The sequence below is a fragment of the Poecile atricapillus genome, chromosome Z (genome assembly GCF_030490865.1).
Source record: "Poecile atricapillus isolate bPoeAtr1 chromosome Z, bPoeAtr1.hap1, whole genome shotgun sequence".
Taxonomy (NCBI): domain Eukaryota; kingdom Metazoa; phylum Chordata; class Aves; order Passeriformes; family Paridae; genus Poecile; species Poecile atricapillus.
Window position 1 is genome coordinate 69,094,083 of NC_081289.1, and position 119,315 is coordinate 69,213,397.

At 41.9% G+C, this 119,315-nt stretch overlaps 1 protein-coding gene across 1 annotated transcript; it reads right to left on the reverse strand.

Annotated features, from left to right (window-relative positions):
* Positions 1-7,340: 7,340 nt before the first annotated feature.
* MEGF10 (multiple EGF like domains 10) lies at positions 7,341-93,157 on the reverse strand. Its single transcript, XM_058864993.1, has 25 exons — positions 93,060-93,157; positions 73,710-73,841; positions 70,968-71,069; positions 70,179-70,279; positions 65,124-65,216; positions 52,911-53,157; positions 52,280-52,400; positions 50,309-50,445; positions 47,738-47,950; positions 42,257-42,431; positions 41,312-41,432; positions 38,734-38,897; positions 35,759-35,861; positions 26,465-26,611; positions 24,301-24,435; positions 23,820-23,948; positions 21,169-21,297; positions 19,956-20,084; positions 18,046-18,174; positions 17,328-17,564; positions 16,276-16,403; positions 15,985-16,108; positions 14,174-14,218; positions 12,025-12,231; positions 7,341-11,089 (listed from the first exon to the last, which is right to left on the reverse strand). Exons 2-25 carry the CDS (start codon positions 73,823-73,825, stop codon positions 10,926-10,928), a joined length of 3,396 nt encoding a protein of 1,131 aa, XP_058720976.1. The 5' UTR covers positions 73,826-73,841; positions 93,060-93,157; the 3' UTR covers positions 7,341-10,925.
* Between the last annotated feature and the right edge of the window lie 26,158 nt (positions 93,158-119,315).

Here is a 119,315-nt window from a genome sequence, read left to right on the forward strand (position 1 = left end):
TCCTTCAGACCCTTCGTGCTGGGCAGGTCCTGCTGGAGAAGCACAGAATCCCAAAAGGGTTGGGCTTGGCAGTCACCTTTCAAGGCCGTCCAGTGTGACCCCACAGCTCATGGCTGACATTCTCAACTAGATCAGGGCGCTGACAGCGGCTCCAGCCTTATCCTGGATGTGCCCATCCTGGATGGGTGGGCACAGCCAAAGGGTTCCCACCACTCTCTGCACCCTTGACCTCCTCCTCATGACCACTGACCTTCTCTTCGCTGCTGGACTTCTTGCTCACAACCATCATGTGCCTCTTCAAGTCCTTCACCCTACAGCTGCCACAGCCACACTTTCTTCTCCTCACCAGCCGGCAGCCCATAGCCAGCAGAACCACAAGCAGCACTGCTGCAGTGGCCCAAAGCAGACGCTGATGTGGCCAGGCAGAAAACAGCAGCATTTCCATGGGGCCACTGCTCCCCACAATCGCTTTCAGGAGCCGAGTCATCTTCTGATGCACATATTCCTCACGCTCCTGCATCTGTTTTACTTCATCCTTGTCAAATTCTAAATTCCCCTTCAGCGCAGTGGGGGTGGCTAACAGAGCTGGGATGAGCACAAGTGTTGGAGACATTGCCTGGTGGGAGAAAGGGGCTCAGCACCTCTGGCTGGGAGGGTGTAGGGGCCTGGGACACCTGCAAATGTCCCCAGAGCCTCTATGGATGCCTGCCACACTGACTGGCCCGAGCCTGTGTCCCCCCAGCCCTGGGGCAGTGCTACATGCAGATCACACAGGCAGGGCAAGCAGGCAGAGTTGCAGTTGCACTCCCCAGTGGTGAGACATGTCTGCCTGCCTTGCCTTGCCTTTCTCACTGCCATTCTCCTTTCCTTTCTTTTTTTTTTTTTTTTTTTTTTTTTTTTTTTTTTTTTTTTTTTTTTTTTTTCTGTTTTTCCAAACAGAACTACCCATGAAGGGCTGTCCAAGCACCTCACTGCGGGGAATGTCTGAGCTTGATGATAGTACCAGAGAACAGTGCAAGCAGGTGAATTATTTCAGGTAGCAGAGCTTAAGGGAGAAGTGTAAAGACAAAGGAATATCAGGGAAAGCGAGTGAAGGGGAAACAGACTGGTGGAGTTCTACTCTTTCATCCTTGAGAGAAGCCCATCAGGAGTCAGAGGAGCCCCATGCCTATGATCACGCAGAAGACCTATTAAACGGGGTGAGGGTGGAAATACAAAAAATAAAATACGGAATTCCGCCCCCACCCAGAGCCCCATCACCTTCCCAGGTGTCGCTTCAGGATGGGTATGAGGCCTTGGGTCCAGGGGGTCAGGCAGATGACAGCAAAGAAAATAATCTGCTTGGCGAGTTTCCCAGTTAACGCGTCATCTGTTGGACGAGCACCACCTCTAGCATTAAAGAGAAAAGAAGGGTAGTGGTAGTTGCTGACTTCCTTCTGAGGGGAGCAGAGAACCCTGGGTCCCAGAGGACTGGAGGTGCCAGTGTGAGCCCATCCCCAAGAAGGGCTGGCAGGAGGCTCTGGGGAGCTCCAGGCCTGTCAGCCTGAGCTCCGTGCCTGGTGAGGTTTTGGAACAGATCCCCTTGAGTGCCATCACACGGCACCTCCAGGATGGCCCAGGGGTCAGACCCAGCCAGCGTGGCTTTAGGAGGGGCAGGTCCTGCCTGGCCAAACTGGTCTTGTTTTCTGACCATGTGAACTGCCTATGGACACAGGAAAGGCTGTGGATGTTGTGTGCCTGGCCTTCAGCGAGGCCTTGGACAGGAGAGCCACAGCATTTCCTGGAAAAGCTGCAGCCCACAGCTTAGAAAGGTGCACTCCACACTGGGTCAGGAACAGGGAGTGGTGGGGATGGTGCCACATCCAGCTGGGAGTCAGTCACCAGTGGTGTCCCCAGGGATCTGTGCAGGGCCCAGTCCTGTTTAGTATCTTTACTTGCTATCTGGATGATGGGATTGAGTCCTCCATCAGTGAATTTGTAGATGGCACCAAGCTGGCTGTGCATGTGGATCTGTTGGAGGGTAGGAGGGCTCTGCAGAGGGACCTGGATAGGCTGGATAGATGGGCTGAGTCCAGTAAGATGTTTTACAAGTCCAAATGCCTGGTGCTCCACTTTGGCCACAACAACCCCTGCAATGCTACAGGCTAGGGACAGAGTGGCTGGACAGCAGCCAGGCAGAAAGTGACCTGGGAGCTCTGGTGGACAGCAGGCTGCATATGTGCCAGAATTGTGCCCAGGTGGCCAAGAAGGCCAGCGGCACCTGGCCTGGATTAGTAATGGTGTGGCCAGCAGGACCTGGGCAAGGATTCTTTGCCTGTGCTCGGCACTGGTGAGGTCACACCTCGAGTGTCCAGTTCTGGGCCCCCAGTTTAGGATAAGGATAATTGATGAATCCTGGGAGAAGAAATAAACTCTCTCTTCTTTCACCACACCTCGAGCGGTGTTTGTGTGACCTATTCATCTCCAGCAGTAACACTTCTCCTGACGTGGTGCCGCATTCCTGGATAACTCTGTCCCGTGGCACCACACTGGGAGTGGGGAACTGCTCCTGACCTAAAGGACAAGAGCTGAACCTTAGAGCTGCTGCTCTACAGCACTTTGGATGTCAGTGCATGGAGGAGATAAAGGAATGAGGAGAAGGCTCTTGGTATGGGTTCCAGGGAGAGGTTTATTCCTGAAGGGGTCAGGGACCAAAGAGCCCTGAACAGGGGTCTGCTAGGGTTTTTATATGGGGGATGTTCAAGGGGAGGGTAGAAAACTCCAACCAATAGGGAATCTGGGAGGGAGGAGTGAAGGGAGAAGATTATAGTTGAGGGACCAGTCATGTACGGCTTTGAGTGTTAGGGGAATTGCAGGATAGGGACATGTACACCAAGAGGGATTGACACAGGACTTTCTGAAACAAGGGGGAAGTGACAAGGGGAGGAGGGATGGGGAACTTTCCAGGGAAGGTAGACATCCAAGGGGAATACACAATTCAGGGGGGAACGGAATAAACCACTTACATAACGAAATACATTCCCAACCTGATTGATTCTGTGGCTCCATGAAGCATCCAAGCCCTTTTTATTCCTACATGGAAACATGACTCTTTACAGAGAATATTAATTTATAACCAGTGACTGCTTACTGTATGTAATCAGGATCACTCTTTGTTACCTTTTTATTAATAAGATGGCTGTTTGTAAAACAAGTCAATTACTTAACGATTAAGCCCCCTGTTTCAACAGCTGTTGGGGTTGATTCGACAAAGATAGAAGAGGAAGAGCTCAACCCAAAGCCATGGGAAACTTCCTCTTCTATGAGGGAGCTTTAAGCCCACCCCCAGAGGTCCCCCATTGGTTCTGTGTGAATTGTTACCAGAATGTTCCTTGATCCTCATGTTCCTATTGGTTACATTTTGCTGCAGTTATTATTAATATTCCTAATTCTCTGTCCTCATGTGGGTCATTCCCTCGGACCCTGCCTTAAATCCTCCCTGTTTCATAATGTATAAATGCGTAATACTTTTATATATTGTGTACTTCATAAATGTATATATACTTGTGCCTGACCCTGGACCTTGCTTTTTTCCAGTTCATCTCCTGTTACGTGTATGACATCCTGTTTGTTATTTTTGCCTTATTAAAAGTTCGGTTTTGTGTAACTGGATCAGACTCGTCTGTTTTGAATCCAAGTTGCCATTAACCGGTAATCCCAACGACAGTAGCGGCTGGACCCACTCTGTGGGTCAGGGCCAGACTGCTACAGATGGTGCCTGAACAGGGACCTGTTATCAGTGGTTGCAACAAGTTGATAATGGTTATTATTTGTTGTTAGGGAGTTTGGGTTTCTATGCTTCTATGAGGGAAGGGGGTGAAGTCCAGTAATCTGTGTGGGATTGAATAGAATCAAGATTAATTTAAAGCTAAGGAGATGCTGTTTAACAATGTGAAAGGCTCGTGAACCGAAAGAACATTCCAGAACATGACCTCATAGAAGTGATATCTGTGTCTTGGACAACAATTGGTGGAAGGGCCGACCAACCACTCGATGCCCTGGAGGAATGATTGTTCTGGAGTGCACCCTGTTAAGGACTAATGAGAGCCTTAGAAACGAGCCAATCAGAGAGAGAATCAAGAATGAACCTATCGTTCATGACAGAAGGGGGTTATAAAGGCAGTAGCAGGACTTCACCCCGGGTCCTCCTGCGGAACAAAATAGTCCAGAGGAGCACCCAGTGTGTATTGCTGCGGTTTGTCCGATTTGCCGAGTGGGGCTCGGGCTTATCCTGGGCTCCTGCCTCCGTTGGTGTTTTCTTTTGTTTAATAAACGAGCTGACTTCCATTTTCACCTAAAAAGTCCAAGCCTTATTTACAACAGGTCCCCTGGTATCCAGGTGAACTGTCAGGATTCAGATTTATCCTTCAGAGCTGAACGTAGGCTGGCAGTGGGTTGGAGTGGAAAGACACTTGGACTGCTAAGGAGCTGGAAGGAAGCTGCCTCAGCAACGACCTTCAGAGGAAGGTAGGAGAAGGGTGACATCTGCCCCATCTACTCAACGCCATTCTTTCTTTTGTTGGCATTTCAGACTAGTTTCAGGATGGGAGCAAGGATGTCAGTAGCTGAGAGAGACATCTCTGAAGCTTTTAAGTCAAAATCAGCAAACTGGGGAAAGAAATTCCAAAAGAAAGAGCTATAAAATATAATTCAATAGATTCTTAGAAATATTCCAGAAGCCACTGAGCCCAAGATGTATTTGACTGAATTTTGGGACCTGGTAGGGAAAAAACCTCAATTTGGCAGCGGATCGGAACAGCTTTGCACAAAAATTAATCCAAATATTCCAAATAGTATTCAGCGTGGCAAAATTAGAAGAAAAGAAGAAGGAAATGAAATCAAGGTTGTTCATAGAGGAGCCAAAAAACAATGACTCAGGAAACTGCAGGAATAACAACCCCACCTTTTCCTTCAAAATCTCTCCTCTGACCATCCCAGAGGACAGACACGGGGCTGAGATGGCAAGTGCCTGTGCTGGTGGCTGGCCCGGGGAGAAGTGTGGCTTAGCCGGTGACTCCACTGCCCTGTGTCCATCGTCATCGGACCCTCCACCTGACATCCACAATGGCAGTGTGCAGGTCATTTTGGACCTCTCCCGTTCCGTCCCACCAACCAAACTAACATCAAGTGGTCCAGATCCACGATAATCACCAGTGGTTACAGCACCACGGACCGCCATTTTAAGAATGTTGGCCATTTTGAAGATCGCACTAACATTTCTGATCAATGCCCTGGTCCATTGGGAGTCTCCACCTCCAGTCCCACCTATGATCTCGCCCATGCCTCCGTGCAGCACACCCACTACCCAGAGCAACCTCCCCTTCCTAAACCTAAGTACCACAGCTCCTCTGAGGAGACCGGAATTACGTTTGCTGCAATTCCAGAAGGGCCCACCTCCAAGATGGCGGCGCCTGGGTCACCATGGCCTACTGCAAGGCCTAGCTTAAGGCAAGGTCGCAAATACAAAAGGGTGCTCATAGCTGAAGGTGACATCTCCTCCTGTGATTCATCCTCCTCATTGGAAGAGGATCTTTCCCAGACAGAATTCTGGAAAAAGACTTGGGAAAAAATGAGCACAGTGGTAAAAGAAGGTGACAAGGTTGGATGTTATCCGATGTAACAATAGAGCCAATCTGTATTGGGAGGCTCCAGCCTTTAGCAAAATCAAATAACTAAGCAAAGCAGCTGGAGAATATGGAAGGGGCTCTCCATACTTTTCCAGCTTAATTTCAGCAACTTTTTCCGCTCACACTTCAGCTCCACGATGTATGTTACCTCATGACATCGTTGCTAACCCCCACTGAATATTCATTGTGAGAGTTGGGTGGAAACATTTATTAAATAAGCTGCAACAAAGATTATGCCAGAGACCCTGCCAAAACAGGACTGACCATGGAACAATTAGTCGGAGAGCAGGCCCATTATGGACCCAGATCAGCAAACTATAAATCTACCGAGGTCTGCTGTTAATAATATTAAGGACACAGCCAGAAAAAGCCTTGCTGCAAATACCAGATGCCAATAAGCCCAAATTGGACTATGCTGGTATCAGAGAAGGCCCTACTGAGCCCTACATGGCATTTTTGCATTGCCTTAAATTAGCAATCAATAAACAAGGAAGATGGAGCGTAGGAGATATTGCTGAAACAGTTGGCTGTAGTTAATGCTAATCCGGAATGCAAAAAGGTTCTGTGTGCATTGAGGTCAGAGCCTGAGACCTGTATTCCTCAGATGGTGGAAGCTTGTGACAAATTAGCTACTCCTGTGCATGCTGTTGATGTTCAAGCAAAAGTACTGACTAATGCTTTAAGTAATTTTCAAAAGGCCTCCCAAAAGCAACAACACCAGAAAACTGGGTATTGTTACAGCTGTGGACAAAAGGGACATTGGGCAAAGAATTGTAACAAACCTAAAAGGGAGGTCTTCCAAGAACAATGTGACTGCAGTAAAAATAAAGCACTAATCCATCTGAGCTAGTGCAGGGACATTGGTGTTGTTTATCGGGAAACCTCCGTCGGAGCGCGGGACAGCGGCGCGCAACAACACGAGATTCCCTGCCACCCACCTTGGAGAACATCAAGGGCCTTGGATCAGCAATTAACACCTCTCATTAACGACCTTCCCACCTCAATGCCAGCAGGTACCAGACTGGAGTTGTTGACTATCTGGTCAGTAATGATAATGGACCATACACCACACTATTCCTACAGGTCAGGCCCAGAACCACAGCCTGGAGACTTTTTAATTGTAGGAGCGGCATCCTGTTTGTTATTTTTGTCTTATTATTAAGTTCAGTTTTGTGTAACTGGATCAGACTCGTCTCTCTCGTATCCAAGTCGCCAGTAATGGATGATCCCAACGGCAGCAGCAGCCGGACCCACTATCCGGGTCGGGCTGAACCGCTACAAACAGCACTGAAGGGATGCTGAGGTTCTCAGCTTTGCACAGAAAAGCCTGGAAAGTGGAACTACACTTTTGTAATACTGGATTGTAGCTTTTAAAATCTGAAACATTAGACGTCTATGATGTATTTTTCAGTTTTTGTATTACAATTAATAGTAGTACTTTATTTAGTTTCTTCTGATTATTAAACTGTTCTCATTTCAACCCACAGAGTTTCCTTTCCTCTACTCCTTCCTGGAGCAGTGAGTAACTTACCTGCATGGTACTCAGTTGCCAGCTGGGGTTAAACCATGAGAGCAAAAATGACATTTCATACATTTGTCATGCTATTTCAAGATCCCCTGTAAGCAAATGAAAATCAAAGTTAAAAAAAAAATAATAATAATCAAAGCACTTCCCATCTTTCATTAGAAACTTTATTGTATTAACCTACAGGTATGTGAAGTGACATGAAATATATGGTAGTGAGAGGGAGAATGATGAACATCAGTCATCTTTGGAAAATATATATACGTTTTCACAACAAAACACTTTTTTTGTTACAACTAAGAAAAAAGCCAGGCATACTTGATAGGTTTTCTTTAAAAATATAATACAGTTCAATCATATCAAAGTGAAGTCTTGTGGGCTAAAAAACAGAGAAGTTATGTTCAGTGCTCTAGCACTACTATGAGTGTATCAAATGACAAGGTTTTCTTTACAGTAACTAATAAACATACACTCATTTGTTTCCAGTAATTTCAGATACTGTATGTACAATCTTTAATATAAAGCATTTTTTGTCAAAACTAGCTCTGTGTTCTTCAGTCTGGACTTTAGAGCTTCGGTGTAAGAATTACTATTTGGATACATACTGAATAAAAAATTGTTATTAGTGTATTTGAAAATCCAATGTATTTAGAGTAACACATTCCTTGCTTTTGATTTTATCCTAACTTCACTTCAATATGAACTTGTGGATTGTCTCAGCAGAAAGTGTGAGTACAATGAAATCTTCCTTCCCATAATCTGCTTCTGCATCTCCAATTAAAGTTAATGGAAGTTCTCTGGGTAGATCAAGATAAGGACAGATTTTATATGTAACAGTGTGTTGTGATTAAAATCTTGGATATAGTAGAAAGCCGTGAGGTTCGTTATGCTTCTAAGTGGCCTGAATTAATAATGCCTACAGTATTTAAAGCCTAAAGTTGATACTCACTACTTTAAAGTCGGCTATTAACTCGGTGCTGCACGCCTCTAGGGGAGAGAGCTACCTCCATTTTCAGTGCTGTATTTTGTCACTATTGCAGTGTGAATATATTGAGGCAAGGCGTCCCTTTCCATTCCTGTCTGTGGTGAAGCCAGTTCTCTGAGTGCTTGCTAAAATTGCTCCATCAACTGATGCATTCAGTCTCCTCCTGCACCCTAGAGAATGCACCTTCAGAAGTATTTAAACTGTGTGAAGACCACAGTGGGATCTACAAAAAGAGCTGTTTGGCAGTCACAAGGATGTCTGAAGCTGAGAGCAGAGTGCACTCCAGGAAATCGGTGTTCTGAGCACCTCACCAGCCATCATTCTCTGAAGTAAATTCACAAGCCATTTGCTTGCCCTGTATGTACTGCAGATCCAGCTCAGATTTATGCAGACACTGCTGCTGCTGACTACACAGCAGGAGTTTTACCTGCATGCAGAAAGGCAGACCTCAGTGATGTGTACATTTAGAACACACACCATAAGCAAAATTACAGTAAACTCATCTATTTTCATGACTCTTTGAGTCAATGTATCACTTGAGGATATGTGGCATACTGGAAATTAAAAAACTCCCAACATTTATTCAGCTCTTCATTTTCCTATGTTAATTGTTTATGTGATGAAGATAATTTACCCCTAGTGGTCTTCAAAAAGAGCAAGACTTTTTTGTGAGCTTCCAATTTTTAAATGCAGCGTTTTCTATTCATGGCTTCAGAGAAGGAAGGTTTTATTTTAAAGTCTGTTTCACACAATACAAAAAAATATATATGCCAGTAGCTCTACATTTTATCTAGATGCATACAAACCCAATCAATACTTCATCTTAGACAGGGATTAAATGGCAACCAGCCTCAGAAATCTCATAGCTAATACCTGTGCATTCCAAATCTAAACCATAATGGAATTCTTTATTCCAAGGATGCAACAGAAATGCCCAGGGAACTGCAAAGCAGCCAGGATCCTTTTCCCCATCCATCAGCAACGCACCAACCCTTGGGACAAGGTGCTACAAGAGGCACTGCCAGGTCATGTTGAACGCTGACACCTCACCCTTAGGTTCCTAAAACTATCTTTTCACTGAAAGAGGATGTCTAGCCTGTAGCAACCATGTTACTTTCAGGCTGATGTGTTCAGGGAAAATTCTGTCCCATTGATGGATACCCTGATGAATTTACTTTCCACCGAATCGTGGAGCTCATAAGAGACTATTTTGGAAGGACTGAAAGCCCCTGTTGGGAAAAAGGGGCTGCTTTGGGAAGATGGTCTCCATCCACACGATCAACAGAATAAGCTAAACTTGAAGGAGGAGCTGCTTCTTTACTTTTCTTCTGGGTTCTTGCTGGCATTCTCAACAAAAAACACAATGATTTTCTTCCCCTGAATTAGTTCAGATTAATTCATTGTTAGGTATTCTTTAATCACCTCTGATAGACATCACTGTGAATTCTTACTTTTGATCCTCTTGCTCTGCCCAGAGGTCCTTTGAACCGGACAAAATAAAGGCCAGTCGGCAAAAATGCAAAAGAAATGGACACACACACTAGAATATTTTTGCAGTTACAAGCTAGTTCACTAAAAACACAGACACACAGCATAAAAATGGAGATAGAAGTTAATGAAGGTGGGGGGGTACATGTGTCACATTATTAGCAATGCAAAAGACCAGCTTAAGCATGTGTTTTCCCTACATCGACTATAAAAAAGAAAAGGTGCCTTTTTAGCAAGTATGCACAGAGTTTGCTTAGTTATTTATAAGAAAAAAAAGTCAGAACACTTTACTATTTTTATCCTATATTACAGTCATTATTACTACCTTTTTATAAAATGTAAACCCTTCCTTGCAGTTAAGATTTACAGAAGTCATCACCTTTGTCCACTCCTTACATAATCAGTCCATGGTGACAAAAATAAACTGATTCAATTTACATATTTTTTTTAAGCAATAAACTGATATGTTGTGGATAATTAGCTTGTGTGTGGCAGAAATAGTGGTCAGAACTGCAACGTATGAAGCTGAACTGTAGCAAAATACTTGTTGAAGACTGGTGCTGGGTCTGCAGTACTAAGAGATCTTGAAGCATCATGTAAATATTGATGTATGCAATTATTTTATCTCCAGAACTATTCAAGCCAAGTACATCCACCACCTGCAATGGACGGCAAAGCCCTGATGATGGATTTCTCAAACAACTGCAACGTTGTGCTTCCTTATCCCCATCAGATCTTGTTTTTTCTTGTAATATGTCTTGACTAAAGATAAGAATGGAAGGTAAAATTTGGCAAGGCAGTTTTCCTTCAACTAGTGAATAACTGGTGAATCAGATCACCTGTACAAAGTGGTATTTGGTAAATTGCACTGTCCTGGGAGCATTACTACTCTGGAACATGACAGACATGAAGCCTATATTTGAAGTCCCTAAAATGTGATGTTACCAAGACTAATCTGCAAACTACTATTTTTTAAGCCAGTATATTACAGTATAAATGTGTTGCATACCTGTTTCTATAAAATTTACTGCCATGAATAAAAAGAAGAAGAATAATCAGGATCCCCAGAGTGTGGCATTTGTCCATCTGTCACTTGTATACGCAATACAGACCTCGTGCTGAGATTCTGCTCAAGGTACAGCAATTATCTGCCGGACAGATCAGGAGCCAAGAGAGATGGTAAACTAGAGAGGAAGGAGCACGACCGTGCCCCTCTGCCCCTTGAGAGTCCCAGGGCTGTAGGCATCAGCTTCTTGCGGGGTCATTCGCTGCTGACCTCCTTTGTGGAGGGCGTGGGGCTCTCTCGGACGGGAAGGAGGTCGTAGTGGCACGGAATGTGGCTGTTTTTTGGGAGGTCGTAGGGATCCTGGCCGAAGCGCCCACCGCCGCTGCCGAACGCGCCCTGGACAACGCTCACCGTGGGCTCTGTCAGGAGAGAGAGAGAGAGCACACTCAGCTTTAGGGAGAACACTGATACTTCATCTCAGTTTCTGCTTCAGTGGGAAGATTCCTCATCCTGATGAGTCCTGAAATGTAGCTGTAGAAACACAGGTTGGTGTTTTGGCTTCACGCTTGAAGCAGGGCCCTGCTGTGAGGGTCTTCACTGACAGAAACAAGACAGCATCTGTTCTTTACGTGTCTTTAATTTCAGGAAACTAAAAAAACCCAACAAAAGAACAACCTGAATTTGAGAGTTTTAATCAAGACTTTATAACAGTCCTTAAAAACAGAATGGGTATGTGGATGGGTTTCAGCGACCTCCAATTGCATGCAGAAAAGGAAAATACATCCTGTGACACTGCACACAATTTACCACAGCCCAGAGATGATGGGGATAGCTATCACTCCACAGGACCCCAAAGTTTTCTCTAACTAAAGAATTACAGTAACTAGGTAGGGCCCATTTCAGTGGAATGCTACATCTGTGGGTGAAGATTTTATTCTGATCAAGAGAAGGAAACAGAACATCAACCCTCCCTTACGTAACTCCAGCTGCGTTCAGTCTAACCTAGAGCTGAACTCCACTGCAATCAAATGCTAAGCTTAACTTATGCTATAGTTTAAAGGAGGGCTTTCACACCAGAGGTGTGAAAATTTCTCAAAATTGTGAATTTCACAAATTCAGAGGTACCTGTAGGTTACAGAACAGAGCTGAAGGTACTTCAAACCCTGTTTGTGTGAATTACACCAAAAGAGTAACAACGCTGTTGCTACAGCTTCTGAGCAGAACACAGAATCTGAACACGTAATTTTGTTTTTCCGGTGATTTTCACATCTTTGATGAAACTGAATCAAAGAATAAAAAGCCCTGTGCTCTTGGTTCCTAACCCCCAGCACACAGAGGTGGATTCTGCACCTACCAACTTCATAGACGTTCTTGCTGGCAGTGGCAGAGCCGGTGATCTCGGCGTAGGGGGAGTCACGACGTGCTGGGGACTTCATTTCCACATAGCCACATTCTGAACTCTTTGGCACCAGAGCTGGTGGGTCTTTGATAGTAGCATAGGGGTTCTCAGAGCTGCTCAGTGAGCAATTACTTAAATTGTATTCCGAGTTCTTCACCAGATCTACCAAAAGAAAAACGTCACTGTCTCAAGCATGCTGCGTGCTATGGATGTTGCTACCAAAATAAAAAAGGTTTTTCTTTATTGCTGAGTTCTGAAAGGTCATTCAGAAGTGAATATTTAAATGGAAAGCAGTCATAACACTTCAAAATTCAACAATCAATGAAAGCATCTCAACTGCTATGCTCTTTAATGGACTTGATCTTGCCACTAGCAAATTACTGTTGCAAAATCCAAGTGTCTTCAATTCTGGTTAAAATAGTACTTAGCATTATATTGACATAAGCTGTACACCCCGTTTTTAACAAGCACCTCCTGGTGCTGAACTCAGGACACTTAAAATAACTGATCTGAGACTGTTGCCAAGGGCAATGTCTGGACAAATGGCAGCATGATTTCTAGGGATGGTTTGGGTGGTACAAAGTTTAAGTATTTGAGTACACTAAAAGAACGACCAGCTTCTTCTAAGTTTCTGTAAGGCACACGCAGGAGAACTGGAAAGGAAACCTCAGGTGGCTTGTGATACCAGGATTTAACTGAAGGGTGAAAAACTGGTATTTGCTTGTGCTAGGAAGTGATTTTGTGGCGCTTGTTAATTTGTTCTCTGTGTTGCTTTATGATATATTGTGTTATTTAACATGAGGCTTCCTTAGCTCATTCCTGACTCCATATCCAACATGAGACTGACCTTGGTGGACCTGCCAGTGGATGGGTGTTCATGATTTTGTGACTCATTTGAACTGGGCTTTCTGTAATCACAGAATTGCAGAATTGTTTAGGTTATAAAAGACCTTTCAGATCATTGAGTCCAACCATTTATGTAACACTGCCAAATCCACCACCTAACCATGTTCCCAAGTGCCAATTCTTCACATCTTTTAAATCCCCCTGGGGATGGTGACTCCACCACTTCCCTGGGCAGCCTGGGCCAATGCTTGACAGCCCCTTCTGGAAGGAATTTTTCCTGATATGCAACATCTCAATTTCTGTCTTGTGCTGAGGGGCCCAGAGCTGGACATGGCACTCGAGGGGTGGCCTCAGCAGTGGCAGCACAGGGACGGGCACTGCCCTGCTCCTGCTGCCGCCCCACGGCTGCCACAGCCCAGGGGCCATCGGCCTCTTGGCCACCTGGCCACCCCTGGGCTCGTGTCCAGCCGCTGTCACCAGCACCCCCAGGGCCTTTCCCAGCTTGCCAGCCCCTCTGCCCCAGCCTGGAGCTGCAGGGGGTTGCTGTGAGCCAAGGGCAGGAAAAACCTGGTGTAATAAATCTGTCAGCTGTGCCCTACTGCACACAAGGGGACAGCTGCTTTCTGTCCACGTGTTTAACTCATCATTCATATGGACTTTGCTACACCTTTTCCACTGTTTGGATATCCCTGGCCTGCCCTAATTAGGTACCACAAACAGTGACACACAATGTAAAGTCTTGCAAGGTAACTGGATAATTCAGAAGATAAAAACACCACATCACTACCCTGAATTTCGGAGTTCTTTCATTCCTGTCTGTGTCTCTGTATTTTGATATCCTTCCCAAGGGCCTGCAGTGGATGTGGTGAAGGTTTGTGGTCATGCAGACCAGCTGCAGTTGGAATTGTCTCTCTTTTAGAGCCTTTCAGCAGAGGTAGCATGTGTTTTGCAGTCTAGAACTGAGCTGTGCTGTGACTCAAGCACAACAGAAAACATTTCATCTATGTGACACATAAGGGACTTAAAATGGCTTGGTTTGTGGTTGTTTTTTGGTTAAAAAAATAATAAAACCCAACAGCCTTCAAAAAAGATAAACTCACACCAGCAAACAAACCAATCATGCATTGATTCAGTGTCTAGGGAAAGTTTAGTCCAGAATTATTTTTATATTCTCTTCACCAAGAAACCAAAGGTAATTCAGAGGAGTAAAAGGGATGCCTATGTAGCTTAATCTAAATACATCAGAAAACAACCTCACCTTTCAGGGACTTTCCCACATATCCCCTATCAAGTCCAAAAGCACCTGAGGAAAGAATGATAAAAAAAACCAGAGTCATTTTAAAACCAAAGAAAACAACTGTGATTAGACAAAAGGTTCTGAATGTTTAAAAATTGCCTTGGGACCCATTTCTGCCCTGGTGAAGTGATTCTCTTGTAAGGACTGTGAAACTGCCCAGGATGGGGGTACAAAAGCACTTGTACTATTTCCTTGCACATTTTCCAACAGGAACAGGGAAGGTGGGTTGTAAGGGACCAATAAAATACCAAGTTTGACCTGACATAATGCCAGTGACTCACTCTTGAATAATCCTAGTAAGTGCTGTTGGACTAAAGCTTGCTATTTTTTTTTCTCTGTCTGCATAAACCCTACCTACCTGAAAGGCATCCCACCTGAAAATCTCAGGGTGTGCAGAGCTCACTCCCAATTCTCAATGCATTGCTTCCAGATTGAATCACTCCCAAGTCAGGGTTACTCTGCTCCAGCCCCAGGGGCTGAACACCTCGCACCTGAATCTGCAATTAGCTGTTACTGACAGATTTCTCTCAGTAAATGTAAACTGCAGGGCATGACAGCTGTCTTGAGAGACCTGGCACTTTCCTGGTTACTGATCTATTCAAATAGCTTTGATTGATATTGTGGACAGCTAATTTTTTAATTAGGCTGTATTGTGGTAACTATGCTAGAAATGTTATAAAAGCCTAAAATTATTTTATCTGTGCACTATCTAAACAAAATTAGTAGTTTTAAAGAGGGAAGTGATGTTAATTAAGGAGACTTAAACATAATTTTATTCCTTCCCCATCTTTATTAGATCTCATGTCAGCTGTCCTGTTTTCACAAGTTTAATGCTCAGGTCACCAGCCTTGAGTTATCCTATTTGATTTTCTAGGAAACATTTACAACATCAGCATTCATCCAGTCCTCTGCAGCCTCCCTGTTGCTCAAGAGCTCCTGCCTTGGGCTAACCACAGCAAGTGTCTCTGAGGAGCATTCAGAGCAAGTTCAAATGCTCTGTGAAAACATAAAGCTGAATATTGAGCATTATGAGTGAAATCCTTTCCTGAAAAAAACAAAACCACCCCAACAAACCTCAAACACAACAGATCTGAGCCTGAATTGTAGTTTGACCAAGGCTGGGGAAGACCAGGGCAAAAAAAAAGCCCAGTGCTGCTTCCTGTTTTTCTGAATCCCAGAGTCTGATACATGTAAGTACCAGAAATTAAGGTAATTACATTTTCTGAATTATACTGACACTGAAAGTCCTTTTTAAGGCTTTCACTGGTCAGCCTTTTTGGAATGAATGAGAGTGGAAAAGGGTGAAAGGACAGCATAAAGCAGGTATACAGCAACTCTCACCATTTCTCAGGAATTTCTCTTAAAGACAATGCTCTTGTCTTTTAGCCAACAGGAGGCTGAGCTGGGAAGATCTACTGTTTAGTAGTAATAAAGTGTCTCAGGTAATGAAAAAATACTTTTTAAACCACTGATTGCATTTTGTGGCCATTTAAAAAAAGAATATATGCAATCTTTCATTTATTAAGAACTTGTAATTTAGTCCAAGCAGACCCTTACTTTAAAATCCCCATTATTTTAGGAAACTGATCAATAAGCAACTCTTTTAATAAAAATGGGATATTTTACACACTGTGTCCTCATTGAGCATCAAAAACTGTTCCACCATTCCTCACAAGGGGTCACTTTCTTATCTCTTCTGCCTTAAGGGATGCATCCCACATGCAATGAGTAACATCCACATTCTCCTCCTTTTGTTTTTGCTCTTTTTTTACCAAGCTCATTGAGGTAGCCGCCGTGTTTCCAGTCTGCTGGCAGCGTTCCTGTGTAGTCCATGACACCACTTCGTTTTCCAGGCTCCATATTCTTCAGGTTCACAAACAGCTGGCTGTTTTTCGCCTGTTTCAAAGAAGGAGAGGCAATAAAACTGGAATGGTGAAGAAGATGCTGAATTTCCAGGTGATAATTGGGAAGAGCAAAAATGAGCCAAATAGGAGGGATCAGGGAACAATATAAAATAAACTGAAGGCTGTCAGAGAAGTTTCCTCTGTGTTTTTCTGCTTTACCTTGGCCAAGGCCAGTCTCTCCATGTTGGTGACATGAGGTGGGCTGGAGCACTGAGTCAGAGTGTGGTAACTGGGGTTGGAGAAATAGTGGCTGTTGACATTTCCACCGTTGGTATGAGGGATGGTTTCTGAAAAGAAAAATGAAGGAAAATGAACAACTGAAAAAACCACGGAATTTCTTTATTAAATTTTTGAGAGTGCTGTGCTGATTTCTGAATCTGACCTAGAGTTTCCTAAAAAAAGCAACAAACCACAACAAACACAGAAATAAATTTTATTCATTCCAGTAAATTACAGACACAGGGCAGGAAGTGACAAGTCGTGTCCTCACTTTTTTAGCAAGGAGCATTCACAAGTGTAACCTGCTAACTTAACTCCCCTCTCTGCTGTGGTCCTTTTCTCTTTTTTCCTTTCCATCACTGCAGTCACTTGCACCATCAAGTTGCACCACCATTTTCTGGTGCTTCAGGAACACCTGGAGCTTTGCTGATCTGCTTTTTCTCAGCTCTGACAAGTCCTCCTGCTGCCTACTTCAGCTGCTGCTTTCCTCAGCAGTGCCACAATTACCTAAAGTTTCATGTACCCACTGAATCCCAACTCACAGGCACTTTAATAGGTCAGAAACTCCCATTTCACTGCTCCTCCCTTAATTAGTTTCAAACCTTTTGCTGTTTCTCTGCAGAATCTTGCCACAGACAGCATGAAATCCTGATTCTCTATGCTCTTTCTCTATTCAAGCTGTTGGCATTGAATTTAAAGTCCCTTTCAGAAACCAGATTTTGCCACACTCATGCTGTATATAAAAGTAGGCACAGATGATAGAAATGTCCCTATTTAATGCAGAAAGAAAGGTGGAGGGTGCAAAATGTTGCACAGTAAAGTGGGGTACGTGGTCACTTTTCTTTACAATTAACACATTTTTCCCCACCTTCGTGGTATCCAAAAGCAGAAATAAGTGACTTTTTTCACAGAAATCTGTGAGGGGCAGATCTGAGCACAAAGGCAAGAGATGGAGGGGGGAGGGGAAAAAAAGTGTTCTAAACATCACCTACCTGAAATGGTGTAATCTGCATTGATGACCCTCATAGCAGGGGTGTAGGTCACGGTGGGCATGTGTGTCTCCTTCCCTTTCTGCTTCTGCCTGTAAATGATGAACAGCACCAGCAGGAAAAGCACAACCAGGACAAGAATGATGATGCCAGCTATGGCTCCTATCTGGTAGGAATCAGCAGGGAGGGCAGTGCTGGTACGGCTCAGGCTGTTCAGGTTCCCCACTATAATCACACCAGCTGGAATGGAAGAAGAATTGAAGGTAAGTGGCATGAATCCTCAAGGGCCAGATGAGCAGGAGACAGAATTTCTCTTCTAAATCTAACTGTATTTAATAATGCCAGAATAGAGCTCTGTCAGAAACCAATCATAAATTTAAGGAAGAACACTAAGAATCTTCACAGAAAAGAGATGCTTTCATTAATTTGAAAAAGAACATTCTTTGGGTGAAAGCATGGGGCAGGTGAAGTCCATGCCCCATCAGCGCTTTTGAGCAGCCCAGCCCTGTCATTTCGTGCAAATCTACACTCCAGTTACTTTGCTCCAGTTAATTATCACTGAGGCATCTAACTGAAAGCCTCCAAAACTGACATGAATTAACAGAATGTGCTACTTAAATAACCTGTCAGGTTTATTTAATGACACAGAGATGATGTTTAACAGGTGAATCCAGTTCCTGTGTGAGAAGATGACAATTTATTTATTGTGTCTGGGCTTTACCTTGATCACACCTGGCCCCTTTCCAGCCTGGGCTGCAGTAGCAGGTCCCCGTGATGTGGTCACAGGTGGAGTTGTTCAGGCAGTCACAGATCTGGCGGCATCCATACCCGTACGTGCCCTGGGGACACTCTGCAAAGCAAAAACTCACTGAAGGCTTTGTGGGCAGCAGGTGGCAATGTGTCATCAGCATCAGATCTGTCCTGGAAATGCTCCTAGGAGGAGCCCCCGGTGTGCAGGAGAGAGAGGAATTGTGTTTAGATGTGTACTCATCCTTCACCTGTAATGCCACTAAGGCAGTGCAGCGAGCAATCAAGGGGACAGAAAAAAGAAAAAAAAAAAGCAAAAGAGATAAAAAGGGTAGAAGGCAGTGAACAAATGGGAAAGGTGTGAATAAAGAGCCAGAAGATTCAGATCCCAGTGCCTGAAAAATCTTGTTCTCACACAGGTGGAGCCAGGCACCTGGATGGTGTCCTGTGGTGTGACAGATGTGCTGGTATAAAACAGCAAAAGGAAAGGGCTCTGAGTCTAAAAAGCACCACACACTTACAGAGAGATAAAACTGCTGCTCATAGCATGCTCTGATACTGTAATGTATACACTAAGAAACTACTGACAGGAGAAAAATACCAAATTATGGAGAATAAGGTAACTGGGGAAGTTGTACTTAATTATTTGAATTACTTTAGTACAATACTCAATTACTGACCAAAGAGTCTCCTACCTCATGTTAGGTATCCTGGTAGAGGTTTACCCTGATACACTAATAAAAAATATTTATTTCATACTGCCACCTCTTGGTACTGTGTGGCCTGTCACATTAGAATAGCTTTAATGGTTTCAGCAAGTGTAGTATTGCTTCTCTTTTTCTGAAATTCCTCAAGAGTTCTGCAACCATATTTGCTTCTGTCTTTTAAAAAGAATCTAACTCATCTTGCATGCATTCCCAATTTGGAATAATTTAAAAAATAAAATAACACAATGGCTGCCAGAGAACAGTCTTGACAAATTCCAGCTCAAGTGCAAAACTTTGTGTTTATGTACCTCCTCCTCCTTCTCTTGATTACACTGAATAAAACAAGATTATAAATGCTGAGGTAATTGGGTGGGCAAACCCCATCATGTCATAATATATTTTGGCACTTCAAGACCTGAAGTAGGATGAATACCAAAACATTCAGCTTAACGTTGTTAGGTCATTATTATCAACTTGTAGGATAAAGTACAAAATCCGTAACAGAGTTAGATTTGCCAAATTATTCAAAGTGATGTTTTGACATCAAGAGACTATCTTAGAAAGTTATCTTTTCCTGAACATTAGTGATGTTCTGGGGAGAAACACAGATGTCATCAGAATGCACAAATTTGGGACCACAGTTCCGTAAGGTCAGCAAAGGTCAGACAAACAGTCCTGTGCTCACGAGCCTGATTAATCTTTTAATGTTGTACAACATTTTGCTGGTGGTGTCAGTGGTGCTATCCCTGATCTTCCTGAGGAGAGGAACCACATACATGTGAAAACAAAACGCCACCTACGACACCTTCAGAACCAGCTGCGCTGTAAAACCACACTGCGAAGATTAATTCCATCCACCAGCTTAGTTCTTATCTCCAGTTTTCCAGCTATTAGCTGTCACTGTGGTTTTATTCTAAGGGATGTATTTCATTGCTTTCACAGGATGCTAATGAGAATTCCTTGGACTCATTTTGTTGCTTTTACATGATGGAGCAGTGGGGTGTTCTTTTAGCATTAATGCCCTAAGCGACTAAAACGCAGTGCAGAGTAACAGACACCACAGCAGTAAAGACTTCATTCTGCCGGGTTTGAAACTATTTGGAAAAGCCTGTGGCCAGCAGGACTGTCCCTGGAGGCCAGAGGCTGTGTCCCAGGGCAGAGAGAGGGGTGTGCTCACTGTGCTCGCAGTGCCGCCCCATGAAGCCCGTCCGGCACGTGCACTGCCCGCTGATGTGGTCGCAGTCAGCTCCGTTCTGGCACTGGCAGATCAAGGCACAGTCCTTCCCAAAAAACCCCAGGGGACACCCTGCAACACAAGCAGAGGAAAGGGGGGAGAGGGGTGAAACAGCTGCTCTGGGAGTGGAACATTCTAGTTCAATGTGTTACTGAGGGCTTGCTCCTGCAGAAATGGAGAGCTCTGTCAGCACTAGGGACCCAGACCTGCCTTGTCTGGAGTGGTTTAAAACACACAGCAGGCAAAAAAAAAAATGAGGTGGGGAAATGGTGCTGGCAGCAGAGGTTCTGAAAAGACAGCTCCTTGAAGAAATGGGCTTCTAAAGAGATTTGAGGGAGGAGGACGAGGGCACTTTGGGAGTCTGCCCATCAGTCAGTGAACCTCTGGACATATTTCCTTGGTAGTTTATACTGAAGCATTAAAAAGCCAAAGCAACAAGCCATTGTACCTGAGCTACTCACAGAGAAACCATTTCAGTATGAAGAAGACACACCACTGCAAAGAGATCATTATTCACCAGCAGGAAGCAAGAAACCCCTGACAGCTGACAGCTGAACCAGCATAGTGGATGTCTCCCAGAACTGCATCCATATGGTCCTGCAGTGTATCTGTTACTTCTTGCCACTGTGACATTACTCATTTGAATTACTCATTTGAAACAGCTAAGTTCTGATTTTATGGAAAACGTTGTATTTGAACACTGAATGCAAAACACAGCAGCCCTGTTTTTCTTGAGGTCAAATATAGGGGTTGTGGCCAGGCTGACAGCCACCTGAATTGAAGGTAAACCAAACTGAAAGTGTAATATGAAAAAGATAAGAAGTCAACTTTACCCATATTTATTTCTAACCAATGTTTATTTCTCAAACTTCTTATGAACTCTTAGCCAGCACGTAATGAATGCCACATACCTACACCCAGTCACTGCACAGCTATTTAACAAAAAACTCTTGGGGAACAAAAACCAGTATTAATGCATTATTAAATGAAGAAAATTCAAACAGAAATGATAATGTTACAGTCTAGCGAAATCATCATTCAGAGTTCTAAATGAAAACAGCTCCTGTATCCTGTATTGAGTTCCAGGTTCAAGCTGTTCTGAAGGATAATTCTGCCACTGATGTTCAGACTAAGAAGGAACACAAAATTCACTCACTCTGTGTGCAGTAAAGGCCAGTCCAGCCCGGGGTGCACTTGCACTCCCCATCGTAGGCGCTGCAGAAAGCTCCATTGTGGCAGTTGCACGTGTGGATGCAGTTTGGTCCCCAGTGAGAAGGTGGGCAAGCTGCAACAACCCAGAGCCATTAATTAACCTCAGATGACAAAGGTTCCTTGATGCACATGAATAGAGCTGCTTCCATTCACACATGAGCACTGCTTTGTTTGGTGTTTGCTGTTTCTGTCCCAAGTGCATGTTTTGGGCTGCTCTGCTCTGAACAAACAGCCACAGATTTACTCATTTGTTTCAGCTAAGGCATCATTGTGCTCCAGGTAAAAAGTGCTGGAAGATATTAAATGTGTGAAAAATGCACACTTGATATTCAGTAAATAGGACACTCATAGCAGAGAAAGCCATTAGGTTTTCTTTCTTCACTTATTTTTCACTTTGCAAGCAGTCAAGGTGACACAGGTTTTGAATCTCGAAAAATGAACAAAAACAGAGAAAGTTTAAACTCCTACATAGCCTACAGCTTTAGATCCAATACTGAGCCTGTTTCTTGTGCTTCCACTGTGGAATTTCATGTATTTGCCTAAACGTGGTGAAGATAATCAGATCTGTACCTTAATCTAGTTAAATCAGTTGCTTCCATGGGTCCAATAATCAATATAATATTTCTAAATACCAAGCAATTATTCACAGAATGGAGATTATTTTGCTCACAATCATGTCGACTCATTATGAGACAGAATTTACTGGCTGCTTTGGAAATGTCATGATGGATGACTCTGATGCTACGTGCTGCCACTAGAACTGTGAAGTGGTTCCAAGATACTAATTACTATTCAGAGACAGCAAAAGATAATTTTCTTCATGGTAGAATATCACTAAGTGAAGAGGGTACTCTAAGAATAGACCCTTTCTGTTGAGTAGGATTCTAATCTTGAGAGGTTTTTTCCTTCAGCAAAGAAGGCAGTACTTTAAGTAGAACTAAGTATTTTTAAAATAAATAGTAAAATAAATAATTCTTTAGTACTTTTAGAAACAGTTCTATGGAAGTACAGGGTCAGTATGTCATAGGAAAGAAGAGACAGGTCAGGCACTGAAGCCTTGGTTTTATTCCTGTGTAAATTTAAAAGGGTGGTACCTCTTAATTGTTTTGTACTGATCTGGTTGCCTGAGACCAATAAAACTCTTTAATCCTTTAAATCCTTTAAAAATTTACGTAATGATTCACGTATAAGTGGGATGTAATTTTCCAAAGCATCACCTTTTTCCCCAAATTTCAGTTCATTAAAAATTATATTATGATGAATTGAAAAAAAAAAAAGGCATTAAGTTTGGGGTTTTTTGTTGCTTTCACTTTAGTTGTGCCTTGTAATTATTTTTTATGATTGTTTTTTGTTTGAAATTAGTGGTCAGCAAAGAAGAGATGTAAATCACATACAGGCAAAAGGTTAGAAGTTTAAAAAAGGTCGCTGGTTCTGAAAGAAATTAATGGAATCATTATTTTCCATGTGAACGAAAGGCCTTTATACAAAGCAAATAAACTTCCTCTGTTATGGTCCGTGAGCACAGCCTCAATAAACACTTCCATTCATATTGCTGGCACCATTTTCTTGATATTGATTCAGTGAGTAAGTCCGTCCTCCTCCTAAATACCCCTATTCTGCAACTCTCCCAACTACCTACTTATTTTACCGTAAAAACAGGGACCTTTGTAGCCACTGGCTTCCACAGGAATGGGCCCAAGATTTATTCTGGTATCATACTGGGCTGTGCATGCTAATCACTTCACAGAATTTAGCCAGCAAAGTTGGGTTTTTTTCGGGTTCTTTTCCCAAACTGAGCAGATGTTACCCTGCACTTGTGCCTGTTAACCTGGGCCAGTCAAACCATAAATGATTTAAACCAATGAGCCATGTTATTAAAAAATGCACTTCCCTGGAAACCCCAGCACAATGCCTGACATTTCAGGGTATGGTGCAGCTTCTCTCATTCACACAAGTGGGCTGACTGAAATTTTGGCACGTGTGAGTTTCAGCCTGTGTGGATTTTAGCACCTTATGGGATTGGATATGCTTCTCGTGAGAGTTTTCCTTAAAACAATTCTTTCCTCTAATTAGTAAATTGCATATACCCATCCAGGCATATGGGGAGTGACTATTCAATGAAATTACTTTACAAAAAGTAGTAAAATTAGGGCCTTCCCTTCTCCTTTTTAAGTCAGTAACCAAGAGTCCAATGAGTTCAGCACACCAAGACAATACTCATTGAGTGAGGCAGAATCACACTAAAACTATCTGTGAAAACACTTAAAAAAGGAAGAAAGAGGAAAATCCATCACAGAGTTACAGGCACTTAAAAAAAAGGGCATAGTGGGAGATTTCTTAACAAAATGTTTGAATGCTTAGTGAGAACAAGGATGGTTGTACAGCCAGAGCACTAACCCTGATAAAATTTCTTTGTTCTTGGCCTGGCCAGGGAAGTTTAGGATCTCTCCATGATTTACCATGAAGTCCTAATTTCTGACTTAAGACAAGTGTTTCTTTACAAAAAAAAAAAATAAATAAAAAATGGTATTTTAAATAGCTGGACCCTGATTCTTTGTTCTAAAATTAAAGGGAAAAAAAAGAGCTGGTACTTACGCTGAGAGCAGTCACTACCAATCCATCCAGGGTAGCACTGGCAGGATCTATCAATTGGATTACAAGTCCCATTATTGGTGCAGGTGCATATTCCAGCGCAGTTCTTCCCAAACCTGCCACTGGGACATACTGAGAAGGCATTGTCAGAATTAGAACTCCTTAGTCATCAGAACAAGATTTAATTTTCTTCATTTTAGGAGAAAACAACCAATATTTTGATCGAGAGAAGGCATTGCTTAGTACAAGGATATAGAGAAGTATTATAAATTAAGGTGACCAACATATCCACAATCACTACACAAATAATGCAATTGAGAGTACAGAGGGTGTCATACTGAAGGATGAAACAGTCTAAGATTCCCAGTTTATAAACTGAACATTCCAGAACAGAAAATATCTTTGGCCTCACAGCTCCCAAGTGATGGAAATCATTCCAGCACTTGGCGAGCGCATCCCACAGAGTCTTTCTGGCCAGCTGTACCTTCATTGCAGAGGGCTCCTGTGAATCCAGGCAGGCAGTCACACAGGCCAGTGATGTGGTGGCAGGGGCCACTGCTGTGCACGCACTGGGGGCAGGTCTGGCTGCAGCGGTGTCCGTAGAAGCCCGGCGAGCAGACTGGAACCAGAGGGGACACACTGTCACTGCTGCTGCCCTGCCATCATCCTGGCTCGGAGCTGGCTCTGCTCTCCAAGCCCAGGGGTGGTCCTTGTTATTTGTGCAGCTCAGTGATTTACACTCCCAAAACAAGATCTGCTCCTTCTCCTCAAGGATTTGGTGTATTCTGGTTCATCACGACTCTGTTGACATTCCATTACATGTCAAGCCACCCTGAACTTGGATAATGTTTGGAATGCATACATTCTTTATTTGGCTAAACAAGGACATCTTTTGAAGCACATCTGAAGTAACAGAATAGTTTTATCTCTAGAGAAGCAAGGTCATCTTAGACCTTGATTCCTGATGTGTTTCCTAACTTGGAATTCAAACAGCCATAACTTCACTGGATAAAAAGCACAGATGTTTTCCAATCAGCCTTTCTTTTACATGGTACAGAGTCAATCTAACTTTCAGAGAACCTGAGACCAGAAATACAGAGCTGTCCAGTTAATTGTGATGCTAAAAGCACAAGTTCTCTAAAAGAAAAAGAAAAAAAGGGGGAGGAAACAAAGGCTGCTTCTCCTTTGTTGATCTAATCCCTTTTGGCATTTATTTCCTGATAAACTAGAATATTAGGTAACAGATCAAGAGAAATACCTGAACAGCTGCAATTAGCACTGACAAAACTACCTTGGAATCTTTCCAATATTTCAATTTCATTCAGGATTCAGAATTTTAATTACACACTTGATACAAGTTATATGGCCAGGATCTCTCCAGAGAGATTAACTTCTCCAAGTGAAACAGTGCCAAAAGGTCTTCCTGTTTACTGAAAAGGCAGTTTCTGACCAGGATCCAAATTTTACGTATGGCCTTTGTCTTCCCAGCCTGCAGACCATGCCTCAGAGGGGCACTGGACTAGGAACCTCTTGTCCAGGTTATAGGCACATTTCCAAAACACAGGGGAACGTTTTTTACATGGCTGTGTTACACTTGGGATGCACTGACTGACTGCAGGGCCCTCAGAGATTAGATAGTGAGAATAATTACTGCTCACAGTCAGGAATGCTCAAGGAATACTAATGGCACACTGATGTGGGATTTAGCAGCGCCATGTCACAGCCTTCAGCTTGAAATTTTGCCATTCCTGGACTGCTAGAACTTCCCCTTCCTCTGGTTCTCCTTCTCCCTCACAGTCACCATTCCAGGTCATCTCTCCTGACTTTTAAGCCTCTCTTGGAAGAGCCAAGAGCTTCTTGGCTTTTCCTTAACCCACCTGCTCCTGGATCCTGTTTCTGGGAGACCTGCTCTGGAAACTGGGCTCCCCTCCAGTTCCAGACAACTCATATTTCTCTTCCCTGAACACCTTTCCCTCACAGCTTCAGTGACTCAAACTGAAGACAGCTGGACTGCTGGCAATCTGTGACAGGTCTTGGGAGGGCACACTTACTATTTACCTCCCTGGTTCTGGCATGATTTTCCTCAGTTCATCCCTATCTCTCTCTGTGCAATTTGTATTTTACCCACACAAGTTCTTCAAAAGGAAGCAGGGGTACATTTGACATCCTCTGTGGGGCCTGATCCCATTGACTGTTCTTAGAAAACAAGTGTTAAAACCCCAAATATTGACTAAGCTAATGACCCCAAGCAGACTCTATGGAAGGCTTTTAGTTTCTGAAACTCAAGTATGTTTTATTTACCTGTATTACAAACTCAACACTCATCAGTCAGGTTTGGAAATGCTTTAGAATGGAATCCCCTACAACACTTCTTGGAAAGTCATGTTCATAACAGTGCCACAGGACAGACAGTGAATAAAAGGAATGTTGTACCATAACCAGAAGAGCACTACTAGATGGAAACATTTGTTCATTGCAGGTAACCCCTTTTTTTCCTGAATATTTATGTGTTTTGTTAAAATGTTCAACCAAGGAGTGTTTCCTGGTCTTTCACACTGCAATTAGCAAAGCATAATGATGATTTATGACACGTTTTCCAAGCAACTGAGGAAGAAACGGAGATTTAAAAGAATTTATGTTGTCCTTACTTCTCTGGCACGTGGTGCCTCTGTATCCTGGTGCACACTCACAGATCCCATCATCTGGAGAGCAGGATGCTCCATTTTTGCAGTAACAAGGCAAGGAGCAGTTTGGACCCCACTGTCCCTCAGCACACACACTGTCACAGTGAATACCTGCAACCACAAACAAACAAAACATCTGTGAAGAGCTCTTGTGCACAGTTAGGTTAAACCTTTGCTTCTCAGAGGGCTGAATCTTTATCCTCAGATAAACACACCCTATTTATCAAAACACCACCAGCATCAGGAAAGTACAAGATAATCTTGCATCTCTGTTCCTGCCTTCCCCAGATCAGTGAACTTCCCTCTTATTCCAGTTTTGATAAGAGGTACACAAGTAGCTTTTGCTTCCTCCACAATGGATGTTTCAAAACAGCGGAAGATTTTTGGTTTTGGATTTTATGTTTGGGAAAGGCACAACAGAAGGTATTGCAGGAACTTTTCTCTCTCAGAATTCTTCATGTCTGACATAATTTGTGTATAATAATGGGGTGCAGGACACGGAATGATTTCTAATTAGTGGTGAGCTGATTACTGCTCAGCCTTGCACCGAATGGAAAAATGTAGTGCATACAAAGGGTTTCCAAACACACCATGTGAGCATTCCAAAATGCTTAGCTGCCACAGTGTTAAGGATGCTGCTCAGTCACTGCTTTGCTTAACCTGCTTTGGTATAAAATTGATTGTAAAATGGCCACAACCTGAATCTCTACACATAGATCATGATACAAACCACCCATTACAATCATCCAATCACTGTTTGTTTGCTGGGTTTGTTTGTTTGTCTGCCTGTCATTTTCCTTCACGTTGCAGCAACATTAAATATAATTTTTCTGCTTTTTAAGAAGCACTGTGCATGTTAAATGCCAGCAGGCACCCCTGTGGAACTCAGACCGTATTGTGTCTGCAGCACTTTGCATTAACAACCAAGTTTTATTGTTATGCCTCTACTGAATGAACCAAAAGTGGACTGGATCCAACCACAAGCATGTCTTGCTTTGTAAGTATTTCCAGCAAAATATGCCACAGGTTCAATGGCTGCCAGAGTCCTAAAAAAAGCAAAACAGTTTTACATGTGACAAGGGGGGGAAAAAAAAAAATCAACTTTGAATGCCAAAACCTACTGCTTGTAAAAATCCTGAAAAATAATTACATGGTTTGCTGATAGATCAGACTAAGAGGTGATTCCTCAACACCCCCCAGCATGTGCCCTGCAAAGCTGCCCATATCTAAAGACCAACTCTCTAATTAGAGGAAAGGTGGAACTCCAGACTCCTGAACTGTTTTTCTCTGCAGGACAATCAACAGACAGAAGAATCAAATATGTGTTTCAACAGATTGCACCAACCTCTACCAGCAAGACAGAAGAACACTTGACTTTAAAAATCCAGATACTGACAGACAGTACACAGGCCACCTCAAAGCCCTGACTGCACAATGATCAGTAGTACTGACCTAAAACAAACCTATTGTCAGAAAATGAAAGGCTGCTTACATCACTCCTTTTTCACTTTCTGCCTGCCTAGACAATGTCACTCTCCTGTCTCCATCTACGTTTGAGAGGCAGTGCTGACTTGTTTCTCAGCAGTCTAGTTCAGCCTTTTCATTAACTCATTTATGGATAAGCAAATTAAAGAGAGAGGTTTGACTTTGAGAGATGCTGGTGCACATGAGCAGCATGACATCACTGCAGTTCAATTCATTTTTTCCCCCAGAAACGGGGCCACTTCTTCCAGCTGCTGCTTTGCCCTGCGTTCCCAGTCTTGAGAATTGGGGTGTGTGAGACTGTGAGAACCCTGGGAGCATCTCAGGGCTGAGCCCTGTGTCCACGTGAGGGTTATGTGCCGTATCACACATAGCTGCACCCTGCTGCAGAAAAGACATTTTTCACAGCCTCAATGGGTGTCAGCGGTGCTCAGTGTATAATGGTCACTATTAACAAGCCAGTGGTTGCCAAGAGCTACCAAAGTGCATTATCTGAGTTTATGTAGACCAGTGGCATACAATAACACCAGGCTCAATTATACTGCCTTGATCTGTGCACAGAGGATGCTTTATGACAGCAGAGTGTCCGAGGGTGATGTGGGATGGGGAAGACAATGGGTCCCACGCTGCACAGAGCCATGGGGCTCAGAACAGCCAGCAAATACCACTAAAAATGAAAAAAAGGGGGAAAAAAAAGGCTCCTTCAGTACACATGAGGGAACATCGTCCCTTAGGGAAACTGAAAAAAAACCTGCCTTTTACTTCTCACTTTCACCCCTTATGAGGAGGTGAAGAATGGCATCACTCTACTTAGCAAATGAACAGTGTACACTCAGTGCCACTGAGTAACAATGATGACAACATGACACACTGCAAGACTGCTGAACACTATTCTGTTTCACTGAAATTTCATTATATTCACTCTTGATCATAAGGAAAATCAGTATCACTCCTCTGAGTGTAAAGAACCAATGTAGCAATTTAGTTATTTACTGCATCTCTACTTACTAAAACAATTTTCAGTCTCACTATTAATTTTGTTAAGTCCACAAGGCACTTAACAAGTTGAGTTTTGTGTCTTACAGTTGTAAAAACCAAATGTGTATTTTTGAGAAAGAGCAGGTTAGAAATACTTAAGGGATTACAAAAAAGTCAAAAAACTGATTTCCAGAGTGATGTTTTTTAATGAAATTTCATCAAAGAAAGCTATGCTTTAATAGAAAAGCCAGAAATTATTCAGCAAGAAGAAGCATTTTTACTAGAATTTTGCAAAGCAAGATTGGACTCAGCTTTTACAACAGTGTTACCAAGCGGTTTGTGACTGCCACAGTTTCATGCAAGCATTAATCTCTTACACAAAATAAAATTGTTTTTATTAAGTTTTCATGTTGGTTCTGATGCTGATAAGGATATCTGCAAGAAAATGTTTTTGCCAGAGCTATGGACAAAGAGCTCTTTGATGGCCTTCACAAGTTGCTAGGCAATAGCTGAATGCTCATGATAAACTTCAGCTAAGCTGCTCTGAAGAAATGCTCGTGCATTTAATGCCCAGTGCTTTATGCTGGGGGCCTCACATCCAAATCAGCATTCCCCCAGCATTCGTAATTGCATGAATGAAGTGAAGAATTCTTTAGGGATACCACTCCTTCTGCCCATGCTAGCAGAGTATTTGCACACTCCCTATGCTGTATTTTTAAGTTGAGACACAGTGATCCACCCAAGTCAGATCAACAAAGAGCTAATTTGTTTTAGCATTTGAAGGCGGAAGAAAAAAAAAAGATAACCAATTATTTATTACTATCTTCCCAGGCAAATTTACTATTGGAATAAGCTGTTTTCCAGCTTATTATGTTTACATTGGTTCTAATAAAAGGTTATCCGAACTTTAAGAATATTTTTTTGGTAAAGAACATGTATTTGCTGTGCAATTTATGTTAACACACATGGAACTTCCCAGTAAAACCCCTCAGCATTAAAACCTATTTATATACTGGTGTACTTCCCATGTGTCAGTGCAGAACTGGATACATAGCAGCCCAAACTAAAGACAGAACAAGACCTTTAAAAGCTTGAGGAATTTTGGTGTCATTAAAGCCAATGACACTCTCCCATTATGGTCCAAGAGCTCACCCTTCATATTTGAGAAAAACTAACACTTCTATTCAAGGCAGCTGCAACTTCTGATGGCGAGAGTTACTTCCCTAATTTCTCTGTCAAATAATGGATGGGCAGCCCAAAGGAAAGGAGGTGGTGAAAAGTATCACAGGCACTATTTTTAAGTACCTTCAATGCCTTTGAGAGAGGGAGGTACCTTGCTCCACTACTGAAGGTAGCTAAAGGAATTAATTACAGTGTCCTAAATTGAAGAGCTAATGAGAGGATCAGAGATTTTTCTGTAGAAGGTCAGATTTTAGCTGCTTCACTGCAGCAGTAGGAGAGGCTGCAAGTTTTGGTAGGAAGTTAGCTAGAAAAGACTGTCAACAAGGACATCTGAGTTTGAAGGCAAACATCCTTATCTGCAAATTTTAGTAGCAGAATCCCTTTTGAGGTATTTCTAGTATCCTTCTGAAGGCCATGATCTCACTACATACTGTAGTATCCTCTCCAGAGGTGCTCTTCTTTTTATCTGTCAATCTCTAGGCAGCAGGAAATAACATTTCTCCCTTTTTTAACTTCTTTGTAGGCAGAAAACAGATACACTTAATCACTGATTTAAAGCTATTTTTTTAAAAAAAAGGGGTGGCATTTTTTCCACAAAAAGATCCGCCACAGTGCAGAGAGAACAGACATACAGACACAGCCAAATCCAGATGCAAAATGGAGCCAAACCTCTTATTGGAGGACTCCTCTTCCCAAGTTTGAAAAGCAAATTTATCATTTATCATGAGAGAGTGCTCAGGTATTATTTCATTCTCCAGCTCACTGAGTATTCCTCCCAGTGCGGCCTCATCCTTCAGGAGGCCAGGGGAAACTGGTGGCAGTGGAAGGAAAACCACGTTTTTACAAGAGAATCTTGGCTTGGGTGCACTGGTTCTACAGCAGCAGCTCATTTTTGCCCTAAAGATGAACAAGACCCACGACAGAACTCTTCCAATTCTGGTTTTTTTGCTTTGTAGGAGGGGGGAAAGTGCATACTCATGGAAAGCTGAGGGTCAAGGCAGAGCTGCAGCTTCCCAGCCGACTTGGGTGTCAGATGGCAGACCTCCCCTTTATAATCCAGCAACAAATGTGCCTCTCAGAAATACTGTCAGAGGCACGTGGAAGGACACAGAAACAACACATCTGGTGATGGGTGAGCTGAGTAATGCCAGCAGGTGTCCAGCACAGAAAAAGTCACCGACACCCCTCCTGCTGCAGCCTGTGGGTGAACGCCGTGCCTGCTGGTGAAATGTGGGCTGGTATTACTGCATCTGTCTTTTCCACAAACCACTGCCATTGTTTTGGTACAGATAGCAGACTAGTGGCATTTCATAATCCCTGGCATCACATAGCCTTTAAATCGATTTTGAGAGTAACAAATGTCACCCTGACGTGACATCTCCTCGCAAATGCAAAGGTACGGCAGAGCTGCGCCAGTGGAAGCAGAGCAGTGATGTTTTTGATCAGGGACACCCACATCGCTGCAATTACACTGTCTGAAGGGGGAAAAAAAGCTTTTGCCATCTTCATTAATTAATTAATCATATTGCTTTTAGTTTAATTGCTTTTAATTTTAATTTAATTGATGAATGCTTTAATGCGAAACCTCGGTTTGCAAGAATATGAGCTCACTAATATTTCAGGAAATTTGGGAGAAATTTATTTTGACAGCTGCTTGCACAACAGGTAAGAAACTAAAATGGAGCTGGCTGGTTTGCTTGTTGAGAGAAGTATTAGATGTACCTCTTTAATGGAAGTTAACCCAAAGTTTTGGTAAAATTTAATAGAAGAATTATCATTACCTATCAGGAGAGTATATTTTCTGTGTGTTCCTGCTGTTTTCTGTTTGAAAAGTTCTCATTCTTTTCCACTCTCTGGCTACAGAGAAATGAAAAAGAATTTTCCCTCCAAATGAAAAAGGAGTTATTTACAAGATAAAGTGAAAATGTCAAGGGATGAGGGAGTTTGGGGCAGACATCATCCTCTGTGTGGGCGGATGTTTCTCATTTGTGCCATCCTGTCATGTGGCTCCTGGAACGTGACAGGATGATGAGACTGCCAGGAAAAAAACATCACCCTTAACTCTTCCTTCCCTACACAGAATCAAGCTGCTGCACAGGGAAAACATGATGCAAACTACAAAAAAGCACAGGATTTCTAACAGGGGTCCTGTAAACCTTAGTTGCTTTTGTTTAGGATGTAAGAGAATGAAACATTCATTTCATTTGGGTTACATTTGCATGTAACCCAAATGAAAACCAGCAACCCCAAATAAAAACCTAATTAAAGGTTATTTTAATTATTTCTTGAGTCTTGGAACACAGCAGTCAAAAACAGAACTTTTACTCCTAAGCAGAACCTAAGAAGGAAAAGAGATCACCCTGGGAATGCTCAAAAACGAACTTAAAAGCTACTTAACTAAACTAAACCTTAGAGCTTCTCCTTGTTGAGCCAGTGGGGAGCTGCAGCTCTGTCTGGAGGCTGAGGCCAGGCCCTCATGCCCATGTCAGCAGCTCAGAGCTCCCTCACACCCCGAGGTCACTGATCCACCCTCCCCAGCCTTGTGGGACAACTGTGTCACTCCTTCATTTGCTTCTGAAAAGTTACATAAATTGTTCCCTCTGATGAAATTCCCTGGGGGAAGTGCAGATAGCTGTTCTGTTCAGAGAGCTGAGGAAAATGCTGCTTTTCAAGTACCTTCTTGGAAAATCTGTGTTGTTTTGATGGCATCAAAACATTTTGGGAAGTTTACCTTAGCATCATGGATTTATTTGTGCTTAAAACCAAAAAGCACTGACAAGTTCAAATTTTTAAGCTTCCTCAAAATGTATTTATTTTTAACGCTACATTCCCAGTGGTTTTAAACTAAATCCTTCATTTGGCTTGAATAAGCATTAAATTGATCCAAAATCTTGTTTTTCAACTAGGTCGGCAATACTACCCACCCAAAATTATTATGAAAAACTAGTATGAAATATGGTTACTTTCACAAATCCAACACCAAGATAAAAAAAAAAATTTAAGCCACTCTAACAGTTTCTTTCATTTTAGAAGCTCCTGTATTTTCCACATTTCCTCCACCTGCTTCTCCACACAACTCTATGCACAGCCTTCCTCCTTAATCCTACAATCTACTGCTATTCCTGCAATGCACTGTTACAGCACAGCTATTTGAGAGCCCTTTCCTGAAGTATTCCCCCCCTTTTTTTTTTAATCATTCCAAATATAAGCATCTGCACAAAGCCTGGATTCCTCACTGGGTATTGCTCTGACATGCAAAGTGTGGGAGGAGGATTTTTCCAGACACAGAGTATAAAGTCAGCTATGCTGTGGATGTTGTAAAGTGTGTCTAGACATCACCAACATGTCAAAACTAGTCTGTCACACACATGCTGCTCTGATGACATCACCCAGGGATGGGGGGCTCCATTTGATCAATAATTAGGCCTGAAGTCTCTTTCTTGTGAAGTCTTTTTCCTTTCTGAGAAAGAAGGCAAAGTAAGGTTTTGCTACACAAAATTACTACATTATGTATTTGCCTTATTATATAATATATATTACTGATACATTATCCTCTCCCATACCTGAGTCCAAGCACAGTCAAGGTTTGTGGTGCATTTGAAGCCTCTGTCACACCCTGGGTTAGTTATATCACAGTGACCAGGTAGTTTTTATAACCTGTTATAAAAACTGCTGCTAGATTCTTAATCTGGCCTTTCAAAACTGCCTGTTTCAATCTGGATCTACTCATTAACACAACTTTTGACCCTGATTGTCTATCTCAATTTTAGAAGACTCAAAAGATGTGAGCTTCAAGCTGTGCCTTTAGGATTTGTGACCAGCTCTACCTACTTGCACTGTTAAGATCAGCAACTGTTCACAGGTTTTTATGGTGGGTATTCTTTGATTTCATTTAGTAATTTATGAGATCATATTTTCAGCAGATTCAAATGTACGTTTGTGGAAATGTGTCCAAACACACACACACACAATTACCTTAAAACTACCTGAAAGTTAAGGACATTAACATCTTAACAGAATAAACACAAAGCAATGTCAGGAAAAATAACAATAGCTGGTATAAGGCTAATAGTATTTTTTTGTAATTCACTCAGGTAGCTTCTTCTATTTTTTGCACTCCTGAGTGGCTGAGGGCAAGTCCCACTTCAGGTTGTGGGAAGAGAATTGAACCAAGAAAGTCCTGCCCCAGTTCTAGGTGGGTGCTGGCTCCTGAAGCTCCTCTCACTCACACTGAGAGGGAATGGGGAGACGGACCTTCTCAAAGAGCTAATAAACAGAAAAAATGAGTAAATAATAAGTTTGGTCTCCCAGGGCAAAGCAGGAGCTGTTCCTGCCTGTGTATCTGTAATCCCTAGAGATTTCCACTTCCTACCCCCAATAATCACAAAAAGTCATGTTCATCTGAACAGAAAGTAGAAAAACAGCAGGTAAGCTGTAATCAGCTGCAGTTAATCAACCTGAATTGTAGATACTGAGTATTATGTACTTCAAACAAGATGCTGGCAATCCATCCAGCTAGGAAGAGCATAATAAAGGTTTGGGGAAAAAAATCAATAGTAAGACTGTATCTATCTGAGGAAATTAAAAGCTCACCTCCACCTACTTTGTCAAAAAGCACCACAGAAAAAGGAAAACAATTCTACCATCAACCTTCAAGTCACTTAGGCTAAACATCAGTTTATAGAAGAGTGGAAGATGTCTGAAATCACAAAGGAAACACAAATCACTGATTTTCAGAGCACAAACATGCTTTGCTCATTTGAGGTTTGTTTTTCATGCTGACTCCTCATTATTAAGTGGAAGGAGCCCACACAGACAGGTGATGTGAGATCTGACCCTTTCAACACTGCAGCATCACAGTGAGGCAGTAAGTCTGGAACACTCCAAGAGGGGCAAACTTACTGAAGATCAAAGAGCTCTTCCTAAGAAATTCTTGTGAGACTTAGAACTCCCTCCTAGAGATAAAGGGAACATTTCATGACAGCTGCCCTTCTGCAGTTCCACCAGGTTTTCAATAAATCTTGCTCTCCACCAGCAAGAGGGGGGCAGTAACAGTGCCAAACACAAATTCTGGTGAATGGTTTGACTGACATAAGTTCTTAAAATCAAAATATAAGGAAAAAAAAAAAAAAGAATTTTCACATAGGACAAAAGATGTGCAGAGAAACTTAAAGAAGGTTCAGACACTGAAATGGCAGCACAGTTTGTCACAGTCTGCATGGCTGTCTTGGTTTGAGATGAGTCAGGAGGCTGACAAGTTATGACAATGGTTCATCCTCTTCTTGGCTGCCTGAATGAAGCTTCCTGAGCTCCTGGACATGGATGCTTTACCCCAAAGCTACCAGAACAACCTTGGGTATCTCCAGTTGATCACCACTTTTTTAAGTAATTGTGTAGTGGAGGTGCCCAAGCCTTCATGTTTCCCTTTCCATTCCCAGTTTTCTGCAGATCCCACGCTGGACAAAGCTTTCCCACCCGTGAGTCACAGGAGGGACTCAGCAGCCAGAGAACGGGGCCCTTTCCCCTTCCAACCTCACAAACTCTTCCTTTGCCCACAAAACCAAGTCCCACTGAGGGGGAAACTGTGTTTGTGCTTCCCAAGGGCGTCTCCTGTACCTGACCATCCTGGGAGGCAGCGGCAGTAGCCCGTGGTGGGGTGGCACCCGTCCGCGTGGCTGCAGTCACAGCGCTCAGCGCAGTCCAGGCCGTAGGTACCGTCCTATGGCAACAAAAAAAAACCCCACAACAACTCAGAGATGATGGCAGCTGGGAGTTGGAGGAGAGATAAGTTGTGGTCAGCCCAGCCTGAAAAAGCAACCACAGATCTCTCCCGAATCTCCAGGCTGATGTTAATGTAAAACACTCGCGGCGTTTGGAACATGTCAGCATCCTACACTTTCGTTCTTTCATTAAAGAGGGGAAGATAAAGAATGAATTATGCTCTCTTGAAAAATCACAGACTAAAGCAATTAAGTCTCCTTTCTGCATCAAACCCCGAGATCTCTGCTTAGGGGTCAAAATGGGTACCACACAGAGGCATAATTTTTAAGAAAATGAGTGAAAACCAGTAAATTACAAGATACCTTCAGTGTGAGGTTCACTGCATAAATAACGCAAACACTCACTTTCTTTTGATTAGAAACATTTCTCTTTTGATTAAAAACATTTCTCTCTGCACTACAGCATATACTCCATCAAAGAGAGATAATCTTTGGCTGTTGGGACAGTGCACAAAACAAAACTTTTATTTTTACCTATGCAACATTTTTTTAACCAACAAGAGATTAAAGTTACAAGCTGAATCATCCTGTTGGTTTATTTCTTTTTTCATGGAAAACATCTAAACATCTGAATTTGCTTTTCACACAAAATCAACCCAATTGATTCTTTACAAAATCAACCCAAGCAGATTCTTTACAATTTCCAAACAAGGCAAGTATAACACTACACTGATATTGAATTAAAAGTGTCAGAACCAAATTTAAAAAAGAACATGGAAAAAAGGCCACTATAATTTACTGTAATACTTCAGGGCTACCCATAGCAAAGGCAAAGAAGGGAAAAAAACATGTCCAGTTTAACTCCCTATCATTTACATTCAAGGCTAAAAAGTGGGGTCAGTTGCATTAAAAATCTATCATAATAATAATAAATCATAACCATGTATCAATAATCATAAATCTTAATAAAACCTGTATGAAAATTAATCTGCTGTTCTTTGATGTTCATGCATACATTCCAACCAAGTGCCACAGGATTTAGCTATTCAACTGCCAGTCTTCCAAGTCTAAAGCATAAGAAAATCTTACATTACTTTGGAGTAAGGAGCCTTTTGCTCATCTCAACAATACATTCTTATATAAAGAAAAAGAAAAGATTAAGCATTTCCTCTGCATACAATCAGATTTGGAATGAAAGGAAATCCTCAAATATGCTGTTGAAAAGCAGTATTTTTAGCCTGCTATGTACTTGGACTGAAGTCCAAACTGTAGTTCAAATCTTGAACAACAATCTGAGCAGTGATAATAATGTTCTGAAGTACAAATTGAAATACATTGATTTAAATAAAGTCTCTACTCAGACATGAAAAACATTTCAGATAACTAGAAGTATTTGAATTATTTTTTTTTATAAATTGTTATATTTATTATTATTTGAACGAACAATTTCTGCTTGTTCCCCCGCTCTGGAATTTTGAAGCAGAATTTGCATTTGAAATAGATAAATGCTTATGGACATGGTTTGATACAGATGGAGAGAGGGAGAGGAAGACCAGTGAGCTTGGGCATGCTGAATTATCTGATACAAGAATGCTTTTAAGCTTTATTTTACTAAGTTTGGGATAGTAATGCAGCTGCTCTGAAACGATACATGTCTTTTTTAAATGTCAGTTTTGGAAGAGCTAAGGCAGCTTGGGAGGTCTCATTGCCCTCCAGAATCAGGCACTAAGTGGTAAACAAAGCTGTTTGAGAAAACAGAAGAATCAGTCTTCTGATGGAGATGCATTGTTGGAAACATTGCACAGGTGGTACTGGTATCAGCCTTCCAGAATATATTCCATTTCCTTTGCCACTTTACTCATTACAGGAGTGCTTCGTCTTAAAACCAAATGTAAACACCCAAAAAGTCACTCCTGAGTGTTCCTAGTGCAGTTCAGCAGAACAAATTCTCATTCAAAACGAGGTGATTTCAAGTTTTCTGCTGCAGTTCAGTTACTCCCATCATGTCATTGCTCAGTAGAGCTTGTCCAAACTGAAAGAAGCTTAAATCAGATGTGGGAGGGGAATTTAAAAGGTTTGTGTTCACTTCAAGTGACTCCATTGCAGTTATATCAAGCCAACAACCTGCTCTGCACTCATACACTGCAAAAGTTAACAACTGACAGGGGAAAAGGAGAAGAGCAGAGAGCAGTTTATTTTAATAATTAGTTTTGTTAAAAATTTCCCAGAAAATTCAAGTCCATCACTGAAAACAGTGGACTCTGGAAATTTATTTTTTTGTAAAATATATAATATTTGTCTCTTCTTTTTCTAGTGTTTGAAATATAATTGAAACTGAACAGTTACACAATAAAACAAATCCACTTGGAATTTTACGATTTAGAAACTTCTGAAATTACGTATTTGAATTTATGTATTTTATTTCCCCAAAACTGCAGATTACAAGAAGGAACAAAGCTGTTAAGGAGCATGCTATTGTTGTCACAATGATTTCTGATTTTCCAAAGTCTGGGAGAGAGTAGAAGTCAAAGCCCCAGCAGAAAAGCAAAGCCCTGTCATGGAACTGGGTGCTGAGAGTACATTCTCACTTTTGACTGAGAAGGAATGAAAATTCTTTATTCATACTCTAACATAGACATAAGAAAAAAAGTAATTTAAATGACATTATTTGGTTTGGGGTGTATTTTTGGTATTTTTCTCTCACTATTTATACTTAAAAGTAGCTGAACAGTAGCAGTTTGATAGCATTTGGTGAAGAAGTGTTAGGAGAATTGTTAGTGCCTGTCCCTGCACCCTGTTCTGTGCACTCCAAAGGGACTCATCCAATATTCTTCTACAAAACCTCAAAATTCAGTGGGATTATTGAACTACCTGGCAAGGGAGTTCACATTTCTCTCCCCTCCATCCTGGGGCACAGGTACAGGTTCCATCCAGAGCGTTGCAAGCCCCTCCATTAAGACACTGGCAGGTCAGGTTACAGCCCAGTCCCCACGTGCCACTGGGGCAATTTATGGAGCAATCCACACCATGCCAACCTGCCAAGGAAAAAAGGGATTACAGCCAGGAATTAATCAGTTTTTTCCCCATTTCTCTTCAGAGGATGCTTGCCTCTGCCTGCCATGGGGCATGTCTCTGAGATGGGCAATACTGGGGTAAAATTCACTGCAGGATTTATCAGCAGCTTCAGCTGAGGGCTTGTCCAGGTTGGAACAAAGGTGTTGAAGGGCACCTTGTAACATCTGTGCACAGCACACATCTGCAGGTGGGTGCCAACAAGCAAAAGAGACTGATGGAAGATCTGAAATGGAAATCGAGACACCCTCACTGAGAAGCTCTAAATTACACTGAGAGTGTTAAGGTGTAGCCTGGAAATAAATAGGAATATTTTCCCTAGGCTCAAGCTGCTGCTTTCATAATTGTTCCACCAGCATTCAACTCAGACAGTCCTCTAATATGGTTTTAATAGGTATTTAACAAAAAAACAAACCAACAAAATCCCATTAAAGCATTGCATAAATTGGATTCTTCAAGGAAATACAGAAGAGCTTTCAGATGATTTCTGTACTTCTCTCCGAGTACAAAAAGAAATGTAATGGAAAATAGTTCTAAAATGGAGCATTCACCACTGATCATGCCTGATAGCAATGGTTTGCAGACTGGATAGACTGGGATGTGAATAGATTTTTTAAAATGTGGTCATCCATTGGATTCAAGAGGAACAGTGTGAGGCAGTCAGTCACATATTACCACCACCAGTGACACAGGCCAAGTTTCTAATTTTGTACCTTGTTTACAGTAAGTGGAGGGTAAAAATAATTCTGCACTGAGACTGATCAATAGGCTATGCAAAACACATGCACAGAAATCAGGCTGCCTCGTGCTTCATTGATAACTTCAAATTTAGGGGTCATTTCAGGAGGAAATGTATTCTTTACAGTTTGGCCAGGAAATTGAGACACTTTCCCTCAGTTGTCTTCCCAGGATTTATAATCTTCCTTTGTTTACATGGCAAGTACCTAGGTTCAGTTTAATTTTACTTTCTGCTGCCCTTTTTCACTGTAGTATGATTAAAACTGCATGAGATACAGGAAGAAAGGATTCTGCATTGCCCAAGGAATATTTTTCTCCTCATGAACTAGCTGCTTTGCAGTATCTACCTGAACAGGGTTAAATGAGCCCAAATTCTCTGGAAAGAGTAGAAGTTTCACATTTACTCCACAACTAATTTAACAGTGTCAGTCCCTGAAAAATTTAGTGGCTATTTGTCCAGCAAATTCTGTTTAGATGGGATATTGGGAAGAAATTTATCCCTGTGAGGGTGGTGAGGCCCTGGCACAGGGTGCCCAGAGAAGCTGTGGCTGCCTCTGGATCCCTGGAAGTGTCCAAAGCCAGGCTGGATGGGGCTTGGAGCAATCTGGGATAGTGGAAGGTGTCCCTGTCCATGGCAGAGGGAGGAACAAAAATGATCTTTAAGGTCCCTTCCAACCCAAAGTGTTACCAAATTCTCTAAAGTCCTTGGTATAAACAAACCCCTCTAACACTTTTCTGTGTCAGCAAGTCAGGCATTAGTTTATTCCTGGTCAGGGTCTGTGTGTGTGGCTGACAAAATTCTGGCCTCCACACAGATGCAGACATAAAACTTTCTCACCTATTTATACATTTTTAGCAAACGACGAAATTATTATTCATTGGTTCTAAATGATGTAATTCTCTTTCATTACATAGCATTCTATCTTCTATTGGTAATTGATTCCTCGCTTCTCAGGCTAATTAGTCTGTATTTTTTTACACTTTTTCTTATCTTTTCCCCATGTAGGGAGTTTCCAACACACATACATGGAGTCTTTGTTATCTTGTTGTCTTCCTCATCCTCTGGTTTCTGCAAAATGTCTTTGTAGCCCATAAATTCTGCACTTCTTGTGTTCATTTTGAACAACACATCTCTCTCTCCCTCCCCCAGTCTTTGTTCACTGAGGCATATCAAAGTTAGCTAAGTGGAACTTGAAGTTTCAGTAACTTTTCCCAAGCTGTATCACAATAGCTGCTTACAACAAATTTTGCTAAATTGTGGCTAAAAGTGATTCAAAACTAACACACTGCTTATATTGAAGGTACTGGTTATGATGAATTAAAACCAAATTATTAAGAGTGAATGAAAATCATTAATAAAAAAAAACAACAGAAAGTTACATAATTTCCAATCGTTCTGGGATTCTGTATGATTTTGATTAGGAATGCTGACATAAAATAAAGGGTACAACCCACAGACCTCCTGACAGAGAAGAGAACATGCTTTCCTCCCTGAGAACATGTTTTCCTTGTTTTCACCTCCCAGAGCAGCAGAAATATCAAGTGTCTGTTTCTCATTAAGTTTTCTCTCCTCTACTTCAGAAACCCAATTTAATTTCACAGTTACAGAGAATTAAAATCAATCTGAGGAGACACTTACCTGCTTTGCAGGCACAAGAGCCATCCACAGGTGAACAGGTGGCCCCGTTTTTGCAGCTGCACACAGAGGAGCAGTTCACCCCATAAGTTCCAGGCAGACAAGGGGTACCACATGATGCACCCTAAATTATAAAAATAAAAATAAAAATAAAAATAGAGTCTAAAAACTATCTGAGGAGCCTCAGACAATACAACTGACTGAAGTGATACAAAAGCCAGAAGAAATACAGCTCAGACATGTCCTAGGCTGTCACTAAATTATCTTTAATTTAGGGGAGAGGGACACCTTCATACTTTTGAAGTATTTTTAAGTCTTTTTAAGTACTAGTTTTCTACAATTTGGTGTGAGGGTTCAGGTCACAAAGCACCTGGTTAGATCAATGGGCAGTAATAAAGGACATCTTTATGAAACCAAGACAGTAAGAAAGCAGTTTAATGGTAAATTATATGAGTATGTAAAGAACTTTTCAGAGCTAATTTGGCTGATGTTTTCAGTTATTACTTTTACAAGAACAGTCATACTGTAAAATGGTAGGTTAGCATCCAAAGCACATGTAACAGCAAATGTGTGCAAAAGTTGCAGAATAATCTGTCCTGAAGTATAAAAAGAACTGCTTTTGGCTGGAGTTTCTGGGGATGGAGCTTGAGGAGTTGATGACTGAAACCTGTCATTCCTCCCTTTACTTACACCTCAACAGCATGCCCTCATTCTTACCAACATCTTATAAAGCAAACAACTTCTCCTTCTAAAAACACCTTCATTTCAGCACTGAGAACCCACGAGAAATGTTGACTTTTCAGGGTCCAACAGCACAAGCAGCGCTACCCAAACACCCTCACTTTCCCTTTAACCGTGGCAGAGAAAGGATGGGGTGGCACCCTGAAGAATTTGTCGCACAACTGGGGCTGAAAAAGTGTGAAACTGTGAAAGTGAGACCTCTTTTACCTTAAATCCAGGGGCACAGGTGCACCTCCCAGTGACGCTGTCGCAGTCAGCCCCGTTCTGGCAGCTGCAGATCTGCTGACACGACTCCCCGTAGAAGCCCGGGGAACACGTCTCGTTGCAGTACAGCCCAGACCAGCCTGGCTTGCAGGAGCATTCTCCAGACATGGGGTGACAGCTGCCACGGGTGGGGGATGAAAGGTTAACTCAGTAATTCAGGACTAAACATGCCATAAATATTATTTTCTCTCCACAGGACACACACACACACAAAAAAAAAAAAAAAAAAAAAAAAAAAAAAAAAAAAAAAAAAAGAAAGGTGTTGCAGATGGCTTGCATGAAGGGCCTTGTGTGAGATGATTTTACTTCCCAGAATGTGATTTGGTGTGTTTATATAAAAATATGTGCCAATTAAAATAGGAAATGGAACATGACACAGCATACAGACATTTTGGGAGGACATGGAAAGAAATGGAGGGCTATCATTCTTCTGTCTGTATTTGAACAGAAACCTTGCTGAAACACCTTTTTTACCATAAGACAGATATCTATGGATACAAATATTAAGAGGATGAAACCATTAAATTCCCCAGCATTTGTTGGTACATTCCCACTCTAAGAGGATCATTTTCGTGACACTGCAGAAGCTCAGCAGTGAAACATGATCAAGAAAAACAACATGGCACCATCCAACACGAAATAACAACACAGCACCCCATCAGCAGAGCAAGAGAACATTCTTCTCATTAAATCAGCTCGGAAGAGGACAACTGGAATCTTTCAGGGAATGGTACAAAACCATCAGCACTGGGCAGAAGCCAGCTATAGCATGAGAGCAGTGACCTTTTGGGGAATATCTCCCCTCTCTGCTGGCCATACCTGGTGGCAGAGCAGCTGCCTCTGTACCTGGAACAGCAGTTTCATTGAAGGGCCACACAGGCAGCTGCTGCCTCGTAACAAATGGACATCATCAGCTGTGCAAAGATATATAGGCTGGGAGAGAGGACACAATGGGGTGCTCTGTAGCCCTCTGGCAGACAAAGCATTTGCTTAATTCTCACCAAAGGAAAGCCTTGCTATCCAAATCCAATGTATTTACAATGGGAAGACTGTTCAGAGATATTTGCCTCCCACTGATTGAAGTGAAGCTCCTTTAAGAGCGCTGGAAGGACAAAAAAAAAAAAAGTCTTCCTCCAGACAAATTAAATGACCCATGACAAGAGCCTGGTTTTGCAAGACTTGCTGACTTTGTGTGTGGGGGTGTATTGGAAACTGAGTGTTTTTCTGACCATTTGAGAGTCTGAAAAAATACCTGCTGCACTTTTAGGTGCTGTAACATTACAAAAGCAATCTTTGAAAGAGCTGCAGTGTTACATGGGAACACAACATTGGCTGCAAGTGCTCTTGGACTTGAGGGCTGCTCTTGTCCAAGTAAGAGTTTAAAATTGCTGAAAGCAACCATTGCTAATGAGGGAAGGCATGGACTGTGAAAGTTAGAACATCACTGTGTATTCTGCTTTCTGCATATTTAATGCACAAGCTATGGCACCATAAAAATTCATGGGTCTTCAGAATATTAAAATACCTTTGACAGTGTTGACACAAAGTGAGAGGAAAGGCCTTTTCATGCAGAAATGGTTCAAAACTCATGAACAGCCCTGGTTATTTGTTACTTATGTGCACACCTGCCATGAAACAAGATGAAAGGGAACTATTCTCATATAAAACACAGGCAAAATTATGAAGACACATGATGCAGCAAGATAATCAGGTTTGTACCCTGCCCTAAATTCCTGTAGGACCCCAAGTTCTCATCAGTGGAAGAATGCAGAGCAGGGAAATTAAAAAAAAAAAAAAAAAAAAAGTCAATCCACAACTAGATAGTCAGAATAAGAACCAGAATATATTAATAACATAAATTCAGTAGCACTGGCACGTTTAAGACATTAATCCCAGAGTTCATGGGATAAATTCCTAAAAAATCCTGATTGGAAGTGTGGTTTGTTGTTGGGGTTTGTGGGGTTTTTTTCCCCTTCCAGGAGAGGAGAAGCCCACATGCATGAGGAAGCACTGGATATGAGGCAGAGGCATTGATATTCTGTGCCCCCCAGTGAGTGTCACTGAGGCGTCCTTGCACACGTATTGATTGACGCCCAAATTAGTATTCCGTGATTTGTAATTAGAAGTAGGAAGCCAAAGCACTTCTGGAGGTTTTTGATGGGTTCTCACGCAGTTATCTTAATTGGCAGTAATGTTTAAATATTAAGGTAGGGAAATAAAGAGATGCTGAGAGATACTGGCATTATATCCTCTTTTATTCCTGGTTGTCTATTCACACCTCCTGGAAATGCAACCCTACTCTGTACAGAGGCAAAAAAAATGACTTGTGGGTATTGAATATTATGTATTTGAATGACTTAGATGAAAAGAATGATTTTTATATGCTTCATTCATGTGTTTTGCTTTTAAAATATCCAACCAAATTGTGCATCACCCTAAAAACTAAACATAATATGAATAAGAATAAAATCTCCATGAAAAGCTCTTGTATCTGTACATACAGGCCCATTAGAAAAATGGAAAATTAAAAGGCCCTAATCTTTACTTTAAAAACAGAGCCAAACTACATGGACCAATACATGAATTCCACCAATAAAACTGCAAGCAATCCTACACAGGTATCTCAGAAAGGGCATGAGATTAAAAAAAAAAAAAAAATCCCCACTAGTGTTCACATCATGAATAAATCTTAACTGCAGTCTGAACTGCACCAAGGGTGTTGGTACAAGGTTTTTACCTGTTGCTGTCCTCTGGGCCCCTCAGACAGATTAAAATCTCTCAAGTGTAGCTATTTTTATGCTCCACAAAGCATTTAATAAAGGCTGCTGGTACAACCAAAAGCAAGGAAGGGTCTGCCTTTCATCTCCAGGAGCTGCCATCGACCAACAGCAGCAGCAAAATCCCTACAGCTTATCCTACCCAAAATGCAAATAGTGAATTATTGTCAGAGCTGTTTTGATGCCATCTTTTTGTCAATCATAAAACGGGAATAAAAAACAAAGAAGGAGCATTTTTCACAATATATGTGTAGAAGTATGTGAAGAAAACTACTAAAAACATATTTGTATTCTGGAACTTATATACACCTTCTTTAGAGCAGGATTTTTTAGAGCTAAGCATATTTTTAAAATTAACCTTTAGTTCATTTCTGTATTGATTAATACAAATAACCCAGAGCTCTAAGCCTACCAATAGCTCCTCTTGGAGGATATCTAAACCAGTGATCACACCCAGATGAAAAAAAGCTTTTATGGTATCAAGGGCCCCCAAAACAGAACCCCAGACCTACAGACACACAAAGTTTACTTGCAGAAGGAATTCCACCCCCTTTTTTTTGTGCCCTGGGATTACTTTGCTGCTAAATGGATTAGTGCTATGAAATTCCTCAGGCTACAGCCAGGCCAAGCAGTGCTTGTGGCAGGCAAGAGAGGGCTGAGGGTGTTCCCTGACATGATTTAAGAGTTGCCTCCTGGCTGACTGACATCAAGAGGTGAGGACAGCCAGACACAACTGGTTTCCAAAAAGATTCCCAAAAGCCTCAACTGTCCACAGCGAGTTTTATCTTCTTCATCATTACCCTGATTCCTGCTATTTATGGTCTTGGTCACTTGCTGACCCAAGGGGAAGGAACTTACATATATGTAAAATACACTTGTGAAGCAATGAAGATACTTGTTTTTCTCACACATCATGATGCTCTGGCAAATATGCTCCAGCACCTTCAAGGTTGTTAAGTGCCTTTGGATTTGTCATTCAGGGGGGGAAATGTCCCAAAAAAAAGACCAGTGAAATGCTGTTGTTTACCAGTGTGAACATTTGTGATCTGATTTGACCACGAGCTGTCTCTTCCAGTGGTATAAATGAAGGAGCAGCTGTGTGGAACATGAATCAGAAGTAATCCCTGTAATATTAGAAATGGTATACAGTGCAATGCATTCCTGTCAAACCAGGCTGCTGCAACGGTCTGCAGACAGATTTTCAGGGAAGCAGCTAACAATAATTCATAACACAATAGTATTTGGTGTGCTAGCCTAGTTTGAGAGCTGGAGAGCCTTGCATTATAGTGCCATTTATTCCTGAACACACTGCCCAAATAATAAATTGGTTGATTTTACATCAAAAAAACTCTGCATTTTTTTCAAGGTATTTCAGGCAAATGGGATGAGCAGAAGCAAAAGTACACAACTGTAAAAGTATATGACAGGAAGGAGGAAAGAATTCAGTTTGTTTTATCACAGTTTGTCAACAAAAGGTGTGTTGGACAACTCCAACAAACCACAAAGTAAGTTTTCACAGAGAATTAAGACAGTAGCTATTTCCATTCACAGATTTAACATCACTGCTAAATTCTGACTAAAGGATTTTATTTTGTCTATGAGAAAAAGTGCATGTTATATTAATTAATGTACAGCAGCATTCTATGTGACACTCAATAATTCCTGTAAATTTCCCCCCACAGCTACTTTCAGCAGCAAAAGTTTAGACTGTGCTGACAAACCTTGTCCAAGGTACTGTTAATAGTAATGCAATTAAGTGTTAAGTGAATGCACAATGACCACAGTATGTAATCAGAAGAACTGTTTTGTAACAAGAGAAAGCTGTCCACAATTGTTCTATAAATATACTGGCTTGCCTCAACTGACACCTGACATCCCTCCCTCACAGCTGAAATTCTGTCTCCACATAACTAGTTTTTATATTTTCATAACAATATGCCCAAATGCTGTCAAAATCCACAAAGCCTCAAAAAAATAGGGCTCATTGCTTCCTGAGTAAGGAGATGTGTAAAAGCTAAGCTATTGGGAAAACTATTTCTCATTTGATTTCCAGGGATCGGATTTTACCTGCTCCTTTGAAAACCAGTTCAATGACAAAAAATGTACTTTTCAAACCCAGATTTACAATAGTTAAGGGTTTTGAAATTTTGTACTGAAATAGTCACACCGAGAAATTCTCATATACAGAGAGAGACTGAGGTAGAGGAATGTCAAAGCTTCTCATGCCCAACTCAGAGGACTTTACACATCCATTGATTTCAATTCAGTTATTTCTCATCTGCAGTAAACCAGAGTATGTGATAGACAGTCCATGACTATATGCAGTGAGCAACATAATGATTTATTCAGGTGGCAAACACAGATAAAGGTCATATGATTTATCTTAGTATTTATTTAATGGGTCAGAGACCAAACACAGCAGTGAACATTATGATCAAATATGCTTGCAAGTAAAAACTAAAAGCATCTTTTGGGTTGGTGTTTTCTTTCTGATTATGGCCATGGAATGTCAAATACAAGTCTGTAGCTGCTCCAGTTTGCATGAAAGTATTAGAAAAAAACAGGAAATAACCCCTTTTCAGGTTACATTTGCATTTCTGTGTTTTACCTATGAAAAACAAAGCAGGGCAGAGGATGCAACGCCTACCTCCAGGTGTTGGGCATGTGGCAGGGACACTTTTTATCACACTTGAGGCCATAAATTCCCTCGGGGCAGAGCCTGGTTTCACAGTGCTGCCCAGTGTAGCCTGGCTCACAGAGGCAGGCACCACTGATGTGGTAGCACTTCCCACCGTTCACACACTTGCAGGTCTCTGCACAGCGCAGCCCGTAGCTCCCCACTGGGCACTCATCCTGGCACCTGTGAGGTAAAAAATAAACAAACAAACAACCCCAATAAACAAACAAAAAAACTGTTGTATTTCCCATAAATGATAGCTTATGGAGGTTTAAAGGAAATGGGGTTTATGAGGAATGTCTTCTGCTGGTCAGAGACGTCACTTAAGTAAGAGCAAAAATCTGTGTAAACTGGAAAAACCTTCAGGAGATCAAACCCCTTCTTTTCATCTGATTTTTCTGACAGATGAAAATGAAAATCAGTAAAGATTGGAGTTTAATCCACATGGGGAAGTAGCAATGATTTTTGTTGCTGCTTAAGGAAAATATATCTTAAGAGACTTCTTTCTTAAGAAAGACCAAGCTTTTCCTCCTCTCTCATTCACAGAGTTTTAAGAAGATACACACTTTTGCCAACAGATTTATTTCTTTAATTTTTTATAGATGGAACACGTCGTTTAACCTAAAGATCAGTCTGTATCTTTAGCCTGACTACTAGAATACAAAATTTCAGTACCCTGCTTTTCAAATTTGCAAATCATTAACTAATGATTTTCTGGATAGCAACTTCATTTGGCTGTGTCTTAAGATTTTGATGTTTTCAGCTTTGTCTTCCCTGTGTTCTAGAAAGGAATTGTTAAATTCTGATTGCCAGTCAAGTTACAGACTGTTAAAAATACTAGTTGATAATATAACACACTATTAATGGGGTCGTTTTTCGTTTTGGGGTTTTTTCCACTGTTTTTCTTATAAATTTGGGTTTTTGTTTTGGTTTGTTTTCAGGTATGACTAGTGGTTCATTACACGAGAATTTAAAAGACACATGATACAAGTCACTGCAAAATGTAACAGAAATTAGCAGAGCCTTCCAACTGAAGTAAAATGGGTAGACATGTTCTGCAGTATTTTTCTCAATCTGTTGCTGATATCCAGAAGTTTCAAGTTATTTGTAACTCTGTCCTAACTGAAGTCACCAATAAAATCTTATTTTCTCCTGAGGTGTAGCCTAAGAATAGAGCTAATTACCCTGTATCAATATTTCCTGATTTAAGCTATACAAATAAAGTTGTGAAAGAATTCTCTTCAAATGCCAACCAGGCAATCCCAGCCAAACTAGACAAAACTTAACCTTGAATTTTATTTTTTTTTTTAATTATTTTTGAATTTAATTTGCAAAAACCATCCCTTTGGAGATGGTGTGTTTGGGCTACCTCAGACACTGCCCACACAGTTCTCTGACATCTATAAGGACCAGTTCTACAACCTTGCCATTGACTTCTTCCTACCCTTGGAACCATCTTGAGAAATGAAAAAATTGAAAATACAGCCTCTTTTGCAGGAAAAGAGGGAGGCTCAGATTTGCAAACGTGATCAAAATGCTGCAAACTGCAAGGCATTTCAGATGAAAGTCTGAAATTGCTATGGTATGAAAATATTAATTTTCAATTACAATATTAAATTATTACAATATGAAAAATTTAATTACTTTTAGAAACACCAGTGTAGAGGCACTGTGTAGACACTTGTGTGGTTACTCCTTTGATTCCCCCCTGGAGCCCCTGTCTGTGTCTGCCTAAATCCATCTACCACCTTCTGCACTGTTTCTTCACAGACACAAATATAACTTTGGCATGCAAATGGCTCCGGACTAATTATTCCTCTTCTTCTTGAGCTCTTTTTCCACATTATGTCTGGCAGAGCACTTCCCACGTCCTGTGAAGGTTCATGTGTGCATATGGTTACAATACCCACAGCTGCTGGCAGAGATCCCCTGGACTGACCCCAGTGATCAGGCTGCTGCTGACTCCTGCAAATGAGTTGTGTGCTGCTTAAAATACACGCAGGAAAATGTTCTTTCATCGCTTTCCACTGCCTTCAAGAGAGATGTCTCACACTGCTATCTTTCCAATCTGCCAAAGTCAACTCATACAGCCATCAGAAGATTAAATTTTTCATTTCATTCGAGAGGAGCATTTTTAGGAGACAACTCTCTGGCCTGCAGCCTTTGAAGAGCCTCCCTTGCTGCTGTGAGTGCCAGACATCTGCACAAACCCACGAGCCTCCCTCCTCACCCCTCCACCACAGCACAGGCTGCACCATTCTGCAAGGCTCTCCAAGGGAGGAAGATCCACAAGCAGTGCCAGAACACAGCAGGAAAGCAGGAAAACCCAGCAGTTCCTTCACAGGAAGTGTTCTTTCACATGGGCTTCCAACTTGCAATCCGGCATCAGCCGAGTGACATGGCAAGCATTTTGTCACCAGAATTAGCACTTTTGATCGTGTCTCAGATACTTCCATTGTTCTTTCTACCAGCTTCCGAGGTTCCCCTGCTCTAGCAGAGCCCTCCAGGGTCAGCAGCCTGGCAGGAGTGGGTTTTCCTTACCGTTCCCCTGTGTAGCCCGGGCTGCAGTGGCAGTGACCCGTCACCGAGTCACAGGTCCCTCCGTTGTGGCACTGGCACTCCTGGGAGCAGTTCTTCCCAAAACGACCCTCAGGACAAGGCTGACCACACACCATGCCCTGTGAGTGCAGGAGAGAAATCTCAGAGTTGGGACTGCAGCTTGAATGGACAAGGAGAAAACAAGGGAAGGTCAGGGAGATCCTGTATTTACTCTCCCAGTGCTGATCTTGGAAATGCCAGACCCTTCTCCAGCTTTAAATGTGGGGCATATTCCAACACTGGAGGAATAATCTTCTAGGATTTCCATGTTGGAAGTAAAAGCTCATGAAAAATACTCTCTCTAAGCACCTGTAAAAACACACTTGTAAGACTAACTGATGTCAAGCTCTTCCCAGTTTATTTACCAGGATTACTATATATCAATATACCCAGAAATGCCCTCAAGTGAATAGAGGCTCTAATGCCCCAATTATTCTACTTTATAGTAACTTGGGTATTTTTTCTGATGAATGAAAAAGCTGTTTGCAATTTCACTTAGAGAAGGATATCCTAAAAGCTTAAGTAGCATGATTGCTCCTTTCAGTGGGTTTCGAGTTTCTGCACTGCCTTTCACATCCTTGGAATTAATCACACCTGGGTGGTGAGGGAAACATCAGAACCTAAGACTTTTAGGAAGCCATTTCAAGGAAAAGGTATTTACAGGCATTTAATCAGACAAAAGACATCCAGGTATTTCACCTAATACACGACCCTGCAGCATTTGCACCTGGCTACTTTAAAACTCCCGTCCCGTACAGGAAAAGAAAAAAAAAAAAAAAAAAGTTTAACTGACAAAATAGTGTTTCATGGAATTGAAAGCCCTAAAATTAAAATTTATACTTAAATAATTACTTGGAAAATTAGTCAAAGGTCTAAATAATAATGTATTAGTTAACAAACACTAGTATAAAATTTTCCTCACTACTTCATGTGCTATATATCTCTTTTTTAATACCTGTGTATAGGGAGATAAAGGGAGTTAAGAATTTTTGCAAACATTGTATTCCAAGACCAGTAATTTTGCTTCCCTAGCATGAAATGCAATAAAAAGTAAAAATGGCCATATTCCAAGTTAGGTAGTCAGGTGCTCTGCTCAAATTGATAACCAGAGATTGTATTTTACAGCATGCTCTCTAGCTGGTGAAAAACTGGCCTCTGCCAGAGGTTCTTCTCAGGATAATACAATCAAAAGGTGATTAAACCATCAGTAAACGTGAATTTTCACACAAAATAAACATTTAAATGGAAAATATTATCAAATGCTCACGATCAGTATTATCAACAAATGTATTTAAAGAATTTATCTGGGCCTTGATCACCTTCTAGCTGCATTATTTGCCAACTCAGAGCAGGCAGCCTGATAGCAAGGGAAGGCAATTTGCAGCTCCAAGGTCGGGTCTTAATTCCCTACCCTCTGATAAAAGGGAAGGAAGCCTAAAGATAATGTCAAAGATCTGATGTCCCATCTCCTCCCCAGCAGTGAACACATATGCAAAGGTTTGGGCTTTTTTCCATACGTACTTGACATTCAAAAATGGGCACAAACCCCACTATTAACAAACACAGTGGTGTCATCTCCCTGTAATATCAACCTACATGAAGAAACCAATGACTTGCAGGCAAGATCTAAAGGATATTGCCTTGTCACAGCACAACTGTTCCTTTTGCATCCCAGAATCTGATATAGTTAAAAAGGCAGTGCAGAGCTGGAGCATTTTCAGTAACAGATGGTTTCGCAAGCATTTTATTTCAGTCCCTTATGCTAAAATATGTTTCTCATTACTCCTGGCTACAAGCAGACCGCATTTGCTATCCTCATTTGCTACCCTTTTTTTTTTTTTTCCCCCTCTTCGAGATGTACAAATATGGAAGTTTTGGGGGGGTTTTTGGGGAGTTTCAGAGCTCATTTTTTACCATCCATCCTGGCGGGCAGGAGCACTCCCCGGTGATGTGGTGACAGACGCCTCCGTTCTGGCACGGGCACCTCTCCTCGCACTGTGGGCCATGCTTCCCGGGGGGACACAGGTCCTCACAGCTGTGCACAGGGTGGGGACAGCACAGACACCCGTTACCACAGGCCCCAGCTTTGTTTTCAGGGCTATCATCATCAGCTCCTCCAGCCAAAATTGTGGAGCCCAGAGAGCAGCGTGACACAGAGGGATGAGCACCGAGCGTTGTGCGGCATCCACACAACGGATCTAAGGAAGCAGACCTGGCATTCTAGGAATTACTGCTCCCAAAACATCTCTTTACACGCAGTCTGGCGCTCATTCAGGGCTGCTGACACAGCTCTGGAATGACCAAGGCCAAACAACTCCATGTTTCAATGCCATTTCCCAAACCTGTGATGGCCACCGAGAACCCTCTGCTGCTCCTTTTTGTGCGTTTTTACCCATCGGGGTCGAGGCTTTATTTCCTCTTGAAATGCGCCCTGCAACGCGGGTTTGCCCAAACCTGCTTGCTCAGCATGGAAACTCACCCCAAACTCCTCCAAACTCATACCCCACCACCCCAAAAAGCGACACAGCCACTTCAAGACACTTACAAGGCGCCGGTGTATCCCGGGGGACACCTGCACTCTCCGGTGACGTGGTCGCAGGTGGCTCTGTTCTGGCACTGGCACTTCTGGTGGCACTCATTGCCGTAGGAGCCGGGGTCGCAGCGCTCCTCGCAGCGCCAGCCCTTGAAGCCGGCGGAGCAGTGGCAGGCCCCGGTGATGGGGTTGCACAGGGCCCCGTTCTTGCACTGGCAGCGGCTGCTGCAGTGGGGTCCCCAGTGGTCGCTGTCGCACGCTGGATGGGCAGAGGGAGAAAAAGCGCGGCGGTTTTAGAGCGATTTTTTTTTTGTGGTTACAGCACTGGAGGTGCTGCGAGCTGGCCACGCAGCAAGTTATGGAATGGAGATAGTTATTCCTCCTTGGTCCTTATGGATCGTGGCAGGCAGGGCAGACTTGGTTTGTGAGATTCAGGCAAGTGATTCTTCCCGAGAAAAGCCAAGATTATAAAACACTGAGAACTAAATGCAAGCTCGAATCTCTTAATTCGCAAAACTCTTCATTGTGACTCTCCACCATCAAACCATGAACTTCCCTTTACAGAGGGAAGTCTAAGTTTAAAAAATGTAGTCTAAATCAAACAACTCTCTGAATCCCACAAGGAGGTTGCAAAACTTGCTTAGTGTAGATTTATGATTTTGGGCAAATCAAAGAATTCCTACTTGTTCACCTAATTGCAAATAATTCCTTTGCAATCTTGCAATATAGTGATAGGGCAAAAGGAAACACAAGAAGCACTTCAGCAAGCAAGAGGAAATTAACAATTACATGGTTAAACTTCATCTGGATGTTAGGAATTTGGTTATCCAGTGTGTCTTTACAATCATTCAAATCCATCTTTTCTTGTCTGCCCCAATGCATCCCACTGAAGCCCCATAAGCAAACCATTCAGAGGGTATTTCAGCATCAAAAGAACTTAATGTTAAGGAAGAAATTTTATCCTAAGAAACACAGGAGTTCTGTAAAGAGCCAGAAGATTAGGGTCACCTGGAGTTCAACAGGAATGTGTTAATCATATGGTCAAATGGTCTGATTTTATTTTTATGTTCTGTTGATAACAGCAGCACAATGGGAAAGCCTCAATTGCAGTGACTGTAAGCCCAGGCTCTCCTCTTGGAGACTGACAACCATTGTTCTCCCAGTCTTCTCCTGGGGCAAAAAAGCCAGGCAGAGAACAGGCACACTTTCCTAGACTAATGCAAAGTAATTCAAGAATGCTCCTCAGGGTAGGAATTATTCAGCTGTAAGAGCTGTTCACCCAGGCTACACAAATAAAAAGGAATTAGGGTCTTTTCAAGAATCTATTCCTTAAGGTTGGTTTTTTGTTTTGTTTTGTTTTTTTCTCCAGGATAGGTCACTAGAACATGCATCCATAAATGGAGATCTTGTGAGCACTTACACACAATAAAACAGAGAGCAACAGAAAGTAGTGTTATGTGTTACAAACACCCAGCAATGCTGCTGGGCTGTAAGAACAACTGCCCATCTTATTATTATTGGCCTTTCTCTTTAAAAATGTGTGGGTTTTGTTGTGGACAAACAACAGGTCTACAACAGTTTTGTAACGTGCTGCTACCTACAGCACGCTGCATCTCTCAAATTGCCTCTTGCCATGATAACTTCCAACATTTTCAACATGTCTGCACAGAGTAGAATATGTAATCCTCCTCCTCCAGTAGCTATTTTAGGATATAAAAAAGACATGTATGGCTTTCAAGATGCCTGATAAACTCATGTCTTCTGTCATGATAGAGCAGAAGCCCCTAATTTCTTTAATGTTTTTCAAAAATTAACACATTAGTCTACAGATGAAAGTCTTCCTTCTTTCAGACAAAATTTCAATTTCTGCCATTCCTCGGGGAAATATTAATTAATAAATCAAGCAATTAATAATAATAATTTTTTAAAACTCCAAAACCCAAAAAGCCCTGTCGAGGCATGTCTGATAAATGGGAGAATTCAGACTGATTGCCACACCACAACTGTTCCAGGGCAGAGCTCAGGCAAGACCATGCCCTGATGGGACTGGCAAGAGAAGATTTATGCTTGGTTGGTTGGTGAGAGGCTGTGCTGTTTTACCAGCTGCTGGGAATGGGGTGTTTGGTGTGGCCACCAACATTCCTGCAGCTTCCTGAAGACCCAGTGTAACAAATCTGTGAGCCACAGGGACCAGAAACTTCTACCAAGCACTTGCCACTGCATCCAGCACCCAGCCTCACTTGAGGAGGATACACTGCCCTGTGCATAACCATTAATTAGCCTCCTGGCATGGCCTTCTCATTATGTTCACAGGAAATCTTTACAACAAAAGCACATCCAAAGGCTGGCAAGAGCATTCTCAGCCTCAGGACCATTCCCCTGGCAATGACCAGGTAAATGACAAATACTTCACAATCTTTCATTATATTCCCTAGGACAGTTTTGCCACAACCCCTCCCAAAAGGTCTGTCACCAGCATGTGACTTATGGGAAGAACTGTGGAGAAATGTGCAGAATTAAGGGGAATACTACTACTAAATAATACTACTGAACAAGATGGATAAATTACACATTTTACCTCTGTGTCCCCTGACTGATCATCAATAATATTCTCCATAGGAAATCAGAGTGATTTTTCAGAAACTGATGCTCTGTTTAGTACTAGAAAAGAAGAAGGGTAGAAACATTTCCTGTGGCGAGTTTGGATTACTTTTAATTAGTTTTGGAGCTTAAATTGACCAATTATTATCTCAGACTATTTCTAGGATTCAGACACTGAGAAAGCTGTGCTGGAAGTCACACACATCTGCTAATTTGGTGGAATGGGAGTTAGTTCATGGCTCCTGCCAGGCTACAGAGTGTCAGCTGGAGTTTAAGGAGCAGAGCTGTGCTTGCTGCAGCCAGGTCACAGGCACACACGCACAGGGCACACACCACAAGCAGGCAGCTGCAAAATCCTCATACACTGATTTTCTGAACAGATCCAGGGCTGTCATACCATGGCTCTCAGCACAAGGGGAAGGGAGAGCAACACAGAAAGGCAAGAGAATGTTCAGAATGGTTTCAGCACAAGGATTGTGCATCTCAGCCCCAATCACTCCTGCAAAGTCTGAACCACTCAGAGGTGGTGCAAAACCCAGCCAGTAAACCAGCACTAATTTTCTGTGTTGATCCTTACAGAACTGTTCTTACATGGAACACCTTCTCTACAAAAGGCCCTCTTTGCCTTTCACACATACTTTTTTTATGTTTTAAACAGAAGACTTACACTCCCTGTCAGCTTTAGTATCAGATTCACAGGGTCCTTTCTGCCTTCCCCTTATGCAGTAGGGAAAAAAACAAAATGAACATAAACACCACTTTTAACACTGTGGTATTAATGTCACGTCTTCTTATCATCTTTTCCTTTTATTATTCATCTGGGAATATCTTCTTTGTCACCACAGCATGCACTGTGCACATCACACAATGCCAGAGACACAGGGAGCAAAACTTTGCTCTCCCCTTTGGTTTATTGAGCAGAAGTAGGAATTCACCTTTGGAATAAGAGCACTGCACTGCATAAATTCTGTTTAACATCAGCACTGTGGTAAGACTCTCTAAGGTTATGCAGGTCTACCATGATAAAAACTCTTGCTGACCAAGTGATTTGAAAAACAGGGAGAAGCTTAAGGATTAAATGGCGAAAAAAACCCAACCCTTCTAGAAGAAGCTGAAACCTGTGATGGAAACTGCTACCAATTTGGGGCCTTTTGTAGCATCTTTGAAGATGTAAAGTTCTCCTGTATAGCATATGATTTCTTTGTAAATTTACTGTAAAGCATCTTGTTACTGTGCTGGGCTAAATGTGGTTTTATGCAAATCGTTTTTGTGATTTACAAACGGGTGGTGGGAGCCTGGATATTTTAAATTTTTTTTTTTTAGGTTTTTTTTTCTAACAGTGTGGAACACGTGTAGAATTTGGCAAGTATTTTATTGCTCTTTATATACAAAAAACACTTTTAACTAAATATGGCCACACGCTTGTGTGGTTTTTTCCTGCTTTTTAGAAATGTTGATTTCATTAAAGTGCAACAAAAAAAAAAAGTGCAAGCAAGTCCCAGTTTATTCCTGATAAACCCACCTTGACCACCTAAAATTCTGCACTTCTCTAAAGGTTAGCCTGTAATAAGAAACATATAAGGCTATCAGATCAAGCCAAAGAACAGAAGAAAAACCTCCTTAGAAGCTCTAACATGCAACTACCTTTTAACTATGCCACAGTTTCCCTTATAACTTCACACTGAAGCCAGAAAATGTTTACTGAAATGCTATTTTTAAAGATCACTGCTTTTTGTGCCATTGGGGAGGGAGAAGAACTACAGGAAAATGAAGATTTACAGTCCTTGCTGTCAGTTTCTTGCAGGTGTCTCATATGTAGCACCAAGACAACTAAATGAGATTTTAGTCTATCTTACCCATCTTTCTGCAAGACACATTGCAGTGTGTTCCTGGAAATACACACTGCTGTTTGAAAACAGAGGAGATCCTTATCACTCAATTAGGCTTATGTATTTTTATGGTCTTCTAGAAAAACTGAAGACAAAATTCCCTGCCACAGACAGCAGGGAGTGAATACTCCCTCCCTTGGAATGTAATATTGTGAAGTATAAATTTAAAATAACCTAACACTGGCAAATACACATATTCCTACCTATCTGCCCTCAAAACTCCCAACTTAGTGAAAGGTGATTTCCCTTGCTTCAGCATGTAAAACCAACAAGCTGTCCATAGCTTCCTCCTTTCTTTCCTTTCCTTTCCTTTCCTTTCCTTTCCTTTCCTTTCCTTTCCTTTCCTTTCCTTTCCTTTCCTTTCCTTTCCTTTCCTTTCCTTTCCTTTCCTTTCCTTTCCTTTCCTTTCCTTTCCTTTCCTTTCCTTTCCTTTCCTTTCCTTTCCTTTCCTTTCCTTTCCTTTCCTTTCCTTTCCTTTCCTTTCCTTTCCTTTCCTTTCCTTTCCTTTCCTTTCCAACAGTGAACCATAGATGGTGTGAGTTAAAAAAAGACAATACTGAGAAAACTCTGATTTATCCAGAAGTATCCCACTGAGAGTCTTATTACTACAAACAAGATTGCTAATCCCTGGACATGCCCCAGGGTGTGACCTCCAAGAGTCAACAGAAGGGAAATCCATTGATTCTTCTAAGCAAAAAAAAATGACAAAAATATGGATATTATCAGTAATCTATACTCACATCACACCTACTGTAAAGTTTAGAGAGTGCTCTTGAAACTACTCTCTGCTATTTCCATCTACAGATCTAAATGGATTGCATTTGTTTCCCTTAGGATATTCCTGCAGGATAGGAAACAGATAATAATTCTCCCAATCGGAATTTAAGCCAAGTAAAAATAAATTCATGCCGATTTTGAAAGCTATAAATACTCAAAGTGTGTTTCAAATTTGACAAGATGCATTAAGCCCCCGGTGACATCAGCCTGTCTGTCAGCCTGGACAGCAAATGTGGAACATGACAAACAGAAATTTCAGAGATGAGTCAAAAAAGCCAGGAAACAAAGCCAGCTACTCTGAAAACTAGAATAAAAACATCCTGCAGAAAATCTTCAAAGTATTATTTCATAAAACCATGGGTTATTCTCCATGTTTTTGTGGTTTTTTTTTATTTTGTTCTGTTCTAATCATCTCAAAATGCTATGAAAATGGCACATGAATATTAAAAAGCAAATAATCTCTTTTTTTTTCTTCAGAGAACCACACATAATAATTATAAAATACCATTTTCTTTTACTAAAAGACCTACTTTACCTACATCCCAGTCACAAAAATGCATGGAATTTCTTTTTTTTTCCAGAATGCCATTTCTATTGGATCTGGAATTTTCTTTCAGTCTTTTGTTTCTATCTCATTGCATTTATTATACTGTAGGCCTTTTACCCTGTGGCGTATTTTTCATTGTTACTTTTTGTTTTGTGTATTAGAAAGGATTTTTATTCAAAATGCTAAGCTTAAACTTAATTCAGGGGGTTTTCTTGTTTACTTTATAAAAGCCTTTTGATCCGTGAAGTGGAAGAACAATGGAAATGTGTTTTTCAGATCTTATGAAAGACTGGAACTATATGCCTTTCACATGCCATAAATTTCCAAGACTCTTTAAAGTGCTTTGGACAGCAGAACACCAGGATGGATAATTGATAAGGAAAACACACACAGATGGTTGTTGGTATTTGTTTTATCACATTACTGAGATAAAACCTGTTAAAAATAATAATTATTATAGGAAAAAATTTAAGAACTTTCTTGTCCTACATCCTGTCCGTAACCCTAATTTTGCAGAGATGTCCTGGTAGGAACCATAAGTTCGCTGTTTGGTTGGTTGGTTGGTTTTGTTTGTTGTTTGGTTTTGGGTTTTTTTGTTTTATTTTGGTTTGGTTTTTTTGCAATGACTTGAAGGTCATCTTAGTTGTGTTTTTTTAATTAGCCACAAATGGTATCCTTCACATCCTTGAAAACCTACGAAGTGAGCCACTGAAAATATATAAGCCCGCCAATATATAAGGCAGATTGAAATGAAAACAGCACTAAAAATACTTATGCACTGTTACTAGGAAAAAAACCCCAAACCCACAGACTTTAGTCAAAAAATCAGCTTAGGCAAACAGTACAAATTACTAGGTTTCCAAAATGGTGAAAAGCAGAAATGAAAAGTTTCTCTGGTCCAGAAAATATTTACAAAGCATTAAAACTACTACCATTTACTGGAATGCCTTCCTTTAAGTAAATCTCAACATAAACAAATTTTATAACTCTGTTTCGCAGAAGGCAATTTTTTTGTTTCTACTTTTGCCTAAAGACTGATCCAGTACTTAAGCAAAATTCTGAAGCGTGGCCATAAAATCTATTAATTTCCCTAGGACTTCCAAACCAAAATGGTCACAGTACCAAAAATATGCTAAGCATAAGAATATTATTATTTCAAATGCATAGTTGTACTGAACCTCTACACAAGGAGAGGTGCTATGCAGCCCTGGAGATTTTGATACCACCTACCACAGTGACACTGTAGTGACTGTGAAAAATGAATGCGATGGCAACTTCCATGAAATATCTGTTTTTCATATTTGCACCTCATCTGACTTGCTGGTGGGTTAGTTTTTCAACTCAAAGATATCCAGCCTTGTTAGAGAGGAAAATGAAGTGTTCAGCTGGAAAAACTGAGAAGTCAGTCGGGGGAGTTACAGCAGCAATAATTATAGAAGAATTACAGGTAGTGAACATAGGGAAGATACATTAAATATGAACAGGTTCAATTTAAGATTGTTCATGACCCGCTGGCACTTTTTTTTGGGAGCTGGGCTGGGGGCAGTTCTGCACTACTTAAATAAGCTATTTCTCTCCATTTTCCATACAAGTAAACAGCTCTCTGCCAGGATACTCTGCAGTTTTGCCTGTGTGCTTACCAGCTCCCCAGTTCTGGGAACCAAGCCTTCCTAATGCAAGGATGTGGTTAAAACCAGAACTCATTTCTGCAGCCTGCTGGATGGCCTGGAAAACTCAGGGATGAGCTAACTCCCTAAGAGTGTCTTGCAAGCTGCATTAGTTAAAAATGCTCTGGACAAAGGAAAAAGGAAAGCAATGCCCTGGCAAAAAAAAAACAACAAAAAAACCCAAAAAATTAAAATAATAATAAAAAAAGCTCAGTTTAGGAGGACTCTGTGCCATCAAAGTGTGCAAGGTGGTTCCAGGCAGATACCACACAGGGGCTGTGTCCCTTGGGGTGCAGTGGAAAAGTCACACATCCACCCCTGCAGGGTTAAAGGAAACCAAGGGCTGCACTGGGAAACTGGCACTGCCTGTGGCTCACGTGAGTGTCTCACACACATTAATGCCAAGGGATCCAGTTTCTGCCATGGCCTGCATCTGCCAAGTCCCATGAAGAAAACAGAGCGATTTTCACGGAATTTGCGAACTTTACAAAACACCCACGGCTGTGAAGGAAATCTGATAGTAGCAGAGCTACTGTAGTTTAAAAGTTACCTTAATAAGCCCATTTAAAGGTAAAGGTTTCTCTGAGGTGCCAGGACTTAAACCTGAAGCTTAAAGTATTAGGGAAAAATCCTATTTTCTTCTCATGTTTTACAAAACCCTGGAGACAAATTATGTCTTATTATACCACTTTTTCTCCTCCGATGCCTTCAGACCATAGTCCCAATAAAGCTCTACTAATCAACAACAGAATCAAATTACAAATTAAAACTCAGTCATTCAAACAGATCTCAAGATTACTGCAGCACAATAAAAATGGAAGAATCCTACTCCCATTTTCATGAACAATCCTGACCATGCTTTAGTCATAAACCAAAGACACGTTATTCCCTTTTTTGCTTTACCACTCATGCCAGCTGTGGGGATCACAAGGCTATAACCATTTCAGACAAGTCAGTGTAATATTGATTTTTGCCTCTGCTCCAGCTTATCCAGAAAGTGTCCTATTGATTTCTGAAGGAATTATCTGTGAACTGCTAGGCATGAGAAGAAAAACAAAGTGGATGTCCTGGTTGTGGATCTGAACTGCATGCCCACTCAAAACTCACAATCAGGCTCATATATCATCTCTTATAAAATAGATAATAATATAAATAGGAGTGTGAGCAGAAAACGGGCAGAAAACATAAATTATAAATGTACAACAAGGTCTAAATGTACAACTATTAGCACATGTACCAGCTTCTACAAAAGATTATTCTATTCTCAGCCTGTAGTCAAAAGCACTTTTCAAAACAAGTGAACTTCCAATCTGACAGATGGCAGTTAAAAAATTTGATAAAACAGTAATTTAGTTCAGGAGGGAAGAGTTGTGTTAGTTTGTTTGATTGATTGATTGAAATCAATCAATTTTGTGTTAGTTTGTTTGTTTGATTCAATAAAATCTATTTGTTTAACCTATAATTTAGCAGTCCATGCGCTTTTGTTAATATTGTAGTTCCCCAGCCCACAACTGTCTGACTTATATTTCTGGAATTCACAAGTATTTCTTCAAAGGGGAGCTGACAGCATATGGATTGTGCTGATTCACTCACTCAACACATGTTCTGTCCACTCCCTTGTCCTGACTGTTGTGTTCAGTCAATAAATCTTTATTAGAATAAATTGTTTTTCATGACTGCCATCTCTCCCACTAGAATGCAAGTGTTCTGCAAAGAGGTGATCTCTTGATCCAAGTGTTTCCTCTCAGGTCTATCTACATTTTCATCACCTTGTTGATCCACCTCACACTGACTTTCACTGCAAGTAAACACTGCCTAGTACACTCCATTTCCTTTAAATAAAAGAAAATACCTGAAGAAAAATTACACCTTGTGCAGGAAATGCTCCCCAAGGAAACGTTATTTAATTAACAAAACTCCTAGGCCACCACTCGGGTTTTGCTTGCTGAAGAATAGATCCAATCCTGTTTTCTGTGCAGCTGGGATGTAATTTTTTCAGAAAGGCAGAGGATGTGGTAGGGAGCAGAGTCATGGTCTGGGTTAGAATTGAGCACTGAAAAAAGACAGGCTCAGCACTCTTGGTCAAACATTAGGCCTTCTCTCCCTAAACTAAGAGCAGCCACTGACCTAAACAATTCAGGAATTGGCAAAGAGTCATGGCAATAAGGAGGTGATATTTGCTACAAAAGGAAATGGGAGTCACCCAAAAAAATTATTCCCTCCTGAGAAACAACAGATAAAAATCAGTCTGGGGGGTTGGCAGATGGACAGATGCTGCAAGAGGACTAAATTTGTTCTCAGATACTTGCAGATAAAATTCCTTTGTAAGGAGAATAAACAATTCCAATAGAGATAGGACAGCAATTTGGAAGAAAGTGTTTAGTTCTGCAGTTTTACAAAATGTTTTGTCCCTAGGTAGAACAGTTCCTTCCAATATGTGTGAGTCCATGAAAATGAACAGATGACTACATCTGGAAGTTGGCCTAATACCTCACCCTTTGAGGATAGTATCTTCTGTTCAGTCAGGGCACTTTATCTGGTCATCAGCAGCCATAAAATCCCTGAACCTTTCCCTTACAAAAACATTGGCCTGTCTTTCTAATATGGTTCCACCATTCAGTTAAGTAATGAAAATGTTTATTTGATGGACATCATTACAGTAGGGAAATACACACCTATTCCTACTGAATTAAAAACTCGCTATATTAAAAAAAAATATTATTAAAAAAGCACAGATCTTTATTTTGTACCATTGTACCTTTCTGTGACTAAAACAAGAAGTTCAGGATCATGCAGAAAATCCAACTAAAGGCAGAGTATCAAAATCTTTTACATTGGACAAGCAACAAGGAAGCTCAGAAAGCCAAGCACCTTTCACTTACTCTTCTTTCCAACATCATCCACTGTTTTTCCATTCAGTCTGACCTGTTGTAGCTCTTCAGATAAGGAAACCACGGACAGATAGCAGCAAATGTCAGCTCTCAAACTCAGAAGGACAATTGAGTGAAATCAGTAACTTTCTTGGATTTGTCGACACAGAAGGGGATAAATCCCAGAACAAATGTTGCTGTAGCACATGTACAGAAATATCCACTTCCTCAGCCTACCCTCCTTCTCCTGCCAGTGATCCCAAACAAAATTTGGCAGTTCCAGGTAGCCCTAATGTTATACAGGAGCCTTTAGAGGATCACCAGCCTCTCCAGAGATCACTGTTCAAAGGTACACAAAAGGCAAGCAGCTGAGGAAGAAGGAAGCAGAGGAAAAGAGCTGCAGATGTATTCAGAGTGAATTACACCAGACAGGTAAGAGAAATGGACACCAGAAACCCTGTGAGACGAAGGGTTAATTCCAAAGGCAGATTTAGAGGTTCCTGTCTCGTCTAAAGCACACTTTCAGACTTGAAAATCTCAATAAATATATATAACATAATATGTTACAATAAATATAACAGTATTTTTGCAATCTGTGCTGTCTAATGATTCACATTTCTTCTGCATGTTTGATCAGCTACAGAAGAGCTCAATACATAAATTTTCAGAAAGAAAGATAGCATGTTTTGATAATTTATGTTGAAAACTCAGTACATTAGATTAAGACCAGTCTTAAAGCAACACTGTTACAAAGAACAATGGCTCTCTCACTTCTATGCCTTACGCAAAACTTGGGTGTTTATTTGGAGTTATACATGAATCCCAAGTAAGCATACATAAAAACTACACAAAAAATGGTGTAATTAATTTTAAAATACTTAAATTCATCCTCCTGCCAACAAATATGTTGCTGGAACAACAGAGCAGCCCCAGATGAACTGAGTTATGATAGCAACATGTTTGAAAATTGAAGAAAACTTCCTTTTTTTAAAAAAATAAAAATAAATTAGAGTTGTTAATTTTATAGGAATAATGTATTAAGTTAACTACCAGTGCAATATCTTTGCCATTTGCTAGAAATTTGTAAGGTCTATGGAATTTAACTTGTACATACAGTTGTTTTTATTGTTGGCTAAAATACATTTTTTTCAGCTGGACAGTCAATAGCAGAGACCCACCTTGAACTTGATTGTTACAAAATATGTGATTTTATGTCAACCTCAAAAATACATTTTTAAAGACCTTAAAAAAGGGAGTTACACGGCTGGAATAAATAAAGAATTACAATGAATTGAACAATTACTTTGAGAAATTGTATTTCAACCAAAGGGAAGAAAAGGTAGTGGTTTCTGTTCTGTACAATTCTGCTCCCCTCATCTCCTGCACATGCTCTTATGGCAAAGGGAAAGGAGTAGAAAGTGGGAGAAATTTGACCAGAGTACAATGGAAAGACACTGAGAGTTCAGGGAGTGATGAGTGAAGGGGAAAGTGGCAGAGTGAAAAAGGAGGACAGAGTTGTTAGGAAGGCTTTTAAAAGTGACCTGGCACCATCCAACTTTGCACATTAGTAAAATAAAAACTGTGAGCTTTTCTTACATGTAAAGTAAAATTATGTCTGTACTCCAGATACCTTGCTATCTGCATGTTTCTGAGCACAAAAAAAGAAAGAAAAAAGCTCATTAGTGCTGCTACAAGGGAACACCGTTTGCAAGTAAATGAAGAAAAATCAGGTTACACAGAGTAACCTGATAACTCAGAAAAAAGCCCTGATCAGACAGCAGAAGCCCAAGCACAGAACTGATGATTGTCTGTCCAGAAGAGAGGATAACACCATGGAAAGAGTACAAGACAGGCAGAAGCAGGTGAAAACTCACCACTGGAGCAGTTGGGTCCTCCCCAGCCAGGCTCACACTGACAGGTGTTGGGAGCAATACAACGGCCGTGGACACACTTATCAGCACAGTGAGCTGCCAGAGGAGGGAATAAAATAAAACAATTAGAGAAATCTTGCCACTGGGAAAAATCTTCTTTAAAATACTCTAAAATAGTCCTAACTCAGTTCTTTTGTGTCTCAAAAAATTGTACCTCTTAAAAGCAAAATAAATACAAGTGTATTCATGTTTGGTGGCATCTCTTAAAAATATATTTCACTTCAGTCTCTTCTATTTCTCTTAAGTTTGAAAACTCCAGCTAAAAATGTGTTAGTAGTACTCAAATACTTCTGAGGAAATTGTCCAAATTTAATGAAAAAAGAGCCAAATGATCCAGGCTGGAAACACATTTGACCATGGTCCTGGACAAGGCTGGCCCTGCCTGAAACTTGGATGGGATGACTTCCACAGGGCCCCTACAACCTCAACCATCCTGTGACTCCCTGAAGCAAACCCTCATGCCGAGAAAAAGAGAAGAACTTCAGTAGGCATTCCAAAGAAATTCTCTTTTGCAACAGCATGGATAAAATATGCAACACCAGTATTTTAATACCAACTTGTCCAAATGGTTGCACAGTTCAGTTGAAGGATAAACAGTTACAGTGACTGAAGTAAAGCATGACATATAAACCTTATGAATCACTGCAACCTTTATTCTAAGTGCTAAACAGGCTGCCTGAAATTTATTCTTTTTTGATTTTTTGCAAGCACATCTCTAAGTTAAGCCTTACTTTGAAACAGATCTTTTGTTTGAAACATCTAAGAAAAAATTGAAATGGCTTTGATATTCAGCATTATCAATGACAGAATGCAATACACCCAAAGAGGAAGAATCTCTGACCAGCAACAATTTGCTGGCATCATATTAATCACAAAATACCCCTACCTTTCCAAAATACATACACTGTAATAACTTCCTTCTACTCTGAACAACACTAAAACTTAGAAAATATGCACAGGATGAGATTTTCCTTTGTACCAACATTCCTAGCGAAGCTAAAGCAGAAATCTGACTGCTATACCAATGAATATGAAGTTAGCAAGGGGAAAGAGACAAACATTAAAAAAAAGTTTAAAGGGGCTACACTGTGGTTCTGAATTGATTGAAAAAGTTCTGGAGTAATTAGATATTTAGGTAAAGTATTTTCAAATGTTCTGGGTTTTTCTCTAGTTAAAGATGATGAAGCACATTGGTCATCTTTACATTTCGTGTGTCCAAGAAAAAGGAAAACCACACAGTCACCTATAAAATAAAAATTTTTGATTATATGGGATCTCGGCCATTAACTGCTTATTTTTACAGCCTTTAGTTTTCATTCCCAACTATTTCTAACAAGCTGCTTTTCAGACATGCATTAAAATTACCTTCATTAAAAATCAACAGAGACAATAATAATTTTTAAACATTTGATGAAGCGAGGCATTAACAAAAGGTGTTGCTGCCTATTTATGTATTATGGAAAGACTGAGTTTAAATAATACATCACAATTTTCCATTAGTCTCATAACTTGACGTGAATCACTTGTATCTTTGAAGATTCTTTCCTAGTTAGTGCTGCCTTGGGCACTGAGGCTCTCCACAAACCAGAAGTGTGAAAAACCTTGCCAGCAAAGCCTGAGGCAGCAGGAGGTCACTCTGAACATGCAGTGTGAGCAGTTGTGTGAATAACCCAGGGAATGCAAACATGCTCAGCCCAAATTTCTGTGCACTGAGCTTTAAATACAGTGAGGCAACTCTCCACCACCTCCTCTGTGAGGCAGCTGGAACAGAACAGGGAAGGAAAGAAGCTGTAAAAACCAGACCTATCTCCTTGCACTGCCCCTCATGCCACGCTGAGCACACAGATCCACATTCCAGATATATATAAAAATCTGTTCTCTAAGCAAAAGAAATCACTCTTCAGACACCTTTTGTGCTTACTGATTCTTGGCAACTGATTCCTACATCTGTATAAGACAGGACATGTTAAAAAAAAACCCCAAACGTCACAGTGGACACAGGGATGAGAGAAGCAAAATTTACTACCCAGAGCTACGAAGAGATGAGGACAACATAAAAAGCACCTAAAAGAAGCTCAAAAGACATGAATGATACCAGGAACAGATGAACTACTTCATCTTAGTTTTCTCTGGAATTGTTGGGCATGGCAGGTGAAAAACTTAAAATTAAGGTTCTGGGTTTTTATTACTGACCAGTGTGAAGAAGCACCAAAAAATCCCTGACAGCAACTGGCATGTCTTCTTTTTTTCCAAGAGAAAGCTCAATTATAGTATGAAAAGCAGTCTTTAACATTTGTTTTTACATCTTATTTGCCCTTCTCATTTGTGCCTTACTGTTTTTTGTCAAGATCTTTTCTACAGTCTTGCCTTCATTATCTGATATTAAAAGAAAACTTGAAGAAATTTATTTTTATCTTTGATGTAAGTTTATGCATGCATTTTAGGATCAGTTGCTTTTTCACTTGGAAAAGCCAGCCACAAACCAGTTAACATAAAATTGGAACACTTTGGCTGTAACTATGCACATAAACGATTGCAAGGTTTAACTCCAACTTCTTCCAAACACATTGAAACAAGTTTTTGTCGTGGGGGAAAAAAAATCAATTATCTATTAAACTACATTATAAACATGTTTTTTTTTTCAAATAAGTCTTTCTACATTGTATGCTAGAACATACCCCTTGTTTGATCCTGTGCTTGATGGCTATTTGCTGGTAAAGTGAGTGAGATTCAGTTATATCTTAAGATAGATGGTTCATTTTCTATTTCATGTTTTGAGAAAATTCAACAAAGGTCTCCATTAAGTTTCTTAGAAATGTACTACAGTGTTAGCAACTAAGTGAGGCTAATGTTCAAGCTGTCAGGAACAATCAACTTTTGTTTACGTGTTCATCTCCAATAAAGCCACAAGAAAATATCTTAAAGCCTTTGAAATCTTTCTTTCCAAAAACATGCTAAAAAAAATAAAAAATAAAAAAGCAACTTCTGAAAAAGTTTCTAGTCTGTAGCTAAGCCTATCATGCCAAATCTCCTAGGGATTGCCACTGATAGCAGCAGACAAGTGGCAAGAAATTCTTTAAAATTAATAAGAAATTTAGTCTGTCACTCAGCCTGGGGTGGAGTTGCTAAGGCCAGGAGTAAGCTCCTTTATAGAACTTCACAGGATTATTGTTCTGCCTTTGTATCTGCACATAAACTGCATTCAGATCATCTCAGTGCATCAGGTGCAAACATTGCTATGTGCACCAAAATTTTTAAGAGCAAAAATAACAACCCAAGGTCCAGTTTACCTACTATTCCACAGAGGTAGTGGCAATAGTGAAGGCAGAAGAGAGAAATCTATACATTATTTATATCCTCTATAAACACGAGTTTCATGAGGACAGCACAAAGCATTCTTTTTTAGTGAAAGGTAATTAGTACTTACAAACAAGATAGCTACACTCTAATAAAACAGTCCAAGTACTGACCCCATATGATGTTGGATTTAAAATTTTAATACAATTAAATTTAAATTAAGATTAAGTGAAATGCCACAACTAATAAAACACAGATTCCTATTATTTTTGAGAAGAAGCAATGAAATTCCAATTCACGCAACGTCGAGTCATACCAAAATCATCCAGCAGTAGACTTTTCTAATTTACCATTCTAAATTGAGAAGTCAAATAAAGGGAGAAACAAACAAAATATCAACAGCATCACGAGGATTTTAGCCTTCTAGAGGCATCTTGCATGCCTCTAAACAAAATGATCTACACTTCATGGAAAATAAAACTGCAGTAACAGAAATTCTCCAGCTGGAGATCATGAAGGCTGAAGGTCTCTCTCTTTCCTCCAAGGTCAAATAAATGCAAACTCAGCTACACTGAAGGGTCTGTATTTTCACATAATTTAAAGTCTGAGGCATTCCACAACCACTTCAGAAGTCAGAGCAGATATGTCCTGTACCATTATCAGGCATGCTTTTATGTAATAACAGGAAAAATTATTATGTCCAATGGAATTTGAATTTCTCAGGTTCTGAATATCTTTATGTCAACACAATGGATTTACTACATATGCTATGGCTGTGTAAAACCTGCAGTCACATAAGAGAATCACCATCATATTTGTCATCACAAGTCAAACTGTAACACACTTCAAAAAGTACACTACCTAATAAAAAAATTAAATATTATTCATACATGCTGTGTAATGACCACATGTAGTCAGAAATCAGTTCTTTTAAATCTGATATATATATATTACAAACAAAAAGGCTAAAATCATTCCCAATCTGATATCAGATATATTTTTTTTTACAAATATTTTTGACCTTGCTTTTTCACATGCAGAAAATGTTTTGAATCAAAGCTTCTTTTTTTTTTTTTCCAAATTCCAGGATGTAAAATATGTTCTTAGCAAAAAACATTTTAAGACCTCCCTAAGTCTGTACAAGGCCACACAAGAGAGAGAAAAACTGAGCCAAGGTCACTGCCAGACTCCCCAGACACAAATTTTCCCAGCTGTGGGTTAGATGAGGAGACATGAGGGGCATGTCCCACCCAAAAAAGGTGCTGAGACCTCCAAAAAAGGTGCTGAGACATCCAAAAAAGGTGCTGAGACATCCAAAAAGACCTCTGTGTCTCCAAGAGAGGTTCAACATGAGGATCTACTGGATCCAAGAAGTGGATTTCCCTTGTGGTTTTAAAACCTGGTGTTTATTTGCTGTGCTGGAAAACACTGACGGCTTGCCCTGTGCATTTTCCACAGCACCATTATTTAGAACCACATGAAGGCTGGCTGGCCACTGGGACATCTGAAATCCAACCATCCTGCCATTTGCACAAGCCCTGCTGGCTTCAGTGAGAGCTGCACATGCATCACCGACGAGCAACCCTGCAACTCGGCCTCCAAGAGTCACCCACCAGAGGGGAGTCACACCAGCACAGGGATGGATGCAGGGAATTTCAAAGCCAAAGAAAGAGAAAAGGAAGAAAGGAAAGCTGAACTTACGGACACACATTTCCCTGCTTTCATAGAATCCAGGGCAGCACTGGGATTTGCGCCTGTACATCGTTTTCTCACCATGTCTGTAGGCAGTGCGGTAGCTGATCCTGAGGAGAGGAATGAGTGTTTGTCATGTAGCTTGGGTCAGAAACAAGACAGGATATATTCTTGTACATTTTAAAAAACATTCAGATGTCATAAGAAAAGAGGAAAGAAATGCTTCAAGTGGTCTTGATTTATCAGTTGCCAAGTTCAAGAGTCCAAGGGGTTCCCTGATATGCCTTATGCCCATGGCTGGTCAAAAAACAGCACTTTTTCCACTTGTAATGGTTCATACTTATGGGAATATTCCTCTGAGGAAAATACCCTTCATAGATGTCAGCAGTTTTTAATCATTGAGCCCTTCATTGCTTTCTGCTTGCACATGGAGTTTCCTTCAACAAATCGTTTTACTTTTCTTTCAAGAAGCATACACTTACTACCCTCAGAACACAACACTGCAGGCAGCAAGGGGTCTCCATGATATTTCTGAACAAATACACCTTGCAGGGTCTGGAGAATTTAGTTTTTCACAAGCTGTTTGTTTTCTGTTAGCACTCCATGGGATGGTACACCCCAACCTGCTGATAAAATGCCAGTGATATTGCTTGGACAGGCATTTTCCATTTGACACAGATCACAGCAGTTAGACAGGCTGGGTACTACAGCTAAAAAAATCCTACATATCATGCTTGATTTCGAATCAAGAATCTGAACAATATCAGCAAAATGACAATACTAGGATTTATACATCACCTGTGTCGTGTGCACTTGAACCAGTTCAGGATGTCAGTACAACTGGTGTAGTAAATCTGATCAAAAGGATGTGGATATGACTCTTGCACTGTAACTGAGTAACTGGGGAGAGACAGAGAGAAAAAAGGGAGATCATCAAGCAAGTGCTTTTAGTAGTCTCATTTCATTAGGTCTTTTACAGAATGGAATAAATGTAACAAAACACTCATGTCTAAAAAAATGAGACAGAAATCTTGTGAAGAAAAGCATACAGAGAGTCATCGTGTTTCTACGGTGTAGCACATTTGATGAAATTCCACTACTTGACATTTAAAGAAAAGTAATGTTCGCCTAAATTTTCTTAAAACCAGAACACCTGTATCTCAAACAGGCAGCAAATGGAAGCAGCATGTATTAGGTGTTCCCCTGTGGAAACTTTTATTAATGCAACTGGATAACTGGACAGCTAGTTAAGGAAACAGAAAATTAGGTTTTTTCTGTCATCACTCAAAATAGAAAAATAGGACTTTCTGAAAAATTTCTTGTAAAAACTGTATCTGGGCCTGCAGGAAAACATTTAGACACTAAGTGAATATTAACACAGAGATACACCTGAGTAGTAATTACTGAAAAATTACATTACAGGCATACCACCAAACAGTCCAATCAGCAATCAGAATTAATGAATACTTAAGACCCTGCTTTCTTTTGCTTACTGGATAATTTTCAACACAGAACCATTCACGCCACACCCCCAGAAACACTATACAAAATCCTACAGGTTTTTTTTGCCAAATTACACAATTACACAGTGTCCTAGAAACAAATCCATGTTGAGAGCCTCCAGAGCTGTCAGTAGGGCAACAGGAGCAGAGCCCTGTCGCAAAAGGGGAAAATATTGAATCATCCTAGAAAACTCTTCGAGAGGCTGTTTGTGCTGGCAGCCAGTCCTGGATTGCGCAAGGCAGCTTGAAAATACAGGAATGCGTGGCAAGCTCCTGCAGCAGGAGGATTCTGATTCCCAGGACCAGCCAAAACACTGAACAGCCTGCCCAGCTCTCCCTCACTTCCACTCATCACACCCTGACCCCCTGAGCACCCACTGCAGGGTGACAGCCACAGTCTCCTCATTCTGCTGTCACCATCTACACCAAGGGCAAGCACATCCAGAGCCACTCACCCCTAAAGGCACACACCCTGCTCCCTGTTTTCCTGAATGAAGGCAAGCAGCCCTAATCCACCCAGCTGTCCCAGCCCAACAAAATACCAGTGGGATGCTGGCGCTTGCGCGAGGCTCCGCGCTCTTCTCACAGTTCATTTGTAAAGACCATTTTAGTACTGACTGAGGTTTATTTTTTATTTAAAGCACACAACAGTGCCAGTGGCAGTCAAGAGCTTCTGTCTGGGGCTTTGCCCTTTCATACTTCTGTCCCTTTGTCACCTGCTTTGGGCAGCAGAGTGAATGTTCCACCAAGTTTATTTGGAGCTCTGCCCCGTTTCTGAGACACAGCACATGAAGGAAAAAATGTTCATGGAACGAAGTGGGCATGCTTGCTAGATGCATTTTGCGGTATATTTTTCCTTCTGAAGACTTTGATTAGCTTGTTTTAAATTATATTATGCAGTGTGAATAGCTGTCTTCAGGGTTTCTTTCCCATTCTGCCTTTACTATCTTGTAGCTTCCCCCAAAACCACTTTTATCTACAAAAACTGCAAACAAAGCACACATTATAGGACAGAATCCAATAACATTATAGACAAGTGCCTGACTACTGTGAACAGGTACTTAATATGGTGACTACTTCATATAAACATTGTTGTATGAACTAAACACAGTAGCTGAGGTAGAGGTGCCAAATGCTTCACATAAAACTCAGGTAAATTCCCAAGGAAAGTCCTTAAGTGTTGGGTATTTTTTTTTTTAATAGAGAGACTTTATAAAAAAGTAACTACAAGTTTCAATTTTCTTTGTAAAGATTCAGCCATAACAATCACAAATAAATGTACAGTGGCTTAGCAGCACTCTCCATGATTTAGCATAAAACACAGTTTACATTAAGTGCAGGAAATACCGACTTTCAAGTTGAACTGTGAAAATTAAGACTCTCATGGACCAGCTGATCAATTACAGGCACAACAGTTATAATGAGACCAGAAGTCTTGTTTTCACTATCATAACCTTTGCACAAGGAAAGAACTTCAGCAGATGCTTGAGGCTCAACCTCTCCTGCCCATTGTGGCATTTTGCAATTCGCATGAAATTGGATGAACAAACAGACCAACTACATTGATGATGAATTTAATTTTGCATGTTATAAATTTTTGAACCTCATCAAAATAATTAAACAACAAATCTTGATTCAGATCCTGTGAGTGCTGAATAGGAGAAAATCAGCATAATCAAATTTGGCCAAATTCCAGTATGGTTAATTATGTTTTGCATATGTAAAACTTCTTTTCACCTAAATTGGAAAGAGCTATTTTTACTCACTTCTTGTACCCAGATGGCTGTTTAACATTGCTAGTACCACTGTAGTGGTTTTTTGCATCCTAACCCCCAATGCAAAGATGCATTTCAGCCCACTGTTAAATAGTCTTTAACTTATCCATGAAGTCACCTGCCCATGCAATAAAGAGAATTTTTTTCCCCCATTTTTAATCTCAGCTAAAAGCTTTCAATAATTTGAAGTGTGCCAAGTAAAGCAATGCAAAATTATTACATCACAATTTACATCACTAATTTTTCCAAAAGGAAAGTATTACCTTTCCCAGTGGCTACACACATTGGGATCCTCCAGATTCAAAGACACAGCTGAACCCATCCAGTGGTACAGGAGTATGACAGAGAAGCCAAAAAGGGAGTTGAAATGAAGAACCATCTTTCCAAAGAGGTGACTGTGAAGAAAAAAAAGTAAATTAATCCATTAATACCATACAGAATATAAGCTAGCTAATAATGTTGACCATCTATAATCAACCTAAAGAAAAGGGTACTTCAAGGAACACACACCTGCTTGCCCAGCAGCAGCAATACCATGCCCATTTGGGAAGAAGAAGAAGAAGAACCCAAACAGAGCAGTTTCATACGGGGTCAGCTGGTGGAAAAACTGCATCTCAGAGGTGCTGCTGTCCCTTCCAGCTGCAGCCACCCAGGCTGGGTGTGCTCAGCCAGGCTCTGCCCACACTGAGAGCCAGATCTGGGGTTTGGGATAAAGGCTGGCACTTGCTCAAGAACACAAGAGTGGAGAGGCACAGCACCAGAAGCCCTGCATGTCCCTCATTTACAGGAAGGGTTTGTGCCTCCCCAGGTGCTCCCCATGGCCAGCACAGCCTCACATTCACCCTGCACTGTCACTGCTCTTTAAACTTGGATCCCCGACATTTAATTTGATTTCTTTTAATACCCCCTCCTCAGCCGGCTCTACAGTTTCCAAACAGAATAAACGTTCATTAAAAAAGCTGTGGTAGTGACATAAAGGTCTAAAAAGATTATCCTAACACTTTCACTAAACAAATTGTTTTAACTTTCGTGCTGAAACACTCTTAATCCAACTGGTCATTAATCCACAAAGGCCAGAATGGGTGCTATTAACAGGTAATTTATTTGTAATGACTTAAGCTGCATTTCTGTTTCAGTGAACATCTAACCTTATTTCCTCACTTACACACCAATTCTAACATTATAGCTAGCATAATATAATTACATTATAATTCTAACATTATATACACATTAATTCTGACATATATTCTAACATTTATATGAGATATATCTCATATAAATAAGATCCTTAAATCTACTCTGTAATACAATGAGAAAATAATTTCTAGTAAATATGTCTGATTTAATATAAACATTTTTAACTAAGTAAATTAATCCAGAAATAGCAATTTCTTACTTTAAATATTATGGAACAGAATAAAGGAAATGACAGAAATCACTTTATTTTATGAGGAAAAAAGAACATAGGGCCATGGGGGAAAAAAAAAGAGACAAAATAGTCTTACTTAACCCTTACTTCATAAGTCAGCATAAAAAAGCTCACAACAAGAAACTATTACATCTAAGGTATCTGAGGATACAGAGATGATCCCATTTTGCTAAATTAATCTTGAAAAATCAAGCTGCTGAAAGATATTTCATGGTCTGTAACTATTTCTCTGCATGCAGCAAAGTAGTCAATGTGCAGCTATTTAAAGAGCAGCTGTATTTTCAGCTAATAATTGCAGTGAAGTAGTGATTTCATTGAAAATATTCACTCTGATTAAGTGGACTGTAAATGGTATTTCCTTTTTTTTTTCTTTTATTCTCAACTTTAGCAACTTTCCTTTTGCAGGATACATTTAACAAAATTTAAAATTAAAAAAAATAAATAAAAATTTGCATGAACCCCCTAGAGTAAAACTTGATTGCATTCCAGATCTTTTGCTTAATTATTAAGGAAAATCCAAACAGAAAATCAGTACAGCTGATTAGCATTGCTTAAGTGTTGATATTAGCAATAAAAGATGTAGATGACTCATTTAACTCTTGCTGCCTATGGTTTTCTCCAAGGAAAACTGCTCAGAGATTCACTTTTCATACCATACATTGCTCAAATTATCTCACCCAACAACACAGGAGTATTTTCATTATCTACATGTACATGGAACCCATAGTTAAAGTACTGAAAATGCTCGGTTTGAGGAATGCCTTCCCTGTGTAAATTAGTGCATACATGACACAGAAAAAAACCCCAAAAATTTAAGTTAATCCCTGATGTTTCACCACCAAGACTTCCTTCCACAACAGGACACTAAAATCTTACTGCCTGTTAGCTTTTTCTGCAGTATTTGAGGCAAAATCTTTTGTTGACAAAGCTGTATCTTTATTCCTATTTCAGGCAGGAACTTTAAGGCAGGTGCAGTGTCCGTTCAGGTCAGACTTCTCTGTCTCCCTCAACTTTAACCCAGGCCCATTATCTAAAAATTTTAACAGGAAAGCAGTGCAGCTTCAGAACACAAATGCAGAGTACTTCCCTAAATCTCTGTAAAATAATTTAGGAAATTAAACTTCTTTTTATTTTTTATTATTCTACTTATTATAAAAAAATTAAGTAATCAATAACAATCATACTAAAAAATTAACCTGATCATCCCAAAGTTTATTATAATTAATAATAAGCTTATTTTAAAATGGTGTCACAAGTGTACAAAATATACTCCCATAAATTACAGGTACTCCCCTAAAATACGTTTAAACTTGAGCAGCTACATGAATTGCATTTGTCTCACTAGTAAGCTGATGAAAAATCCTTTATGTGCACTACATAAACACAGTTAGTTAACCATTAATGCACAATATATGCGATTTTTAGGCACTTTCTCTGCCACTACCAACTGTGTTGTTTTTATTTGGTTTGGGGTTTGTTTTTTTTCTTTCCCCATGTAGTGTTCAGGATGAAAAACAGAGAAAGAACAAAAAGCTTGAATAAAAAAATAATGAAAAAAAAATAATAATTAAAAAATTCTTCTTTATGAGGTGAAAAATAAGATATGCTTACAAATTAATCTCTCCACCCACCCAGAGCATACCCACAGGCAAAACTGAGGGCACACAGTTCTCCCTCAGATTTATTGTAATAAAGGTAAACAAATACAGGTGGAACAGGGAGGGGAGGGCAGGGGAGGGTATGATGTACACTGTAAAATAACTGAAGGTTGCTCAAGGCTGCAAACAGATATTTTTTGGTCAGCAAAATCAAGTGCTGCCAGAGAATTAACCAGGATTAGAACTGCATGAGGAACAGAGAATAGTATGACACAGTTGCTAACATGACATAATGGACCTAAGACCAAGGGAAATGCTGATGCAGCTTTCCCATTACCATGGCAAAAGCATTTTTACCATTGATACATGAGAAATGCAGCAGGAACGGGCCATTTAGTTAGAAGACAAACTGCAGGGAAGTGAGAGCCTTTCGTACTCTGTGGTGGCATCTCAAAGGTTTTACAGCACTCAGTCTCCCTTTCTTTCCTGTGCCTTAACAGGCACAGGAACATCAAAATGTTTTCTGAGCTGCAAACCCATGGGCTATTCTTATGTACAGCAAGTGCTACTTGCAAATAAATTTTCTCTTGGTCCATCGTAGTTTTCTTCAAGTTTTGGACTGAATTGTAAACCACACAGTCATCTGTGCAGGGCCCCTTGCAGGTGTCCTCGCCTTCCCTCTCTCCAGAGCACCCCATACAGACTTGGTGACTGCAGCCGGAAATTACAGCTCCATGTGAGAAAAAAGAGTTTTTCTAAATATTTTTTGGTGAAGAATTGTTTGGTCTTTCACTTCCTACAGAGCCTTTTCCGTAACACTCTTCACTCCAGAGGCTCAGCTCCCCTACCAGGGACACAATTTGCTTATAAAAATGTCTCTCCCACGACTGATGTCAGGCAGAGCAAAATCTGAATCTGACCTAATCTTGTCAATGATGATTAATCCCATGTTAGCTTCCGTGGAAAAAAAAAAACCCACAACTGATTGCTTTTATCGATTACATTAGAGAATTAATGGATGAAGAGCAGAAGGCGTTTTCCCTTTGGAAATCAGTAAATCAGTTTGACACTTTGTCACATGAAATCTCACTCATAAAGGAAATATGAAATAACCTGAATTAGGAGCATTATCACACAGACCCTAGGCTGGCTGAAGATGTACAGTCACAGCAAATGGGAACTGACTGGTCTTTTCCCAAATCCTCAAAACATGTCACTCCAAAGGCAGCATTGACTGTCACGGGGAGCTCAGGACAGACCAAGCTGGCAGGGCTGAGACTCTGCCTGACAGAAAATGTGTGGGATCTGCACAGCCAGCATGAGAGTTTGCTAGAGGATAATCCAATATCCTTAATAAGCCAATAGCCCTTAACTCAAGTGCCCTAAACTTCCACACCCTCCATGATCAGAGATTATAAGAGACCTTCTTGATGCAGCTTAATCAGATCTGACCCTCTTCACTTGTGCTGCTTTTCAAACCTCACTGTGAAAGAGACTGACACATCTGGAGAGTCCAAAGGTGCTGAAGATGGGCTAAGCAAGAGATGTGGGAAAAACAACTCATTTAGACTGGTGTCTGAAGAATAACCAAGTTAGAGGCTGAGTGTGCTGGAGCAAGTCTCCTTGATGGAGACAGATATGCTGCTACTTTTCTCATGTTATGCTGCTAAGAAATCAGTAATCAATAATCATTTTTCTTTGGTTATTAGATAATTTTTATTTTTCAGTCTCTCTTTAATTATCAGAGGCTTCTAAGAAAATGAGGTTTATGTAATCAAAGTGCTTGTCTGTGTGTTGTGGCCTCATGCCCAGTAAGTTGTAATTTCATCGGTCACTTAAACTGGAAGCAAGAGAGGGGAAGAAGTCTTGAATTGTGGAGTTCCAGGGAATCCAGGGATAATGCAAAAGTCTGGAGGAAACCAAGCTTTATTTGCCCTAAGTGATGGAACTACCAGTTTTGAAAGCTACAGCATCAAGTAATGCTCTAATTTCACAGAATGCATCTCTCTATCATTCCTGCTAAATATAAATGCAATAATACTTGACCTGATCTTAAATAACAGAGAGCACCTTTCAAACTATATTAAAACTCTAAACGAGAGTAAATTTTGGAGTTAAACTGTATTTAAAAATTCTTTTTTCCCCTTAAACACAAACATTTTCCGGTGGAAACCTGGAGAGGTTGGGAGCTGTCACACTGCACATTGTTTTGTAAGCATCAAACAACCTCTTGGATTGTAATTACAAGCACAGAATGAAATAAGGTAACTTCAAACATGGGAGGAAACAGAAATCTTTACCACCCGGCAATTAAGGTGGATTTGCACTAGTAATGCCACGTGGTTCCAGGTGGAATGGGTGGCTGGATAGCATGGATCATGCTGCAGCACAGACCAAAAGCATGGGAATATTTCAACAGGGTCCTCAAGGACTCTGTCCTTCCCTGCAGAACACTCAGCAGTATCTATTACTGCAAAAGATCACATGAGAGTTTCCTCTGGGAGCTGTCCTCTTGAAAAACAAGATTCTCTTTGGCCCACGACTTCACCTACTGCCATTCAGTGGGAGTTCTGTAAGCTGGTAAACTGGCAGGGACCATATATCCACTTATCAGTCCTCTTCTCCCTTGAATTATCATTAAAAGGGCAGGAAAAGACAGTTCAGTGGAAGTCAAGTCTGCACAAGGCAAAGAGGCATGGTAAAGACAAATGCCAGCATGCCAGATACTCTGCAGATGGACTCATTATTATTCCTCAGAGGAAGGCTGCCAAACATCACAAACATGGGGTCACTTCACTGTAGCTTTCATTATCTGCTAAATTAGGGCCCTTTCACTTGAAAGGATTTCCTTTTTTTTCAGGCAGACAGGAAGTATAGGTGTTGAGCCACTCAGGTTACCTATAGCCCTTGGTATTGTGTGTTTAAAGATTATTTCCATGGGGAGCCAGCAGGATTAAGCTGTAAACAAAAACCTTTTGGCTAAATATGGTTCCCTTTTTCCTTTTTTTTTCCACCCAAGTGAAAATTTACCAAATAAAGACAGTTAAAGCTGTGTAGAATCCAACACAAATTTTCTGAAAAGCACACTTTAAGAAGATGAAATAGCACCTTGAACGTAAATCCCGATTTGCTTGTTTGATACAAGACATTTCAGGTGAAACATAAAAAACTATGTCCATACACAGATGGCACCTCTCAGCCCTAGGCATCTTTCCCAGGGTGGATGTTGGGAGCTAACAGTTCTCAGCAGAAATTGCAAATGTCACGTAATTTAATAGAGTCTATACAGTATAGGGTTGAGACAAAAATCATACACCCCTCTTCTTTTTACCCCCTCCTCTCCCTTTCTTTTCTTTTTTTTTTTTAATTAATAGATTTTAAAATATTTTTTCAAATAATGTATTCCTTACTGAAACACCTCTTTCTATTAACCTCAGGTCTATTTTAGTGGTACAGGTGAAGACTTTAAGTAAAAATGTCTGACTGCATGTGTTTAAAGAGAATTATTTCTGAAATTAGGTATTACTAGCATGTATGAAAGCTTTATTAAAGAGTTACAGGATAAAGATATCTGTATCAAATTTTTGTCATAGTCCCTCAGCCATATACCATCTAGATTTCTGATACTTAATTTTTTTTTTTTCCCCCTTAATGGGAGTCATAAAAAAGGCACACTGCACATGGATGTAACTGTGAAAACTCTGTGGTTACTGACAAGCTGCCTGGGACAATCCTGTGGTTGCCTAAATACACCAATGCCCTGGTTCCACCACTGTGGAAATTACCATTCATGGTTTTACCCTCTCCTGAACAAAGTTTCTGTGACCCCTCTTTTCCTATTACCAGCCTTACAGACACCGTGTCACTTCCAGTTTATTGCCAGGATATAAAGGAGTACAATCAAAGGACTCAGTTACTTCAGCTTCCTATGCAATTTAGGATCAATTTCAAATGTGCCCACCTTCATTTAAAAGTCTTCTGCTTTTCAGCCCTCTTCAAAGACAGCCTCTGTTTCCTTCCCTCCCCCATCACATGCATGTTCTCTTTTTCCACATACATTTTCATCATACATTAGGTTCTTCCTTTTCCTAGACACAGCCTCTGTTATCACTGGCAAAATTCTTCAGTCTGCAGCTCCCTGCACTTGTCACAGCCTTTCACTGGACCCTTTCATTGTGAAAATCAGACATATGGACTCCTGCATTTGTTTATAACTTCTAGCTGCTAACGGGATGCTATAACTCGTGAAAAAAAAATTTGCTGGCAACTCTGCTTCAGTACCTTTGTCCTTGTAAATCATCTAGTGAAATGCCATTTTGCATGTAACACCCAGCAGAAAATAAAGTTGTCCTTCCAGCTAGCTCCCGTTTTCATGATTTACACAAAGCATTACACTCCTGTAAATCTTTATCACAGCTCACAAACTTCACTTTTCAAATGATCTCCTTAAAAAACCAAAATTAATTAATTCTGATGCCATTTCCCCTTAACAGCTTCTGAAACATTTCAATGCATTACAGATCAGTTTTTCCGCCTCCAACAATCAAAGCATCTGTGATTCACTGCACAAAGCCTCACATGCCCCCACCACCCTGCAAAGAAAATTCAAAACATTTTAGCAGAAGAATGGGGAACGCAGAAGTGTTTCCTTTGACAGTTCATTCGCTCACTTCTAGCTTTTATTTTGGTTATTTTCAGAGGTTGGAATACTACTAGCACTCAAAGCAGAAAATGGAAGAACAGGATTCAGAACCAAAAAGTGACTGGTTAATTCTAGTTTTTTAACAAACCCATATTTAAAGGGATAAATCCTATCTTTATTTAAGTCTTGAAGAACTTCTGCCTTTTAGAACTTTCACAGGGATTACAACACAACATCAAGAGACCTATAGAGTGAAGAACATGCAAAAAATGTAGTTTTCACAGTAAACTGGCTCAAACACATTACATCCTCCACAAACATTAATACTAACTTAAAACCATGTTTGCAGTTGTGGAATTCTACTACTTAGTCTCCCTGTCTGCCAGCAGAGAAAAAAATAAAAAATTCCTGGGGAGAAATCCAACTTTGCCAGGTGCCAGTGGTGTCTGCAAGTTTTCTGCACACTGAGGATATAAAATGTGCAGGTGAATGTACACAGGCACAAAGTGGTTCAATACACTCCTACAGTATCACTTGAAGTTGTAGACTATGATGCTATGCTTATATGAATTAATAGAACCTCCAAGAAAAAAAATTGCTATCAATGTTTGTGGCAGGCAGTAAAAAAGCAAATTCTTTCTAAGAATGACCAAGTAAACAACTTTGTATTTTATGCCTCTTGCACTAACAGAGTAATTTCATATAAAAGCTTCCTGTTCGGATTTATATCAGTATCAGTTTTCTCTTACCATAAATTTTAGAGCACCTCAGATCATTAAATTATTGAATTAATTAAGTCTAATGATGAAGCAGAGGCCTTTATAAAAAGAGTGCCCAATACATCAGTAGAAGAAACTAATGACAGAAAATGCCTTAGAAGCTTCAACAATCAGAAGAACCACAATTCAACAATCAACTAATCAACTTTTTTAGGTTATCAAGAAAGTTTCTCTAATATGTTAATTGACCTGGGTTTCAGATTATCTGAAACCTTTTCAAATGCCTGCTGCTGAATTCAATTGAGGGCAACATAGTTTGAACCCAGAAGAATCAAGACCACATTTTTAACAACTTGAACACAAGGCCCTAAATCCCACAAAATATTATCCTTCAGGACACGTTGACTTCTTTTAGCCAGTACCTCTTTGCAGCGTGCAAAAGGACAGCAGTAGCACAACCACGTATTTGTCATACAAAAATGGTCTGTTCATATCATTGTCTGACAAAGCACCTTTAGTAACAAAGCACCCTATTCAGAGATCTAATTTTTGCAGACATTTGTATGCCAAATTTAAAAAAAAAAAAAAAAGAAATCTCTATGATGGTGGGTTTAATGAGGTACTCTGTTATTCTCTGTAATAAAAATTAAACGAGAGAGAGACAGAATTCTTCAGCTTAATTGCCACATCTGTTATTAGGCACTTTACTTTGATTGACTGGAGTGTATGTGTCAGAGACTGTGCCAGAAAACAGGCAAACTTTGTAAAGTAGACTTATAACTTATAGCCCAACTGGCACTAGCAGCATCTCTGTTACAGCTTCTGCTGCCTCTCAGTTAAAACTACAGGAACATTGGCCTTGGTTCAGTAATTCATTATAAATTGAACCAAGTATTTCAAATTATACCTCCTTTTTTTTTTTTTTTCTTTTCTTTCTTTCTTAAAGGTAAATTAAAAGCAGCCCCTGTGTTCAGAAGGAGGAACAGTGGTTATCTTAATGTCTGAACGTGTCATCTCTCATTAATGGATGAGACAGACAAACAACTGAAAATCTGGAAATTGCACCACATGAAATTTCACATTCAGCATGCATCTGCTGCCTTATTTTGCCAGCAGGTGAGCAAAGGGCTGAGGGGACAGTGACAAACAGCACAGCATTTGCAGAGTGAGTGGACAATCACAGTGAAGGAGCTCCTAGGAAGAGCAAAAATGGAATGGGCAGTCTCCTCTGATCTGCATGGAAACTTGGATAAAACCTGAACTCAGAAATTACCTTTCTCTGTAATCCACATATGACACCTGGTGAAAACCCCAGCTATTTTGAGCTAGCCAATAAGCGGTTGTATGACCAGCTGATTTTCTTTTGGCTCTAGAACCCAAACTCTTAGCATCTACTGTCCTGACATAGCAAAATGACACTTTCTCCCTCAACTAACTTTTTTTTTTTCCAATTTCACACAGGCTTTCTACCAAGAGCACAGAAATGTATGTTGCTATTGTAAGCATGAAGACAGACAGGCCAGCTGCAGTATTTCTGAAAACTGCTTTTCATCCACTTCATCCAGTAAGGAGCAAGGGATTATTCGACCTTCCTTACCAATTTTCTCTGCTGCCCCAGAGAGTGCAAAGAAAGGTAAAAGTATGTGTGGAAGAGCAACAAAAACTGCACCAATATCCACTGCATCTGCTCCTGAAAGGCAGAAGGATGCTGCTGTGCTGGAAGCTGAAGGAAGGCTGTCCACCATGGGCTGCGTGAGCGATGGGCACTTGGCCTGACCCAACCCGTCAGCTGCCCACTGAACTAATCCATGCATAAATCTTTCTTCTCTCTGGAGGGCAGATTGGGACACTCTAATTCTCCTCCTCCAGGAGAGCAAGTGACTGTTTTTTGGAAGGAGTCTGCCCCAATGGGTGAGACAAGCCAGGGCAGATGCTCTTTGTCACTGGCTGAAGGCTTTTGTTGGGCTCTCAGGATTTCAAGGCTGCTCCATGCTACAAGGGGGTCCAGAAAGTTTCCACATGGCTCTCTACTTGGAGACCTCTTCTTTTGCAAATATCTGTTTTCCCTCATCCTAGTGAATGCAGCAAAAGATAGCACTCACTTAAGCACATTTATTTTAAATACACATTATGTAACAAATCTCACATACAGCATTTTAACTGACATAACTCCCTACAAGATATACAACACTTCTTCTAACACTGCAAGGCCTTTTGTTTCTTTTTGTTCTGTTAAGAAGCTAGTCTTAATAACCACACTGTACATGGAAAGTATTCGGCTCCAGTCTGTCTATGTGTTTCATCTTGTTTCACAAAACAAGTCAACAGCAGAGCTGAAAACAGAATTTAGAGGTCTGCTAGTCTCCATTTTCAACCCACCCTCAGGACCCACGCCTCCACTTTGATACTCTGCCACGATGGCAATGACATGAGCATCGTGGTACTAACTGGGTGTAGCAAATAAGGAAATCCAAACTTCTGGGTCCTAAACATTTACAAAGGAGTGACTACACCCAATGTCACGACTGAGAGAATTTTTTTTTTACAGATTTGGGTCACCTCTGAAGAGGCCAATAATGCCTTCTTGTCAGTCTGCTGTTTCACTTCTTTGTTTTTCCCATTGGTGTTCTTGTTGGAATCAGCAATGAAGGAAAACACACACATATGCCTAAGAGAAAACATCAGCGTAATAAAGCTTTGCTATTTCGCTGGAGACAAGCCATGTAACAAAAGGCAGGGTAATTTTCGGAAGTCTACTGAGAGACTCCCACAAGAGAAGGAGATAAAGTGTGTATCTAGAAGGGAGGCTCGAGAAACATTACTCAGTGGCACTAGACATTTTTGGAGTGATTGCAATGGATTTCTACTTCATTCCAAAAAACCTCCTTGTGCAGACCAAGAGGCAGCATCAGTAACCCCAGGCTTTCTTCACAACTTGTCTCATTGCTAGATGAGAAAGGGCATTTCCTCCCTGCATCCTGACACTACTTCAGCAAGCCAGCCAAACAAAAATCTCTTTTCTGAAGTTGATCCACTGTCAAAATATGCACAGAAAGGTTGGCAATCTGCAAAAGCACAAATAAAACTTCTCCTGCATATTAGTGGTGCAGACCAGAACCCCAAACCACTGCATCCTTTGAGGTTCACTTACCATGAATGCATATCCTGGCTGTGATTATTCATACATAATGCATATTGGCATGAATTAGTGTTCAGCAAGAAAGAATGAAGCATATCTAAAACAAGCATTAATGTTGCAGAGGAACAATATTGTTCCAGAGATGAGATTAAGTCTCACAGCTCTCTGAAATGGGTTATGGAGATGGAAAAATCCACTGACAAGAAGAGGGGATACTTAAAACAAGGAAGCTTCTCTCTTGCTGTGTTTTTGTTTTACTATTTCAACAACTACTCACCCAATCTCCTTACTCAATAATTAAAAATGCAATCTTTCCTGGATTCAGAGTTTAAACAAGTTCCCTGGAAGAAGTGATATTTTTTCTTCAGCACCATCTTCTCTTTTCAAGTGATGGTGGCCTGTGGCATACCTGCAGAGCAGAATCTGCAGTGTGTAGACCATTTAATCCAGACCAACCCTAAAGCACAAGGAGCACCGTATGTACTCTCAGCAGAGTCCATCACAGTGCTGGCAATTCTGCTTTTGTCTAAAAGAAAATTTAATTATCTATTAAAAGAGGCCAGTTGTTCTGGCTTTGGTGGAGGCAGCCTTGGTACATTTGGATGACCCAGATGTGTGTGTCTTCACAAACCCTAAAATGCATCAACAATGGGTCTGGCATTACGAACTTTCAACTCAGTTACTCTGGAAGTTCGGTGATCTCGCTTGAGTCACTCCTGGTTTACTAAATGCAAGTAAGAAAACTGGATCCTCTGTACAGTTACTCCTTTTATTTTAAAATGAATTAAACTAGCTAAATTTATTAATTTAAAAATACAAACGAACAGAAATGACATTCTTTGCAGTCTGATAAAATCTTCATGAACTCTACCCCTCAATTTAAAACACACATTTCAATCTCACTGGCAGGTACCCTTCAGAAACAGTTGCTATCTGCAGTATCAGTCTGGGGAAGGGGGAAAAAAAAAAATGAAGACCAAGGAGAAAAAAAAAAAAGAAAAAAAAAAAAAGATTAAAAGATCAAGTTACTCTTCACTTCCAAACAAGCCCGGCCACAGCTGTACATCAGCTTCCGAGCAACTGCTCCACAAACACACAACAGGGCTTCTGTCTTCCCACAGGGTTTGCTCGGGTCACCCGCATGTGGCGTGGATTAAAAAGGCAGGAAAGCTCCATTACGGAGCGAGCAGAGCCACGAGTTAAACGGGGGAGCCGGTGGTGCTGCTGGTAAATATCCTGTCCTGTGCTCCATCCCGAGGGGGCTCCCCCAGACCCGGAGGAGCCCACACACAGCTCTGGAAAAAGAGGCCCAAATCGTCATTCTGCTTTCGTACTTTCACTGTCTAAGCAGGAAGAAGTTGGGAGGGAAGGAGACCAGAGAGTTAAGAGTGGTTTTCATAGGCAAAAAGAGGATATGAAAGAGGCAGCCTCTGATTTTCAGTGGTGACAGTGATGGATTCAGGCAGCCTGTGCAGATTGTGAGATTTTTCTTATGGTGGAAAACAGCAAAAAGGAAAAGTGACACACAGCACAGTTAGGGAATAAAGCCAAACCTCTTTGCAGGGTGTGATCACCAGTAACTCTGGCTATCATCAGGTGCCACCTCCCATGTGCTGGAGAAGTCAATGCAGCCCTCAAGGCTGCAAAGGCAAACCAGCTGTTTTTAAACAAATACATTTCTAATTGAAGAGCTCTCCACTCCAACTGCTGTGTCCTATTTACTTGCTAGATTTCCAGCACTGTCTGCCTTTGGGACCAAGACTGCAACAGCTCACAACCTGTCAGGGATATTTCTTCGAGTATCAAGTGCTCTTGAACCCTTTGAAGAGGGTTTATAAATCACCAAACAGATGTTTCCCACAAACACACACAGCCATTATTTGTGCTGAAGTTCCAGAGATCGTAAGATGTGTGTATTGACAGACCAAAATTTTGTAAACACTTGAGACTAAAACTCAGCTACACATGCAGAAAAGCACACAGAAGGAAGCAATGGAGCAAAGAAGCAAAGGAAGTGGAAGATCCACTTGGCCTGTTGGCATACTCCGTCTTATTCCCACTAAGTCTGCTCTGAACGCTATGTTACATGTGTTTTGCTGATTCCTGACAGCAGCTTCTAAAAAAACATAAACAAATCAATTATGTCATTTTGTACTTAAAACTCAACCAGACCGTGGCATGTGCATACACACAAACACACATGTCTTTTTATTTTTTTTTTATTTTTTTTTTTTGAAAACGTGCAAGTGCTTCCAGTGTGTTCACATTCTCAGGGTGATCAAGCTTGGTCTGACTATTGGCTTTTGGAGGATCTGATGCCAGTCAGCCGTGCATAATGGGCTCTTTGTCTCACTGTCACATGAGCAGCATTGTGTTACAATCATTGTCACTCTGGGCTCAAACTGCAAGGCATGCTTTCACACAGAACACTCACTTTGGGGGCTCCTTTTGGCAGAGCCCTGAGATCGAAAACTCTTTTGCTGCACTTTAGTTAATCAGCCCAGCAATGCTGAAACTTCAAAAGTCAGGATTCAAAAGCTCTCATCCAAATCAACCGATTATGAAGCTTCTCTATGGGCCACATGAAGAGCAGGGCAAGTAACGTAATATAACCATCATTTATTTAAAGCACTTTAAATCGCTTTTCCTAGACCCTATGACAGCAGACAATTGTGCTCCAAATAACACAATGTGGGGGATGGTAAAAAAACCAAAAACCCAAGTCAAAGTTATCTCCACCTTGAATATTTTTCTCCTGCACTTCAGAAAAATGCCTGCAAGATAAAATCAAAACATTTCCACAGGACAAAGACAAGTAACTTGCCAGGTGACAATGTTATTTTACTACTTGCTCTATAAATCCTTTAAATTCCCCAAGAACACCCAACCTCTCCCCTGCCAAAAAAAATCCTGAAAAATACATAGACAAGACTTCCGTACAGGAGAAACTTCAAAAGTTGCTTTAAACATGCTGAACTCATTGAAACCCTGCACGGATGTCTCTGCTTTCATTCATGGAAAGTATTCTCACAGGGCTGAGACCAAACCATGTTAAGAACAACATCCTCCTGCCTGTACTGTCTCTTGAAAAAATTTGTACTGGAAATTTTTGTCTTGTACAGCTACTCTTGAAATACAGCACTCTGAAGAGGACTGACAAGACCTAACCCTGAAGGAAACAGGCACTGTGTGGGAAGAATTCATGACATAATGCCTGTGATGTGCAGAAAACTTTGGGAAGCAACGGCTTCTTCCCGAAAGAAATGGGCTGTGCATGGAACAACAAGCTACCAGCTCATGTACCATCTTCTGTCCAGCTCATTTTTCTTTCCTTTGCAGTCCATCAAAGTAACGTAACTTCTTCTGAGCCCTGGTTTGGTGTTCCACCCTGGTACTGCTCATATGTGTGCCAGGTACCCTAAACACACATTATCCTTCCTCTGGATCATTTTTCTTTATTAAGCAGCCTGAGCCAGCCTTCCTCCCTCTCTACACCCTCCACTGCAGACCCTTCCAGATGAGCACTGCCCGAGAGAAACATCATCACGATGCGTCAAGGCCACCCTGACTCTTGCCTGGACAATTCCACCCAGACCACAAAACCCTTGATGGTCTCCTCTTGTCCAGCCTGACAAATTCACCTTCTGCATCATCCTAAGGTCATGACTTCTCTGAGATGGCCCTTGCCTTTCATGGCCTCTTCCAATACCCAGCATTTCCAGTACTTTACAAGATGCTGACCCCTTGTTTGGTGAGGCCTTGGTTCCAGCCATCATTGGTAAGATACTGGTACCACAGAGAAATAGTTCTTCATCATTTCATATCTGAAGAACCTCATCTGAAAAACAGCTATTATTAATTCCTTTAAATGTATGAACTTCCATTGACTTTTCCTGAAGAAGGAGACTTTAACTTGACACCTGTCTTTGTTATTTCATTGTCTCTCCTTATTTCCTCTTGCCTTTTGTCTTGGAGTTTAGATCACAAAAGGCAAGATCATTTTTTGCTACTGTTCTTCTGTTGTGTATCTCCTGTGGCTGCAAGGGTGGACACTACAACCATACAAGCTGCAGCTCTTCGTGCCAGTAATCCTAATTCTAAAATGACATACTAATATGAAGTCTTTCAATTTCTTTGAAAAAATAATTTTGCACACACTTGCACCCCTGTGTGTTCAACAAAAATGATCTGGTAGGCTGAGAAGGGTGTTCTTTTACAGCAACAGAAAAACAGAAAATTAAATTTCTTTCCTGAGGTCACACAGCAAGTCAATCTCATAGCAAAAAACATGATTTTAACTTTATCTTCTCATTGTCTTGCACATTAAAAAACCTCAGAATTAGTATCTCACTGCTGACTATGAGTAATTAATCAGATACAAAACACTGATAAAACTGGAAGAGATGGCTGTCCACAGTTTAATATAAACCTAACATGTACATCCAAAGGCATGAACCACAAATCCTTACACAGGCAAAACATCAATTAAAGACCAGACAGTTTGAATGGGTTAATTAACATGAATGCTGACACAATCAATAAAGCTATTCCAGTAAAGCAAATCCCACCCCAGAATATTTCTCCTAGTTTTCTGACAGATGGCTTTGGATGATACATACTCTTTTCATAAGTAAAAAAAACAACAACCCTCATTTGGAATAGCAAGACACAGATTCTTCACACAGATGAAAAAATACTGCAGTTATATCTACATTTATGCTATGCTGACTGGAGCATATGAAGTCAGTACTAATTACTGACAAACTAATCTGTTAATATTAAAAATCAGGATCAAATTCCTGGCAGTGAGTCAATACCATAACTGCTACATACTGAAATTTGATTCCACTGGCATCATTCATCAAGGAAGACACCACTTAACAGTAGTAAGGATGCAAGAACTTTGTCATTTCACTACACCATTCCTGTCCATACCTGAAGAAACACTACTCATCAACACTGTGTTCCATTAAAATAAATTAAAAAACTAAATGGGATCACATCCATCTTACAGCACTGTCTACATAACTTTGGGTTTTTTAAAGCAGTTTATCTTTGGTTAGACTAAAACTGTGTCACATACACAAAGAATTTGTTTTTTACCTTCCTCAAAAGCCACCTGCTTCCCCTAATAAGAAGTGAAAATGCTTAGACTAGAAAAAGTGATGTAGAGAAACTACACAAAACTCCTGCCAAGTAATTGGAATATAAATTCAAGGGATCCTTACCAGCTGCAGTCAAAAGCCCACTCCAAACCCTGCTAGATGTTAATCAAACTTAAGTATGTTAATGCACAGTTCCTGTGTTCTTTGCATAGATGACTTAATTGCTTTTGTTAACTGCACTTGCTTCCTTAGGGGGTGCGTGTACCCATACAGCTGAACAGCTGATTGTGGAAAACATGGTTATGCAAGTCAGCAAAGGACTTCACTTGGCTAAACCCTTCTGCTCACCTCAAAACAACTCCTTTAACACTGTAACCACCCCTGGACAGGTCTTCCCACTCCCACCCCACCAGTCACGCTTAAAATGATGGCATTAGCTATCTAAGTAGACACTTAAATGGTAAAATTTATATACAAAGGGCTAAGGCATCTCCCTCCTGCCCAACACAAGGGTAGTACAGTTTCTGTTCTTGGGGACTTAAACACACAGCCAGCCCTGCCCCTACAGACCTGTGCCACATCTGGACCGTTTTACCACCTGATACACCAGAAAAGGGCAACTCTATTTCCAGGGAAATTAAGTAGACACAGCCAGCTGACTTCACACAGGTCACCGAGCTGCCCGCAGTTTAGATTTTTTTCTGCCAGATAGGGACTATAATCATAGTCCACATCTGCCAAATGTGGATATATCCCCAATGTCCATAGGATACAAATTTCATAGCCAGTCGGGTGAGCTGCTCTTTTCTCTCAGAGACTTGTAACACTCCAGACTTACAACCACACACTAAGGAGCAAAGCACAAAGCCATGGCACCTCTAAAACTAATATGATGCCACTGATTAACCCCCTGTGGGAGCAACACACATCTAAATTTGATTGTGTGACAAGGCCACATGTTTGGCTGTGTAAGAAAAATTCAATGAAGTTTATTACATAATGTGCCATATATTGATGCCATGCAGGTGCAGCATGAGTTACACAGGCAAATAAGTAGAAACTTGGTCCTGAATTACAGTTTGTCCATCTTATTAAACATCTGAAGCACACCTGCCCAGCTGGTCTCTCTGATTTGAGATGGGAAATCAAACTAGACGTGCTAATATGATTTCATTTGCAGGGCCAGTAAGTAGAAAGCAATACAGTTATTTGGCCACCCAGCCTGGTACTTTCCTAAATTCTGTCTCCAGCTCAGATAGTTGCATCCCCACTCCCTCCACTTCAAGAAGAACTCACATACCTAATTACTTATGCTTTCCTCCAAGTGTTGTGCTATTGGGCATGAGAGGGATGACAGGTTTGTCTTTACAAACAAGTTGTGGGTCTGCTGATAAGATGCAGCTATCAGTGAGAGACAACAGAAACAATGGGATAGATTCCACTGAAAGATGAAAGAGGCACTGAAAGAGCACCATCAATTCCACAAGAGTTTAGAATTAAGAAGGGATTATGCATTGTCGGGGGGGGGGGGGGGGGGGGGCGGGGGGAAGGTATCCCAGGTATCTGGCGTTCCGGGAAGTCTGTACCTCTCAAGTCCCTGAGCCTATGGGGAAAGAGAGAAGGGACAAGCGGCCGGGAATTAGGATAAAAGGGAGGCTGCGCCCTCCAAAAATTTGAGAGACCTCAGGGGAATGCCCCATGGCCTCTCTCCCTTTATTCGAATAAAGTAAAAGGACTCCTCTGTCTCCTTTTTGGACATATACCTCTGGTGTTTGTGGATTAATTTTCCTGACAGGCACAAATACCATTTAGGGATGTTGACAAGGCAACTGAAGCCAGCTTTCAGTTTCAGTCTCACATCAGACATGCTACTCAATCAAAGAACGCAAGACTTTCAGAAAAGATCTGCAGCTTATCTGCTCGGAAACAAATGCTACTCTCCAGACTTGTCTTTTTGGTTTTTTGTTATTTGTTCTTCCAAGATGCTGGATAAAAACATTTTTCCTATAGACAGTCATTATGTTAATCAGCTTTCGAACACACTGCTGCCAAAGCTCAGTTACCAACTTGATAAAATAAGCTATGAAGCATCTTCTATACTGATGACACGTTCCAAGTGAGGTTTTAAACTCACTCTGTAGAGAGAAGTTGGTACTTTGGAAAAACTTCAGAGCTGTATGTGATTCTAGGAAATGCATGCTCACTTTGACTACTTTTCAGTACTCAATGACTGGCAGCAACATTTAAGTAATTAATAAGATTATCAAAAGCTCTCCATTCCCAGCTCATTCGAGGAAAGGCAGCTGAGTATTTTTCCTAATTGATTTGTGCCTACATTTCCAGATTGAACCTCCTCCTTGGCTGAAAGACAAAATAGGAAATGTTTATGCTACTATTACTGTCGCCAAAAGAAAATCTGTGCAGGATACCACACAACTGAGAATTTCTCTAGGCAGCTTCTGCTGAGAGACATATGCTGGAACGGAATCAAGGTATTAAACAGATGTGCATTTTCACGTGCAGGTCACGCTAATTTACACCTATACACAAGCATCCCTCTATTCCAGTGCGTACACTCGCTCCAGTCTCTGCTCACGACTGCCAAAAGCCTTCCGTGAAAACGAAGCATAACCTTTAAAAACAGACACTTAACGGGAAAAAAAGAAAAAAAAAAAAAAGTGCTCTGAAGAGAAGCTGAACCGACTCGTCCACTCTCGGGACCGCAGCAGCTCTCCCGCATCCCGCCCCACCATCCTGTCACCCCGCACGAACGCGGGGACAAACACGCCTGGATGCTCTGCATAGGCGGAGGCACCGCGGGCAGCCCCGCATCCCACCCGCTGCCCGAAGGATGCTTCTGCCGAGGGCAAACCCCGCTCCGGGAGCGATGCTGCCTCACCCCCGCTTCCTCCCCGAGGCTGCCGCACCCGGCAGCTGCGGCCGGGACGGGACGGGACGGGACAAGTCCGGTCAGTGCCTACCTGTCCCGTGGGCGCCCTCCCCGTCCGCCGGGCCGCCGGGAGCCAGCGCCGGGAGCCGCCGCCGCCGGGACTTGAGCGAGGGGCGGTGAGAGCGGCGCGGCCGGCGGGGATCAGCCCCTCCTCCGCCAGCCCCGGACCGCCCCCGGCCAGGCCCACAGACACTTTTAACCGCTTCCCCGCGCTCCGCCCGCCACTCTCGCTCGGGCCGCCGTGCTGAGCGGGTGCGCCTTCCCTCGGTCCCGGGATCGCTGCCGTCAGCGGGCGCTGCCTCCCCTCAGTCTCGGGGTTGCTGCCTCCCCTCAGTCCCGGGGTCGCTGCCCTCAGCTCACATGCAGGCAAAGTGCGAGCTGTGTGGGGACCCCATGGGGAACTTTATTCGGCCTAGTGAAAGATAGGTACCTACGCAAGAGGTTGTGGAGGAGTGAAGTCGTCTTTTCAAACAACTAAATGCTTAAGTTCCCTCCATGAGGGACTAATAACGCAGGCCCGTCAGGAGATTGAAATTTACAGAAAAAGAAACGTCATGTGCTCCTCGCCAGAGCGGCTTCCCGAAGGAAGAGCAGGACGACTTACATATATTCTCGCATATTTAGGATAATTCGCAAGAAATATTGAACTTTTAAAGTTTTTTTTTCCCTATCTGAACATGCTGTCTCGGAAGCGTTAATTCGGTCGCTGCCTGGCTCGGTTTTTGCCAGCGGCGGGCGCGTCCTGGACCCGGCGCCATCGGCTCTGCGGGACGGGGAGGGACGTTCCAGCACCTTCTCCGAGAAGCCACATTCGTAGTCCCGCACGCAACTAAAACCCGACCATGCCACCCCATACAGCTTTTCCCCCATGGCCGTGAGGTCTGGGGGTGCTGAGGGTGCTGTCCCCAGGCGCTGTTGGGTTCCTGGGTGCCCGGCTTAGTGCAGCCCAGGCTGTGGGGATGCCGAGTGGCCGCACCTGTGGGTGATCCCACATGGATCGGGGAGTGTCCAGTGTGTGGCAGGGTGCTGGTGCCGCTCGCCATACATGGGCTGGGTGGGCGCTGCCTGGAGCGGCGCGGGCTGGGGGCAGAAGCAGCGGCGCTGCCGCCTGAGGAGGCGCAGGGGGAATGGGAGTTGGCCCTTGAGCCCCAGGCGGGCCTGCAGAAGAGGGAGCTCAGTCGCCATGGCGGGAGCTCAGGCAGGGGTGCCTGACGGGAGCTGGGGCTATCCATGGCTGGTGCTGAGATGCTGGATGGCCGCTCCTTCTTGGTGCCAGGTTGTGCATTAGTAGGATGAACCTGGGGCAGTTCGCAGGAGCTTGTCCGAGGCACAGTACAAGCTGATGTGGTGCCGAGGGAGATCGTGGCAGTAACACCATAGACGTGTGGGGACACCAAGTGGCCAGAGGGACTGCGTGGGTTTGGGACGGCTGTGGGCTGTTGGCACCGAAGTCCTGCCGTGTGAGGGGATTTCAGGGGCACAGGAATGTCGAGAAAGTTGTTCTGAAGCGGGTAGTGGGTTTCCTGCTGATGAAAAGGGGCTGGGGGTCCCCCAGATTTCTTGCAAGGTTGGGGAGCTATTTGCAGGCCTGGTGTCACTGGGGCCTGTGAGTCCCTGAGCAGTCTGGAGAGCGCAATGGTGCTGAGATGGAGACCTGGCCACCAAGTCCCCATTTGGAGATCAAGTGCTGACTGCTGCATGGCCAAGAGCTGGTGCCAGCTGGTGCCAGAGCTTGTCTGTCACCTGCAGGTGGAAGAGGAAACGTCCTTGCTGAGGCCCTGGATGGGCAGTCGTTGAAATTCAAACGTGGCAAAAATGGTGATGCAGCTGGAGATGGAGACAGGGTCTACATAAGAGAGACTAAAATGGAGCCAAAGGTTTGGCTGCAACCATAATGTGAATGTAGGTCTAGGAGGGAACGGAATACTATTTTTTTACACAAACTCAATTATTAGGAATGACAATAAAAATGATGAAAAAACGATGAATTTTTGCGTTAGCAAAATAGTTATGGTGGATGTGTTAGATTAGAAGAGTGTGCTGTGTTTGTAGCTGTAGGACAAAAAAAGCACAAGTTATATACGACCCCAGCCCCTTAAGACTGTAATATTTTGATAACCAAACAAGGTGGATGGTGAACATGTAAATAATCTCTGTAAGAGGAGCGTGGTGGAGATGAACATGGAGGTGTGGTGTTAACCTCCTGCATGCTGCCCCCAGCCAGGCCAATAGAGATGTGCTTTAGTTCACAGTAGCTGACTGTGGAGTAGATTGTTCGCGTGTCCCGAGTAGGTGGCAGGGGATGTATCCTTGCTATGGCCTTAAATGGGGGCAGAGTTGTAGTTGAGATGCAGACATGGCAGAAATGGAGATGCAGGTGCAGATGCTGACAGGATGTACCTAACAGAGACTCAGTGGGACAGAGAAAGTCCTTAACATCTTGGTTAAGGTCAAGCCTTGGGGCAGCAGGCATCTTTGGGGGTGTGCTGTGGCAGTGCCATGTCCCTCGTTGGCTCTGGAGGTGTGGGGTGGCCATGGCAATGGTGCTGCTGAGGGGCTGCTGTGGTGTCTGCAGTGCTGCTTTGTTTGCTGCAAGAGTGGGGCTGGCATCACCTGTGGGATGAGCAGGTTGGGTGTCAGCTTCCAGCTGTCCTGCAGCTGCAGAGTATGTGTCAATCAGCCTCTGGAGCTGGGCAGGGAAGCTGGCAGCTGGCAGGGCTGGTGCTGAGGCCTTTGTGTAGTTACCTATGCCCATGCTGTCAGCAGTGGGTAGCCTAATGAGAAAGCAGAAGGAGCCTCCAGCAGCAGCGTGGCCCATCCCAGAGCAGAGCCTTCAGAGGGGCTATGGCTCCTGGACAGCCTGTGTGTCCTGGGCATGGGAAGGGGCGGGTGCCTGAAGCCTTGGCACTTCTCCTTCCATTCTGTGTGCAGGCAGGTTCTTGTTCTGGATGCAGCAGCCTCAGCAGCCACTGCAGGCCTGCCCAGAACTGAAGAGGACCAGCAGCATCTGCCTAGAGAGATTGGGCAATGAAAACTTCCAAACCATGGCGTGCCCAGTACATTACGATTCCTGGTTCCGTCGGATGTGCAGCCAAGGACAGGCATTCTGCGTTCTGGCATTTCCTCCTTGCAGTGTCAGGAGCAGAATAAGCCATTGGTTTGGGCAGTGCTCCCCATAGAGATCCAAGTCAGGAAGAGCTTGGCTACTTTTCTTCCAAATGGTCAGGGGCCAGACACAGTCCATCACCTGTGGGATGAGCAGGTTGGGTGTCAGCTTCCAGCTGTCCTGCAGCTGCAGAGTATGTGTCAATGGGCCTTTGGAGCTGGACAGGGAAGCTGGGAGCTGGCAGGGCTGGTGCTGGGGGCTGTGTGTGGTCATCTATGCCTGAGCTGTCAGCAGTGGGCAGCCAAGTGAGAAAGCAGAAGGAGCCTTCAGCAGCAGCGTGGCCCATCCAGAGGTGAGCTGTCAGAGGGGCTGTGGCTCCTGGACAGCCTGTATGTCCTTCTGGCCACGGCTGGGTAAGCTGGATGGGCGCTGCCTGGAGCAGCGCGGGCTGGGGGCAGAAGCAGCAGCGCTGCTGCCTGAGGAGGCGCAGGGGGAATGGGAGTTGGCCCTTGAGGCCCAGACGGGCCTGCAGAAGGGGGAGCCCGGCAGTGGGAGCTCAGTGCCCATGGCGGGAGCTTGAAGGGTGCAGGGGTGCCTGCCGGGAACTTGTGGGCAAAGTGGTAAAGTTTAATGACAAATAGAACGGTCAGCAAGGGTGGAAATGTGTAGTAAAAGTATAGGAATGCAATTGGTGCCAAATTGTAGAAGAAGCGTCAGTAATAACAAATATAATCTGTAGTAATAAAAAAAAAGCAAGCATTAGCAAAGTAGTTATGATGAATGTGTTAGATGAGAAGAGTGTGCTGTGTTTGTAGCTGTAGGACAAGAAGAGTACAATTTATATACGACCCCAACCCCTTAAGACTGTAATATTTCAATAACCAAACAAGGCGGATGGTGAACGTGTAAATAATCTGTGTAAGATGAGCTTGGTGGAGATGCACATGGAGGTGTGGTGTTAACCTCCTGCATGCTGCATGCTGCCCCCAGCCAGGCCAATAGAGATGTGCTTTAGTTCACAGTAGCTGACTGTGGAGTAGATTCCTCGCGTGTCCCGTGTAGGTGGAAGGGGATGTATCCTTGCTATGGCCCTAAATGGGGGCAGAGTTGTAGTTGAGATGCAGACATGGCAGGAATGGAGATGCAGGTGCAGATGCTGACAGGATGTACCTAAGAGAGACTCAATGGGATGAAGTCCTTACATCTTGATTATTGCATTGATTGGTTAATTCTGAACATTTTTTCTGAAGCTCCTGGAGTTTGCTGGGTTTAGTTTGGTTGATGTAAATGGATCAGTCCCTGTTTGCCGCGGCAGCAGGGGCTGAGCAGGGCCATGGGGTGATTCTGCATGGACACTTGCCCAACCCTGCAGAGGGGCTCATGCCTGGGGCACTTGGCTCTGTTGGTTTCTTTTCCCAGTGGGTGTGACGTATCCGAGAGGAGAGATGGATGTGGATATTTGTGGGTGCAGAGCTGTAAGGAAGCAGAGCTCTGTGTCCAGACCTCCGATGAGTTCTGTTTGTGCTTTGTGCAGCTTTGTGTTGAGCTTGTGCTGTTGGTTTTTGAGCTGAGTAGGTGCAGGTGCTGTCCTGTGTGATTGTGGTGGCAGAGCAGGGCCTTGGGATGATGCTGCAGGGAATCCTGTCTGTTGCTGCAGATGAGCTGATGCGTGGGGCACTGTCTCTCTCTCTCTGCCCAGCGTGTCTGCTGTTCGTAGAGGCGAGGGGAGAAAGGGCAGGGCTGGCAGGAGGTGTGGGCCAAAGGGCTGCTGGCAGCAGGTGCCGTGTCCAGAGGCTGTGGGCCAGGCAAGGCTTGGGGCAGCAGGCTTCTTTGGGGCTGTGCTGTGGCAGTGCCACGTCCCTCGCTGGCTCCGGAGGTGTGGGGTGGCCATGGCAATGGTGCTGCTGAGGGGCTGCTGTGGTGTCTGCAGCGCTGCTTTGTTTGCTGCAAGAGTGGGGCTGGCATCACCTGTGGGATGAGCAGGTTGGGTGTCAGCTTTCAGCTGTCCTGCAGCTGCAGAGTATGTGTCAATCAGCCTCTGGAGCTGGGCAGGGAAGCTGGCAGCTGGCAGGGCTGGTGCTGAGGCCTCTGTGTGGTCATCTATGCCCATGCTGTCAGCAGTGAGTAGCCTAATGAGAAAGCAGAAGGAGCCTCCAGCAGCAGCGTGGCCCATCCCAGAGCAGAGCCTTCAGAGGGGCTGTGGCTCCTGGACAGCCTGTGTGTCCTGGGCATGGGAAGGGGCGGGTGCCTGAGACCTTGGCACTTCTTCCATTCTGTGTGCAGGCAGGTTCTTGTTCTGGACGCAGCAGCCTCAGCAGCCACTGCAGGCCTGCCCAGAACAGAAGAGGACCAGCAGCATCTGCCTAGAGAGACTGGGCAATGAAAATTCCTTCCATGGCGTGCCCAGTACATTACGATTCCTGGCTCTGTTGGATGTGCAGCCAAGTACAGGCTCTGCGTTCTGGCATTTCCTCCTTGCAGTGTCAGGAGCAGAATAAGCCATTGGTTTGGGCAGTGCTCCCCATAGAGATCCAAGTCAGGAAGAGCTTGGCTACTTTTCTTCCAAATGGCCAGAGGCCAGACACAGTGCATCACCTGTGGGATGAGCAGGTTGGGTGTCAGCTTCCAGCTGTCCTGCAGCTGCAGAGTATGTGTCAATGGGCCTTTGGAGCTGGGCAGGGAAGCTGGGAGCTGGCAGGGCTGGTGCTGAGGCCTCTGTGTAGTTATCGATGGCCGTGCTGTCAGCAGTGGGCAGCCAAGTGAGAAAGCAGTAGGAGCCTTCAGCAGCAGCGTGGCCCATCCAGAGGTGAGCTGTCAGAGGGGCTGTGGCTCCTGGACAGCCTGTATGTCCTTCTGGCCACGGCTGGGTAAGCTGGATGGGCGCTGCCTGGAGCAGCGCGGGCTGGGGGCAGAAGCAGCAGCGCTGCCGCCTGAGGAAGCGCAGGGGGAATGGGAGTTGGCCCTTGAGGCCCAGACGGGCCTGCAGAAGGGGGAGCCTGGCAGTGGGAGCTCAGTTCCCATGGCGGGAGCTCCCGGGGTGCAGGGTGGCCTGACGGTGACTTGTGGGCAAAGTGGTCAGGTTTAATGACAAATAGAACGGTCAGCAAGGGTGGAAATGTGTAGTAAAAGTATAGGAATGCAATTGGTGCCGAATTGTAGAAGAAGCATCACAATACTGAAGATAATTTGTAATAATAAAAAATAGGAAGCGTTAGCAAAGTAGTTGCGATGAATGTGTTAGATGGTAAGAGTGTGTGCTGTGTTTGTAGCTGTAGGAGAATAAAACCACAATTTATATACAAGCCGCACCCCTTAAGACTGTAATATTTCAATAACCAAACAAGGCGGATGGCAAACATGTAAATAATCTCTGTAAGATGAGTGTGGTGGAGATGCACATGTATTGTAGTATGTTTATTCAGTTCTGTTCTAATTGTTAGTCTTTGATCTGTTTGGTATGTTCCTGGTTCTCCCCCATTTACTGCTTTGGTTGGTTCCAGTTGTCTGTTATGTAAACCCCTGCCAGTATTCCTTAATGTTCCCCATCAATCACCTTTACCCTGTCCCATCTCCCCATCCATCATTGTAAACCCCACCTCTCCTTCCAGCTCCTTCCATGTATATCATCCCTTCCTTGTCACGTTATTGGTTGTTACGTTATGTTCCCGCCTTCTTTGTATCACCATTGGTCCCTAACATTGTAACCTCTTCCCCTTACCCCTCCCTCTGTGAGCTCCCATTGGACCCTGGACTGTGCCCGCCCCTGAGATAAAACCCAGTGCACAGAGGTGCTCTGGGTTCTCCTCGGTCCTGCTTTTTCCCAGCCCAGACCCTTGTGCTCATCCACTCTCCCGAATAAAGCTGTTCCTAGGAATGACAGCTGAGCGAGTCTCCTCCTTCCTTTTGGCACCACCCACGACGCCCGATTTGGCAGAGCCCGGCAGGATTCGGTGCTCTGAAGGTTCTGCAGTGGGATCGCCTTTCCCCTGCAGTTCCCCACTCGTGGTGACTGCCCGTGCCGGAGTGGCACCGTAGAGCTAGCCCGGAGCTCCGGTGCAGCCAAGAGCAGCGTCACACATGGAGGTGTGATGTTAACCCCCCCCATGCTGCATGCTGCCCTTAGCCAGGCCAATAGAGATGTGCTTTAGTTCACAGTAGCTGACTGTGGAGTAGATTGGTCCTGTGTCCCGTGTAGGTGGAGGGGGATGTGTCCTTGCTATGGCCCTAAATGGGGGCAGAGTTGTAGTTGAGAGGCAGACATGGCAGGAATGGAGATGCAGGTGCAGATGCTGACAGGATGTACCTAAGAGAGACTCAATGGGATGAAGTCCTTACATCTTGATTATTGCATTGATTGGTTAATCCTGAACATTTTTTCTCAAGTTTATGGAGTTTGCTGGGTTTAGTTTGGTTGATGTAAATGGATCAGTCCCTGTTTGCCGCGGCAGCAGGGGCTGAGCAGGGCCATGGGGTGATTCTGCATGGACACTTGCCCAACCCTGCAGAGGGGCTCATGCCTGGGGCACTTGGCTCTGTTGGTTTCTTTTCCCAGTGGGTGTGACGTATCCGAGAGGAGAGATGGATGTGGATATTTGTGGGTGCAGAGCTGTAAGGAAGCAGAGCTCTGTGTCCAGACCTCCGATGAGTTCTGTTTGTGCTTTGTGCAGCTTTGTGTTGAGCTTGTGTGCTGTTGGTTTTTGAGCTGAGTAGGTGCAGGTGCTGTCCTGTGTGATTGTGGTGGCAGAGCAGGGCCTTGGGATGATGCTGCAGGGAATCCTGTCTGTTGCTGCAGATGAGCTGATGCGTGGGGCACTGTCTCTCTCTCTCTGCCCAGCGTGTCTGCTGTTCGTAGAGGCGAGGGGAGAAAGGGCAGGGCTGGCAGGAGGTGTGGGCCAAAGGGCTGCTGGCAGCAGGTGCCGTGTCCAGAGGCTGTGGGCCAGGCAAGGCTTGGGGCAGCAGGCTTCTTTGGGGCTGTGCTGTGGCAGTGCCACGTCCCTCGCTGGCTCCGGAGGTGTGGGGTGGCCATGGCAATGGTGCTGCTTGAGGGGCTGCTGTGGTGTCTGCAGCGCTGCTTTGTTTGCTGCAAGAGTGGGGCTGGCATCACCTGTGGGATGAGCAGGTTGGGTGTCAGCTTTCAGCTGTCCTGCAGCTGCAGAGTATGTGTCAATCAGCCTCTGGAGCTGGGCAGGGAAGCTGGCAGGCCTGGTGCTGGGGTCATCAACACAGGAAATCACAGTTCTGGTTTGATGCCTGAACCCCTCTCTCTTCATCTGCAATGTTGGAATCCAAAATAGAAGCGTCTCTGAGCTCCTTAGAGAGAGAAAATTATTAAAATATATTAAACCATATATGTAGAGTAGAAGTATAGGTTTTAGTTTTAAGTAGGTAAACATATAGCTTAAGTGCCTTATGAGTCTGTGTTAGCTAGTGGAAAGCCTTATTACCCAGTTTAAAGTTCAGTGATGATACCCTTCACAGATTTAACTTAGCCCTAGACATAGTGAATATATAGTTTGCGTTCTTGGATAAGAACAGATAGGATTATTCACATAAACAGATAATGTCCTATATGTAAAATTTAAGTAAAAAGAACATTGCTTTTGCACGTTAGAATTAAATACTGTTTTAGAAGGATGTTTTCAGCTGATTGGATAATTCATGAATTTAATCTCCTGTATTGGGGATCGGAGAAGAAAGAACGACTGAAGGAAGAACAGCAGCTCCATCATCATCACCAACTGCTTCTGTGGCCCAGGACAGCAAGGACAACAGAACTCCATGCTGAGAAGCTGCTGCCCCGACCATGGGGACCTTATACCAGAGAGCTGCTGCTCAGAACTCAGGACTTTGTGCCAAAAGCTTTCAGCAAAGACTTTAACTTTCTGAGCTCTTCGCCTTTGAGACTGAGGCTTTTACACAACAAATACCTTTTAGCAACCATCAACTGCTCATTTGAGACCTAGAAATGTTCCTGGAATCCTTGAAGCGTTGACATGGCAAGGGCACTGTTGTTACCCAAACTTACCTTTGGCTTTACTGGCACCATGCCTGCAGATCCACAGGTGATGTGGGCTCCGATCCTGGGTCACAGTAGATGTGTTGCAGAGTGTGCTCTATCTCAGAAGGGAAAACTGCACACCTCATAGGAATGTTGGACACTGGAGTGGATGTCCCTTACCATTTCCTGCTCCAAGTGGCCAAAGGAATGGTCCCATGTACCAGCCACTGGGGTCATTTTTGCATTGGGGGAGCTACCACCAGTTTCAGGAGCTGGGACAACATCTGCTTTAAGGGCTCTGAGGGCAGAGTAGCCACAGTGAGACCTTTTGTGGTCTGAGGGACGGACCTATTATCGCACTGGGGAACACAACTAGAAATCCTCACCCTACCACTGGATTTCTAGACAGGGCCACTGAGCAGTGCACCACCCTCCAGTTAACTTGGAAGACTGGGAACCCCATATGGATGGATCAGTGGCCCCTTCCAGAGGAAAAATTAAAGGTGCTGCAGTCCCTCATGCAGGAGCAGGTGTCCAAGGGTTGCATAGTCCCATCTGTTATCCCTTGGAACATGCCTGTCTTCATTATTCAAAAACCAGGCAAGGACAGGTGATGGCTCCTGCAAGACATAAGAAAGAGCAATGAGGTTATTGAGGATATTCCAGCCTGGCCTGCCCTCAGGCTCTGTGATTCCCCAGGATGGGCAGATGGTGGTCATCAATCTGAAGGACTGTTTTTTTAACCTCTTGCTCCAGACAGATGATGCCCCCAATTTGTGTTCTCAGTTCCATCCTTAAATAGACAGGCAGCTCTGCAACAACACAGTGACAGTCTTGCCACAAGCCATGAAGAACCCACCAACAATCTGCCAGTGGTTTGTGGCCCAAACCTTGTCCTCTATTAGGAGGAAATACCCCAATGCAATCATCCTCCACTGCGTGGATGACATTCTCACCAGTGCAGGGACTCGTTTCCTATTAGACTGTGCTCTTCAAGATGTCACAGAAGCTGTACAGAGCAGGGGGTTTGAGATCACCAAGAAAATCCAGCACACCACCCTGTGGAAGTGCCTTGGCCTCACAATTGCAGAGAGGATCATCATGCCCCAGCCTCTACAGATCAAGGATGATCCAAGGACCCTCTGAGATCTACACTGTCTCTTCGGGAGCACCACCTGGGTTTGTCCACTGCTGGGGATCAGTACCGAGGACCTCACACCACTGTTCCACCTCTTGAAGGGTGAGGAGGATGTTGATGCTCCGTGATCCCTAACACCAGAGGCCAGGGCACTGGTAGAAAAGGTAGCTGATGGCATAAACACCAGGCAGGCACACGGGTACTATCCATAGATACCTTTCTCCTTAGGTATCCTCAGCACCGGCCCCAAATAGTACACACTCACATTTCAGTGGGATCCCCAGATATCTGTAATAAGAATTGAGTGGGCTTTTAGAACCCACCAGCCTGGCAGAACCATCACAGCAGCACAAGACATGATAGCTCAGCTAATAATAAAGGCTAAGACCCGCCTGTGTGCCCTGGCAGGGATAGACCTCACTAACATTTATTTGCCCTTGACCACTGACCGTCTAAATTGGTTACTCCAAACTTCTGAGCCCTTGCAATATGCATTAGATAGCTACCCCAGACAACTTTCATTTCAATTAATCTTCTTAAACTGTTCAATCTGGCTTTCAATTTGGTGCCAAAACCTAAGAAATTCAATTCCATTAAAGGCTCTGACTGCCTTCACCGATGGATCCGCGAGTTCCATAACTCTTCCTGTCTATGCAGCAGAGGGAGTCAAACGTTGAAATCGTCCGTGGGTCTCCTCAGATCACCAAATTAGCAGCAATGGTCAGAGTATTCTCCATATTTGATTAACCATTTAATCTGGTCACTGATTTGGCCTATGTTGCCAGGGTACTTCAGAGGGCAGAAAATTTCATCTTAAAAGATATTTCAAATCCCAAATTACATAGTTTACTTACCTGTTTATCTTCCATCCCACATAAAAAAACCCCACTATGTTATGCAGACAAGGTCCCATTCCAGCCTTCCCAGCTTTGTTGCAGAAGGTAACAGGCAAGCAGGCGCCCTAGCCATGGTGGCAAACATGTTTGAACAAGCAAAAATAAGACACCAGTTCTTCCACCGAAGTGTACCCACACTAGTGAGAATGTTTAAAATTAGTAGAGAGCAGGCAAGATCCATAGTGGCTACATGCCCTGTCAGGCGTATACTCTCCTGTGTCTCAGAGCTGGAGTCAACCCAAGGGGACTGCAAAGTCTCCAGCTTTGGCAGACAGATGTGACCCATTTTGCCTCCTTCAGCTATGTAAAATACATCCATGTGTCCATTGACACATCCTCTGGATCTGTCTTTGCTTCCACCCACACGGAAGAAAAAAGCAAAGATGTCATCAAGCATTATCTCTTAGCTTTTTCCACCTTCCCCCAAGAAATTAAAACAGACAATGGCCCTGCCTACACCTCACATCAGTTCCACCTATTTTGAAATCAGTGGGGTGTGTGGCATAACACAGGCATACCCCATTCCCCAACAGGACAATCCATTCTGGAGGGGCCCCACCATTCCATCAAATGAGTCCTTGATCAGCAGAGGGGGGGAGTCCAGGTAGTATCTTCCATTGAGAGACTGGTGAAGGTGCTTTACAGGTTCATCTTTCTGAACAATTCATTCAGGGATCTCCACTGATCATCAGGCACTTCTCCAATTTGACCCAAGCACAATTAAAAGACAAACTGCCTGTGTTGAACAAAGACCCCAAAACTAAAGAAGTAATGGGCTCCTACCCCCTAATAACCTGGTGGGAGAAGGTGTGCTTGTGTTTCCACAGGGGCAGGCCCAAGGTGGATCCCAGCAAACAATATAAAACCATTTATCAAACTCATAAAGGCAACATAAGGACGATGGCCAGAGAAAGCAGAAGAAAAGACAAATAACACTGGGGAGGCCTGGAAGAGGAGGAGAAGCAAAAAGATCATCCACAAAAGAAGAGCCCCACGGCAGAGGACATGGCATTGGACTAAACCACCTACTCAGAAATTTCCCACCGAACTGAAACTGTGTGACTAGACAATCCCGTTTGTGTTTTGTCACAGAGTTTTTGGAGTCCTGGTAAAAAGAAATACAATTTGTGCATTTTTCAGGCTCTACTTTTAAGTTTTTGAATGTTTGAATGTCTTGAAATTGCAACTCTGCCCATCCAGGGCCTCAGCAAGGACATTTCCGCTTCCACCTGCAGGTGACAGACGAGCTCTGGCACCAGCTGGCACCAGCTCTTGGCCATGCAGCAGTCACCACTTGATCTCCAAATGGGGACTTGGTGGCCAGGTCTCCATCTCAGTACCATTGTGCTCTCCAGACTGCTCAGGGACTCAGGCCCCAGTGACACCAGGCCTGCGAATAGCTCCCCAACCTTGCAAGAAATCTGGGGGACCCCCAGCCCCTTTTCATCAGCAGGAAACCCACTACCCGCTTCAGAACAACTTTCTCGACATTCCTGTGCCCCTGAAATCCCCTCACACGGCAGGACTTCGGTGCCAACAGCCCACAGCCGTCCCAAACCCACGCAGTCCCTCTGGCCACTTGGTGTCCCCACACGTCTATGGTGTTACTGCCACGATCTCCCTCGGCACCACATCAGCTTGTACTGTGCCTCGGACAAGCTCCTGCGAACTGCCCCAGGTTCATCCTACTAATGCACAACCTGGCACCAAGAAGGAGCGGCCATCCAGCATCTCAGCACCAGCCATGGATAGCCCCAGCTCCCGTCAGGCACCCCTGATTCTACTCTTTGCCTTTTTCTGCATCTTTTTATTTGTGGAAGTGTGGCTGGATTTTACTCTGCTGTCACGGTGGGGTGTGAGGAAGCAGCACAGCTGTAATAGCTGCAATACTAATACTTGTAGTAATTTTTGGAGGCAATATATTCAAAATGCTATGGGGGGGAAAAAAGGCATAACCGAGGTATTTCTGTCATCTCACTGTAATTGAACTAATGCCAGCTTTGTTTTGATACAAAGTTAATAGATTCAAAAAGCCGTCAGAAATTGAACTAGAATGATTCTCTACAAAAATAAATAATGGTCTCTTTGATCTGGTTTGTCTTTGTGTAAGAAAAACTTCCAAAGTATTGCATGGAATATCTGAATTCTAGACACTGAGCAGAACTCAAAAGGGGATTTTGTTGTCCCGTGTCAGCAGCTCAAGGCACTTACGTACATCCACAAGAGATTCTGAGCATACATAAGTGACACTGGGAAGTAGTAAAGCTTCAGAAGGAAGAGCACAAGTCCTGAAAAGGAGTACTGAACACTGTCTACTGAGAAAAAGAGTTATTTAAGCACAAAATACATGTTTGTAAACAGTCAGAGTATCATCTACTTATGTAGCTTTTCAGTATCTTTTACTTTTCCAGTAATGCCAAATAATTTGATCCAGAAATGATTAGGTGTGAAAATACATAACACGACTTACCCAGCTGTTGCGTAGAAAAGTGTTTCTCTGATGCAGTGAATCTGCACTTAATGCAAAATTTGCACTTACAGTCCAGACTGTGTCCACAATTTCATGGTTAGAGGATGAGATATTCCTTCTGAGAAGATGGAGAAGAGAAGTGATCTTCCTAAGATCGTGCAGGAGTTGCTGTTTTCACTTGTTTTCTCAATAACAAAAATGGGAGAGTGTGGACATGACTTTCTGAGCCTGAGAGAGTTTGGGGCTCTCATTGGCTGGTCTGTTTCCCAAGGGAAAGTCTTCAGGGAAACTTTTCTCCCTCAATGACTGTTGTATAAATAAGATTTTAGTTTTCAGAACAGTGACACAGATGTTCTGAGAGTTTTTTTTTTTATCTTGTGCCACCAATGGGATGAATGAGAGAGGTGTTGTTCCTTGTACCAATCTTACATTAACAAACACAGTGAGACCAGCGTCTGTCACTTTACAAAAAGCCCACAAGTCAGCTTCTTCTTCTCTTCAAAGGGCTTCAGCAGGCAGCTGAGCCTCTCTAGCAGTAGGCACGTGTTTTCCGTCTCCCATAAGTGCTTCAACACCTGTAGGTCAGGATGTGCCCTTGGGGTTGCTGTAAATTGTCAGCAGCTTGAATAGCGCAAAGCTCGCTCCATTCTGACATCCAGACAGTGAATTGTGTACCTGTCAGGATAGGTGGCACGGTTTGCTAAAGGTCTTGAGGTGCCAGATCATACGAGTTCACCTCAGTTTCCAATAGTAAGAGGGGCAGTGATGCCATTGGCTAAGGCAGAGCAACACAGCTCTTTTATGATAGCTTAAGGCAAGCCTTCCCATCCTAGGTGGTTGATTGGGCTGGTGAATGACCAGAAAAGTGTGCAATAAATCAGCATTCCCCTCTGTGGCAGATTGTTTTCTCACTGCTGTCCACAGCTCATGCAGATAGGGAGGAGGAAAAGATCAGGCTCCCCCTCTGGATCAAATGGATCAGGGGACCAGGGGTCATCCTCTGGTTCTCCTCCCACAGCCTCGCCAAGCTTACGATCAGAACCTTGTGTTTCACTCAGTGGGGGCACAGAAGGGTTGTTAAGGTGGCACAAGAGTTCTTTCTCGGGTTTTCAGGTGTGCCTTGATCACCTTGGTCCCACAAAGCAACCCCCAAAGCGTCCCATGTCTGAGGGTCAGAAACATTGCATTAGTCAAAGTCGAACCACAGTCTTTAGCCCGTAACAAGTCCTTCCAAACTGTAGGCTCAGTTTTCCTGTTGCATTTTTTCAGAATAAGTTTCAAAGTCCTTTTCTTCCTGTGATACCTTACTCCCCGTTGTTCTCGGCTGCTTGCCTTCAGTCCTGTGGAGAGGTCGATTGGGGCACCACGGGCTTCATTTCAGCTCCTGTAAAGTGTCAGCTGATTTACAGGGTGGTGAAGATACTGAAATGTTTATTGCAAAAAGCAAACTGGTTTTGTACACTATGTCCTTATGTAGTATTTCTTCTCTAAGTGGGCTATTACACATTGCCATGTCAGCACCGTACTTCAGTGTCCTTTTTTGGGGGGTGATCACGTGCTGGTCACTTGTCCACCGAGCTCTTTCCTGTTGGATGTCCACCCCATGGCATTTCTTGCCCACAAGGTCAGATGGAGACTAACCTCTCTGTGTTGCCATGGCATTATCTCCCTCTGCAATATTCCTGCTCAGAAGATGAAGGAGAGAAGTGATACAACCACGAGCTACGAGTGGTGTCATCATTCTTCTGCCTCCAAGAGATTGGTGCTGCATTCCCTCAGCACCTCAAGCTTGCAGTGTTTTTCAGTGATGAGTGCATTGCTGCTCGCTTTCAGGCTGCAGGGAAGAGGAAAAGAGCGGAAAAGGGGATCACTGGACCCGGAATGATCTTTAGAAGGCCTAGTTAAAATGAAGGGGGTGATCACAGCCGCACCCTAGACTTTAAAGGTGAAGGTTTGGGGGATTGGAGACAGCAGATTGCAGAGCAAAAGTGCAAAAAAGGGAAAGGAGGCAAGGTGTGAAATAAATGCAAATATACTAAGGAGTCAAAGCAAAAATAATAAACTAAATGAGGAATGAGAACGGATTAAGTGAAATCGTATGAAAGAGATGATGCAAGAATAGCATTTGATTTGTGAAGTTTTTCAAGCACGTCCATCCTTCATTTCAAGACAGACAATATTTTCTAACAATTTCTTAGTATCTTAGAGGAAAAGCAGCATTGGCCAAAATCCTGGGCATGATCCCTGGTGGCAGTCTTGGTGTGATATGTAATAACCATGTGACATGAGAGAGAAACAGGACAATTAAAAAAGTGCTGACTGAAATTTTCTTATGTGGCTTCGGGTACAAAACTGGCATTCAAATTTATAAGTGAAAAAAAATAAGATGAAAACTTTAAATATTAAATAGAATTATATACGATTTGAAAACATAGGTAATAAAGAAGGACATTCCGTACTGGAATTAGTAAATTTTCTGCTGTGTAAGAGTTAAAATATTTTTATGTGGAAACAATCTTTCTTCACTTTACAGCAGCATTCATGAACTATCAGGTGGAAAAAAAATACTTTCTGGGGTCTTGGGACAACTACTTAACATTCAGTATCTTCACTCTTACCAACACACACACACTGGTGTTGGAAAAACCACCACAGCACCCTGATGGCAGTGCATATTCTTCTCCAAAACCAAATTTTGTCTATTAACTTTGCAGTGTGCAGTAATCATAATTCCCAGGGAGGGCATAAACAATTTCTAGCCTATGCAACTACTTGTGTCCCTTGGAGCCATTGGGCCATAAATAGCTCACAGTCACTGACATAATCAATCAGATGTGCTTTACCACATGCTTGTACTGTTGAACATCAAGCTATCATATGGCCTTTATTTTATTATTATTTATTGTTAAATAAATATTATTTATTTAATAGTTGGTATTAGCCTTGCAGTAACAGGAACCACTGTGTATGTAAGGTCCAAACTTTTGTTGGCTTTAAGTCACAGTAACCCTAGATGTTATATACAATATAAAAAAAATGCATGTAACTATACATATAAATATGATTGTATTATATATAATTATCAGCATTATTTCTTGTATTATATATTATTACATGCACAATATTGCTCCAAAGAATTTGCCTCCCCATCAATGCAGCACCCATGGATTTCAAAGACATTTTTGAATTCTGATTCCTGGCACAGATAAGGAAAACAAACCCAGTAGCAGTTTAAATGAAATAGCTACTCAAACATGTAGGGGAAAAACTGACAAAATTTAAAAATATTAATTTTCTCTTTTTTTTTTTTTTCTTTGTAATTTCCTGTTTTAACATCTCAGTTGAAACTATGTCTCTAAGGGTATTTCTTTAGTTAAAATACTTCCTTTTATTTTTAAGAGAGTGTAATGTAAATTAACAGACTGGTTTGGAAATAAAGATTATCACCATTGCAGATGACCTTTTTTTCCTTTCACTGTTCTGTAATATCACCTCTTAAAAATAATTTTTCATCCCATTATCAGTGAACTCCAAGTGCTTTGGAAAACAGCCCAAAATATCTGATTGCACTAGGCTCTGACAACCTGCCACTTCAAATTCTTGAAGCTTGCTAATAGAATTTTATTTCTGGGAAGATGGTTGCTCTTCTGCAGCAATAATTATGGGATTTTAGGGTGAGAGATTACACAAAAAGGAGAAAGAACATAGGTAAACATCAGCCATACCAAAGCAGGACTCAGATCCAATAGAGTAATTTCCACTTGTGTGGTGACAATGGATGAACCTGAGCTTTCTCTACTTAGAATCATTTAAGGTGGACAAGACCCTTAAAATCACTGAGTCCAACTTGATAAATTTGAAAATAACTTAAGTTTTTTCTGCCCCATTACCAAGCAGTGTATGTTTGCATGAGAGGTAAATGTGACAACCTCTACACTGCAGAAACACCCCTTGAGTTCTTGCTCACCTACTCTGGAGAAGTGCTTATGGTCAGCACAAATCCTACAATTTTACTTACTCGATGTCTAATGTAAAACTGTGATTGCTCCTGTTCAAATGCCAGACTCTCCGTATGTGAATGGTACATATTAGCGTATTTGAGGTGATAACTAACCCCATTACTTACAAAAAATTCCTTAATCTAATGAAGTTTTCAATAAGAATATTAAGTGTTGCGAAAGTTGTACTTAGATCCCACAAGAAGTAAAAAAAAACCAAACAAACTAAAATCAAAATAATTCATTACACCCTCTTAGACAAATTGATCCTCAGAGCAGAAAAATGACCATACTGATGGAGGGTTTAATCAACCCTCCTGGAAGATTTAGTGTTTTCTTATTTACTTTTCTGAAAGATAGTTGTGGTTTGGGGTTAATTCTTTTGCATTTCGAATTCAGCTTGAAACACTTACGGTGATTGTTCTTCCAGTTTAACACAACTGGTGTGTATTAATGGCTACATTTTCTGGCAGAGCTGGAAGTCTGAAAGACCAGAAGTGCCTGCCAGGCTAGAAAAGCAAAAGTGTCACATTCCTCCCAACGTTATTCAGTAGCCTGAGGTTCAACTAGGTGGCACTGGTTATTGGCTATCATCTCAGAGCTTCGAATCCTGTGGAAATAGTATTGCAAAGAAAATGTGGAGATGCTGCCTGGAACTCTGAGGCACAGAAAAATTAGCTCATCTGTGCTGCTGTTCATGTTGGTACCTAAGGGGAAGGAAATCAATGAGGCAATTATGTATTTACAGCATTCTCGATAACAAAATCACCGTACTCTTGGGGGCAGTAGATCAGGCACAGAGGCTTCAGTGTGTGTCTGGACTCAACAGGTCAATATTCATTAATAACTTCATTTATTACCATGGGGTTTGTTTATTTATTTCATCCCATATATATATCTATACATCTATATATCTGTATCTATATCTATATATCTATATCTATATATATATATATTTAATTATTAATTATCTAATTACTACGCTCACATCACTCTGGAAATTAGGCTATCACCTTTGCTTTCTCCCACATAATAAAGCAGAAATGACAAGTTATTTTTGCACTTCAGCATCTGAAAGATGCAGAAGCTGATGTGTTGCCTTGCAGATCCACATCCAGAGAAGGTGAAGTAAAACAGAATGGGAATGCTTGCACAGTCCTTTTTTTGTGTATTCACCATGCTGTCTCAGGAATGGCTGCAGCCACTCCATTTAATGCTGTAATGCATCAAAGTACACACAATATCCAAAATTCAAGGAAACCATTTAGGGGCAAGGGAGGCTCTTTGGGCAGTTTCTCCAGATGAAAGGAGTCAAGGCTGTTACGTAGAAAATACCAGTCCATCCCCAATGCTGCAATAAACAAATCTAACAGAGGAAGTAACATCAGTGTGAACACCTCTGTGTTGATTTTTAGCTCCAGGTGCTGCACTGGCAGTGAGATTTTAGGCTGAAACTGCCCTCCTCTGTGTTTTTTTACAGTGCACAGTTCAGAGGGCTCTGGATGGAAGCAGAAGTATGGCTTCCAAAATACACTCTAAAGCAGACATTCCTGTCTCATGGAGAAGTCTAGGTGAAAAAAAAAAAAATATTTAAGAGGAAGAGTTCTTACTTTGGAAGGCATTTCTTAGTGTTTTTACATCTACAGTAAAAGGATTATTTTACAGCTTTAGTCTTTGTTCTCTGCAAAAGTCCATGAACAGAATGTTACTACTGTTAAATACATTCGATACCATTATATACTAATAGATATTTTTATTATATAAATAATCACTGTTACAGTGAAGCAGAGATATCTGTAGATAAAATTATATTATGTTAAGCAGCTATTTACATTTATTTATTTATGAGGTGTAGTCTTCTACTGAATAAAATTCTTGAGGAGTCATTTTGTAAATTAGGACAAGAATTTTCCAAGCTACCAGTGTTAAAGGAGTTTTATTCTTCTCCTTGAGAAAAGGAGAGGGGGGAAAAGTGGGCTTTTTTAGTGTCTAAAAATAAAAAATGCTTTTGCCTAAAATGTTTTTTGTACTTTACCTGACCTGAGTTTCTCATGAAAGATCCATCTCTTTTATTCTGTTCATAATTAGCTTTCCTAAAACTGAATGTCCAGGCTTGGATGTGAGCTACAGATTATAATTAGGCTACTTCCAACTATAATGCATAGAACCTCTAAGAATAGTATGTATTTGTACAACCATACTGGTGGTGGCACTTTACATAAATATTTTTTTCCATGTAATAACATGTTAAAAAAAAAAAAAAAAAGAGATTATGAAGGAAAAAAAAAAGCAACACTTCTTCAGTCTTACTGATCGGGAAATTTTCAGAGAGAAAATATAAATCAGAGTAAATTTAAAACTAGTTTTTTCGTTATTTAATACTTGATTACAAAGCAGCTATTAGGTCTATGAGATGAATATAAATACCTATACATATATAAATCAGCTTATCATTAAATTTTTAGAAAGAAGCATTATATGTTAGCGTAAGAATCTTCATTTATGTTTCCAGCAATTTTTGCAAAAACCTACCCAGGCTGTCTGCCATCTACCCCTCACATGTTGCCCAGCACAGGAAACTCTACGTGCTTGCTAATGGTAAAATGCTTTTTAACATGAAATACAACTTTTAATTTTGAAAAAAACCCAAAAAACATATACGCTATGTTTTGTATTGCATTCATGTATTTTGAATATTGGGATTTTTTTAAATGGTTATTTCATTATTATCTTCGTGCATTTTACATTAAATGCTAGCAGATTTGACCTAAAAATCTTTTTCTACACCTTTTTCAGATTTTTGGTGTCTGTTCAGACGACCTAAATATAGAGAGTTTTGAACTGTTAATGATCCATCCAACGCTATCTACAGGCAGGATGGAGCACAGCTACTGAAATGTCATACTGACAGATTTCAGTTGTGCTTTCTTCTAATGTGTCAAAATTATCATTTCTGTGCTGCACCAAAACCTAAGTGGATAAACGATTTCAAAAGTACTTAAGGAACCTTATGTTTATTTTAAAATCGTGCCTTTCTTTCACAACCCCACCTGAAAATTCCTGGAAAAAAACCTGAAGAATGAAATCTATTTTTCGGGATCTCTTCAGTAAATTTCCTGCCATGGAGTTGCTTCCCAAGCCTCTGATGGAACATCCAGCAGCTCAAACCTGAAAGGTGTTCCTGGCATCACTGAACATTGAAAACATGAACCCATGAGTACTGCTAACAACTCAGCAGCTGTTAGTATTTAAACATGCCAATTAACTTGTCATTAGGGCAAATTACTCACTGAGATCTGCAGTGCTGTATCTCACCTGACACAGAGTCTGTACAGTAATTTTAAAGCAAGTCAGGTACATACACTGCATAGAGGGGATAATCTGATAGCTGTCAAAAAAGAAAAACAAAATAAAAATATATTCTTTCTTCTCACTTAAGCAGTTGTACACCCACCAACCACACTCTCTGCTCCCTTCCTCTTTTTATTTTATTATTATCCTCCTGGTTTTCTTACACTTGTTGGCAGGTTGCTCTGGGATTTCTTGCCTTGGTAGCGTTGCCTCCACCCCAGCCCCAACTGGAGGGGGAGTTGCTGCTCTGGAACTGTGATTCTAATTTCTAAATAATACAGATTATAATATATCTGAGACAAAATGTCAGCTAGCAGGGGCTGTTCAGCACCTGCTTCAATGAGAAAACGAGACAAAACCCTGAAATATGGGTGGAAAATCAGGTTGGGGCATGTGCAATAAGCATATAAAACTTATATGAGCTTAAAAACCTGCAGATATAAGAGATTCACAGGCTGGGCTGGTTCTGGGCAGCATGGCCTTAGCAGAGCCCAGTTTTGACCCACACAACGAAAATTCGACCCAAAACTCAGTAGGAATCCTTCATACTGCTCTGCTTGTTTTAGTTACGATTTATTCTTGCAGGAGCGCTGATTGTAACTTTGATTTTTGATTATGGCCAAGGCACGTGTCTGTGCTGGTGGAACAAAACCTGGGACTTGTGCTGAGCCCTGCTGAGTGCTGAAAATTTGGTGGCCAGCAGAAAAACAGAAACACATCAACATTTTCAGTTCTTTCCGAGGAGAGCACTAACCCCTGCATAGATTCATTAATAAAGTAATTTCATCACAAAGGCTGTGGAACAACCCCAGTGATGCTAGGGTTGGTTAACAAAGGATAAATTGAACAAGAGGGAGGAACAAGAGTGCAAGCAGAGCCTAATTTTGTGTCACTGCCTCACCTTTTTTTGGCAGGATGTTTTGAAGACGCTGTGAGTGACAGTGACACCCAAAGGTGTCAGGAGGGGGGTGGCACTGGAAGGTGGGCAGAGCACTGAACCAGCAGGACACAGGGCCTTGCAGAAACCAGCAGCAGGCTTCTTAATTGAGAAATTAATCGAAATAATACATGCTAGGTTTCTAAACATTAGTTAGATTAGGTTCACAAAGGCCTGCCTGAAGCACTACTTGAGGTCCGGGTCAGCTTGATTAATTTTATTCCATGTTGTTGGGCATATAATTGCCTCTAAATACCTCAGAGGTGGCTTCATGGCATTCTGTGAATAATGAAAATAAATACACACAAAATTTCGTTTTAATAGCATTTGGAAGACGGAGTCGTATTTTTACACTCTTACATGCAGAGCATCGATGTCCCTAAAAAGAAATCTGCTACCTTTCATGGACTCTGAAATAACTTCTCACTTGTGTTGTGGTAATAACCAGCCTGCACCAGAGGAAGTCGGAGGGATTTCAAATGTTTCGAAGAGAAGTCAAGCCACAGGGTGCCGCTATTCTGCCAAAAACCGAACTTTTCCTGCATTTCTTCTTGCCCGGTGAGTTTGGGTCAGCGGGGAAAGTTGCGGTGATGCCTTTTGGAAGCGCTGAGGAATTGGTTTTCGCATCCCGGTGAGGAATTACGGGGTGTGGTACGGCTGCTTGACTGCAGCCAGGGAAATGATTAAAATGAGGAGTGAAATTCGGCACGAACAGAACGACAGAAGGGAGTAAAAAACGCAGAGGCAGAGCCAGACAAGCTCCCATCAACTTTTCCTCTCCGCTCTTACCACCGCACAAAATTCTGATCAGATGCTTTAGTCAATGGTTTAATTAGTGCGTGCCGTATTTAGACAGGCTCCTAACATTTTGGAGTTGGTCCCCCCCAAGATCTTGATGCTCCACCTGTTCTGGTGTTATGCACAGAGTTCCTAATTTAAAATCTGCCTCGTTGCCGAGCTGCAAATGCCTCCTGGCAGCCTTGTCCTTCTGTACCTGGGATGAAGATGAGGTTAAGTAGTAAATGGCTCTCCCCAGCCATTCTTCAGAAAAAAATTGCTCTGCACTGATGGAGTAAATCTGTGTTGAAATGGCCTTGGCAGAGATCAGCTCTCTTGGTCAATCATTTATTCAATTGCTTTACAACCAAAGCTGCAAAATAACCTTGTTAGGGAAAAAAAACTGTAGTGCCTTGCAGTTGCTTCTTGTAGAAATCCCAAAGTGAGGAAGTGCTTCCTCATCTTTATACTGATTTTGTAATACCTCACAGTGATAATTTTCAAGAATAGCAAATTCTCCTGCTTTTTAATAGCTACCTTGCTGAGGGGAATGGAATTACTTTTCCTTAAACTGCTACAAAGACATAACAAATAGAAGATTATCCTACCTCAGCTCGCTGCAGTACCTAAAATTTTTGGATTCATTAGTTTTTATTGTTTACACTTCTCCTGCCTCCCATGCCTTTTACTGAGGCTCTAAAATAGGAATGGAAACCAGGCCTCACCACCTCCTCATGGCAATTAGGCTAAATAAAAGAAAAAAAAAAAAAAAAAAAAAAAGGCATTTCAAGTAACTTTATTATGGGTAGAGCACTGCCATATTTACTTCTAAAACAGCTGCTAGGAAGAAGTCATGGAATGCAAAAGAGTGGGATTATCTGGGCTAAAATATACCACAACCACCTATATAGTGTTTGGGATTTAAAACTTAAAGGGTGGCAAACACTGAAGTAAGAATTGAAGCATAAACAAATAAAATTATTTTTATCTTGCACTTACTCCTCTTTAAATATATGATTATCTTCTTTATAAACTTCTCACCTGTCTGCACAATTAAGCATAAATATAACTAATAGAAATTTTATTTGTTTGTATTCAGTAATATACACTATTTCTGGTATTCCATAAAATTATGCAAAATTCCCCACTCCTCCAAAACTGTTAGAGCAGTAGTACTAAAAATAATGAAATTATTTTAAATATAATTTAATATATTATTATTTATTTAATAATAAATAAATAAATTTCATAAAATAATTTAAATATAATTAAAAATAATGAGTTTCTATGGGCACACCATTTCAGCCACTGAAAGTAATCAGAGATGCAAAGACAGTGGGAAAAATGTCGTGCCAGCTATTTAATGGACCAGTTTTTGAGGCTGTGTTAATTTACAGCCGAAGAAAATGCGAGTTTCTGTACCCATGCTAGCACACCATGGTTATGATTAAACCTAAGACTAAAGGTACTTGAAATTTTACATGGTACTATGAAAACTCAAAAAAATGCAGGGAACATTTGGAAGCTCATTTGACTGAAGATCTGCTAATTAAAATTACATATTGCACTTACAAAACGTGACTCCTCGATGGATTTATACTGTCTGGCTGAAGAATCCTTGGCACGTTTTAAAATAATTAGACCTGTACTGGATGTAAAGTTTGAATCACAGTTATTGTTGTGTTCTGACAGAGTGGAAGTCCTTGAACAGATGATTACACACAGATTTTGAGCCTCAGTTTTGCCTCCTGAGAGGACTCCACCAGAGGTACATCACAGCATCAAAACTGGACTTCCTTCAAATATAAGGAAAAACTTTAAAAAAGAGACCCCAAATACTGTATCTCAGCCATGTCAGTTTAATTTTGTTCTTAAGTTAAAAGAATAAACTACTGCAGCAAAATTACTAACACTGCACTTCATCATCATCATCATCATTATCATCAACACAATCCAGATTCGTTATCTCATCTGTTACTTCATTTATTTGATCAGTGATGTTGTATTGATCAAGTGCTTAGGCACTTTGCTTAGCACCCAACTCTGAATTAAAAAAGCTGTAAAGCAGCATGAGCTCTAAATACTGTTTTCTCAAAAAAACAGTATCTACTAGTTAACAGGAAGACGATAAAAATAGGATTGTAGTTTTTTACCTTCTGCCCTAGATTGCACCCTAAGGAATAAGTTTTGCATCATGTCTGAGATATTAATAAATCAGATAAATCAGGAAAATAAAGTAATTTTTTACAAGGAAGCTGTGATGGAGCTCCTTTTCCATGTAGGCTGACTCACCAAATTCCTGTCTACACAGCCCCACTGAAGCCAAAATATGAGTTCTGCATTGTCTTATAAAGCTTTCTGCTTGTACTGCTTAGATAAAAGTTCTGCTCATCCTTTGCACAACAGTGCTTACCCAGAATTCACTAATTATTCTTGCCTACTTAGTTTTTACCTTGTTCAGAACAATTGTCTCAGTATCTTTCTCTCACAAAAAAAAAATAAAAAATAGATAAAAATACATGCATCACACAATACTGACACAAAATGTAATGTAAGAATGGAGTGTAACTGCAAGAAAAACCTCTGCAGGTATTCTCAAAAATCAGTTTTGTTGAGTATGTGCTGTATTATTTAGATGCCTGGGCAGCATGCACATTCCAGATAAGCTTCATGAACAAGAACTCTCCTTGGAGCTGCCTGGCAGCAGGGCCCTTTTTTCTTGGGTATGAAACAAGAGTGGAAGTGGAAGAAGACCACAGAAAATCAGGTCAATACATACAGTAAACCATAAAGGCAGCAACTGACTGCGTGTTTTGTGTCCCATTCTGAAATACTGAAGAAAGCTGTCCTCCAACACAAGTGGAAAGGAGCAGAAAGTCCTTCTGACGAGCTGAAGCACTGGGGACGAGGATCTTAAACGCTTAATAGTCAATAAACAAATTAATTTACAAATAAATAAATAATGAATAACATTATAAAAATGGTTTAGAGGCGTTGTATGACAAAATCTAGGTAGACTGGAGAACAAACCAGTGGAGGAGAGGTGTGAGTTTAAGGGTTTGCCCAGTTACCAGCCTGACAAGACACACTGGGGTGATATTCCATGGTGACAGGATAAAACAGGATTGCAGTGGAGAGTCCAGAGGGAGGCAAATGATGTCTTACTCCTGAAGAACTGAAAACTAAACAAACAGGAGGAAAAAGGAAGAAGAAGAAGAAGAAAAGAAGAAAAAAAATGAAGAAGGAGTACTTAACTAGCTACATTTTCGTTTGGACTGTAGAGATGGGCAAAATAAGGAATTTTCAGCTTACACCGGTAGCTGAACCTGTGTTTGAGGATCCATTCACTGACAGAGAAAGCACTGAGGAAAAAAAAGGTGAATATTGTGGAATCCTCCCTCCTTTAGCTATTTTCAACCCAGTAATCCACACACCTGCACACAGAGCTGATCAGGAGGTAAAGGAGTCATTAGAAGACAGTAACTTCTTTCTCCTTTGTGCCTACTGAAAGCTACAGTCTCGTTAAATGTTACTTCTGGATTAAAAATTGACTTTTGGGTAGAAAGAACAAAATGCCTGCACATTTTTTTTTTTTTTTTTTTAAATTGTGGGAATT

Coding starts and splice junctions, on each gene's coding strand:
- MEGF10 (XM_058864993.1), bottom strand. CDS start 73,825: ATGGTTCTTCATTTCAACTCCCTTTTTGGCTTCTCTGTCATACTCCTG. Junction 23,949..24,300: donor AGGAGCCCTCTGCAATGAAG/GTACAGCTGGCC, acceptor ATGCCTTCTCAG/TATGTCCCAGTGGCAGGTTT. Junction 14,219..15,984: donor CGGCTACCTCAATGAGCTTG/GTAAAAAAAGAG, acceptor TTCTTTCCTCAG/GTGCTTTTGGACTTGATAGG.